Source organism: Drosophila serrata, unplaced genomic scaffold (assembly GCF_035046125.1).
Source record: "Drosophila serrata isolate PLE 108 unplaced genomic scaffold, ASM3504612v1 contig_175, whole genome shotgun sequence".
Classification (NCBI taxonomy): domain Eukaryota; kingdom Metazoa; phylum Arthropoda; class Insecta; order Diptera; family Drosophilidae; genus Drosophila; species Drosophila serrata.
The window spans coordinates 20,225-142,500 of NW_028257073.1; the positions used below are offsets into that span (position 1 = coordinate 20,225).

The following is a 122,276-nucleotide window of genomic DNA, read 5'->3' on the forward strand; positions in this document are numbered from 1 at the left end:
TCATACGGACTATAAGAACTTCATCTCGTCGTTCCTGCAACTGGTGAATCGTGAGCAAATCTCGAATACAGACAAATTTAACCATCTCCGCAATTGTTCAAGGGGACCTGCATTGGAAGCTGTCGCAGCCTTTCCGGTCACTGGAAAAAATTATGCAAAGCCTTTGGAAAAGCTGAAGGATCGGTATGACAAGCCTGCGCTAATCGTCGTCGAAACGATCCCTTCCATTTTTAAACTGCAGCCAGCTGGCTCAGGAAATGCCCAACAGCTCCGCAGCTTAATTGACAACGCATCCGCATTATATAGTTCCCTCTCATCGTTAGTCTCGGATGCCCAAGTTTCTGAGGCAATGCTCATTTACGTGGTCATGGATAAGTGCGACCAACAGAGCAAAACAAAATGGAACGAATCTCTGGACTATCTCACTCTACCATCCTGGAGCCTGTGTACCCAGCTGCTTGAACGCCAGTACCAGTTTCTTTTGTTTTCTGGGCGACCCCATGGATCCGAGCGGTCAAGATCGACTAGTCCTCCCGTTAGATCTCACAACTCGTCGTTTTCGCTAACCAACGCACCATGTGTACACTGCCTGGCACCCTCGCACAAATTGTTTAGCTGTGACAAATTTAATAACCTCAGTCCAATTGCGCAATTTGACGTCGCTAAATTACATCGTCTCTGCCTGAATTGTCTGTATAGTGGTCACCAATTCTCAAACTGCCCATCGAAAAATCGCTGTCGCACCTGCCACATACCTTATTGCACAACAACCATTCACTGAACGTGTCTCGCTCGCATCAACCGGTCCCAACCGCACTACCATTGGAAGCAGCAACCCACACACATTCCGGTCAGAAATCACAGGTTTTACTTGCCACTGCGATGGTTCTCGTAAAGGATGCATTTGGAACGTATAGACCTGGGAGAGCTCTTCTTGATTCCTGCTCCCAAGTGAACTTCGTTACGGACGATTTTGCACAACGGCTTCGTCTACGAAGGAAAAGACATCCAGTGCAAATTCGAGGCATTGGCCATTCGCAAACAGATATTAAATATTGCACAACCGCATCTATTAAATCTCGCATGTCATCTTTCGTACTCTCCTCAGATCTTTGTATTACGCCACAGATTTCATATCAACCTGATCTCGCCATTGACGTTTCGACTTGGAAGTTGCCAGAAAATACGCCTCTCGCTGATAAAAAATTCTACCAAGCTCGTCACGTCGACATGCTTCTGGGAACCAAAGCCTTCTTCGATACCTTGTCAATAGGGTAAATAAGGCTGGGACCTCGAGGCCCGCTGCTGCAGAAAACTCTATTTGACTGGGTGGTGACTGCACGACTTCAACAAAGCGGATCAATAGAAGTTTCCACTTGCATTGTTTTAAACGCAAGATCAATTAATGTCAATCTCTAACGTCTATGGGAGCTGGAAGCGGTCGACTCGACACCACTGCAGAGCCTGAAACATTCTAGTTGCGAGAAACAGTACGAAAAGTCCACTCGCCCCGACAGCACTGGTACGATTGTCGTCAAACTCCCATTCAAGGATGACGCAAGCAGATTGGGAGATTCGTTTGATATCGCCCGTCGTCGGTTTTTGAGCATGAAACGTCGTCTATAGAAAGCTCCAGCGCTTCGTCAGCAATAATGCGACTTTATGGAAGAGTATGAAAAATTGGGTCACATCTCCCAAGTTGGTCATCCTAAATTGAAAGAGCCGCACTATTACATCCCCCATCACTGCGTCCTTAAACCCAGCAGTGAGTCTACCAAGTTCAGGGTAGTATTTGATGCCTCATGTCGGACTTCAAATCAAACATCGCTTAAAGATTTGCTATGCGTCGGCCCAACACTCCAAGAGGAGTTGTACCTACAGCTTTTAAAGTTCGGACTCTATCGTTACGTCTTCTCTGCAGATGTGACCAAGATGTACAGGCAAGTAAATCTCGACATTATTGATCGCAAATACCAGTATATCCTTTGGAGAGCATTTCCAGAAGACACGATGCGCATTATAGATAAGGCAAGTAAATCTCGACATTATTGATCGCAAATACCAGTATATCCTTTGGAGAGCATTTCCAGAAGACACGATGCGCATTATAGATGCGAAATACAGTGACCTACGGCACTGCAGCAGCCCCATGTTTGGCAACACGCAGCCTAAACCATCTTGCCGATGTCCACCGAATCGACTTTCCAATCGGCGCCGCTATCATAAAGACGTCCTTTTATGTTGATGACTTACTCGCGGGTGCAGACGACATAGCGACACTTCGCATTATCAAGGATCAAGTCACAGAAATTCTTCGACGAGGACATTTCCCTCTTACCAAATGGGATTCAAACCACGCTGAATTTATGGAAAATCGCGCAGCTAAGGAACTCAATTCGTGTGGAGAGGGATTAGCCAGCGCTCTTGGCGTGAACTGGAATCAGCACATGGATACACTGTTCTTCAAGTTCATACCAACGAATCAGTCATCGAGAGTCACCAAAAGAAGTATTTTGTCCATTGCATCCACCTTGTTTGACCCGCTTGGATTGCTCGCACCGCTTGTTGCTGTCGCTCGGCTTTGGCTCGCTGGCCTGTCATGGGACGAGCGCGTTCCAGAAAACATACAAACGGCCTCGAGCAAATGTCTAGAGTCATTCAAAACTGTCTCAATTTTGTCGATTCCCCGCTACTGTCTCCAACACAAGATTCGATCACTTTAACTTCATGGATTTTGTGATTCATCGATCAGAGCTTACGGATGCTGCTTTTATCTACGGTCAGAAAAGTCGACGGGAGTTATCGCAGTGCATCTGTTGACTGCTAAGTCAACAGCCAATTGTATGCGAAACTAAGGCCCCAATTAGCGGACAGAAGATACTCCGCATATTTTTGGACGGACTCGCAAATTGTGCTGCACTGGCTAAAACAGCATTCAGTCACACTTTCAGCTTTCGTCGGAAATCGAGTCTCCGAAATTCAAAATGGACCGCAGATGGTCAGTGGAAATTTGTGCCGGGTGCTAGCAACCCGGCAGATATTGTTTCGCGTGGAACTACAACAGCCGAGCTGGCAGCATCAATGTGGTTCACAGGCCCACAGTTATTGACCCAACCATCGTCCCAATGGCCAACCACACCGCAAATCATCAATATCGATCCAGCTACTGCCAAGGCAGAGCAACGTAGGAGCACATTCAGCACTACTGTGATCAACAATCATGTTCTTCAACAGTTGACTTACATTAGTTCATATACTCGCTGCATTCGCACCATCGCATACGTTTTTCGCTTAGCCGACCTGTCAAGAGGAGTCAAAGGTGGCAATCCATCGCTAACGCCGGAAGAACTTCGCTCGCATTATTCAGCATCGTCTACAATTTGCAGCAACAGTCCTTCTTTGAAGATTTTCGCTCGCTGCAGAAGGCTAAACCACTTACAAGTCAGCTGAAGCATTTAACTCCATTTCTCGACAGCTCATCAGGATATGCTCTCATCAGAGTTGGAGGGCGACTACAGAACGCTGACATTCTGAATCTGAGCGGCATCCACTGCTTCTTTCAAGCAAATCGCACTTTGCTTTTATTTATGTTCGACACTTGCATCTGAGGAATTGTCATGCAGGTCCGAAGGATCTAGTCGCTCTCATCCGTCTGGAGTACTGGATCATCAATGCCAGGGATCTAGCTCGTCGAGTGGTGCGCTCCTGCATCGCGTGCGTTCGGTTCAGGCCCAAACTAGAGAACCAACTCATGGGATCGCTTCCTCTAGAACGAGTCCTGCCGCAGCATCCGTTTCAGAAGTGTGGCGTCGACTTCTGCGGACCATTCAACACGTATCTTCGGATAAAAGGAACGGGTCCACATAGTAGTCGTCTCGGATTTGTCCACCATGGCATTTCTTGCAGCACTCAAATGGATGATCGCCCGGCGGTCGATCCCAACAGACATCTACTGCGATAACGGAACCAACTTTGTCGGAGCTGCCAACCATCTTTAAGAATTACGAGAGTTTCTCGAAAACAAAGCCACGCAAGAGGTCATTTCATCTTATTTGTCAACCGATTTCATAACATTCCATTTCATCACTCCCAGAGCTGCTCACTTTGGAGGCCTTTGGGAAGCATCGGTGAAAAGCGCGAAAGGTCTGCTCTACAGAACGTTGATGAATTCAAGATTCATTGAAGCGATTCTTAACTCGCATCCGTTATCTCCGCTATCTCCAGATCGCAACGATTTTGGTGCACTTTCCCCAGGGCACTTCTTGGTTGGAAAGTCTCTTCGCTCCCTTCCAGAAAGGCCCGTTTTGCCAACACATGCGACCAGTCTGGAACGGTTCGAAGCCGTGACCGCAAGAAAGCAAGAGTTTTGGCGTCGGTGGTCATTCGACTATCTACAAGAACTACGCGCTCGAACCAAATGGACAACACCATCGGCAAACATCAAGGCGAACACCATGGTTGTCATCCACGACGACAACCTTCCTCCTTAACGATGAAAGATTAGACGAGTGGCCCACATTCGAACTATCACTGGTGTATGCTGCCGACCACTACATAAGCTGGCAGTACTCCCCACTACATCACAATCTTGTTGAAAGACGATACTTTCAAGGCGGCCGGGATGTTCGGTCAAACTCTTTAAATTCGCATCTCCCGAACCGCTTCTCTTTGAATATACAATGTAAACAAAAGCTCATTAACATGAAGTTACCAAATCTCTGTTATCTAGTTCTGCTGCTCTTAATAAAAGCCAGTTGCTGATGTTAGATAGCTTGAAACGGTTGTCTTTTGGTCTTTGTTAAATAAATTGAAATTAGTTTATGCACCTCCCAACCTGATATCTCACGCAGCACAAAGAACGCTTTGTGCATTAAACAATCATAATATATTTAAAAAATGTTTACATCTAAGAAAATTATTATGAAAATAATAAATCTAATGTATAATGTTTTATTCATTATAAAAATTCAGACTAATCAATCCATCAGATATCAGTTTTTGGAAATTGAGCTAGCGGACAAAAGCTCTATTTCCTTTTCTTTTAAACTAGGTATTCCTTCGGAAAACGTGTTTTTTTAGTTATTCTTTATAAAATCCTCCTTTAATAGGAATGCCCTTTAAGTCTTCAAGTAAGTATGTTGTGGGATAAGTATGTTGTATTTTCACAATTCTAAAGACTTCTGTGCTCCAATTTTTAGTAAATGACTTTTCAAATACTCCTTTATATTTACTAATTCTCACATGTTCACTCATTTTAAGTTTGCTTCCTGTAAATTGTTTAATGTTATTGTATACTGTTTCGGCCGTCAGCCGATAGGGTGCACAGGGGGATCAACGGATGACTGTGTCATCTGCCGTAACTGTGTACACCATCGGTAGTGCGACTATACTCTCCAAGCGAGGGCGGCTGGAAGCAGGTCCCCAGTCGAGGCTCGACCGGGGATGCTGACCAATTGTAGTCGGGTGGACCTAGGCAGTCTTTAAGTAGCCTCCCCTCAAGTCAGGTGTGTGATGCGACCCGTGCACACTGGCTTCCAGGTTCGCAGCTGAGGGGTAATTCCAAGCTGTGTCTGCACGGAGCCTTCCCAGGGCCAGGCAACCCTGGGTCGTAAGTGGCCTTGCCGCAGTTTTGGGGCGAAGCTGCGGTCGACCTGTCTTCAAAGCCCCAAACCCCCTCTGGCCCGCTGCGCTTGCCAGGTCGAGCAAAGCGGGCGTTCATGATATGAAATGAATACCACAAGCCGAGCTTCGGAACTCCTGGGAGAGGATAAACCCCAACAACTGTCAACGAAGGACGAGAAGGAGATGCAGAGGCCGAGACTAGTCGCTGCATCTCACATTGTATCGGAGACCGACGAAGAAGAGTCGCAATCCGAGGGGAGGGCGAGTAGCACTCCCCAATCGAAACACACAGGTGGGGCTCAGCTGAGCACCACCTCAGAGTTAGCGAAAATGTCTCACCATCAGAGATGAGCGAGGGTCAACAGAGCCCGCTTCGTTCTCGGCAAGATAGCCAAGAACGAGGCTGAGGGCAAAACTGACCCTCGGGATGCCGAGGACAAGGCCAAATTCCTTGCGGAGATCGCGGAATTTGAGCAGTACAAAGCGGCAAACCCGGCGGCGTTCCAGCCCTCGAAGGCAAAGCGAAGTGAGTGAAAGCGCACCTAAGAGAGCGAAGGACCCACAGGGTAAGCCGCGAGCGACGAACTTTGTCAGCCAGGCAAAGAAGTTTAGCGAGGTGGCCAGAGACAGTCTGGCTATGGCACTGGTGGACGAGCTCCATGACGACGGTCGCCTGCTGTCGGAGAAGTGGGAGGAGATCGAGGCCAAATTGGCCGACATGGTGACCGACAGGTTGGTTAGCATGCCGACCGGCCCCATCCCCTCCTTCGACTCCTCAGACGTGGTTAGAGGGCACCGGGTCATCAGGTGCGACGATGGGTTCTCCCGAAGCTTCCTGGCGGAGTGTGTGGCTAAGATCAGCGACACATGGGCTGGCCTTAAGATTAGGCTAGTCCACGCCAGGGAGATCCCAAGGAGACCCAGAGCTCGCATCTGGTTACCAAAGGGCCAAACTGACCATGCTAGGGTGATCGCCTGTCTGAAGGCTTAGAACCCAGACATACATACGGAGGACTGGACCATCCTCAGAGCAGAGCAGGAGATGAAGGCGAGTCAGCCTTTCCTCCTGCTGATCAACCAGCGCTGTCTGCCCCAGCTGGAGGCAACGGACCACAAGGTCAGGTACGGCATCAGGAAGGCCAAGATTAAGGTCTTCCTGGCCGAGCCGGACGAGATTCTGGAGGAGGTCGATGACACCAACAAATTGTTGGACGACATGGTCATCGACGACAAATCTCCAGACGCCACCCCCAACCTGAAGCGCAGCTCGCACGCTTCAGCTAATCTCACGATCCTTCTAAGGGAGAGGGATATCGACATCGGCCTGATACAGGAGCCTTGGACCAGGGACGGGCAAGTCGCTGGATTGAGAATCCAAGGATACACACTACTGTGCACAAACTCGAATGGTAGGTCGAGAGCTTGCATTGTAATTAAGAATCACTTTAATGCTTTTCTCTGTCCCAATCTCAGCACACCTGACCTAGCAGTGGCCAGATTCGTGGCGGCGGATGGGAGCGGAGTCATTATAACATCGGCATACATGGCCCATGACGAGCCGGCCCCGCCTGAGCCGGTAGTCTAGCTGCTGCAATGGGCGGAAGCGAAGAAGACGACCCTGGTGCTCGGGTGTGATGCGAACGCAAGACACACGCTCTGGGGGAGTTCGGAGACTAACGAAAGAGGTGAGTCACTCTTTGACAATATTATCTGTAGAAACGTAACAATATGTAACAAGGGCAATACGCCGACCTTCATCTTTCCGAGTACGGAAAATTTTCAAGGTTGGGAAGAGGTGTTAGACCTCACATTACATATAGAGCAGAACAATTACAGGGTCGAGAACTGGAGGGTCTCGACAGAACACTCCTTCTCAGACCATAGGTACATTTTCTTTGAATTAACGACACCAGTTAAGAAACAGGTGCCAAGAAGGAACCCCCGTAGGACGGATTGGAACAATTTCAGCGAAATTGTCCGATCAAAAGTAAACGGCAGGAGGATCAAGACTATATCCACTGCAAAGGCACTCGACAAAGAGGTCGAGGGCCTAACTAATATTCTGAACAACGCCTTCAAAGAGACTTGTAAGCTAACATTCTCGAAGAAGCAATACCCACCGTGGTGGACAAAGGAATTGAGCGAGCTCAGAAAGAGCGCGAGAAAGTCCTTTAACCACAGCTATGTAACCCGGGATTGGGGAACATACAAAGAGGCACAAAAAATTTACAAGAAGGCAGTATACAAGGCCAAGAAAGAGTCCTGGCAAAACTACTGCGAGTCACTGGAAGGCATAAAGGACACGGCGAGAGTAAGCAAAATCCTCGCCAAGGGGCCACAAGCCCTACCCTGATCAACAGAGCAGACGGCTCTGCTACGACGACAATCGAGGAGTCACTAGAGCTACTAGTTGACACCCACTTCCCAGGAAGCCTCAAAGTGAACTCGGAACCCGAGGAGGGAACGAGCTCTCAAATGGATACACCTACGAAAGACATCATTACCACTGAGCGAATCCAGTGGGCAATAGATTCTTTCAATAAGTATAAAAGCCCGGGCCCAGACGGCTTAATACAGGCAATGCTACAATCAGCTAAGGACAGTATTTGCAAATGGCTAAAAGCCATTTATGAAGCTTGTTTAAGACTGACGCACGTCCCACTGCTGTGGAGAGAGGCTAAAGTCATTTTCATACCGAAACCGGGCAGAAGGGAGCATATCCTAGCAAAGGATTATAGACCGATAAGTCTTACCTCCTTCGCCCTGAAGACACTAGAGAGACTCCTGGACGTCCACATCCGAGAATCTCTAGAAGGACATCGACTTTCGGATGCGCAGCATGCGTACCGCAGAGGAAAATCAACGGAAACAGCGCTACACGTAGTTATTCATCATGTCGAGAAGACACTACAACACAAACAATACGTTAACAACACGTCGGGGTCGGGGTTCACGTTATTGAACGCGCCTTCGATGTCTAGGAAGGCACGATGGCAGCCTTCCTAGACATCGACTCTATCCTGGACTCCCTCAACTTGATAGGTATTGAGAGAGGCATCAGAGAGTGGATCGGAGTCATGCTAAAGAGCAGGACGATCACAGCCGAACTGAGTGGCACTCACCTCACGCGGACTGTGAAGAGAGGCACACCTCAGGGCGGGGTACTATCGCCCCTACTCTGGCTCACAAATATGAACGCCATATTGACAGATCTCAATACGGGTGGAGTCAAAGCAGTTGCATACGCGGACGACGTAGTACTGCTAGTTTCAGGACCATACCCTGACGTTATTAGCGAAATAATGACGGGTGCGCTAGGTAGATTAAACAAATGGGCAAAAACCTGCGGACTAGGTATCAACCCCACAAAAACGGAACTTATGCTCTTCACGCGAAGAACTAAGATACCACCCTTCAACATGCCCAGTATCAACGGCATGGAGTTAAAACTTTCGGAGCGAGCGAAGTATCTAGGAGTTATTCTGGATAAAAAGCTCTTATGGAAGGATAACATTGCAGAAAGAGTAAGGAAAGCAAGCATCGCATTCTACGCCTGCAGGAAAATGTTTGGGAACAAATGGGGATTGCACCCAAAGATAATTTTATGGCTCTACACTGCAGTGGTACGACCAATTCTTACATACGGAGCCCTAGTATGGTGGCCGGCACTAACTAGGGCTTACAACAGAACGAAGCTGACACGGATGCAACGGGCAGCGAGTGCGGGGGCAGTGGGTGCAATGCGCTCATGCCCCGCGGCTGCCCTCAACGCCATCCTGGATTTAATGCCGATAGAGCTGTTTGTGAAGGACACTGCGGCACAGAGCGCAGTAAGACTGAAGGCGAGCAATTGCTGGAGGGACTACGGCGCCGGGCAGGGCAAGATCCTTGGAAACAGTATCATTATTACAGACGTTAAGACCGACTACATGATCGCGGAAATGAAATTCGGGAATGCATTCTCGACATCATACCCATCAAGGGAAGACTGGAGTAGGGGCAGAGTAGTAGTGGAGAACGAGGTGTCCCTCTACACCGAGGGCTCAAAAATGAGCTGCGGCGTAGGGGCTGGGATCTTCTCTGAAAATTGGAGAATTGAACAGGCTAACTAACTCAGCGACGGTCTTTCAGGCTGAGTTACTAGCCATAAGGGAAGCAGTCGAACTTTCCTTAAGGCAGGACCTCAGGGGCAAAAGAGTTCGAATCTACTCGGATAGCCAAGCGGCTATAAAATCCCTATCTGCCGTGAAAACGAACTCACGACTAGTGGCAGAATGCAAGAAGGCCCTTAATAGACTTGCCGACAAAAATAAGGTACAAGTAACTTGGGTACCGGGACACAACGAGATCCCAGGAAATGAGAAGGCAGATGAACTAGCCCGTGCAGGCTCGGCGGGGCTAAGCTCTGACTTCGAATTACCGATCTCCCTAAACGCGATCCAGACAAGGATCCATGACCACTTTAGGCAGATAGCCAATAAAGAATGGCAAAGCAAGAGTGATCACAGAAGGTCAAGGGAATGCTGGCCGAGGTACGACGAAAAACGAACCAGGGAACTGCTATCCAACAGCAAGCGGGATATCAGCAGGTTCACGGCACTCACCACGGGACATTGGGCGATCGGTTCGCACGCAATGAAGCTGGGACTGCCATACAACGCAATCTGTAGAAGCTGTAAGCAACCTACAGAGCAAGAGACACCGGAACATCTGCTCTGCTTCTGCCCAGCGCTAAACTATATCAGATTTCGCCACTTCGGTGCCTACCAGTTGGAGTCACTGGGAAACATAGGAAAGCTGAAAGTTTCGGCAATCCTAGGTTTCCTGGCTGACTCTGGATGGTACTGATAGTGTATAACAACAACAAACAGAGGGTGTGGAGCAAAAAGGAGCTTAGCTCTAATTGGAGGCCCCAGAAATGGGCCTCACCACTGCAACCTACCTACCATACTGTTTCCAAGATATGTTGCTCATTCCCAGTGTTTACATTAATGCGAGCCATTTTAATTGTTCTGTGTGGTTTATTATTGTTAATAGAAAGTAGTCTTTAATACATATCAATCAACTTATATGTTCCATTAAAACTAAATTCTTTCCACGTGAGTTCTTTTAATGTCCTCTTAAATCGTTCACCAGTTGAAGCCTTTAGGGTGCTAAATGTTGAATAATTATTTAGTTGATAACGCTTCATTAATGCATTAAACTGTGAGTTAAAAAACTCTTCCATCATCTGTTTGAAGATTCTTAGGTACTCTACCACCAGTTTTTAATACTTTTTCCATTGCCTCACTTACATCTTTAGCAGTTTTTGATTTAATTGCTTAAGCCCAAGCAAATTTAGAATATTTGTCTATTACTGTTAGCAGGTACAGAAATCCATTATTTGATGAAGCGTACTTCCCCATTTCTACCAAGTCAACTTGAAATAAATTATCAATACTCTTTGTAATAACCCAACGACGTAAAAAAATTCTAGGGGATGGAGCGTGTAACGCCTTAATGATACCTCGCCTACTCATATTTAAGTACAAACTAAAATTTAAATTAAATTAAATGACTTAGATTATTATACTTAATTTTTCATTTAGAATCTTAAACTCTATCCAATCTGTCTTGAATATCTGCAGTTGTATTATCAGGTTTTGTTAGAATTAATTCTTTTTGATGTAAAATAATTGAATCCCTTTACCTCTTTATAGACTTATAAACATATTCCTTATCGACCACACTTTCTTTTTGAGGACCACCATTTATATGGATATTAAAGTTGCCTACCGTATCAGTATCAATAGCCTCAAGACCTTCAAAACTTTGACCAATTTTTTCTTGATATTTTGTAATCAACGATGTTAGTGAATCACTCAGTTCATGTATAGCCTCACCAACATATTCCTTGATGACTATCTCCCCATTCTCTTTTGGAAAGCCACCATTTTTAAAACGTCTTCTTTGTATATTAAAGTTGCCATCCGTATCTAGATAGAGTCCTATTCCTGTTTTCACATATCGTTTTAACTGACTAGTGCTATGTTTTTCATTTATATACCGTCCAAACTTGTCAATGGACATAATGATTATAACCTCATTTATTCATAAATATCTAAATATATTAATGAATTATTTGAGCCACTCCCAATTCTTCAATTAGAGGCATTATTTCATTTGTGTGACTTGAATTTCCTGCAGATTGTGATGCCATTAATAGTTGTAATCGCTCTACCATTTCATTGGTATAATCCCAACACACATAATTTGGTTTATTCAGATCCAGTCTCATAAATCCAGTCCCAGTTTCCATTGTTTTATTAGGTTTTGGTGAAGACTCGGCAATAGGAGGTGATTTAGCTAAAAGTGATTTTATAATTTCTGAATACTTCAAAGCCCTTGTTCCTTTCACCTGTCCATTTGGAAGAAAGTTTCTTTGATAGACATTCTTTTTTTTTTAAATTTGTCTATAAATTTCCAATTCATTGCATTATAATTTTGTGAAAGATAATGACATATTAAAGAATATAATCCATTTGTAAGTTGCCAGTTTTGTCCATAATCAAATTTAATTTTATCGTTTGAAACAATTATATGACCACTCCCAAGCATTAATTGACCATTATCATTTTTTCTAGGACCATATGCCTTATCCATACACGTTCTCTGGCCAGTTCACTAATGTTGAAATTTTTCATACTTTCCTCATGTTTCGATGATTGATCCAATATTAAACTCGGTGTGTGAAGAGGGAGTTGACTTGATGCCACTGGTGATGAAATAGGAGAGTCAGAGTTCTCCTCCTCTATAGCTGGTTGAGAATAGAATATATAATAATAATAATTCATTATGATCATCATCATCAACTCCATCATTAATATTGGTCTTCATTCCCCAATCATATGATTTGACTTCATTATCATTATATTTAGGGGTTGAGTTTAGTTTCATTGTTTCATAAAATAAAAGTTTCTTCTTATTCATATGTAGTGTAACAAAGTCTGATGTTATATTTATATTTATATTTTATCTGAATAGTTTTTATTTCAGCCTTTGCATTTGTATGAGACTTGGGAACATTATGATATAATTTTTTGTTATCATTAACAAGTTCATGCAATGGTTCTGTTATAGGTTGAAGTGTTTCTTGAAGTCCCATAATATTTCAGTTTTGGTGTTGTTTTAATTCAAAGAATTTTTTTAGAGCATTTCCACTTTTTGTCAATTGTTTTTAAATATTTTCATTCATTGTGATAAATTTGATAATGATATATAGTTATTAAGTGAAGTGGATATTACTCCTTAGCATTTGAAAAATGTACTGAAAAATAAATTGTGATACAATTAATTATATATAGCTGAATTCGAAATCATAACTGAAATCAGTTAAAAAGAGCTGATAACCTGATCAGTTAAACAGACCAGATAACCTGATCAATTAAACAGACCTGATAACCTGTTCAGTTAAACAGACCTGGTAGCTGATTAGTTAAACAGACCTGGTAGCTGATCAGTTAAATCGGGAAAGAATTCCCAAAAAAAAAAAATTTGTTTAAATTTAATTTTAAGAATATAATTTCTCTTTTATTTTCATTATTAAATAATAAGCTTAAAGAAAATATTATTAATATTATGCAAGCATAAAAGGGTCCTCCTCAATGTCCCTGATAACATCATCCAAATCCTGTGGGGTCACACCAACAGGTAAATTGGATGGGGAGTTGATGCTGCTGGTGGAGCTCATATCAATGTTGTTGTTGCTGGGGAGTTGATGCTGCTGGTGTTGTTGGTGGTGGAGCTCATATCAATGTTGTTTTTGTTTTTGTTGCTGACTGCTGACTGCTGACTGCTGACTGCTGACTGCTGACTGCTGACTGCTGACTGCTGACTGCTGACTGCTGACTGCTGACTGCTGACTGCTGACTGCTGACTGCTGACTGCTGACTGCTGACTGCTGACTGCTGACTGCTGACTGCTGACTGCTGACTGCTGACTGCTGACTGCTGACTGCTGACTGCTGACTGCTGACTGCTGACTGCTGACTGCTGACTGCTGACTGCTGACTGCTGACTGCTGACTGCTGACTGCTGACTGCTGACTGCTGACTGCTGACTGCTGACTGCTGACTGCTGACTGCTGACTGCTGACTGCTGACTGCTGACTGCTGACTGCTGACTGCTGACTGCTGACTGCTGACTGCTGACTGCTGACTGCTGACTGCTGACTGCTGACTGCTGACTGCTGACTGCTGACTGCTGACTGCTGACTGCTGACTGCTGACTGCTGACTGCTGACTGCTGACTGCTGACTGCTGACTGCTGACTGCTGACTGCTGACTGCTGACTGCTGACTGCTGACTGCTGACTGCTGACTGCTGACTGCTGACTGCTGACTGCTGACTGCTGACTGCTGACTGCTGACTGCTGACTGCTGACTGCTGACTGCTGACTGCTGACTGCTGACTGCTGACTGCTGACTGCTGACTGCTGACTGCTGACTGCTGACTGCTGACTGCTGACTGCTGACTGCTGACTGCTGACTGCTGACTGCTGACTGCTGACTGCTGACTGCTGACTGCTGACTGCTGACTGCTGACTGCTGACTGCTGACTGCTGACTGCTGACTTTGTTCCATGTAGTGTGGGTTGGGATAAAAGGACAGATTACCCAACGGTTGTTGAGTGAAGGGTAATTAAAAAAGTCTCGGGACGTTAAAGCTTCATTAGGGAAACGAAAGAGCGTCTAGCTAGAATTTTTGGCATAAATGTCCGCAGTTAACAGTCCCAAATTTTTGTAATCGTTGATAATTATACCTGAGGTTTTTACCTAAATATAGAACTACTTCTATTGGTGGTTGTAAATTTCCAAAACTATCGAAATAATATGAATCAAATCCCTTCTTAAAATACGCCACCCAATGCGTAATAATTGATAATGAGACTGCTAAATTAATTATTCCACACTCAAGAGGATTTGGGACTCTTTCAAAGAGACTCCTCGAAAGTGCGGCATATTTGTAAAGTTTGCAGTTGCTCCACTACCTGAAGCCAAACTTCCTACAGCACTTAGAGCTGTTAAAATAGGAACAAGTGGCAAGAAGCCACCTATTTTGGGTACATTGATAACCCGTGGGACTATAACATTTTTCCTACATCCCATTTTGTTTGATACTGCTTTGCAATATGTCAAGCGGTTTTTACTTTTTCGATTCCTTCGTGGCATGCTTGATTATTGAAGGAAGCGATTTTTTTACTACCTTCTTTTTCACTTGCTTTGTCCCCATTCCAAACTTTTTCTTAGCCTTATTCATGTTTGTTACAAAATATGCTGCTGTGCTCACTTCAATACTACTGACATTAGATTTTACACGATCTCAAGCACCTCGGGCTAATCGTTTCTCTAACTTTGTACCAGGTTCACAGAAATTGTAACCAGGTAAATGAGCCTCAAAGGGTAGAGCATTAATTATATTATTTATGAGACCAGTACCCTGTTTGACATTTGTTTTATGACTGTTTATGTTATAAAGATGTTTTCCCAATTTTTAATAACCTCAATTATCAAAGGATTGTCATTGAATGAAGTACTTATCACAATAACATGCGTTTATTAAGACAAAATAAAATAAAAATACCGAAACATTTGATTTGGGATAATGATAATTTTATTATAATGTTTAAGCAAGACGATTTAAAAATGCGTCACATATACAAAGATCATGTAAATAGTGACATGGACTTTGAGTCTTTTATGAAAGTTTTTCGAAATTTTTGGTAGGAAAAATATAAATTTCTCCCAATTTTGAAGGATGATCAAATGAATGCTGGACGATATAGAAAAGAATTTGATTTAAAAGATGTTGGTAAACAATAGATTTCTGCATGAAATTACTCATTTGCAGCACAACAGTTCTGTACAGTTTATGTGCAGATGCACATAAACATGGATTGCAAAGAAAACGACATTTGTGCTGAGTTCATTAAGGTAATGTAAGTTTTTGTGATAATATACAGGGGTAGTCAAAAGTATTTACACAAATTCACAATTATTTTCACAGCCAAACTTATTTTTGTTATTATTCTTGTTTTTGTTGACCGATTTCCATAAAATTTTTTTTATTGCATAAATTGATCTATTCAGAAACAAGCAGAAAACGAAAACAAAAGATAACGGTTCATAGGACTATATGTCTATTTATTTTGGATATTGCTTAATAAACACAATTCCAACCAATTGGAAGCCTTCATCGATACCTAAGAAAATTTTTTTAACTATTAATAAAGTAACTTATGAGATTGTCACAAAAAAATTATTTAATTTTAATAGCATTAAAATTAAGACGAAAACAAATTACGTGTAAATATTACACTGTAGATGCATCTATTATTTTACGTAAAGCACTTTTCTATGAACCGTTAACTTTAGAATTCCCTTTTGGCTCGTTTCTGAATAGATCAATCTACACAAAAACGAAAATTTCAGGAAAAACGGTCAACAACAAAAAGATTAACAACTAAAAGAAATTTGGCTATGAAAATGGTCGAAGTGTAAATACTTTTGACTACCTTTGTATATCTTTTGTAACAAAATATATGTGTTCTTTTATATGTTTGTGATTGTCTTTTGTATATTTGAGGTTATTTAGTGCCAGAGCCCATGCCAAAAACAGTGATTGTTAAAGATATGTATTTATTTGTTTGTTCATTTATAGTATAAGTTTTGTACACATGTATTTTAAAACAAAATTGTTTGAAAAACGATCAAACATTAGCACCACTGAAGACATGGTAAATGAAATAATGTTTCTTCATTTCAATATTAATAATTTAAATATAAATCTATATAAATAAAAATGCTCTGTTTGTGTCTACATCCTTCATAGACTTGAAAAGTTCTGAACCGTTTAAGCCCAAATTTTTACACAACATGCGTTGAGGTTCCAGCTCGGTTATTGTCTACTTTTGATGTTGATAGCTTATCTGCGGTTGCGAATATATCAATTTTTTTAGCGTTTCCCCGTGCCCCTACTGCTGCGCCCTCTACAGGCAGCCAGCTGAATCCAAGCATTCAAAACATATTGAAAGAAGAAATTGGAGATACAAATTTTATTTTTTTGATCAGGTTCAGTAAGATACGAAGTCATGCCACCAAAGAAGTCGAGATTGGGTCGTCGTATTCGCAATACAGAAGCAAAAAGACGTAAGATTACGAATATGACTGACGAAGAACGGGCCTCCATCCGAGAGACTGAGCGGCTGCGCGATGAACTTTTACTCATACAGGTTAATGGTTAGGAGGACCGATTGCAATCACATATTGAAATGTCGTCAGTTGTTTCATAAGTACATTGTCGATATGTATGCAAAAATTGAAACAGAACGTTTGCTGTTCCTCCGATTGAATCAGAAGAAACTTCGGTCCGAGGAATATATCCATTTGCGGGATGCTGTGATGAATGACCGTAATACAACCAACGTTGAAAAGCTCACGATTTTGCCATCCTCATACATAGGTAGTCCACGCCACATGCATGAATATGCTCAAGATGGCCAGGCATGTGGTACCCTCAACCGAAGTTCACCATGCATGGTAGACGGGAAGTGTTCCAAGCGATATCCTCGAGCATTTACAGCCAACACCGTAACAGGGGACGATGGATATCCTCTGTATAGGAGACGGTCAACTGAAGATGGAGGGACTTCGGCAACTTTAAACATGAGAATTGGTGATATTGAGGTAGACAATCGTTGGGTGGTTCCATACTCACCACTATTGTCAAAATCATACAAAGCGCACATCAACGTAGAATATTGCAATTCCGTGAAATCGATTAAATATATCTGCAAGTACGTGAATAAAGGCAGCGATATGGCAGTTTTTGGTGTTCAGGCAGAAAATGGGGACAGCAATGCAGTACGAGTTGTCGATGAAATATCTCAATACCAGGCTGGAAGATACATAAGCAGCAACGAGGTTGCATGGAGAATTTGTTTGTTCCCCATTCATGAACGCTATCCAGCTTTAGTTCACTTGGCAGTCCATTTGGAGAATGGTCAACGTGTCTATTTCACATAAAGAAATGTACAAGAAAGAGTCCTGAATCCGCCAGCGACAACTCTGACTGCCTTCTTCACCTTATGCCAGGAAGATGATTTTGATGTATTCAGAAGTGCCCTCTTAACCACAATATGCCACAGAGAAACGTGGCAGGGTACAGCTAGTTCTTTAATAAAATAAAATTATTTTTATATATATTTTAAGTCAAATATTATTTTCTAAATTTCTAATTTTTTTATTTTATATATTTTATAATATATTATTATTACAATTAAAACGGATATACAAATCAATTTTTTAACCGTATTCTTTCTATGACATACATACACACGATAACTCTTTTTGTGTGTATGTACCAGTCATGAAGTTTCACTCACTGTACAGTAAGTCAACTGCTCACCAAAACATTGTACAGTGCGTTAACTACTGTACACCAATTTCGCTGCACTCATTAACAGCTGTACAACTATGAAATGAGTGAGAACACTGTCAATAGAAACCGACAATACTACCCTACTCTCTAACACCCAAATATACTGTGCAGAAAAAAAGTGTGCCCACCTTTAGACTATGTGAATCATTTGCCGTTTTGGATTTATTCATGCAGCAGTCTAGTTAACAAGACAGATAAAAATCAAGCTTCATAATGAATACATCACTGACAATTGCTTTAACAGGAAATACTTCTGTTATAAGTGAAACATTTTTCCAACAAATTGAATTAAAACGATATTATGAATGTGCTCTCATTGATTTTTATACCCTTGCAGGGTATGACCGAAGTTTGCAACGCAGTGAAGGAGGCACCTCCGACCATATAAAGTATATATATTCTTAATCAGGATCAACAGCCGAGTCGATCTGGCCATGTCCGTCTGTCCGTCTGTCCTTCTATATACTCTCACTCGTATATGTGTCGGAAAGGGCCAGATCGCATGACTATATCATATAGCTGCCATAGGAATGATCGGATAATTAAAAAAAAAAAAAAATTATATCACATTCAGTTTTCAAAAGAATTTGATCAAATTCGAAATATATCCATTTTATTATACTCTACAATTTTGTGTAAAATTTTATGAAAACTGGACGATTATATCATATAGCTTCCATAGGAATGATCGAAAAATTAATACAATTAAATTTATAACTTTTTCAGTTTTCAACTGACTGTCATCACATTTGAGATATAGCCATTTTACATTAGACTTAAATTTTGTGTCAAATTTCATGAAAATCGGACGACTATATCATATACCATACAAACGATCGTTTGATGTAGAGGAAAAATGCAAATCTGTGAATGTAAAACTGCAAATATAATATGTATAGGTGAATGAAATGAAAGCAGGTATTATTTCATTGTTTTTTAATAATAATATATATATTTTATATTGTATGGATTCCTAGTCATAGAAGTTCTATCTGCAAGGGTAAATAAACTTCGGCGTGCCGAAGTTAGCTTCCTTTCTTGTTAAACATTTAATTCTATACCGAATGTGGATATGAGAAACAATTTATTTCATATTGGGAATAAAGTCATAGATTTCTATTGGATCATATGAGTTTGATGATATCACTAAATATATTTTTAACTAGCTGTACCCTGCCACGTTTCTCTGTGGCATATTGTGGTTAAGAGGGCACTTCTGAATACATCAAGGTTCTGGCAAAATCATATTCCTGCCATAAGGTGAAGAAGGCAGTCAGAGTTGTCGTAGGCGGATTCAGGACTCTTTCTTGCACATTTAGTTCTGTGAAATAGACACGTTGACCATTCTCCAAATTGACTGCCAAGTGAACTACAGCTGGATAGCGTTCATGAATTGGGAACGAAAAAATTCTCCATGCAGCCTCGTTGCTGCTTATGTATCTTCCAGCCTGGTATTGAGATATTTCATCGACAACTCGTACTGCATTGTTGTCACCATTTTCTGCCTGAACACCAAAAACTGCCATATCGCTGCCTTTATTCACGTACTTGCAGATATATTTAATCGATTTCACGGAATTGCAATATTCTACGTTGATGTGCGCTTTGTATGATTTTGACAATAGTGGTGAGTATGGAACCACCCAACGATTGTCTACCTCAATATCACCAATTCTCATGTTTAAAGTTGCCGAAGTCCCTCCATCTTCAGTTGACCGTCTCCTATACAGGGGATATCCATCGTCCCCTGTTACGGTGTAGTCTGTAAATGCTCGAGGATATCGCTTGGAACACTTCCCGTCTACCATTCATGGTGAGCATGGGTTGAGGGTACCATAAGGGCCATGAGTCATGAGTAGTATAAAAACGGGATTTTCGGGACCTTTGATGTCGGCAAAAGGGGTAATAAAAATGCAATTAATGGGTTAGCTGTCAAAACATTTAATTGCTTTGAGTAATAAAAATGCAATTAATGAGGGTTAGCTGTCAACCTGTCAATGGATGGGGGTAATAAAGATGCAATTAATTAGGGTCAGTGTATGTAAAAGGACACTTGTGAACAAGTGTTCAAGCGCCCCAACAAGGATGTGGATACGAGTGCGAAAGGGAGGGGAGCGATCCCGAGCGATCCCGGAGCGCACGTGTACGTTCCCACGACCCTCACTGAAAGAAAGGGACGGGGGGAGGCAATTGAAAAGGTCGCACCGCAGCGATCCTGGGCCGCATCGATCCCGTTCACGCACGTGGACGTTGACCCACAATCCTCACTTAAAAAAGGGACGGGGGTGGAATGGAAATGGAAATGCTAACGGAAAAATCCACGCTCTGCTCGATCCTCGAGCACACTTGGACGTTGACCCTCAATCCTCACTTAAAAAATGGATGGGGGTGGAATGGGAGAAGGGTGCTAACGGAAAATTCCACGCCCACGCTCTACTCGATCCTCGAGCGCACTTGGACGATCACCCACGATCCTGACTTAAGAAAGGGACTGGACTGGAATTAAAGAAGGGTACATGTTTGGAACGGAAAATCCACGCTCTGCTCAATCCTCGAGCGCACTTGGACGATCACCCACGACCATCACTTAAAAAAGGAACGGGGGTGGAATTGAAGAAGGGTACATGTTTGGAACGGAACAACCAAAGTACAACCATATGAATGACGCACACCACGAGCGTGGATTTTCCCTATGAGATAGTACATGCTTACACACACACCACCACCCCATCCTTTCACAAATTCGAGGAAGGATCACCCTCACCACCCTTTCTTTCATTGACCAAAAGATGTGCCCTTCTTTGATATGGAATTGTGACTTTTAAGTGAAAGAGTAAATCTGAAAAATAAATACTGAAAAAAAAAAAAAAAAAAAAATGCATCCCCAAACCCTTTTTTCCCAATAAAAAATGGATATATATTTATAATTTATAATTTTATTTATCAAGATAAATATCAGAAGCGATGTTCTAAATCAACATACATTTTCATAATTTTTAATGATTTTTGAGAGCGAACACTAAAAAAATGACAGGCGCAAGTATCGAGACCATTGTTGACATTATCATTCGCCCAAGAGCAAGATGTGAAATGTTGTCCATGTATATTTGAAACCAGCGGTGTATCAGGCATCCTCTGATGGAAATATTTTATCGAATCCTCCAGATATTGCTCGTGTTCGGGGAAAATTTTATTCTTATACATTTTCATGAAATTATTAATTCTAATTACAAGTTGATGTATTGTAAAAGAGGTTGTGGGTTTGGTTTTGTTTTCCAATGACATCATTTTTGATTGCTCCGTGGACGTCTACTCCCAATGATTATAAAAATTGAATGATCTTATCCTATACAAATTTTTAGACGATACGTTGAACTAATCCACTCAATGGTGTATATTCAACTAGTCGATCATGGATGAGAAGGCAATATACCTTTGTATTCATCTCACTCGCCACACTTAGCTCTGTGGAAATTTTTACATCAATCGGTCCTGATTTTACAGACTCATTCTGGTATGAGAGATCAACAACAACGACAGGAGCCTTCCTTATAAACTCGATGGGTGATAGAAGTGCCCGTGGTTCTCGATTGTAGTAGCTCTCTTGGAATTTTGTATACATGTCGTACAAGACGGCAAACCGATTCTCATTATATTTAATATTCAAATCCTCATAGGGATAGACTTCAGAATTTAGATATACTTTTGCATTTCTCAAATTGTTTGTAATTAGCTGTCCATTTAACGTAAATGCAATGACAGCAAAACGTGGGCGTTCCCTATTTGCAGCCAACTTTACATTCCAGATATGATGTGTTCCCTGTACCAATGTTGGATTAATATAACAATCCCAACTCCGGAATGCGAGTGGGAGAGTAGCTCCACTTTTCACTACATTAAACATTTTAATTTTAGCACTGTCACTTGGAACGATGTGGGGAATCTTCCAACATATGTTATGTATAGCAATATTGTGTGTTTTTCCATCAACTGTTTTAATATACATATCATCAGTGTTTTTTGTAAGCAAGAGAACGAGCTCATGTTTACAATTTAACACTACTTTCTTGTAGTCTTCAGCGAATCCCATCAACATTTTTAAAGGTACAGAAAAGCTGAAATGTCCTCCCGAAGGAATATTGTCTCCACCACTCCACCCGGCATTACGACAAAGAACTCCTTCCTGTTGGCCGACTGAGAGAAAGTTCTTAATAGTTGTTGTAATTCCAGTAAACCGTGTCCTATCCAATTCACACCCGTTTAACTCATATCTTATTTCATCTAGAAAATAGGCCATGCAATTATTTTTGAGCATCCCAGTAACTCCATTTGTCGAAGTCGTTCCTGTATTTGTGTCAATAATTTTGCTAAGTGTTCCCTCAAAGTGGAGAAAACTTTCACATGGAAGGACATACAAATCTTGGTTCTGTATTGTGATACGAACTTCATCATTTGGCTTGAAGTTTTGTTGATATGGATAATAAGTATGTAGTTCTTTTTTAACAATGCTTTCATCATTGACAGGTTTTTCTTGAACATAAAAAATCTCATTCATTTGAATTATTTATTTAATATTAAATCCCAATGATTTTAAAATCAATTTATTTTTTAATGTGAGAGTCGGCCGTTGATTTGAAGGACCTCGGGTTGATGATGATGATTTTGAAGATGATGATGCTTTCACTTCAACTGTAGGTTTAATAATGTTATCAAAGGAGCTATGTAACGTCTTTTTATTATAAATAATCATTCTGTTGATCGTAAGTGAAGACGAATTGATACAGTTTCTCCACGCAAATTAATTATTCCCCGTTTTGATCAGTTATCCGTACTTCGAGTGTGCTTATTTCTCTGGTGTTGACAGGTAAATAAATCAAGTTTTGTGGTGTAATGTTCATTTTATATCCAGGCGGAACATTGATTCCAAATTCATGAAGCACATGATTTGGTTTATTCCCCACATATGATCCACTAACAATGTTACACTCCAATCTAACAGAATTTATTTTTAAAATATTTACAGGGTTATCCGAGACATAAATTTCATTTTCATTTGGTCTTAATTTACGCTTATTAAATCCAAATAATCGTCCAATTGATCGTTGATGATTAAAATATACTGTCTCTTTTTTACTAACAACTTGAACTTGTAAAGTATTGGTGTTACATTCAATTGTTACACTATTGTGAAGTTCATATTCCTTGAGCTTATTAAAAATATATTTTATTATATCCTCAAACTCATATGAGCCTATAGGTATTTCTATGACTTTGTTTCCAATATGAAATAGATTATTCCCCTTATCTACATTCGGTATAGAATTGAATGTATAAAAGTCGATTAGAGCACATTCATAATTACGATTTAACTCAATTTGAGGAAAAAAATGTTCGCTTAGTACAGATGTGTTTCCATTTAAAGCAATTGTTAGCGATGTACTCATTATGAAGCTTAATCGTGAACTGTATGTTTTTTTATCAACTTCATTATACTTATATTATTATTTATTCGAGAATAATAAACTGATCGAATCCTTTTCTGTATCGTCCAGTTTTCATATCATCATCCTTAGAGATTAGAAGAAATCCAAATTTATCTTCCCAACACCTTCTTGATATATTCATGAATGAATTATAATCCATATCGCTGTTAACATGATCTCGATATATACGACGCATGTTTAAGTCATCCTGTTTAAACATTATAATAAAATTCGCATTGTCTCGAATTAAATGTTTCGGAATATGTGCATACGTTTGAGATAAATAGAATGAATCAATCTTCCTATGTCGTCCCATACAAAAATAATCTCGAATATTATCTTGTTTTTCGGATGCGACATCATCAAATATCATAATGGAATTGTTTTTTGCTTCTTCTGGTGACAAAACACTATCATTTGACGAAAATGTATAATATCCCATTCCTCGTATTGGTTTCACAAGATTTTCCAAATACTCATATTTTGGTTGATATAAACTCTTTGAAAATATGTAAATATTTTCAAATTTTAAGCCATTTGGACTTTCGATAAGACTTATCATCACATTGGTTTTTCCACAATTGGATGGTCCAACAATTAAAGCTCTAATTGTGTTTGGTAACAATGAACTGTGTCGTGGATGAGTAATTTCACCATGCACACCACCTTCAATGTTTCTGTGATACTTTTATTTTGTCTTAATAAACGCATGATTTGAAGATAAGTACTTCATTCGAGGACAATCATTCGTTAATTGAGGTTGATATAAAATGGGGAAACATTTTTATAATATAATCAGTCATAAATCAAATGTGAAACAGGGAACTGGTATCATAAATAATTTAATAAACACTTTACCCTTTGAGGCTCATATACCTGGGTACAATTACTGTGGACCTGGCACAAACCTTGAGAAACGATTACTTCGTGGTGACCGAGGGATCAATGGTTTAGATGAGGCTTGTCGGGAACACGACATAGCATATTCAAATAGCAAGGACTTGAGTGAACGACATAAAGCAGATTCCATCTTAATTGATAGGGCTCGGGATCGTGTAAAAGCATTGAATAGCAGCATTAGTGAAAGAGCTGCAGCATATTTTGTGAGCAACGTGATGAAGCTAAAGAAAAAATTTGGGATGGGAACAAAGCAGCAGAAAAAGAAAGTTGTAAAAAAAACTCTTGCCTCAATCATCAGAAAGGCAACAATCGAATTGCGAAAGAATAAACCTCTTGACTTATTGAATGCAGTAAAAGTGGCTCGCTCTGCAGTATCTAACTCTATGGGGTGTAGGAAAAATGTTGTAATTCCACGGGTTATAGCAGTCCCTAAAATTGGTGGTTTTTTACCATTGGTACCTCTTTTAACAGCCCTTAGTGCTGTGGGAAGTTTAGCATCAGGTAGTGCTGCAATTGTAAAGTCTATTAACAATGCAAAGATGGCAAAGGCACAACTTGAGGAAAACCAGAGACATAATAGAAAAATGGAATCGGTAGCGTTAGGCAAGGGATTGTATTTACATCCATACAAGAAAGGTTACGGTATATCATTAATACCAACAAACAAAAACGCAATCAAAAAAACTACTAAATGAGCTACCTAATAGAGCGTTATCGAATTTTGATATATTGAAGTTTGCCTTTAAAAATATTCCTCATTTTCGAGGAGTTTATATGAAAGATGAAATACCGAAATTTCCTCATCATTCTGAATGTGGAATAATAAATTTAGCAGACTCGACATCAGAAGGAACGCATTGGGTAGCCTATTTTAAGAAGGGGACACACTCGTTTTACTTTGATAGTTTTGGGAATTTACAACCTCCATTAGAAGTAATAAGATATTTGGGTAAAAATATAAAATATAATTACAATCGTTTCCAAAAATTTGGTACTTTTAACTGTGGGCATTTATGTATCAAATTTTTACTAGAGTGCAATTCAAGCCATGTCCTGCCTAACCTTCACTTTACATGAAGTGGACAATATGAGTCGATAGACGTTTCTTAGAATCCCCTCCCATTCCACATATGCTGTGTAGTCGGAGGAGGAGAAATGTTCTCCTCGTCGGGTATAAAATCAGGGACCTCGTCTAGGAAAAATATCATTCAGCGAAGAACCAGCGCCAAGACCAGCCACCAGCCACCAGCCACCAGCCACCAGCTCAACACCATCAAAACCCCCTTAAAAATGAAGATGTTTGCCAGCTCCACCGCCTCCAACAGCTCCACCAGCTCCACCGCCTCCACCAGCTCCACCGGCACCAACACCAACTCCACCACCTCCACCACCATCACCAATTTACCCGAAGGGGTATCACAGGAGGACCTCAATGACCTGATGAGGGACATCGAGCAGGATCCGCTGATGCTTGCCCTTAACGAATGCAGGGTTAAGGGTAAGCTCAGCTTTAGCAAACTCCCTGTCAACATGGAGTTTGACATTTTTTCAGCGAGGAGGGTAGCTGGCAAGTTTGGGCAAAATATAATGCTCGAACTTGCCAATGTATTGATCTATCTTCCTGATAGATACAATACGATTGAAGATAGCCTGATTTATTTTTTTAACACAAAGTGCTACACCCTTATAAAAAGGGATGATGGCAATATTGATTTTAATTTAAAAAATATTATGTAATAGCTTTTAAAAAAATTAAAAAATATATAAATAAAAAACAATTTTTAAACAAAAATCATAAACTTTTTATTATTGGGAAATGGGTATTGGGGATCTTTTTTTCAGCATTTTTATTTTTCAGAACTTACAAAATTTAAAATATAAATAAAAATAAAAATTAAAAAATGTAAACTAAAATCGAAATTTTTTTAATATTAGGAAATGGGAGTTGGGGTTCTTTTTCAGCATTTATTTTTCAGATTGTTTAAAATTTAAAAAATTAATTTTCATAATAAATTAAATTAAATTAAATTCAAAATTTTTTATTATTGGGAAATATATTGGGTATATTTTTTTTTTTTCACAACTTTATTTTTCAGATTCTTTAAAATCTTAATCAGGTCGTACAACCAGCTCTGTTTATCAGATCAGATCAGGTCGTACAACCAGGTCTGTTTATCAGACCTGTTAATACCAGGTCTGTTTATCAGATCAGATCAGGTCGTACAACCAGGTCTGTTTATCAGACCTGTTAATACCAGGTCTGTTTATCAGATCAGGTCTTACAACCAGGTCTGTTTATCACACCTGTTAATACCAGGTCTGATTATTACATCAGATAATACCACACCTCTTTAAATATATATGTATATATGCTTATGATTAATAAATTTTTTCTCAGTACATTCCCAACCCCAAGACTGAAATAACCACTCTTATTCTTCGAATTTAAATATTTTCAAATTACATCACAATGAACCAAAATATTTTATCACAATTAAATAAAACTCGAAATGCGTTGAAAAAAAAGTTTTCAGAGTTAAAACAATTTAAGACCCAGAATATTATGGGTTTGGAAGAAACATTTAAACCCATAACTGATCCATGAAATGAACTTGTTAATAATAATAATAATAATAATATTAACAAAAAATTCCTGTCCAATACAGGGGGAGACAATCAAAATGATCAATTTGAATTTGACAAAGAGAATAAAACTCCGCTAATGAAAAAAAGAAAACTAACATTTTACACTGCAGCTACAAAAAATTCAAAACCCAAATATGATACATACAAACCATTGGATTGGAGATTAAAAAGTGATGATGAATATGATAATATTTCTGGTGGGGATGAGGTGGACGAGAACGATCAATTTTATTCCCAATCAGTTATAGATGATGATTCTTCATTCTCACCACCGGATCATCACTCACATCAATCATCACCAGTATTATCAAATCAAGCAACTGCTCACACAACTCAAACCTCCCCCCATACATCACCATTGATTAGATCTCCACCCTCAGTGCTTGAACAGAGTTCAAAAAATTTTAATGTTAGTGAACTAGCACGAGATCATATTTTGGATAAAACATATGGACCATACAAAAATGACTCTGGTCAATTAATGTTGGGGAATAATCAAATAAATGTATCAAATAATACGATTGAGTTTGAGGATGGGCAAAACTGGAAACTCACTAGCGGATTATATTCTTTAATATTCCATCATCTTCCAAAAAATTATAATACAGATGATCTGGAGCTATATAGAGAAATTTTACAAAAAACTAATGCCTACCGAAGAAATTTTCTACCAAACGGACAAGTGAAAGGAACGAGAGCATTAAAATATTCTCAAATTATCAAACCACTTTTAGCTAATTTACCCGTCACCAAGTCTACACCCAAACGCAATAAAGAAAACGTAACCGGGTCTGGTTTCATGTCACTTGAAAGGAATAAACCTAATTATGTATACTGGGACGATCCAAATGAGTTAGTGGAACGACTTCAACTCTTAATAGCTTCGGAAACAGCTGGAAATACAAATCACACAAACGAAATTACATCGATAATTGAAGAGCTCCGAGAGGCCAAAATTATATTCTAATTTAGTATATATTTATGTTGAAATATTCAAATGAGATTATACTCACCATGACCGTTGACAAGTTTGGACGTTATATACATGAAAAGCACAACACTAATAATTTAAAACGATATGAGAAAACTGAGACGGGACTCTACCTAGATACTGATGGAAACTTTAATATACAAAAAAGACGTATAAAAAATGGTGGCTTCCCAAAAGAAAACGCAGACATCGTCATCAAAGAATATGTTGATAAAGCTATTCATGAGTTGAGAGTATCCTTAACATCATTGATTACAAAATTTCAAGAAGCAATTGGTCAAAGTTTTGATGGTGTTACGGGAATCGATACTGATACAGAGGGTAATTTTAATATTCAACGTGAAAAAAATGTTGGGATTCCCAAAGAAGCTAAAGATATAGCCAACAAGGAATACGTCGACAAGTCTGTAAAGAGGCTGAGGGATTCTATTATTTCACATCAACAAGAATTAATTGTTAGTATTCCTGATGTGAAAACTGCAGATATTGAAGATCGAATAGAGAGACTTGAGGTTGTTGTCTCATCTATTATTGAAAAAATAGGATTTTCGAAATAATTGAATAGTCTTTTACCTGATAATGAGTAGGCGAGGAATTATTAATGAATTACACGCTCCTGCGCGCAAACATTTTCTACGTCGGAGGGTTATTACAAAGGGAATAAATTCGTTATGGCAGGCTGATCTGGTGGAAATGGGAAAGTACTCTGCCTCGAATAATGGATATCGCTTCCTACTAACAGTAATTGACACATTCTCGAAATTTGCGTGGGGTGAAGCACTTAAGTCTAAGTCTGCAAAAGATGTTGTTGAAGCAATGGAGAAAATATTTAAATCTGGGCGTGGAGTACCAAAACATCTTCAAACAGATGATGGAAAAGAGTTTTTTAACGAACAATTTAAGTCTTTGATGAAACGACATCAAATAAATCATTATTCAACATTTAGTACTTTAAAGGCTTCAATTGTTGAGAGATTCAACAGAACATTAAAAGAACTTATGTGGAAAGAGTTTTCTTACAACGGGAGCTATAAGTGGGTTGAAATCTACAAAAAATTAATTAACTTTTACAACAACAAAATACACAGGACTATAAAAATGGCTCCTATCGATGTGAATGTTGAGAATGAGAAACACATCTTGGGAACGGTATACAATAATATAAAAATGTTTACAGGTAGCAAACTGAAAATTGGTGACAATGTTCGAATTTCAAAATATAAGGGAGTATTTGAGAAATCATACACACCTAATTGGAATGTTGAAATTTTTAGGATATACAAAGTTCAAAATACATACATACAACATACAACCACATATCTATTAGAAGACTTGAATGGAAATCCTATTAAGGGTGGATTCTATAAGGAAGAGCTAAAAAAAACTAGATTTCCCAATACCTACCTAGTTGAGAAGGTACTTAAAAGAGAGGGAAAAAGATGTCTTGTACGTTGGTTGGGTTTCCCGAAAACCGACGACAGCTGGATAAATAACTCTGAAATTTTATAATGAAATAAAGACACAAGCAGTTTTATGTTTTCATTTGGATATTTATTTGTATATATATTTATATTTTTTTTTTTCATTCATTTAATTTTATTCTAATCTTAATATTATATACACATAGATTTAATTTATTATTAGTCTTAAAGTAAGTATTTTTAAATAAATTATTATACTAGTAATACAAAATATATGATGTTTTTATTTAAATACAATTTTTGGATCTCTCATTTTATCCATCGAAATATAATGCCAAATTAAATTTTCTTCGAATTCGTCGAGCGCACTTTCGGTATCTTCTAATTTTCTTTTAAGAGTTCCTCTCTCACCCTCATTATTTGGGGTGTTTCCTAGAGCAGACATTCGGCTAAGCCAAACCCTTGAATCTGCTTCTAGAGCTGTCATACAGCCTTCAATTTCCCTACGAACTGTTTTGTAATGACCTATTGCTAGAGTGGATATTCCATCATCACATATAACTCTTTTATCATCCTTATTATCTAAAGTTATTTTTGTAATTTTTAATGTACTTATTTCATGCCCTCTCGACCTAAACATGTACATGCTATCACATTCTTGTTGTCCTGTGAACAAACAATTTTTATAATTGTTGAAAGTTATCTTCTCCAAACAACTTCGTTTCACTCCCTTATTTTTCTTAACACATGTTTTGGGCTCGCTACCTACACCCGCTGCTGTGTAGGCATACATTTTTGAGCGAAGACCCACAAACTCAGTCATTGACCTACCCTGCAGTTCGTCTTTGAAGAACCCTAAGCGCTTCTTATTACACTGCTGGAAATTATATAGCCTAGCCAATTGATCTGGATATTCAGATGTATCAAATTTTAAAGCAACATCTTCACGAATGTCACTATATAAATCCTCTGTTTTAATAGTGTAGATAAATGAATCTGTATCCATATAATTTAATTTAAGTGCATTCTGAAATTTGGGTTTCATATATGAGTAGTGAAAATCATACATCTTCCATTTGGATAACTCCAACACTACAAAACCCAGGTATGTTGGCTTATCACAAACGTTATGAAGTCTATTCATTTGAATTGCATACATGTTTTCACTAAACTTTGTTGCACTGTGAAAATTGGATCTGGCTATTAAGTCCCTAGCACATAACCTAGGACGCCCACCTTTGGGACCCACAGGTGGAGCTTCCCATTCTGTTACTAGGCGAATGTCCTTGCGCTTTAAGCTATTCTCCATCGTCTTGCCATAGACAGAGTTGTTTAAAAGCTTAAAAAAGTCTTTCTCAAAATTACTTTTAGCCCTAGTCCTATGCTCTGTGTTAATATCAATATATTTTTTAAGCCACGGTTTTTGCTTGAATTCGAGGATACTATGTACCTTTTCGAGCTCTAAACCATTATCTATACACTGCTTTAAAGTTTTATAGTGTATGATATATTTGGATTTATTACAAAGATCGGCTATTTATTTGGGAGTCTTTGACGTTTTTGAAGGGAGTCTGTTCCCAGGACAGAAAGGCAGGTCATTGTGCTCATCGTGAAGCGAGTATGGATATTTCAAGTCTACCTCTAAAATATATCCATACTCGCTTTCATCACAAATAGAATTAATATTAAACATTTCTATTTCTGGTTGATTCAACCATTTAAAATTTCCATAAGGGAGTGCTTCTGACATTGCCCATCCATATAAATTATTAGCATCCACATACATTAAATATTCTGACTCCTTACTCGGGTCAAAATCTTGAAGATATTTGTGGTTTGCTTTGGTATATCTATGACTACTTTGAACAAGTCCCCCTCGAATTCCAGATTGAATATATGTTATCATATCAATATCAGTCAGTAATTCGAGGGATATTCCTGTAGTTTTCAACATCGCATCCCATGACAAGCCTGGAGTTGTGTAATAATGGGCATGGTCGAGTTGGTAGATATTTGAGCAAATAGCCCTAAAATTCTGAAAAACGTCTGTGAGCAACAAAACATCTGTCTTTAAATAGAGTTCCAAATAATCTCTAAGTGTTTGACACTTGAAGTGACTCCAAACCTGAACGGCATGAAGATAATCAGCTTCAGAGCATTCGGAGTCTGTCAATTTACTATAAAAATTTTCTCGAGGTGGGAGAGAGGTTTCTAATAATTTTTTATCAGAATCCAAGTATTCATATGGGAATACACCTTTCCTACGAAGTAGGGAGAAGTCTTTTACGTTTGGAAATTGATTTCGAAGAACTTTGAAATCCCCTTCATTTAAATTTCCTGCAAGTTTGTGTAGGCTAGAGGGCATGAAGCGAATGGTATCTAAAAATCTAATTTCCATCTTATTTTTCCCTAATGGAATATATTTAGAAATGGAAATATATAATTCCTTATTCAAAGGAATTATTTTAATTTCTCCATCAATCTCCCCAAGTTCTTTCACAAACAAGTGTGAATCGTATTTGGATAGATTGTGGAAGAAAACAGGTATAAAATCTCCTGTCTTATATTTAAGGTTGCACTCACTATGTGCTGCACCTCGAAATTGCCCAGTAAAATGGCAGTGATCCCTGACTCTATCGCTACCTAAAATTCCCTTACATATGTGGCAATTGAGGGCCTCGTCAAAATCATACGAATCCTGTGCACTCATTTGAAGTGGTACTACATAATTCATGTAGTTTTGGTAAATAGCGGACAAATCGGATGTTAAACTATCTACAAAAGTGCGCCCGACATTTAATCCGGTCTTAGATACAAATTTTTCTAACGAGGGGTCGAATGAACATTTGATATAATATGCAAAGGCTATCGGGACATGCTTATTTACTAATTGGGTTTTTTCACTTACATCTATTGTTGTGGGCTCAAGTATGCATTCGAAGTCTGCATACACAGCGAAGGGCACCTCCAGCTGGCGATGGACATTCTTAAATTTGACGTCATTTTCCCCTTCCTTAGGCTGTTGAGACACAATGTTGCTGCATCTTTCAGAGTGCCTGTGAGCCCTTTCCTCACTCGTTGAAAAGGAAAGGCACTTGTTGCAGAACCATCGCCTATTTCCTTTTTTTCCTAACTGTGAAGATAGGAGGCTGGAATTTAACAATTAAAAATTGAGTTAGTCAATTATCATCATACCATATATTTATATATTTTTTTTATTTTTTTTTGTTTTATTATTTATTTATTTATTTTTTTTTTTTGAGTGTGCTTACCCGGAAATATTTTTGATCCACACATAATGTCCATTAATATCGGTGGTAGGTCCATCCAGATACAGCAAATTGAGATGATGCTGCTTCTCACTTCCATTTGTATAGAGGGGTCCAAAAATATTGTCCTTATCCTCGTCATACCCAAACACATTTAGACTTATGTGAGGGTTTTGTTGTATGAATACATTTATTTTATTCATTTTCATTGGGAATGTCAACCCAGTGAAATCGATTCTGATGTTGTTTGTGTGTATGATGCTTGATTTGATATCAACATCATACACACAACACCGCTCTCCCTTTTCCTTTGGGTTTAATCCGGATACGATTGCCCACTTAAAACAGAAAACATCCTTGTTCTGTACATTGACGCATGCTCTACGGGCTTTAAGGCGTGCAGGTAGATCGAAATATTCCGATCCTTTGAGAGGAACACATTGAAGCATGTTCAACTCCACCCTAAGTATGCGTGTTAGGGTCCATCCACTGTCCTTCTCTTGGAACTCATCCATTTTCGATTTTATACTATCCGTATGGGAATCGTATAAATCAAATAGGTTGGATGATATCGTAACCAAACTCATCTTACTTTGGAACGATTTAATTTCCACTTGCGTTTCATGTTCTTTTACTAACATGTACTCCGCAAACAGCTCAAAATTTATTTTTGAAGCTGTATGGAAACTGAGGACTCTTTCAATATGAGGGAGCAGCGCCTGGCCCGCTTCATGCAAAAATTCACCAGGAATCCTTAGAGCTGCTCCCTCATTCGTAAACATATATTGAAGGATACGTCCCTTGTATCCATCAATAATTTGCTTTACTTGCCCATCTAGGGGTCGGGTAGCAAAATATTTATGTTGTTCTGTGCGAACATGGTGATGCCATTGCACATTAAGTGGAAGGTTCTGCTGACAGGAGTTACAGAAAATTCCTTGCATGTTGTTGAAGTTGTTGTTGTTGGCATACATTTTTGTACTGATGGTGTTGATGACGATGATGGTGATGAAGATGATGAAGATGAAGATAAAGATGATGATGATGATGATGATGATGATGATGATGATGATGATGATTTTGTCTTTTGATGATTGTTTTTTGTTGATTGTTTTTTTGTTGATTGTTTTTTGTTGATTGTTTTTTTGTTGATGGTTGATTGTTTTTTGTTGATTGTTTTTTTGTTGATGGTTGATTGTTTTTTGTTTTTGATTTTTATTTAATTTAATATTTTTTTTTTATTCTGTTCTGTGCTTTTACACTTTTGTAGTTTTGCACTTTTGCACTTTGCACTTTTGCACGTTTGCACTTTATAAATTTTTTAATAAACTTTATAAATTTTTAATAAACTTTTAAAAATTTTTAAAATTTTTCCACTCTGGATAGATCAAACCGCCAACTAGAAGTGATTCTTAGTACTCAACTAGTTCATACGCGGACCCACGAAAATCAGAAAATGTATACCAAACACTTGACATTTTCTTACCCTTTCCATCCTTTTTAAAGCCAGCTCCGCCTTCACTGAGAAACCGTTACAAGTGTATCCCTTTCACCCACCACCCCTATTTAGATAAGCTAATTGTATATGTCATCACACGCATTCGAACAACTCCAGATGCAATGAGTGTGGGAAAACCCCTTCCTCCCATCCTTTTTCAAGGAGGGAATTGTGTGTTTCTCTCAAGGAAAATCACATCCATCCCTTTTTTAAGTGAGGATCGTGGGTGAACGTCCACGTGCGTGAACATGATCGAGCAGAGCGTGGGCGTGGAATTTTCCATTTCACCCCCGTCCCTTTTTTAAGTGAGGATTGAGGGTCAACGTCCAAGTGCGCTCGAAGATCGAGCAGAGCGTGGAATTTTCCGTTAGCACCCCCGTCCCTTTTTTAAGTGAGGATTGAGGGTCAACGTCCAAGTGCGCTCGAGGATCGAGCAGAGCGTGGATTTTTCCGTTAGCACCCTTCTTCCATTCCACCCCCGTCCCTTTTTTAAGTGAGGATTGTGGGTCAACGTCCACGTGCGTGAACGGGATCGATGCGGCCCAGGATCGCTGCGGTGCGACCTTTTCAATTGCCTCCCCCGTCCCTTTCTTTCAGTGAGGGTCGTGGGAACGTACACGTGCGCTCCGGGATCGCTCGGGATCGCTCCCCTCCCTTTCGCACTCGTATCCACATCCTTGTTGGGGCGCTTGAACACTTGTTCACAAGTGTCCTTTTACATACACTGACCCTAATTAATTGCATCTTTATTACCCCCATCCATTGACAGGTTGACAGCTAACCCTCATTAATTGCATTTTTATTACTCAAAGCAATTAAATGTTTTGACAGCTAACCCATTAATTGCATTTTTATTACCCCTTTTGCCGACATCAAAGGTCCCGAAAATCCCGTTTCTATACTACTGTCATGTTCTTGATGACAACTTCATGCAAATCCGTATCAACCTCGGCCCATGGAATCTCAGCGCATATAACATCGTCGATTTCGTCTGGAGTAATTTTATCATACAGCCAAATCAGTATGTGCGCATGCGGCAATCCTCTCTTCTGCCATTCTACTGAATACATCCAGCACCGCACAGATCCAAAAACTCCATATTTCACAATGAAATCCATCAGTGACTTGAGCTTTTGTCTGAAAACACGGGCTGTGATGTCATGCCTATCCCTATATGATTGTCCAGGAAATAAGAGCTGTACTATCTCGTCCCAAGCTGGATTTCATGTGAAGGTGATAAAAAAATCTGGACGGCCGTAGCAACAAACATATGCCATGGCATCTTGAGGATATTCATTCATGTGGCGTGGACTACCTATGTATGAGGATGGCAAAATCGTGAGCTTTCCAACGTTGGTTGTATTACGGCCATTCATCACAGCATCCAACAAATGGATATATTCCTCGGACCGAAATTTCGTCTGATTCAATCGAAGGAGCCTGATAGTATATGCAGACCTGATGCATCCGGCCAATAACGACATTGCTATTCGAGCTGTAATCAACAGTTGGATTATATCTGAATGCAAGACGATTGTATTGCAGGTTTTGATCTGCTGCAAGCTGTAAACGCGCTTCAGCTACCCTTGCCCTGTCGCGTTCATTATTTTGAGAGTGAATCAAATCGATTGCTGCAGAACGCGACTGCCTAACTCTCAATCGTTTTCTTTCAAGCCTATCTGCTCGTCTTTCTGCTGATTCCTCGTTCTGCATCTGCGTTGCTTTCAGCCGCTCAGTCTCTCGGATGCAGGCCCGTTCTTCGTCAGTCATATTCGTAATCTTACGTCTGTTTGCTTCTGTATTGCGAGTACGACGACCCAAACTCGACTTCTTGGATGGCATTACTTCGTTTTTTACTGAACCTGAACAAAAAAACAAAATTTTTATCTCCAATTTCTTCTTTCAATATGTTTTGAATGTTTGACAGGAAATGCTTTGATTCAGCTGGCTGCCTGTAGAGGGCGCAGCAGTAGGGGCACGGGGAAACGCGAATAATATTGATATATTCGCAAATGCAGATAAGCTATCAACATCAAAAGTAGACAATAGCTGAGGTGGAATATCAACGCATGTTGTTTAAAAATTTGGGCTTAAACGGTTCAAAACTTTTCAAGTCTATGAAGGATGTAGACACGAACAGAGCATTTTTATATATATAGATAAGCTTAAGGAGTATCAACTTCGTGATACCATTAAAATTGAATGAAATACTAATACATTTCAAGTTCAAGCTATCACTTAAAATGAAACAGTTTATTTTAGCAATGAACGATCAATTAGACAACTATTTGGATTTAATAAAAGAAATTTAAGGCCAGATAATGATGAAATGTAGAACTCTAATAATCCTATAAATATTTTAAAAATAAATTCTATTAGATTGGAATGCAATATAATAAGTGGATCATATGTAGGGAATAGCCTAATTATGTGCTTCATGAATTTGGAATCAATGTGCCCCCTGGTTATAAAATTAACATTACACAAAGAAATTTAATTTACTTACCTGTGAACTGCAAGGAAATAAGCACACTAGAAGTACGGAGAACTAAACAGCAGAATGATAATATACAATAAAACGCCTGTCTTTTGCCCCCTTACCAACATTTATGAATCAAAAGCTGAAGTGAACACATCAACATTTTAATAATCATTAAAAAATAAATTGTTTTTAAAATCACTTGGATTAATTATTAAATAAAGTTTTTAAATTACTATTCAAATGAATGAAATTTTCCATTTTCAAGAAAAGCCTATCAATGACGAGAGTATCATTAAAAAAGAAAGGAAGCTAACTTCGGCACGCCGAAGTTTATATACCCTTCCAAAAAACAATCAAGTAATACCTGCTTTCATTTCATTCACCTATACATATTATATTTGCAGTTTTACATTCACAGATTTGCATTTTGGCATCTATATTATATAGTCGTCCGATTTTCATACAATTTGAAACAAAAATTAAGGCTGATATAAAATGGCTACATATCAAATTTGATGAAAATCTGCAGAGAACTGAAAACGTTATAATTTTTAATTGTATTACTTTTTTTATCGTTCCTATGGGAGCTATTTGATATAGTAGTCCAATTTTTATAAAATTTTCCACTAAATTTTAGGATAATATGAAATGGCTATATCTCAAATTTCGTAAAAATCTTTTGAAAACTGAAAATGTTATAATGACCAAGATTTATATGTCCTTCCATGTTTTCTTCACTTTGAAGGGACTCTTACCATAATTATTGATAACCAGATAGGAAGCTAACTGCGGCACGCCGAAGTTTATATACCCTTGCAGATAGAACTTCGATGACTAGGAATCCATACAAAATAAATTATATATATTTATGTTAAAAATCAATTAAGTAATACCTGCCTTCATTTCATTCCCCTATACATACTATATTTGCAGTTTTACATTCACAGATTTGCATTTTTCCTCCACATCTAACGATCGTTTGTATGGCACGTATATGATACAGTCGTCCGCTTTCCATAAAATTTGACAAACAATTTAAGACTAATATAAAATGGATATATTTTAAATTTGTTGAAAATCTGTTGAAAAAGTAAAAAGTTCAAATTTTCATTTGGAGTGCCGAAGTTAGCTTCCTTTCTTGTTTTTAGTTGAAATAAGATATGAGATGAATGGATGTGATATAGATAGGACCAGGCTCACTGGTATTACATCAACCCCCAAAAGCATTCTCTCAATCGGACAACAGGTGGGTCACCTAAATTGCAATCCTGGATGGAATGGAGGAGATGATATCAACTGTGGTGGTCATTTAACCTTTTCAGTGCCACTTTAAATGCTAAAGGGCTTTGCAATAGACTATAAGAAAGTTGTATTAAATTGTAAACATGAACTCATTCTCCTACTAGCTAATATGACAGATATGTACATTAAAACAGTAGATGGTCAAACACATAATGTTGCAATATATAGCATTAATTAAAAAGTGCCCCATATTATTCCAAGCGATAGTGCTAAAATTAAAATGTTTAATGTAGTTAGAAGCGGAGCTAGTCTTCCTCTTTCATTCCGCAGTTGGGATTCTTATATAAATCCAACATTAGTACAGGGAACACATCATGCATAGAATGTTAAGCTGGCAGCAAATAGAGAAAGACCCCGGTTTGCTATCATTGCTTTTACCTTAAACGGACAACTAATTCCAAACAATTTAAGAAATGCAAAGGTATATCTAAATTCAGATGTTTATCCCTATGAGGAAACATTAAATAAATCGTTTTGCGGTCTTGTATGATATGCATGCAAGATTTCAAGAGATCAACTAAACCCCACCCACTTCTATCACCGATGGAATTCATGAGTAAGGCACCCATTGTTGTAATCGATCTCTCTTACCAGAATGAGACAGTTAAATCAGGACCGATTGATGTTAAAATTTCGACTGAACTAAGTACGCCAAGCGAGATGAATACAAAGGCATATTTTTTCTCATTTATGATCGTCTAGTTGAATACACACCATTGATTGGATTAGTGCAACGTATTGTCTAAGACATTGAAAAACATATCATAAATAAATTTTTGGAAATTGTTTCAAGCGGACGTCCACGGAACAAAAATGATCAAAAGTCAAGTCTAAGAAAAATTTTAAATAATATTACACAATGTTTACACTCAATGGAGTAAATAATACATCCAATATTGAAATCATTGTATTAAAATAAAAAATTTGTTGAAAAAATAAACTTAATATTTTCCCTGAACACGCAAAATATCTGGAAGAGTCATTAAGTTATTTCTGTAAAAGGATAAATGATGCTCCTATAGATACTAATATACATGGAGAACATTTCTCATCTTGTTGTTGGGCTCAAAATGACGCAAACCATGGAGTTGATACAGCTGCATGTCATTTTTATACCGTGAGCTCAATCAAATGTCTTAAAATAATAAAAATGTATATTCATTTAGAACATCGCTTTTAATTATTGTACTTGAATAAACAAATATATTAAAAATAAAATATAAATAATATTTGGGAATTGGAAATTCTTTTAGGTTTTTCCTTTCAGCAGTGGATGGGATACGGCGCCTGTCTGGAATGACTTTCCCTTTTCATTGTTTCCAAATGACTTTTGAGAATGGGTTGTTGATTTTCCCTTTATTTTCCAAATGACTTTCGAGAACGGGGTTTAATATACCTCCCGCGTTCACGTTTTTATCCCACCACTCACCCCTCTCATTGAAATGAGACTTGTAACCTTCTTGATAACTCTTCAATGCAGTCTTCGTGAACAAGATATCTTTTATCATGGGCCAGAGGTATTTTTAGGCATTGCACACAGAGTATGAGAGTTACCTCTTACCTTTTTTGGACAATGCGATTTGCCCCCTACCTTTTTTAAACACACAAAAGTATCCTTTTCTATCGACAATGAAAATCTCTGGTGACTGTTACCTTTTCATCCCTTCCCTTTTTCATTGCTTCGAACGATCACAGGTGGCTGCAGGTGTGCATAAATGGAATGTTACCTTTGCACCCTCCATCCCTCTATAGTTTGGTATCGCCAATAAATGTACTTTGGTGGAAGGAGATTGCACACAAGTGCAATCATCAATGCAAATCTAGGCTGACGGTGACCTTTTCATCCATCCCTCTTCAATGCATTGTGTGATCGCAGGTGTGCACAGGCTTCTATGTAACCTTTTCACCCTCCATCCCTTTTTGGCGTGTGATTCAATGATGGAAGATGATTGAACGCGTTTCGATTTCGTTCCGTTGCATTCGCACTCGTAGCCGTATCGACTGCGTCTTCGTGGCGGTAGCGCTTTTACACACGTTTCTCACGTGTCCTCACACCATTCATTCATTCATTCTGACTCTAATTAATTTTTATTACCCTACCCTTTTAAGGGGTGACAAGTGTCAGATAACCGTAATTTATCAAATTAATGACCATAATTAGCGATAAAAAGATCAAAGCTGTACCAGATGTTAGGAATTCCATCTACTACTAGATCCTATTACTTTACTATTGCACCACAGTAGAAACTCTTTTGAATAGCATGAATCTTTTAGAATATTGTGTGCAAATTATAATGATTTGTTCACATTAATCTCTAACGTAGATAGCCTTCCAAAACTAAAAACTTTAATTAGAACCCACTTAGCAGATATTCAGGCAAGTAATTTGGCAGCACGCAATTAGTTAATTTCCTCGTCCACTTTTTTCTATTTTTCCTTTCTCGCCTACTAAAACTTAACCCAATAGGCACGTGCCTGGTTTCATACGGGCCACTTGTATGTACTGACCGTTGTGCATCAACGTCCAAGAAAAATTCCGTAAATTTGTATGACAATCGGACTACTATTTCATACAGCAGCCATAGGAACGATCGAAAAATTAATCCAATTTAAAATTATAACTTATTCAGTTTTCAACAGATTTTCATCAAATTAGAGACGTAGCCATTTTACGTTATTCTACAATTTTGTGTAAAATTTTATGAAAATCGAACTACTATATCATACAGCTCCCATAGGAACGATCGAGAAATTAATCCAATTAAAAATCATAACTTATTTAGTTTTCAACAGATTTTCATCAAATTTGGGATGTATCCATTATTATTCTACAATTTCGTGTCAAATTTTATGATAATCGGACTATTATATAACTTAGCTGCTATAGGAACGATCGAGAAATTAATACAATTAAAAGTTATAATTATAAATTACTAGCTGTACCCTGCCACGTTTCTCTGTGGCATATTGTGGTTAAGAGGGCACTGCTGAATACATCAAGGTTCCGGCAAAATCATCTTCCTGGCATAAGTTGAAGGAGGCAGTCAGAGTTGTCGCTGGCGGATTCAGGACTCTTTCTTGCACATTTCTTTATGTGAAATAGACACGTTGACCATTCTCAAAATGGACTGCCAAGTGAACTAAAGCTGGATATAGCGTTCATGAATGGGGAACGAACAAATTTTCCATGCAGCCTCGTTGCTGCTTATGTATTTTCCAGCCTGGTATTGAGATATTTCATCGACAACTCGTACTGCATTGCTGTCACCATTTTCTGCCTGAACACCAAAAACTGCCATATCGCTGCCTTTATTCACGTACTTGCAGATATATTTAATCGATTTCACGGAATTGCAATATTCTACGTTGATGATTTTGACAATAGTGGTGAGTATGGAACCACCCAACGATTGTCTACCTCAATATCACCTATTCTCATGTTTAAAGTTGCCGAAGTCCCTCCATCTTCAGTTGACCGTCTCCTATACAGAGGATATCCATCGTCCCCTGTTACGGTGTTGGCTGTAAATGCTCGAGGATATCGCTTGGAACACTTCCCGTCTACCATGCATGGTGAACATGGGTTGAGGGTACCACATGGGCCATGGGTCCATGTTCTTGATGACAACTTCATGCAAATCCGTATCAACCTCGGCCATTGGAATCTCAGCGCATATAACATCGTCGATTTCATCTGGAGTAATTTTATCATACAGCCAAATCAGTATGTGCGCATGCGGCAATCCTCTCTTCTGCCATTCTACTGAATACATCCAGCACCGCACAGATCCAAAAACTCCATGTTTCACAATGAAATCCATCAGTGACTTAAGCTTTTGTCTGAAAACAAGGGCTGTGATGTCATGCCTATCCCTATACGATTGTCCAGGAAATAACAGCTGTACTATCTCGTCCCAAGCTGGATTGCATGTGAAGGTGAGAAATAAGTCTGGACGGCCGTAGCAAAGAACATATGCCATGGGATTTTGAGCATATTCATGCATGTGGTGTGGACTACCTATGTATGAGGATGGCAAAATCGTGAGCTTTCCAACGTTGGTTGTATTACGGTCAATCATCACAGCATCCCGCAATTGTATATATTCATCGGACCGAAGTTTCGTCTGATTCAATCGGAGGAACAGCAAACGTTCTGTTTCAATTTTTGCATACATATCGACAATGTACTGATGAAACAACTGACGACATTTCAATATATGATTGCAATCGGTCCTCCGAACCATTAATCTGTATGAGTAAAAGTTCATCGCGCTGCACTTTTTATTCGTTTCTACACCAAGACTGGACTGACTGGATCTACCATCTTCACATTGAAATGGTATCCATTGGCACCATCCCAGAAGATTAGTGGATACTGCAAAGCATCGTAACAACGGTGAGTTTCTGCGACGTTTACCAATCGATCGTTTCGTCGATGGAGAACAATATCTCGAGGTTGAAACTGATTCCCGACTATGACAATTGCCACTTCGTCTATAGTTGGAGCGTAGTAGTAGGTAATTACGCCAGTAGGCGTTTTGTCTGCATGAATGACCATTTTATGGGTATCCGAAGGCATCATATCGATTGCTGTTTTGAATAAACGCACCAATTTGTTCCATTCGTGAAAAAGCTTCTGTAGCTGCGAAATAATGTGCCTCTCCAGCGATTTATTGATTCCATAACGTGCATCTACTTCATCTCCATCATCCCCAATGAAGTACATTTGAAGAAATTTGTGTTCGCTGTCTGGGAACGGAAGCAGGGAACCGGCTTTATGATAGATTTGTCCTTTGATTTTAAAAGTTGGCATGAATTGTGCAGTTATAATTTCCGCACCAAATGACGTCATTTGAAAGCAAGAGTTTTATTTCCTAATGTTCGACAGGAAATGCTTCGATTCAGCAGTAGATCCAGCGAATAGAGAGTGCAGAGGCTCTGGCGGTGCTTCAAGTTGAGGCAATTCCACTTTCCCGGAAGCGCAACACAATCCTTTTCGTTCGTTTTTGAATTTGAGAGCCTGACAGTATATGCAGACCTGATGCATCCGGCCAATAACGACATTCGATTCGAGCTGTAATCAATAGTTGGATTATATCTGAATGCAAGACGATTGTATTGCAGGTTTTGATCTTCTGCAAGCTGTAAATCGATTGCTGCAGAACGCGACTGCCTAACTCTCAATCGTTTTCTCCTAAGCCTATCTGCTCGTCTTTCTCCTGATTCCTCGTTGTCCATCTGCATTGCTCTCAGCCGCTCAGTCTCTCGAATGGAGGCCCGTTCTTCGTCAGTCATATTCGTAATCTTACGTCTTTTTGCTTCTGTATTGCGAGTACGACGACCCAAACTCGACTTCTTGGGTGGCATGACTTCGTTTCTTACTGAACCTGAACAAAAAAATAAAAATTTTATCTCCAATTCCTTATTTCAATATGTTTTGAATGTTTGACAGGAAATGCTTTGATTCAGCTGGCTGCCTGTAGAGGGCGCAGCAGTAGGGGCACCGGGACAAGCTAACAAAATTGATATATTCGCAACCGCAGATAAGCTATCAACATCAAAAGTAGACAATAGCTGAGGTGGAACCTCAACGCATGTTGTGTAAAAATTTGGGCTTAAACGGTTTAGAACTTTTCAAGTCTATGAAGGATGTAGACACGAACAGAGCATTTTTATATATATAGATTTAATGTTATTCCTAGAATTTTTAATAAAGTAACGGTAGGAATTTGTATGTTGTCGTAGCTTATCTTGCAGGCGCAATTGTGTTTTTTGTATATGTGGAGGTGTTGGCTTTTGGTTAGGGATTGATTATTTTTTGACCTGTTTTCCATTCCTGCAGTTGGTCAATTCGTTATGAGGTAGTTTACATAAAGTGGACAGTCAGAAGTCGATTTGCCTTTTTTAAAATCGAATTGGTTTTCGTTCACTAGGTTATTTTGCGAAACGAACCACCAGTCCAGGTCCGATCCTTTTAATGTTTGTAGGGCTGAGATAAGTTGTAAAAATGTTATCTTTTTTTTCGATGGTTTGGGCTTTTGATGAGGGGGTATAGTTTTGTAAGTTGTTTCTGAATTTGTGGTTTCGGGATTGGTTGGTTGGGATGTCAGCCCAAACGTCGAGGGAAGGCGTGACTGCTAGACCCGAAGAGGAGCAATCCTCCCTGCGTGTCGCCAGCGGTCACACCTTTGATTTCACAGGAGCAGGGCAACTCAGTTGTAACGCTACTGCCAGAATAACGACACAGAGAAGGCTAAGCCGCACGGATGCTGTAGTCTATACAGACTCGGACCTGGAGAGCGTGCAGCTTTCAAAAGACGGGGAAGAGCCGGGTCCGGACAAAAGCTGCCCTATCCGAAAAGGAGAAGGTAAAGCTCAACTGGGCCGAGCAAATGATCGAGGAGAGCAGGCTGCACTTCGAAAAGCTTCCTAACATGGCATCAACGACCGGTTTTTCCAACAATGTAGAGGAGATACTTGCCATTAAGCGGCAACGCTCTGCCAAGAGTGCAATAAAAGACAGGAAGCAGGCCCCCCCTTGAATGCGAAAACCCAAATGGGATGGAAAATCGCGAAGGCCAGTGTTGTGACCAAACGACATTTGATCGTGGCACTCATTAACAGGGGCTATGATAATGGCTAGATGACCGAGGCGCGGTGGAAGGTGGTGCATGCGCTGCTCATTGAGTCATTAGAGACACGGATGGAGGAAGACGCTACAGGCCCATGCCCACATTCGATGGTGCCGGGTGGCTAAATCGGGTCAATCTCCTAAAGTGTATGGATGACCCGACGAGAAAGTGGCTGACGCAAACGGTCGGCCGGATGGAAGCATTGTGGGACGGGGCCAAGCTGGAGGTGGTGGACAGGGAGCTAATCGCATCCATCCCAAAAGCGAAGGTACTCTTCCCCATTGCTATCCAAGGGGACCGAGCGCTGAAGCTGCTGCAGCTTTAGAGTTTATTGCACATTACGAGCCAGTTACCCAAAGAGGGGGGACCAATGCGCAGTCCTCCAGATTAACAAGGAGGCAGAGGACATTCTGTATCCTAGATACGGGGATAAGGATGACCACACCCTGAAGGCAGACGAGATGGAAAAGGACCTAGGTCTGGAAACCGCCGCCCAAGAAGAAATGCTGGATGAGTCCGAAGAGGATGAAGACGGTGACCTGACGATAGTAGTCAACCCTTCGAGTGGAGTTGAGCCCAGTTCCCATGTCCCTAAGGGTGCTGCAGTTCAATCTCCATAAGACCAAGGTAGCGTCGACGGAACTCCAAATTACCATGGAGCAAGGGTCCGCCGATGTAGCTCTAGTCCAAGAGCCATGGATTGCCTCGGGCAATGCCGTCGCCGGACTAAAATCCTCAAACTAAAACGCGTTCTACACACCATCGGTAAGCAGAATTCTTCAAACTCGCCAAGCAGGCGAAGGATGATATAATCAACGAAGAATACAAAATCCTGCTAAGGAACTAAAAGTAGGAAATAGACAGGGCACAAAAAAGGTCTACTGGATCTACTGGGTTCCCATCCACCAGGGCATAGAGGGAAACGAAATCGCAGACGAACTTGCAAAGGAAGGAGTCCGACTGGCTATCGATAGAACAGAAAACGTCCCAGTCTCTCTAAGAACGCTCCAAAGCGAGTTAGACAGGCGGGCGGACGTACTAGCAAAAAGCAGGTGAAGAGGCAAAACATCTAAAATCATGTGCAAGGAGCGCAATGACAAACTCATCCACTATGTATTGCATCTATCCCGAAAAGACTGCAGACTATTAGTGGGGCAAGCTGGGCATCACCAACAACGGCAACTGCAGGCAATGCGATAAATCTACGGCAACCGAAACCTTGAAGTATCTCATCTGTAAGTGCCCAGCCCTAACGCAGGCAAGAGTAAAGCACCTAGGTGCACCAATACTGGCATCACTAGTAGATGCCTCCAAGAGGTCGCCAGATGAACTACTTGCCTTCGCAAAAACTACCGGGATCCTAAAGGACTTCAACGCCGCGGAAGATTCTCCAGGACCATGTGAAAAACAGCATCCGGATAAATAAGGGTCATACTGGCCTATGATTGCCCCTCTCAGGAGGGCCGTCCGGTTCAACCTAACCTAACCTAACCTTATCTGGACGATCTCTTGGTAGTTTCGGTTAGTTTCCTTAGGCACTTAGATATGTTATGAGAAATAGATGTTATCATAGATGACATCAAGCGAGCTGGATTGACGATAAACTTTGGCAAGAGTCACTTCTGCATTAAGCTAGTAAAGTATTTGGGCCACATCATCGGTGATGGGGGAATCACGACCGATCCCGACATATGAAGGCTATCACAGACTTTCCATTACCAAGGACACTTCGTGTTTGCGTAGTTTCATGGGATTCTTCGGGTGGTATCGGAAATTTATGCCGAATTTTGCTTCGCGAGCCGCTCCGCTGACAGACTTGATGGCCTTGAAGGCCTTCGAGTCGCTTGCCTTTGCGAATCTCCCGTCTTGTGCAGCGCGGACTTCAAAAACCCGTTTGCTATCTTTTGTAACGCAAGCAAGACAGGCGTTGGAGCTGTCCTGCTGCAGGTTTCAGAGGAAGTCGAACCACAAATTGCGTGCATTTTAAAGAATTTGGCAGCTGTAGTTGCGGTTGCCTCTGTTGTACCAGATACGATATCTCGTATGAACGAAGACGAAGTGGCTGCGTTGAAAGCATTTTATAAAAACTATTTAACTCGCTATATGGCCTAGTTCTCACTGGACCCAAAACAGTTTTATAATTTTGATAACACTAAACGTAAGCCTAAAACAAATTCTTCCTCGCTTTCATTTGAAAATACTACCGCAAATAATGATCAGGCAAAAGCCGATCTATTTTCGAAGTTTTTTAAAACAACTTATTCTTCGAATTTACACTAGCCTAAACGAAAGCGCTCTCTTTTAGATCTTCATCATGTCAACCCAGTTTATTCGCCAGGTCCCGAAGGAATTCCTGGCTGTGTACTATCCCCTTCTGAAATACCTTATCCTTAGAAACCTTTCACTTTCCCATTATTTGGAAGGAATCGTTTATTATTCCTCTCCAAAAAAGTAAGCAAATTGGATGCCAGCAATTATAGAGGAATCTCTAAGTTATCGGCCATCCCTAAACTATTCAAAAACATAATTACTCCTCACTTGCAGTACCTTTGTAGATCAGTTATTTCACAATGTCAACATGGTTTTATTAAGCGAAGATCACCAACAACAAATCTTTTGAAGATCTCAGACAGCTCAGACAGCTGTAATCTGTACTGATTTCAGTAAACCATTTGAATATTTCCAGCCATGCTGCTGGCGACCAAAGAGGTCATCACTCCATGGCTGTACCCAATATACTATACCCAGCTTGTCTTAGTACGGGCTATATCCCAATCCAATGGAGGACCTCGAGTATTGTCTTTCTGCCTTAAGAGCAGCCACGTTAGTCCAAATGACTACAGGCTGATAAGCCTCACCTTCTTTCTACTCATAACGCTAGAAAAGCTGCTGGACCTATACATAAGAAACGATGTGGACAGATCACTGTCAACCAACCAGCACGCATATACAAAAGGGAAATCAGTGGAGACGGCGCTACATTCGCTAGTAGCCACCATTGAGAGAGTCCTGCACAACAAGGAATATGCGCTCGGAGTCTTCGTAGACATATCCGGGACATTCAATAATGTAAGCACAAACGCAATATTGGAGCGCCTAGGAGCGACTAACACGCACCCCGCCATCAACTTTTGGATTGGAAATCTATTAAGTTGCCGACGGGTAAAATCGGATTGGGGCACCGCTTCCGTTGTAAAAGGAGCGCATAGAGATATGCTGCAAGCTGGAGTCCTATCGCCCCTCCTATGGAATCTAGTGGTCGACGACCTAATCAGAAGGTTCGAGAGGAAGACCCTTAAGATAACAGCTTATGCTAACGACATAAGCATAATTATCTCGGGAGTATGTCCGTCGACCCTTAGCTCGATCTTGGAATCAACACTCAGGGAGATATGTGAGTGGACGGACAAGGTAGGACTCAATATCAATGCGGATAAGACGGACCTGATTCTCTTCACAAAGAGATACAAGGTACCGCCATGGATCACCCCAAAAATAAACTCAACCAGGCTGAAACCGAAAATACAAGTCAAATACCTGGGCACTGTATTGGACAGCAAGCTGGCATGGAAACCAAATGATTTAGAGACCATTGCGCTATATGCATCCAAGAAGATGCCCAGCAGCACATGGGGCCTCCCACCCGCTCTGATGCATTGGGTCTACATATCGGTGGTACGCCCGACTCTGCTATACGGGGTCTTAGTGTGGTGCAAGCCATAGAAAAGAGGACCTACAAAATTCTTATGGAGGAGAGAACCCAGCGGCAGGCAATGCTCTGCATATCTGGGGCGCTGAGGTCAACCCCCACAAAAGCTCTAGGGACGATACTAGGAATTGATCTCCTGGACACAGCGCCTAGTAGCGCTAGGAAGTATGTCGACAAAAGGATACGGGCACAGTTCAATTGATCTACCCATGAGCAGTCTATCTGACTACATGACACCTAGAACTTGCCCGGATGTGATAACAACAACATTTATGGGACCTGAAGACTGAAAAACAGTTCAGGACCACGCTCGACACGCGCTGGACGGAGGAGTTGGAGCGGGCATATACTGTTCAGACCCCGAGATGAGGCTGTCGTATAAGCTACCAAGCCATTGCAGCATATTCTTCCCCATCATGAAGGCGGCAGAGCTTGCGCAGGTAGTAGCCCGCCCATGTGAGGCGGTAAACCTGTTCGTAGACAGTCAGACGACGATTAGATCTTTGCAATCGTCAGCGGTCAGTTCCAAAAAGGTACTGGCATACAGGGACGCACTAGATATCCTGAGCACGACAACGTCAGTGCGGATCTACTGGGTTCCCAGCCACCAGGGCATAGTGTTAAACGGAATCGCAGACGAATTTGCAAAGGAATTAGTCGGACTGGCTATCGATAGAACAGAAAACGTCCCAGAATCTCTAAGAACGCTCCAAATCCAGTTGGAAAGGACGTACTAGCAAAAATCAGCTGGAGAGGAAACTCCGCGACTTGCAAAACATCTAAAACCATGTCCAAAGAGCGCAATGACAAACTCAGCCACTACGTACTGCATCTATCCCAAAAAGACTGCAGACTGTTAGTGGGAACCCTAATGGGCCACTGCCTGGCTGCCGCGCATGCAGTCAGGCTGGGCATCACCAAAAATGGCAACTGCAGGAAGTGCGATGAATCTGAGGCAACCGAAACCTTGAAGCATCTCATCTGTAAGTGCCCAGTCCTAACGCAGGCAAGAGTAAAACACCTAGATGCCTCCAAGAGGTCGCCAGGTGAACTACTTGCCTTCGCTAAAACTACGGCGATCCTAAAGGACTTTAACACTGCGTAAGATTATCCAGGTCCATGTGAAAAACAACATCCGAATAAGAAAGGGCCGTACTGGCCTAAGATTGTACTCTTCAGGAGGGCCCTCCGGTTCAACCTAACTTAACCTAACCTCAGGCATACGTGCAGGCAATATTTGGGTTAAAAGGTATCGAGAAGGGAGTTAAGCGATTGCATGACTTCGCATTTGCGAGCAATCCGTACCCTTGGCACTACGCAACAAATCTTGGATGGATTGCTAATTCACATTGATGCACGAAAGCTGGATCAGAGGACGCGCGAAAAATGGGAAGAGGATTTGTCCACCAACGATCTATATACTTGGGATTCGATGAAGTCGTTCTTGCAGAGGAGGTGATGATTGAAAATTTGGATCAAGCCTTGGTAACGCAAACACCAGGCCAGGAGGTGGGAAAAACCTGCATAGGTATAGCTCAAACACATTCATTGCTTCAGCTACTAACTCAAATCTTCCGCTATGTATGTTTTGTGATGCGAGGGATCATTATTTGGCAAATTGTTCTCCATTTTTAAATTTAAGTTGGAATCTTCGATTTAGAGAAGCAATAAACCTGTGCCTCAATTGTTTGCGCAAGGGGTATAGTTTGCAGCAATGCATGTCAATGCACTGCAGATTTTGTATATCATATATATCTCAGCCATCATATATATCTCAGCCATCAACATCATATTCATCAGCATTAGTATCAAGTTCACATTCAATATCCCAACCAGGTCACTTATCAAACCCTCCATCAAAACCCACAAATATTCGGCCCCTTAATTACGTGTTGCTCCAACCGCTATTATATGTGAGAAATATGACTGGAGAATTTATGCCTTGCCGAGCAATCTTAGACTCGGCGTCTCAGTTAAACATCAAAACTTCTCGCCTAGTGAACCAATTAAATTTGAATCATGGAAAGTCGCACACACTAGTCTCTGGGATTGGTGAATCTTCCCTGAATTCTGATAAGGCAGTCGACATTCTAGCGCAATCCCGAAGTGCAAGCTATCGTGCCTCATTCTCCGCGGTCGTGATTAATAGTATCACTGATTATCAGCCCCATTTCAATAAATATGCAACATCATGGAAAAATCCGCAAAATAAATCGCTCGCTGATCCTTATTTTAATCGATCAGAACGAATAGATTCTCTAATTGGTGCTGGCCTATTTTTCCAAATAATTTCTACCGGACAAATTCATTTGGATAGCGCGCTGCCAACACTTTAGAACACCAAACTTCGTTGTCTTTGCTGCCATCATCAAGGATCCTAGTAATCATTCTGATGATGACACACTTGGTGCCGTAGTAAAGCCAGCTGCCTTCTTGGCTATAAGAGCAATGCAACAGCTCTCCTATGATGAGGAATCATTCACAGTTGGAGAAAAAATTGTTCGCAGGGATTTATGCGTGGATGATTTAATTTCTGATCGTGATTCAGTTGAAGAAGTGGAAGAAATTCGAGGACACTTTCCAATCCGCAAATGGTGTTCGAATGATGAAGGAGCCCTCGATGGGGAGTCTGACTGCGACATGGATCAGTTAATAAAATTCCACGATGCATCAGGCATCGCCAAGGCGGTGAGATTGGCCTGGGATCCGGCGTCTGATCAGCTCCTATTTAATTTCTCTCAAATACTTACAACTCATCGACCCACCAAACGAATTGCATTGCCAACAATTGAAAAATTTTATAATCCTCTTGGACTTATTACACCAATTATTACAAAATCTAAAACCTTTTTGCAATCCTAATATAGTGCTAACGTGGATTAGGATGACGTATTACCAGAGTCCATTCGTCATGGGGGGAGTTGGTTTCTCAGTTGGCAGTCATCCAGAACATAAAATTTCCACGATTCGCAATGCAACCACAGGCTTCCGTCGAGTTGCATGGATTCTGCGATGCTAGCCTATCGGCGTATGGAGCGTGCTTATATGTATTTGCGACCGGCGGTTAATGGAGAATAAAAAGTTCATCTGCTCTGTGCCAAGTCGAGAGTAGCTCCCTTACAGGCTTTGAGATTCCAAGATTGGAACTCTCAGCAGCACTATTATTGGCTGTGCTTATAGTTATAGATTTCGATTGCGCATTTCATTGCTGGTCCGACGTCTATTGTGTTGGCATGGATTTGCAAGTCCCCGAGGGAGGTCAAAGTACTTGTGTCAAACAGAACTGCGAAAATACAGGAGATGAAGAAAGACATGACTTGACATCACGTTCCTACAATTTTAAACCCGGCAAATGTAGTGTCGCTAGGATGTACCCCAAGAAAATTACTGGTTCATTCCCTTTGGGTTAACGGACCTTCTTTACTTCTTCAAAACTCGTCGAATTGGCCCTCACCGCTGGAGACAGTTAAGGATCTTCCGCCGTTTGCCGTTTGCCGTTTGGATTGATGCTTCATCGAGCTGCAAATTCATCAACACTTTTGATAAGTTGCAGCGCGTATTTGCATACATTCAGAGTTTCATTCCCAATTGCAAAGCCAAAGCTGTTCAGTTAAAAGGCCTTCTTTCGGTTGAGGAGATCAGCCTTATTACTGTACTGTTTCTGAGGCGCATCCAACAGCTTTACTAGTCAAAAAAGCATTTTTTTTGGGGAGTGGTCTTATGCTGTACATGCTGCACATTTGTTATCCAAAATTCAAAAACAAAATTTTTTATAAACTATAGAAGTATGGCTATAGCATGACGCAGCCGTTTTTGTAAATTTTTTTTTTTAGCAAATGGGATAACTTTGAAATTTGATTTTTTCTTACGATTTTTTTTTCTTTAAATTTAAAACTAAAAAAAAATCATATCGAGAAAAGTCCTACGTCATGGTTATAGAGATGCTGTGTTAAAAATTTGAAAGGAATCGGTCTGGCAGTTTTTGAGAAATCATGTACACCGTTTTAAAAAATTAAGTTTTGAGAAAATCGCAAAAGAAGATAAAGAAAGTACTCTAAGGTATACCGGCAGCACTCACTTCTTATGGCTGCAATAACCACAAATAATGAGATATTTTTAAGCCCAATATTTTAAAATGACCGTAAGGATATTGCCATCAAAATTATGTAAAACCCAAAAAAAAAAAGATTTTTCAAAAATGTCAGGGTGGTCTACCCCCTTAAACAGTTTAAAATTCCAGTGCGGCCAGCATTTCCAATGTCGACAAATAAATCACAACGACAGTCGGTAAGTGTTTGTGGCATAAATCTTGAAAATTATATTATTATATGTCGACTATTCCCGTTTCGGAATACCATCAAAACTATTTATATACGAGCTAGAAAATAAAACTAAGAATACTGTGTATCATAAAGCATTATAATATCAACAATTTGTTATACATTTGAATGGTATTTTAATTTTAGCGAGAAGCTTGCATCGCAGTGATGGAGACAATTTCGACCATTAAAGTATATATATTCTTGTTCAGGATCAACAGCCCAGTCAATTTAGTCATATCAGACTGTTTGTTTCTACGCAAACTAATCTCTCAGTTTTGAAGCTATCTGAATAAAACTTTGCAGTAAGTTTTCTATATACTCTTACTCGTTTATTTTTCGAAACGGGCCGGATCTGACGACCGAAAAATTTTTAGAAAAAAAATTATAACTTTTCCAATGTATAAAAATTTGTATATAATTTGAGATATAGCCATTTTTCATTTTTCTAGAATTTCGGTTTGAATTTTATGAAAGTTGGACTACTGTATCGTAAAGCTTTTATTCAAACGATTATTACATTTAAAGTAAAACGCAAAACTTTTAATGTAAAACTGTAACTGCAAAACTGTAAATGTTTTTTGTTTACATAAATATATATAATTTATATTGTATTCGTTGTTGAGGTGGTTGAGGTATAAAACTTTTTGTTGTTTTGAATAATTTAGACTTATTAATATACTGACAGCAATATTTTATTAAGAATTTAAACAAGTTCAGATAAAAAGGTAAAAGATATTATAGGGCAGTAAATAGTTCGCCGGGTAAGCTAGTATTATAAATAGCTTTGTATGCCATACAGAATACCTAATGCTAAATTCGTATTCAAAAAAAAAAAAAAAAACCGAAAATATTTTGATGTGTTATTTTCTAAAAAATGTGTTTTTTATAATAGATTAAGCATGTTCTAAGAATATACCATTGTCTTCACATCTACATATGTATAACTACAGTAAAGATTGCATTATGTGACAAAAGAAGAGAATCGGAATAAGGGGAGAAATACAAAAAGCGTTCGTAATATTTATATATATAATAATATATATATATATATGTATATATATATATGTGTGCACTTTGTGTAATTTAGTTTTATATATATACATATATATATATGTACATATATATATATATATGTACAATATATATATATATGTACATTATATATATATATATATATATATATGTTCATCTAGATATGCACGTATATATTTATATATATCCATATATTTTGTTCAGATTGCACATCTATGTATAATTTTATTTGTAAATATATACCTAAAATGCATTTCCTATACAATAAATGTATTTATATATAATGTTTAGATACATGCAATTAAATTAATGTTGCCAATGTAGCTGAGATATACAGCATTTAGTTAGTCTGAAGTAAACTACTCCGAAGGTAAGGAGCTTATATTTACTATATAACTAACTAAACACTCGATTACAATACTTATGTACATTTTATTGTGAATTTTTAGTTTCTAGTTTCAAATACCGTCGTTATGGCTTATTCATGGGATAACCGTGTAGATTTCGTTGTTCGGTATATGTATGGTAAGTAAAATTTAATAAATTCTTAATTCATGCATATGAAACTGCCTTATTTCAACTACTTAATTAATAATTGAACGTATTATGAAGATTTTTACTCTTTTTGATTAGTTTTTATATTAGTCTTTTATTATTTTAATTATGAAACTAAGCCGAAAGGTCCAGTAAAAACAGGTTTGTGATCTATCTATTGTTAGGTGCAACCAATAAATTATAAAATTGCCTTTTCATAAATTTTAGTATGTAGGTTGAGGCATTTATTTAAAATGTGCAGGAAATTATTTTATATGTATAGCACCTCAAAAGTAAAACAAAAGCTTTAATTACAATCGTGCGTTTGGTTTTCTTCTGGTCTCGCATTGAAGCTTATAATTCTCATCGAGTTGTAGTCGACATGTTGGGAAGGTACCAAGAAAATGAGTAATAGTTAGCAAGTGGTCTGAAGATTTGGGTAACAAACGTTTATTAGCTAAATAAATGTTAAATTTGGCACGCCAAAATTTTTATATCCTTTTAGGTTGCAGCTTGATCACTAGGAATAAATACAATATAAATTATATATATTTATGTAACAAAAAATATATTTACTGTTTTACATTTATAGTTTTGCGCTTTCCTCTACATGTAACAAAGTAAATAGAAGACTAACTTCAAAGTTGCATTCAGATAGCTTCAAGTGATTAGTTTGCGTACAAACGGACAGACGTACGGACAGTTGGGGGGACAGACGGACACGCCTAGATCGACTAGGCTGCTGATCCTGATCAAGAATATATATACTTTATATGGTCGGAAATGTCTCAATCACTGTGTTGCAAACTTCTGACTAAAACTATAAATCCCTGCGAGAGTATAAAAATCGAAGCCGACTTCACCTAAAGTCTGGAAAGCCTTATGGAAAATGGGTCATTGCAAAAAAACAAAAATGCTTTCATACAAGCCATCCAGGAATTTCCATACAGTAGGTGTTAGCAAACCTGAATTCGGACTACCCGAGGAATTTTCAGGGAATCATAAAGGAATCCTGCTAGGAATTTGTCGTGAATTTCGGCACGAATTCCCGCTTGAATCAGAAAGGAATTTTGGAAGGGATTCTGAACAGAATCATACAGGAATTTGAGACGGAATCAGGCAGTAATCGTAGGGGAATTCAAAGTAGAATCAGGTAGAACTCTCAAAGGAGTACCAGCCGAAATCACCAAGGAATCGTAGGGGAATTTAGAGTATAATCAGACAGGAATCCCAGAGGAAAACGTGTAAAAGATCCCCGGAACCCCACGCCATATAAGTAGTAAATATCTGACGCAATTTATAATCAATTTTTTTTATTATTTATTCATTTAAAAAACTTTATTATTTGTTCAATGATTACCACCATTTTTTTAGCATAACTTCTTGCATTTCCCTTAAACGTATGTTACGGGTCTTTCCTTCCGGCTGTTGTCTCGTCAATATATAATTAAAATACATTTGTATGTTAAAATAAAATGGACAATATTTTTCATAAATATATACACACAAATTAAGAAGAAAACAAATTCTGGATATATATAATGGCCTTCCGTTCCCACCGTCTATGTTAAAAAAGAGTCCAGGTTGAAAAGCAATTCGGGAAATGAATTTATTAAATGAATACAAATAAACTTACCTTTTAACAATACTTAATAAATTACAATGCAAAACACTTGTGAATACTTCAGCTGTCATTAGAGCTGTGAAAAAATCGATTTCAAAAATGAGAATATCGATTCTTTTTTTCGTTAAATAATATTTTTCATCATCTCAATCTAATTTCGGAACCGCTGCTCCGAATCCCTTAGAAAACAACAATTAATTAGTATTAGTATCCGAATACTGGTAGAATAATCATTGCCTACTTTGTTTCGGAGTTCTCTTACCGAAACCCATGAGATTTGTTTTTGTTTTTAAAACATGACACCAGGAATCGGACAGGAAAGGAATTTTGGTACTGAAGGGTAAATACTGAAACTTCATAAAATGTTCTATTTTGAATTGAAAAATATAGAATGTACCCGAGACTGTGATTATAAGTAGCAGTAGAGCCCTTATAAGTTGAGAACATTTTTATAGTGAATGGTAATTTGTTTTAGTGGGAGTAGAGGTAAATATTTTACCATATTATGATTTAGTAAGGAATAATATATATATATATATAATATTTACAAAATGTATTTTTCTATGGAGTGGCAAACAAAATTAAGTGAGTTTAAAATTGTTAGATATAGCTTTCGGATTAGGTAAGTAGGTAAAAGTGGTGCGGACGTCTCTTGAGCCTCCAATTAGAGCTGGGTTCCGTTATGCTCTACACCGTTTGTTACATGTTTTAAATTTTCCCTCTTCCGCACCATCCTGAATCGTTGATAGAAACAATGATATCTGTAATCTTGAGCTTTCCTACTTCACCCAGCAATTCTATCTGGTACGCACCGAAGTGCCTATTCTGGTATAACTTAATACTTAACGGTGACGGAGCAAGTGCAGCTTCTACAGTTGGTGCTATAGACACTTTTTTGCATGCGAATCCACCGCCCAATGGACAGTGGAGTCTGCCGGGATCGTACTGATATCCGTCTTCCTTAGAGATATCATTTCTTATGTGCGTTTACTGTCGAACTTCAATCTTCTGTGTTGGCCCAAAGCTAACCATTCTCTGGTGGTTTTAGTTTTTAACTAGTTATGGATAACTGACTGAACCGCATTTGGCGGTATTATTATCCTTTAAATGTTGCTGTTTTGCTGAGCTAGCATGTGCTAGTATGCCCTGACACCCAGGTTATGTTGACATTGTTGTATCCATCAAGTTCATTTAGGACTCCAATGCACTTTGCATTTATTGTAAGTTCGTGTTCACTGCTATTATAGCTGTTATAGGCACTGGACTATCAGAATAAAACCTCACTTTTATATCCCTCAAGCCAAGCTGCCTTGATCTCTCGTGCCTCCCATATCTCGAGTACCTAAGCCTGGAAGACTGTTGTTGATTTTAGGGGCTAAAAGTTATTTAGCGTCAGCTTCTAGAGATAATCCCAGCCCCCACACTGTAGCCATCAGTGCAGAATAATACCTCGTCCTTTTTGGTCACTGTGTCTTTAGTCCACTCTCCTCCTTGGGAAAGTGTTCCTGCAGCGATTTTCGAATCTCATTTCGATGATCATATAGTCAGAATCTTCAATCTCAAGCGCTGTAACACCATCAAGTTTTGTGCGATGCCCTATGCCGAGTTCAATCCAGCAATTTTGCTTTAGTCTATCGCACTCTGTGTTGCATTATCCTTGATCAACAAGTCAATCCGCCTTATATCTACGATGACGTTCAGAGCGACGTTGTTGTGTAGCGCCACATTGCAGTCTTTGGGGGGAGTCCCCAGTTTTTTTTGCCCACAATAGTTTAGAGCTATCACTGCTTCCCTAACACCGATTCCTCGCCTGCTTTGATAATTTTAGTGCGATGCCTTTCTTAGGGGATCTTTAATATTTTTGTGCAGAGCTTTAGCTTTGTCTTGCTTGGGTTAATACCTAACCCACAGAATGAGGTGAGTACCACCCAGTTCGGCTATCCACTTTTTAATGCCACTCTTAATGCCTATCGAGTTGAAAGAGCCCAGTATAGATTTGAAGTTCAAGTATTTGAACGCACCTTCTATGTCTGGAAACATGTATTGTTTGTAGTTTAGTATTTTCTCGTCGTGACTCACCCTTTCATGTACTTCTGCTTTATTTGAACAACCTTTACGGCATGCATGTTGGGTATCTGATAAGTGATAACTCTGCCTTTGTCTCTTATGTGTATGTCTATTAGCGTCTCCATCCCCTCCTGCCTTGTTTTGGTATAAATATCACCATTACTTTCCTCCACGGAAGCGGTAAGAGTGCTACTTTGGTTCATGGTTCATAAATGGCTTTAAGTCACCTGCTAATGTTTTTGCTTCATCTGTAAAGGCATTGTCTTTTCTGGCTTTTACGAGTCTATTGCCTATTGAATCTTTTAGGTCCTCAGTTAAACTCTTGGAGCTACTAGTTCTTCTAGAACTAACTTCCGAATTAATCTCTAGATTAATATTGCAAAAATTGTTTCTGCTGCCTGATGTGCGGTATGAGATTTAAGACCTCGATGAGACCTTTATTGAGCAAAGTGATTGTAAATATGTTTTATTGAGTTTTGAAAAAATTACAGTCAATAATTATAAGATGTTAAGTTCTTATTACCAGTAAACACCAATAATGTGTTTTCAGGAAACAGTGACCTTTATTGAGCAAAGTGATTGTAAATATGTTTTATTGAGTTTTGAAAAAATTACAGTCAATAATTATAAGATGTTAAGTTCTTATTACCAGTAAACACCAATAATGTGTTTTCAGGAAACAGTGACTACCAAGACTAATGCCACAAGATACATAATCAGCGGCAGGGATGGATACCAAGATTGGAAACAAACGGGGAAGGCGTGGTTTTAAGTTAGTAACTTATTAGTTCCGGCTGTAACAGTTCGATTTCGATTATTAAAAACGATTTTAAAAGTCGCTAAATCCAGTGCATAAAGACTGATTTTCAAAATAAGTTTATCTTATAAAAGTCTGTATATCGACTTAGATATTTTGGAAGCCGGGACTTGCCAAACCAGGCTGACATTAGTACGATCGATAAAAAAGGTAAAATTAACCCAGAAGCCAAAACAATTTGGGTGCACAAAATAAGAAAAGGAAGTTTGTATACCCTTGCAGATTGCAATTCTAACATTAATAAAATATCCAATATAAATTATATGTTTGCAAAAATAAGAAAAGAAAAAAAATCAACGAATTTATATATATTTATGTTAAAAAACAATTAAGTATTACCTGCTTTCTTTTCATTCACCTTTACATATTATATTTGCAGTTTTACATTTACAGATTTGCATTTTTCCTCTACATCTAACGATCGTTTGTATGGAACCTATATGATATAATCGTCCGATTTTGCAAAAAATTTTACACAAAATTTAAGACTAACATAAAATGGCTATCTTTTAAATTTGACTTAAATCTGCTGAAAACTGAAAATGTTACCATTTTTTTTTTGTAAAAATTTTCCGATTATTACTATAGCAGCTATATGATATAGTCGTCCGATCCGGCCCGTTCCGACTTATATACTAGTGGGAGTATATAGAAGACTAACTACAAAGTTTCATTTAGATAGCTTTAAAACTGAGTCATTAGTTTGCATAGAAACGGACAGACGGACAGAAGGACAAACGGACATGGCTAGATCGACTCTGCTTTTGATCCTGTTCAAGAATATATATGCTTTATGTGGTCGGAGGTACCTCCTTCACTGCGTTGCAAACTTCTGACTGAAATTATAATACCCTGCAAGGATATAAAAAGTTATAATTGTGCATATGGCAGCTAAATGATATAGTAGTCCAACCCGGTCCGTTCCGACCTGTATTCGAGTAAAAGTATATAAAAGACCATCTGCAAAATACTGAGAGACTAGATTGCGTAGAAACGGACACACTGACAGAAGGATAGACGGACAAAAAGACAGACGGGCAGAAGGACAGACGGACTGAAGCACAGCCGGTCAGTAGACAGACGGACATGTCTAGATCGACTCGCTTGTTGATGCTTATCAAGAATATATATAATATATATGTTCGTAGATGACTAATTCACTTCAAGGGTCTAAAAATTAAGCAGTCTGATGTTATTTTATGTTTATCTATTTCAGGAATATCAAATGACTGTCATTGTAAAGCGTACCCTTACCTCTGACCGAATAACGAGTATGTGTCGTAATATAATTATATTCAGTTAACAATGATTGCTTAGTAGTATGCTATATAACTATAACTTAAACAAACAAAATAGGAACAAAGTCAAAAAAAAATTAATAAAATAAAAATCAAAAACATACAAAGACAGTTGAATGTCAAAAAATTATAATTAAAAGTTTTGAAGGCTAGTTTAACCGAGAGTAATGTATATGTGGCTATTGAAACATAATTTGCTATCAAACAAAACACTAAGGTCATTTACTTGTGTATTTCGTTCAAATCTACAGTTTCCAATATTCAACAAAAAGTCATGGATTTGCATTTCGTATGATTTAAAAACAGAAAGTTGTTTGAACACCATAACTACAGTTCAATTGTGTCAGATTGTGGGATTGTGTGGGAGGATTGGTCAAAATATGATAGCCAGATAAAGTAAACTCACGGCACATGATGCTTGGTAGATCATTTATAAAAATAACTAAAAATGATGCTCCGAGACGACTGCCTTGAAGAGAACTAGAGTACACATTTATCATACTGCAGACGATGGTTGGTTATTGAAGAGAATACGTTGAGTTGTATTTGATAGATAAGCAGAAATCCAGTCAAGTTGGTTTAGTGGAAAACCAAGAAGAGAAATGTTGTAAAGAAGGCTGCGGTTTACCGAGTCGAACGCTTTGAAAAAACAGTAAGAACAACATCAGTTTGACACTTGTTAAGGAAACCAGGCCTAGATATGGTTGCGTTGTTGGGTCACTAACTGCTCAATAAGCTTTGGTAAGGCAGAGAGCTTAACGATACCACATTAGTTAGTGACAAAGGACTTAGATCCTTTTTTTATAGATGGATAATGAAATTTTTGTTCCAAATTATGGGAAACTTTAAGTACCGCAAAGATTGATTGAGAATATGCGTGGCCACATAAATCTTCGGCATAATTTTTGAAAAAAACTTCTAGGCATTTTGTCAAGGCCCGCTGAATAAGACATTTCTGGGAAAAGCAGGCCTTTAAGAATGTCACTGACTTTATGACATGGAACTGAAATATTGTTATAGTAGAGTAGAGGATAAGAAAGAAGAAATCAAAAAACATGTTCGAAATTTTTAATGAAGATGACTCAGATCTATTTTGAAAATGAAAAGGCAATGGCTACACATTAGACTTTCATTTAGAGTTTACGGGGTTAAATTTTTTGGGTCAGCGCTTATGATATTACTGCATTGAGCAATGTATTTAAAACCCTAGCTTGTCGATTTAACGGACGGATTCATATTTCGATAGGTCACTAGTACGATTTCAAACACTTTTTGTACAAACTAGATTTTTTGTTTTTAAGATATAACAAGTGTTTGTTTTACCAGGGGGGCTTGGACAAGCCTGTTACCGATACATCTGAAACGAACATGGAAATAGATAAGTACAAAGACGAGTAAAAGGATGAAACTGCATTTTAAGGACAACACATAATATTAAGAGTGAACAGTCAATAGCACACAAACAATGGTCTGAGGAAATATTGGGCACGGCAGGCCGATCCAACTTGTATGTTCGTTTTAATTTCTACGTTTAATATCAAGACTGGGGGTAGGGATCCTCTGGACTAGAAAACGGGGGTCCCCAATTTCCAGGGAGAACATTGCGAGTGTACGCTGTAGTAGTATCTTAATGTATTAATTTGATCATAGATGGTTACAAGAAGTGTATAGACCGGGGTGTCGGCTCTGGCCGTTCGGATTGCTTCTTGTCGTTCGGCTATGCTTGCCTTGATTGGATAAGGAGCCCAATACCTTGAAGGAGTCAGACTCGCAAGAAAGCGCGGCGAGGTTAGTGCCGGACCCGCAAGTCATCTTTCAAATAAGTGACTGGCCTCGTACGTCATCGCAGAAATGCTATTGGTTGGAGCCGAAAATCATACACGAGAGAAGTTTTTGTTGGACCCGGAAATCATGCACGGAAGAAGTTGTTGTTGGATCCGTAAGTTTTCAAGAAAGGAGTTTTTGTTATTGGTTATCCACGGGAGAGGCAGATCGGTGAACCGCCCCGTACATTGTGACCCTGAAGTGGTCCGGGAAAGTTTGGAAGGAACTATAAGAAACTAGCTACAATATATAACTTGGACCTGATTAATGTGTGACTACTCGCGATATTGGGAGCACGCGCGTGCTTGAATTAAATTTCTTTTCTAGCCGTTCTTCTGCCTTCTGCTATACCGGTAATTTATTACTTCATTATTTTGACTCTTTATGTTCTATTTAGTTATTCATTATTTTCCCTTTTATTCTATTAACTTCTAAGTTCTTACTTATTCTAATGTGCCCGGAACGCGTCACAAGCGACACCTTCGCACTTCACATCCGAGCAATTGTCAAATAGCCAAAAAGTATTAGTTTTCTCCAATGATAATACTATTAAACTCAAATTCCCTTGCAGTGTAAGCGATATTCATTTTTATTTCAGACGGATGTAAGAAAAGGTAAAGCAACAGTAAGGGCAGATAGCTTTAGTGTAGATGAATAGTAATAATAATGAATAGTAATATCATTTTATCTTTCCAAGTGAACGGACGTGTTTTTTTCTTGCGCTCTCGTTTTGTATTAAAGATTGATTCTAACCACCGGGGTTAACTTAAAATTCCTAATTTGTATTTATAACTTCCCGTTCACTTCGCGTGTGCATGCAGCTATTCTAATTTGTGTACATAATTGGCTTTATTTTCCAATTTAGTTGTGCTGCTAGTGTTAGCTTTTGCATATTTTGCATTCCTTTTTGTGCCTTCTTCGTCTAGCTTTTGTTTGCGCCGTCGCAACAGCTAAACGTTTTATCTATCTATCTCCCACGCTCTCTCACTCTCTCGCTTTAGCTGTGCCGCTGCACTTCTTATCTCATCTCATCTCATTCGCTCTCCCGCTCTTGCTCTCGCTGAGACTCTTCACTTCTTTCTTAATAGCTCTGTTGTTATTTTTTCAAAGTACAAGTACAGTGGTAAGTCTTTATATATATTGTCTGTTTCGTCAAAACCTGCAAAAAGGCAATTGCTGCAGGTGACCTTACAATCGGCTGCTGGCTGTGCGACAACGTCATGCACGCCAAGTGTATTGGAGTTGTAGCTCGGACGGTGGACGATGTAAAAACAAACATCGGCCTGCGTTTCTGTTGTGAGGCCTGTCGCGATGTAGAAAGGGAGATGATGTCTTTCATGCGGCAAACCAAAAGCGGTTTTAAGGGTATTTTAACGAGTTTTCGTAAAACTCTTGATATGTTCTTGGCGCTGGACACCCAATTTAATAGCCTTACGCTATTAAATGAGTCTCCTAGGCGCAAAAAAACTGCTATTGGTGGGCAGCATGTAGACGGACCCCAACTACCTGCAACAGGCTCTCAGCAGCAGCCTCCCACGGTACAGCCCTCGACCTCAGCATTAATTCCAAGAGTGCTGAGATCGAGCGCTAGAAAAGATTCGGTATCCGAATGTGCAGCGGGAGTGCCCGCCGCTGATTTCTGTTTTATCCCCTGAGGGGTCGCAAATATTGACCCCTCAAAGTCCCGTTCACACAAATATATCTGCCCAGGGTGTTAGGCCCGGAATACCGGCCGACAATGGCACGGCAGATAACCAATCGGAAGATGTTCTCGACTTTATACAAGGCAAAACCAGAGCCAGAGCTAACGTAGTAAGCTTCCTAACTTGTATTCTGATAGCCTTTCGTTTGTATCTCAGGTTATTGTGCTCACAGAAACCTGGTTAAAGCCGGAGATTCTGAGCTCCGAAGTTTTTCCAGCTGTGTTCACGGTATATCGGCTAGATCGCCCTATCAGACGCGGGGGTGGAGTTCTTATAGCGGTGGACTCCTCACTCACGTCAGAATTATTAACCTTCGAGGAATGCAACGATTTTGAATTCCTCTGTGTGAAGCTATCTATCAAAGGTAGCTCCATTTTTATTACATGTTCCTACATACCTCCACTGTCGGAACTTTCTATTTATGGGAATCACCTTTCCGCTATTCAGATGGTTTCCAGTAGACTTTTGGATAGAGACCAGTTGGTAGTTCTAGGAGATTTTAATATCCCTGGTGCTATTTGGTGCTCAAAAATTTCCACCAATACTCTCCATACACCTACACAACATGACTTTATCGCTGGCTTGTTTGACATTTCGCTGTCTCAAGTCAACCATGTTCAAAATTCCTTACAGCGCTTGCTCGATCTTTGCTTCGTCTCTGATCCTGCGAGAGTCAGTTTAGCAAGGGTGGCGCCTCTGACGCAGCCCGAAGATCCTTATCATCCAACTTTCGATGTGACTCTTGATATTGGGTGTGACGTACAGAATATTTCTGACCGTCCAGCCAATAAAGTCCTATGTTTTCTCAAAACGGACTTTGAACGGCTGAATAATTTTATAAACGAGTTCAATTGGTCTGATCTATACATGTGCACTGACATGGCTGTTGCCGTTGATATTTTTTACAGTGCCATGAATTCATTTTTTACTGAATGTGTTCCGTTATATTATCCGCCAAGCTCGAATAAACCGCCGTGGTTTACTAAAGAGTTGAGCCGACTTAAAAATAAAAAATCTAGACTGTATGCTAAATTTAAAATCACCGGTTCTCAATCTGCCCTTTCATCTTATTTATCAGCTCGGTCAAACTTTACCGTGCTGAACGCGTAGTGTTATAAAAATTATTTAACTCGTTGTAGGGCCCAGTTCTCACAGGACCCAAAACAGTTTTATAATTTCGTTAACACTAAACGTAAGCCTAAAACAAATCCATCCTCGCTTTCATTTGAAAATACTAATGCAAATAATGATCAGGCAATAGCCGATCTATTTTCACAGTTTTTTCAAACAACCTATTCTAGCTCTTCGTATCTACACCAGACCTATTCCTACGACATACCCAAATCAAACATAATTTTCTGTCCTAGCCTAAACGAAAGCTCTCTCCTTTTAGATCTCCATCGTTTCAAGCCAGTTTATTCGCCAGGTCCCGACGGAATTCCTGGCTGTGTGCTCAGGTATTGTGCCGACGCCCTGTGCTATCCCCTTCTGAAATTGTTTACCTTGTCCTTGGAAACCTCCCACTTTCCCATTATTTGGAAGAAATCGTTTATTATTCCTCTCCACAAAAAAGTTAGCAAAAAATTGGATGCCAGCAATTATAGAGGAATCTCTAAGTTGTCGGCCATCCCTAAATTATTTGAAAACATTATCACCCCTCACTTACAGCACCTTTGTAGATCGGTTATTTCTCCATGTCAACATGGTTTTATGAAGCGAAGATCAACAACAACAAATCTTTTGGAGCTCTCTTCCTATATTATAAAGGGCTTCCATAATAATTGTCAGACAGATGTAATCTATACTGATTTCAGTAAAGCATTTGACTCTGTTAATCATTCTCTCCTCGTTAGAAAACTCGATTCAATGGGTTTTCCAAGTGATCTTCTTAATTGGATCTCAAGTTATTTGAATGGCAGGACGCAAAAGGTCCTCTTTAAGAATAATTTATCCAATGTTCTAAGGGTTACATCTGGCGTCCCGCAATGAAGCCATTTGGGACCCTTATTGTTTACATTATTTATAAATGACCTGCCCAAAGTCTTGACTAACTCCAGAGTACTTATGTACGCGGATGACGTCAAGCTTAGCGTGCAATACAATGACGTTGCCTGCCAGTCGGATTTACAAACAGATCTTAATAATTTTCAAACTTGGTGCCGTGTAAACTTATTAAACTTAAATGACTCGAAATGCAAGCTAATGACATTCTCACGTGTCGTTCTTAAGCTTGCTACTTACACGCTGAACTGCTGCTATTTGGAAAGAATTAATTCTGTTGACGATTTGGGCGTCCGCTTGGACCCAAAACTTGACTTTATTGATCATATTTCGTCTATGGTGAATAGAGCCAGGGGTGTGCTTGGGTTTATTAAACGGTGGTCGAAGGAATTCAATGACCCCTATGTTACTAAATCCTTATATACTTCCTTAGTTCGTCCTATCCTAGAATATGGACGCTGCGTTTGGAGCCCTCAGTACGGCGTCCATAGTAAACGCATTGAGTCGGTTCAAAAGAACTTTTTACTTTTCGTTCTACGCGGTTTAAATTGGGATGCAAACCGAAGATTACCTTCCTACTCTAGTAGATTCCTATTAATAAACTTGCCGTCCTTAGCCAATCGTAGAACGATGCTAGGGATAACCTTTATTTTTAACCTTATACATGGTGATGTGGAAAGTGCTGACTTGTTGAGTCAGCTTAATTTCCATGTACCATGTAGAACTACTAGATCCTATATCCCATTAGTGTTGCGCCACTGTAGAGCCTCCTTTGAACTGCATGAACCTTTTAGAGTGCTATGTGCAAATTATAATGATTTGTACACACTAATCTCTAACGAAGATACCCTTCCCAAATTAAAATCTTTAATACTAACACACTTAGTAAGCATGCAAGCTAACAATCTGGCAGCACGCCGGTAGTCAATTTTCCTCGTATTCTGTCCTATATTCTTCATCGCGCCTACTAACACCTAACCCAAACAGGCACGTGCCTGGTGTCATACGGGCCACTTGAATGTACTGACCTTAGTGCATCAACGTCCAAGAAGAAATAATAAAAAAAATGGAGAGAGAACCACCTCTTCTGGTTCTGCCTAGGCTTTTTCAGAACTAGACTTAAGAATCTTGGCAGTCCATTTCTAATGAATCTCTACAAACTGGAAAATATTATCAAGATACATATATATACTCAACTTCTTCAAAGCAGTCCGAGAAAGAGTACTCGGTGAAACAATAGATTTATATGTGTGCTGGGCTCTGCCTGGCAGCCTTCATAACCTAACCTATTATATAAATAGATGAGATAAAGTCTGAAAATTAATAAAATTGGTACAATTAGTTAGATTGAACGACTATATCCGGTAAATGTAATGTAACAGCTTGTGCTTTCAAACCTTTTATTTCTTTTTGTGCACGAAAATTATAAAAACTGTAAACGCAATAAGTGAAGAAAATGTGTGGTTTTGCATGCAATACAATCAGCAGATGTTAGTGATCGCAATAATTTAAATGATAACTCAAGTGGGGAAATTGTTGTCTTAGAACCGTAATCTCGGATATTATAGAACTTTTTATCAGTTAATAACAAATATTTTTATAGTAACACTTTACAAGAGTATTGAAGATAAGATTTTTTGAACGTTCGACGTGGAGACCCGAGTAACTCACCTATGCGTGAACCCTTTTTTTCTACTTATTGCCAAAAATTTTTTGAACCATACCTAATTAGTTAATGTGCTTTATTACAGTTGTCGAGCGAAAAACGAAAGACATGATCGATTTCAGTTATCATATACGAATCAATCTATTTCAACATATTTTTGCTTAGACTAGCTTACACGACGGTTGGCGAAGGCTAGGTGAATTCGCGAAGAACGCGAGAGAGCTTTATTGTGTTCGCCTTCGCCCTAAACCAATATAGACTAGACTCCGAGTTTTTTACTACATGAACTAAATTAACTACATCCAGAAAACACCGGCCCCGTTAAACGCCTAAACGGCTTCAACACATTGGTAGCGGACAACACATTGGATCGCCCTTCGGAAAACAGTTCCATCGCTTCTTCTAAGGTCGACGACCCAGACCATGCCGTTGTCCATGCGTGCGTCCGTCGCGACGATCAGCCCTTGGAGCTAAGTTCAGGCGGCCGGTTGTCCACTGCCACGACGACGATCTGTCCCTCCTCGACGTTGTCCTGCTTGTGGTGCCACTCGACTCGGATTTGTAGGCCCAGGATATACTTCCGGGACCATCGCCGCCAAAACATTTGCCTGACTGACAAGTCAAGCCACCATCACCGCAAGCAACTGAGACCCGCTTGGTCCGGGGTCCAGAGTACTGGTGCTGCGACACCGCCTGTCAACAGGTGTCCGGAGGTGAGCGCCTTTCCGTCGCTTGGGATCTGGCTGCAAAGTTAAACTTTTATCAGGCACTGTGTATCTGTGAAGCAGAATATGGTGTGAGCGGTATCAAGCTCGACACTTTTTAATTATTCCTAAAGCTTCACCATAGAGACATGAAATTAGATGGTTGAATTTTTTGATAAGTAGAATTCTGGCATCTTTATAAAGGTTTTAAATTCAGAATAATTTCCACTACATTTTGACAATGCCACATTCGGAAGTCGCACATGAGTTAGTGGTACAGCAGCCGATCCCGGAGTTTCGATACTGGCTGCTGACTTTATGGCAGATAATAGCGACATTAATTTTGACTTGGTCATCTATATTCATCTTCTGTCTATTCTTGTATTTGATTTGCAGCTGCAGCTCGTTTAATCAGGGAATGGTTCGGATCCGAAACTACTAAAATATATAAATAAATAAATAAGTAAAAAAACAAATATATAATTAAATAAATAAATAAATACATAAATATATAAATAAATAAATAAATAAATAAATAAATAAATACATAAATACATAAATAAATAAATAAATAAATAGATAAATAAATAAATAAATAAATAAATAAATAAAAAATAAATAAATAACTAAATAAATAAATAAAAAAATAAAAACATAAATAAATATAAAAATAATTAAAAAAATAAAAAAAATAAAGTAAATAAATAAATAAATAAAATTAAAAATTAATCATGGCAATTTAGCTTTACTAAAATTTAAAGCGAGGTGTAATATTTAAGCAAAAGACAATAATCAAATTGATTTATCTCCAACTCCAGCTTTCAAATTTTTGCTGATTCTGATATTGTATATGTACATACGGGAGTTGTCTAAAGTATTTACACAAATTGACAATTATTTTCACAGCCAAACTTATTTTTATACCCTTGCCGGGTATTACAATTTCAGTCAAAAGTTTGCAACGCAGTGAAGGAGGTACCTCCGACTATATAAAGTATGTATATATATTCTTGATCAGGATCAACAGCCGAGTCGATCTAGCCATATCCATCTGTCCGTCTGTCCGTTTCTACGCAAACTAGTCTCTCAGTTTTGAAGCTATCTGAATAAAACTTTGTAGTTAGTCTTCTATATACTCTCACTCGTATTTTATGTCGAAACGGGCCGGATCGGACGACTATATCATATATCGCTGCCATAGGAATGATCGGAAAATTTTTACAAAAAAAAAAAATTAGAACATTTTCAGTTTTCAACAGAATTCGATCAAATTTGAGATGTAGCCATTTTTTATTACTCTATCTCAAATTTAATCAAATTCTGTTGAAAACTAAAAAGTTTATAATTTTTAATATTATTAATTTCTTGATCGTTCCTATGGGAGCTGTAGGATATAGTAGTTCGATGTTCATAAAATTTTACACAAAATTGTAAAGTAACATAAAATTGCTATATCTCAAATTTGATCAAATCCTGTTGAAAACTGAAAAAGTTCTAATTTTTAATTGTATTAATTTCTCGATCGTTCCTATGGGAGCTATAGGATATAGTAGTTCGATTTTCAGAGAATTTTACAAAGTTCTAAAGTTACTTAAAATTGATATATCTCAAATTTGATTAAATTCTGTTGAAAACTGAAAAAGATATATTATTTAATTTTATTTAATATGGAAGGATGGGAGATGTAGGATAAAGTAGTCCGACTTTCATAAAATTTTACACCAAATTGTAGAGTAAAAAAAATAAAAAATAAAAATGGCTATATCTCAAATTTTATCAAATTCTGTTGAAAACTGAAAATGTTATAATTTATTTATTTTAATTTTCCGATCTTTCCTATGTAGAGTATTTCTTGTTCTCGTTTGGTCTAGGTATATATATTTGTATGCCTTAGGTGGGTATTAAAAAACTTACTTGCCAGAACCATAAATTTAAACAATTTATTAATTTTTATACCCTTGCAGGGTATTATAATTTCAGTCAGAAGTTTGCAACGCAGTGAAGGAGGCACCTCCGACTATATAAAGTATATATATTCTTGATCAGGATCAACAGCCGAATCGATCTAGCCATGTCCGTCTGTCCGTCTGTCCATTTCTACGCAAACAGTCTCTCAGTTTTGAAGCTATCTGAATGAAACTTAGGCTTCTATATACTCTCACTACTTTCATCAAGTTTGAGATATAGTCGTTTTATATTATTCTACAATTTTATGAAAATCTGACTAATATATCATTTTGCTCCCAGAATCGATCGAGAAATTTGAGAGGAATGAGAATGGCGGTGGCTGTTGTCGGAAGACTGACAATCGCGGTGGCGATAACATTTTTAGTTTTCGAGAGAATTTAAACAAATTTAAGATATAGCCATTTCATATTATCCCACAATTTTATGTAAAGTTTTATGAAAATTGGACGACTTTATCATATAGCTCCCATAGGAATGATCGAGAAATTAATTCAATTAAAAAGTATAACATTTTCAGTTTTCAACAGATTTTCATCAAATTTAATACATAGCCATTTTATAAGAAATAAAAGAAATTATCAAAATTAAAGATTATAAATTCTTCAGTTTTCACCAGATTTTCATCAAATATGAGATATAGCCATTTTATTTTAATCTACAATTTTGTGTAAAGTTATTAAAAAACCGGACTACTATATCACATAGCTGCCATAGGAACGATCCAAAAATGAATACAAATAAAAATTATAACGTTTTCAGTTTTCAGCAGATTTTCATTAATTTGAGATATAGCCATTTTATATCAGTCTTAAATTTTGTGTCAAATTTTATGAAAATCGGGCGACTATATCACATAGGTGCCATACAAACGATCGTTAGATGTGGAGCAAAAATGCAAATCTGTGAATATAAAATTGAAAATATAATATGTATAGGTGAATGAAATGAAAGCAGGTATTACTTCATTGTTTTTTAATATTAATATATATATTTTATATTGTATGGCTTCCTAGTCATCGAAGTTCTATCTGCAAGGGTATATAAACTTCGGCATGCCGAAGATAGCTTCCTTTCTTGTTTTTAATTAAAATCCAAAACTTTTTCTGCCAACTAAAGTAAATTCTGGTATATATAAGTGGTTTTCTTAATAGCACTAAGACGGTCAGCCTTAGCTCTATCGCATTTTATTAGTGAAAGTTTACTTGTGGATATATGAATAAAAGTTAAATAAAAAGAAGTGAAAAATAATTTAACTCAGTGATTGCGACGGGCAGGAAGCGGATTTCATATATGTATGTTAGTATTAACAAGAGTATATTCCCTGCAGTACCGCATGTCATCAATAGGCCACTGTCATCTACGCGCCGACTGCGACTTCTACCGAGGCGATGCTCTGCCGACTGCGACTTCTACCGGGTCGACCCTCTGCCGACTGCGACTTCTAATACGACGCTCTGCCCACGATACAGTTACGACTGTAGTCTAGACGGCAGTCGTCGGCAGTACCATGGCCCGGCCGTTGAGAATTTTGTTGATGAATCATCGATGAATTGTTGATGAATTTTTGTTGTTGGCAGTCTAGGGGACATGCCCATGTTAAATTCATTAACAGTTTGTATGGCCATTCATCGATGAATCATCAACAACACCGCCTTGACTGTTGATGAAACGTTGATGAATTACTGATGACTTGTACTGCAGGGTATATTTATAGAAATTTTTATTTATTTGGTTTTAAAACTTTTTTAACTTTGAATGTTGTCTATTTTATCTTCAGTGGAGGAACATTGGATATACCAACTCTTCGAGACAATAAGGAGCTGAAGCAATTATTTGAGACTAAAAATATTTTAAAAAATTGCAATTTAATTTGCAACATATACAAAAATTATATATATTTTAAATGTTTTCTTTTTTGTGGTTGTATTTTTTACTATAAATATGGTATTTAACAGTATTCTGCGGTTATCTAGAGTTAAACTGTTAAATACTTGTTTGTTGTTTGAGGAATTTCTACTGTAGAATCGCGGTTGGATTCACTGTTAAGCAGTCATACAACGTTCTGCGTTACGTCGTTTTTACTGCAGCTCACAGTGAATCCAACCCAAGATTTTGGGTTGAGGACATTTAGCTGCAGAATTGATTGGATTTACTGAAGGAATTTTTTTGTGCATCAGCCACTTTCCTCAACGATGGAGATCCCTTGGTGATGGCAGCAAGAGAGCGCGGACAGAGTATTTCGCGAACGACACGATTGTTTTGTTAATTTTTGTAGATTAACAAGGAAGCGCGCGGGCAACATTTATTTTACAAGCTTAAATAAAAAAAATAGCTTTTTTAACCTAACTTTTATTATATATGGACATATGTACACTGGTCGGCAAATATATTTTGTCATTGCGATGCCTCAGTTTCTTTAAAATTTTTTTTTTTTATTTTAGAGAGAATAATATTTATGGATTATATATAATTCCTTTAGGTACAATAAAACTAATTAAAAATAAATAAAAACTGAAAACGAATTAATTCCAAAGGGACATAAGTATTTTGACAAATTTGTTGTTAACTATTAAACTGACAAGTATTTTTTATAAATTTATTTTAAACTAGAAATTAATAAAAACAAGAAAGGAAGCTAACTTCGGCACGCAGAAGTTTATATACCCTTGCAGATAGAACTTCTATGAATAGGAATCCATACAATATAAATTATATATTTCTACTGCAGGTATTACTTCATGAACAATGAAGTAATACCTGCTTTCATTTCATTCTACAATACATATTATATTTGCAGTTTTACATTCACAGATTTGCATTTTACCTCTACATCAAACGATCGGATGTATGGCACCTATATGATATAGTCGTCCGATTTCCATGAAATTTGACACTAATTTAATTTGAGACTAATTTAAAATGTATATACCTCAAATTTGATGAAAATCTGTTGAAAACTAAAAAAGTTATAATTTTTAATTGTATTAATTTCTCGATCGTTCCTATGGGAGCTATATGATATAGTAATCCGATTTCCATAAAATTTTACACAAAATTGTAGAGTATAATAAAATGGTTATATATCAAATTTGTTTAAATTCTGTTGAAAACTGAAAATGCTATAATTTTTTTATAAAAATTTTCCGATCATTCCTATGGCAGCTATATGATATAGTCGTCCGATCCGGCCCGTTCCGACATATATACGAGTGAGAGTATATAAAAGACTAACTACAAAGTTTCATTCAGATAGCTTCAAAACGTAGAAACGGACAGACGGACAGACGGACAGACGGACATGGCTAGATCGACTCGGCTGTTGATCCTGATCAAGAATATATATACTTTATATGGTCGGGGGTGCCTCCTTCACTGCGTTGCAAACTTCTGACTGAAATTATAATACCCTGCAAGGGTATAAATATATCCTCCTTTGGTGTCTATGACCTTTTGAAGGCGATAAGGAACGGAATCGACCAAGGTTTCAAGGTATTTTAAAGAAATCTCTTTCCAATTCATTGTGATCTTAGTGATGGTTTCTGCTTTTGTCCTGGTGAGATTAGCGCTTCTATTTCGCTTTATAAGCGACCACACATTTTCAATCATATTTAAATCAGAACTTTGTGGTGGCCAATCGAGGGTTTCAACCTGAACATCTCTTAAAAACCTAGTACCTAGTTGTTCTGTTGAGAAAAAAATTGTTTTCCTATTAATTTTTCGCCGGAGGGAAGCGCATATTCGTTTAAGGTTTCTAAATTTCGGTTCTGGTTCATGAATCCGTTTATGGGAACCAAGTCTCCCACACCATTATATGAAACAGATCCCCAGAACATTACGCTTCCACCCCCTTAGCTTACTCTTTGACACACAGGAGCAATTTTTTTACGATAATTCTTGTAAATTCGTACAAAAACTTTTTTTTGGGATGCGTGGAATTCAAAACTACTCTTATCCGTCCACAAGGCAATACGCAAAAATGAAGCGAGCTTGGTGATGTACTATTTCCCGAACTCCAACCGCTTTAGTTTATTTTTAAGGGTTATAAAAGGTATTGGCTTTGCAATATATGTTTTCATATCTGCTTCTATCAAAAGCCTCCGTATTGTCCTCTCACTTATAGAAGTTGATGCAGTCTCATTCCACCCCAAAGACACGGCCTTTGGTGTTTTTAGAGGGTCCTTTTTAAAAGCACGGACGATTGGACGGTCTGCATCAGGTCCTGTCATTCGATTTCTGCCCTTACGGCGAACATTGATCATATCATTTAATTTTTTATATTCATTGATTTGATAATAAGTTGTCTGACGAGACAAATTATGTTTCTCAACGATGTTCATTACGGAAACACCCAAGTTATATTTGATCACTATTTCTGATCTTTTTTTTTGGTGCTAAACTCCGATATTATAACCATTTTAATTATTAAAAAATCGAATTTATCCAATATTAATGAAAACTTGTAATAATATTTTTGAACCTCAGTTTCAGCTTGCCCAGAAACAACTAAATCACGCAATGAAATATATATATATATTTGCCGCTGCAAAAATTGTTGCATGCTGGTATTCTTATCAGCAGGACAATTGTCGAAATATTTTGCATTTTTACAGTTCTTAATTTGCACTTCTCTTTCATCTTCGTTTTCGGTTCTAACAACGCACCGGTACTTAGTTAGAGAGTCTAATGCATTAGACCATTGCAATGGTCAAATGAATACAATGACAAAATATATTTGCCGATATGTTTGTGTCACTGTCCCTGTATGTAAATTTGTTGCCAATTTTAAATGAACTGTCTTGTACACCCGGGGGTGCCATGATTTTTATACCCTAGCAGGGTATTATAATTTTAGTCAGTGAAGGAGTCTCCTCCGACCATATAAAGTATACACTTTGTTGTTGATCAGCTTCAACAGGCGAGCCGATATAGCCAAATCCGTCTGTCCGTGGAAGGACAGCGGCCATAAGCCCGGTCGAGCTCCGCATAGAAAGCATCCTTGGTGACATCGTCCTTTTCTTCGGTTGGGGCATGCGCGCATATCAGGCTGATGTTGAAGAATTTGGCAGTAATTCGGATCGTTGCAAGTCTCTCGTTTATTGGCAGAAAGTGAGAGACCCGGCGCCGCAGTCTGGCGCCTACAACGAAGCCACAGCCAAATTCATGCCGTTCTGGATGGCAGCTGTAGTAAATGTCGCAGTTCTTCTTCTTAAGGCAACCTTGTCCTATCCATCGCATTTCCTGGATAGCAGTGATGTCAGCCCTACATTTATTGAGGGTATCTGCTAGTTGTTGAGCAGCACCTGGTCTGTACAATGTGCGTACATTCCAAGTGCATACTCTCAAATCATTGTCCTTTTTACGTGTGCCATGGTCGTCAACTTTAGATCGGTTCCGTTCCGAGGCTTCATCTGCTTCCTTCACTGAAGATTTGTTTTCCGTGGGTGGATTTCAAGTCCTACGCCACAACCTAGTTTGAAGAGCTAGGACTCTCGTCGCGCGCTTTAGTTTGTCAAACAACGGGTGTTGAGTGACAATCCAGGGAGAACCACGTGGAGGTAGTGCGTCGGCTTGGGGAGAGCAGTGATAAGGATCATGCTGGCATTCACCAAGTTGAATGCAATCAGACACTTTACCTTATATACCCCCCCCCCCATTCTCCCCTTCTACGCAAACTAGTACCTCAGTTTTGAAACTATCTTAATAAAACTTTGCAGTCAATTTTATATTAAATTTTATGAAAATCTAACGATTATATTATATAGCTGTTTTATCGTTAGATATATAGGAAAGTGCAAAACTGTGAATGTAAAATATATAATTTAGATAATTTAATTTAATTTAATTTTTTAAATTTAATTTCATATATCTATATATATATAAATGCTCTGTTCGTGTCTACTTCCTTCATAGACTTGAAAAGTTCTGAACCGTTTAAGCCCAAATTTTTACACAACACGCGTTGAGGTTCCAGCTCGGTTATTGTCTACTTTTGATGTTGATAGCTTATCTGCGGTTGCGAATATATCAATTTTTTTAGCGTTTCCCCGTGCCCCTACTGCTGCGCCTTCTACAGGCAGCCAGCTGAATCGAAGCATTTCCTGTCAAACATTCAAAACATATTGAAAGAAGAAACTTGAAAAGTTATGAACTGTTTAAGCCCAAATTTTTACACAATATGCGTTGAGGTTCCATCTCGGTTATTGTCTACTTTTGATGTTGATAGCTTATCTGCGGTTGCGAATATATCAATTTTTTTAGCGTTTCCCCGTGCCCCTACTGCTGCGCCCTCTACAGGCAGCCAGCTGAATCAAAGCATTTCCTGTCAAACATTCAAAACATATTGAAAGAAGAAATTGGAGATACAAATTTTATTTTTTTGTTCAGGTTCAGTAAGAAACGAAGTCATGCCATCCAAGAAGTCGAGTTTGGGTCGTCGTACTCGCAATACAGAAGCAAAAAGACGTAAGATTACGAATATGACTGACGAAGAACGGTCCTGCATCCGAGAGACTGAGCGGCTGAAAGCAATGCAGATGCACAACGAGGAATCAGGAGAAAGACGAGCAGATAGGCTTGAGAGAAAACGATTGAGAGTTAGGCAGTCGCGTTCTGCAGCAATCGATTTGATTCACTCTCAAAATAATGAACGCGACAGGGCAAGGGTAGCTGAAGCGCGTTTACAGCTTGCAGCAGATCAAAACCTGCAATACAATCGTCTTGCATTCAGATATAATCCAACTATTGATTACAGCTCGAATCGAATGTCGTTATTGGCCGGATGCATCAGGTCTGCATATACTGTCAGGCCTCTTCGATTGAATCAGACGAAACTTCGGTCCGAGGAATATATCCATTTGCGGGATGCTGTGATGAATGACCGTAATACAACCAACGTTGGAAAGCTCACGATTTTGCCATCCTCATACATAGGTAGTCCACGCCACATGCATGAATATGCTCAAGATGCCATGGCATATGTTCGTTGCTACGGTCGTCCAGATTTATTTATCACCTTCACATGCAATCCAGCTTGGGACGAGGTAGTACAGCTGTTATTTCCTGGACAATCATATAGCTCAAGTCACTGATGGATTTCATTGTGAAACATGGAGTTTTTGGATCTGTGCGGTGCTGGATGTATTCAGTAGAATGGCAGAAGAGAGGATTGCCGCATGCGCACATACTGATTTGGCTGTATGATAAAAATACTCCAGACGAAATTGACAATGTGATATGCGCTGAGATTCCATGGGCCGAGGTTGATACGGATTTGCAACGGGCAGGAAGCGGATTTCATATATGTATGTTAGTATTAACAAGAGTATATTCCCTGCAGTACCGCATGTCATCAATAGGCCACTGTCATCTACGCGCCGACTGCGACTTCTACCGAGGCGATGCTCTGCCGACTGCGACTTCTACCGGGTCGACCCTCTGCCGACTGCGACTTCTAATACGACGCTCTGCCCACGATACAGTTACGACTGTAGTCTAGACGGCAGTCGCCGGCAGTACCATGGCCCGGCCGTTGAGAATTTTGTTGATGAATCATCGATGAATTGTTGATGAATTTTTGTTGATGGCAGTCTAGGGGACATGCCCATGTTAAATTCATTAACAGTTTGTATGGCCATTCATCGATGAATCATCAACAACACCGCCTTGACTGTTGATGAAACGTTGATGAATTACTGATGACTTGTACTGCAGGGTATATTTATAAAAATTTTTATTTATTTGGTTTTAAAACTTTTTTAACTTTGAATGTTGTCTATTTTATCTTCAGTGGAGGAACATTGGATATACCAACTCTTCGAGACAATAAGGAGCTGAAGCAATTATTTGAGACTTAAAATATTTAAAAAAATTGCAATTTGTTCGTTGGTTGAGGAATTTCTACTGTAGAATCGCGGTTGGATTCACTGTTAAGCAGTCATACAACGTTCTGCGTTACGTCATTTTTACTGCAGCTCACAGTGAATCCAACCCAAGATTTTGGGTTGAGGACATTTAACTGCAGAATTGATTGGATTTACTGAAGGAATTTTTTTGTGCATCAGCCACTTTCCTCAACGATGGAGATCCCTTGGTGATGGCAGCAAGAGAGCGCGGACAGAGTATTTCGCGAACGACACGATTGTTTTGTTAATTTTTGTAGATTAACAAGGAAGCGCGCGGGCAACATTTATTTTACAAGCTTAAATAAAAAAAATAGCTTTTTTAACCTAACTTTTATTATATATGGACATATGTACACTGGTCGGCAAATATATTTTGTCATTGCGATGCCTCAGTTTCTTTAAAATTTTTTTTTTTTATTTTAGAGAGAATAATATTTATGGATTATATATAATTCCTTTAGGTACAATAAAACTAATTAAAAAATAAATAAAAACTGAAAACGAATTAATTTCAAAGGGACATAAGTATTTTGACAAATTTGTTGTTAACTATTAAACTGACAAGTATTTTTTATAAATTTATTTTAAACTAGAAATTAATAAAAACAAGAAAGGAAGCTAACTTCGGCACGCAGAAGTTTATATAGCCTTGCAGATTGAACTTCTATGAATAGGAATCCATACAATATAAATTATATATTTCTACTGCAGGTATTACTTCATGAACAATGAAGTAATACTTGCTTTCATTTCATTCTACAATACATATTATATTTGCAGTTTTACATTCACAGATTTGCATTTTACCTCTACATCAAACGATCGGATATATGGCACCTATATGATATAGTCGTCCGATTTCCATGAAATTTGACACTAATTTAATTTGAGACTAATTTAAAATGTATATACCTCAAATTTGATGAAAATCTGTTGAAAACTGAAAAAGTTATAATTTTTAATTGTATTAATTTCTCGATCGTTCCTATGGGAGCTATATGATATAGTAGTCCGATTTTCATAAAATTTTACACAAAATTGTAGAGTATAATAAAATGGTTATATATCAAATTTGTTTAAATTCTGTTGAAAACTGAAAATGCTATAATTTTTTTGTAAAAATTTTCCGATCATTCCTATGGCAGCTATATGATATAGTCGTCCGATCCGGCCCGTTCCGACATATATACGAGTGAGAGTATATAAAAGACTAACTACAAAGTTTCATTCAGATAGCTTCAAAACGTAGAAACGGACAGACGGACAGAAGGACAGACGGACAGACGGACAGACGGACATGGCTAGATCGACTCGGCTGTTGATCCTGATCAAGAATATATATACTTTATATGGTCGGGGGTGCCTCCTTCACTGCGTTGCAAACTTCTGACTGAAATTATAATACCCTGCAAGGGTATAAATATATCCTCATTTGGTGTCTATGACCTTTTGAAGGCGATAAGGAACGGAATCGACCAAGGTTTCAAGGTATTTTAAAGAAATCTCTTTCCAATTCATTGTGATCTTAGTGATGGTTTCTGCTTTTGTCCTGGTGAGATTAGCGCTTCTATTTCGCTTTATAAGCGACCACACATTTTCAATCATATTTAAATCAGAACTTTGTGGTGGCCAATCGAGGGTTTCAACCTGAACATCTCTTAAAAACCTAGTACCTAGTTGTTCTGTTGAGAAAAAAATTGTTTTCCTATTAATTTTTCGCCGGAGGGAAGCGCATATTCGTTTAAGGTTTCTAAATTTCGGTTCTGGTTCATGAATCCGTTTATGGGAACCAAGTCTCCCACACCATTATATGAAACAGATCCCCAGAACATTACGCTTCCACCCCCTTAGCTTACTCTTTGACACACAGGAGCAATTTTTTTACGATAATTCTTGTAAATTCGTACAAAAACTTTTTTTTGGGATGCGTGGAATTCAAAACTACTCTTATCCGTCCACAAGGCAATACGCAAAAATGAAGCGAGCTTGGTGATGTACTATTTCCCGAACTCCAACCGCTTTAGTTTATTTTTAAGGGTTATAAAAGGTATTGGCTTTGCAATATATGTTTTCATATCTGCTTCTATCAAAAGCCTCCGTATTGTCCTCTCACTTATAGAAGTTGATGCAGTCTCATTCCACCCCAAAGACACGGCCTTTGGTGTTTTTAGAGGGTCCTTTTTAAAAGCACGGACGATTGGACGGTCTGCATCAGGTCCTGTCATTCGATTTCTGCCCTTACGGCGAACATTGATCATATCATTTAATTTTTTATATTCATTGATTTGATAATAAGTTGTCTGACGAGACAAATTATGTTTCTCAACGATGTTCATTACGGAAACACCCAAGTTATATTTGATCACTATTTCTGATCTTTTTTTTTGGTGCTAAACTCCGATATTATAACCATTTTAATTATTAAAAAATCGAATTTATCCAATATTAATGAAAACTTGTAATAATATTTTTGAACCTCAGTTTCAGCTTGCCCAGAAACAACTAAATCACGCAATGAAATATATATATATATTTGCCGCTGCAAAAATTGTTGCATGCTGGTATTCTTATCAGCAGGACAATTGTCGAAATATTTTGCATTTTTACAGTTCTTAATTTGCACTTCTCTTTCATCTTCGTTTTCGGTTCTAACAACGCACCGGTACTTAGTTAGAGAGTCTAATGCATTAGACCATTGCAATGGTCAAATGAATACAATGACAAAATATATTTGCCGATATGTTTGTGTCACTGTCCCTGTATGTAAATTTGTTGCCAATTTTAAATGAACTGTCTTGTACACCCGGGGGTGCCATGATTTTTATACCCTAGCAGGGTATTATAATTTTAGTCAGTGAAGGAGTCTCCTCCGACCATATAAAGTATACACTTTGTTGTTGATCAGCTTCAACAGGCGAGCCGATATAGCCAAATCCGTCTGTCCGTTTCTACGCAAACTAGTACCTCAGTTTTGAAACTATCTTAATAAAACTTTGCAGTCAATTTTATATTAAATTTTATGAAAATCTAACGATTATATTATATAGCTGTTTTATCGTTAGATATATAGGAAACTGCAAAACTGTGAATGTAAAATATATAATTTAGATAATTTAATTTAATTTAATTTTTTAAATTTAATTTCATATATCTATATATATATAAATGCTCTGTTCGTGTCTACTTCCTTCATAGAATTGAAAAGTTCTGAACCGTTTAAGCCCAAATTTTTACACAACATGCGTTGAGGTTCCAGCTCGGTTATTGTCTACTTTTGATGTTGTAGCTTATCTGCGGTTGCGAATATATCAATTTTTTTAGCTTGTCCCCGTGCCCCTACTGCTGCGCCCTCTACAGGCAGCCAGCTGAATCAAAGCATTTCCTGTCAAACATTCAAAACATATTGAAAGAAGAAATTGGAGATACAAATTTTATTTTTTTGTTCAGGTTCAGTAAGAAACGAAGTCATGCCATCCAAGAAGTCGAGTTTGGGTCGTCGTACTCGCAATACAGAAGCAAAAAGACGTAAGATTACGAATATGACTGACGAAGAACGGGCCTCCATCCGAGAGACTGAGCTTCTGAGAGCAATGCAAATGCACAACGAGGAATCAGCAGAAAAACGAGCAGATAGGCTTGAGAGAAAACGATTGAGAGTTAGGTAGTCGCGTTCTGCAGCAATCGATTTGATTCACTCTCAAAATAATGAACGCGACAGGGCAAGGGTAGCTGAAGCGCGTTTACAGCTTGCAGAAGATCAAAACCGGCAATACAATTGTCTTGCATTCAGATATAATCCAACTATTGATTACAGCTCGAATCGAATGTCGTTATTGGCCGGATGCATCAGGTCTGCATATACTGCCTCAACTTGAAGCACCACCAGAGCCTCTGCACTCTCTATTCGCTGGATCTACTGCTGAATCGAAGCATTTCCTGTCGAACATTAGGAAATACAACTCTTGCTTTCAAATGACGTCATTTGGTGCGGAAATTATAACTGCACAATTCATGCCAACTTTTAAAATCAAAGGACAAATCTATCATAAAGCCGGTTCCCTGCTTCCGTTCCCAGACAGCGAACACAAATTTCTACAAATGTACTTTATTGGGGATGATGGAGATGAAGTAGATGCACGTTATGGAATCAATAAATCGCTGAAGAGGCACATTATTTCGCAGCTACAGAAGCTTTTTCACGAACGGAACAATTTGGTGCGTTTATTCAAAACAGCAATCGATATGATGCCTTCGGATACCCATAAAATTGTCATTCATGCAGACAAAACGCCTACTGGCGTAACTACCTACTACTACGCTCCAACTATAGACGAAGTGGCAATTGTCATAGTCGAGAATCAGTTTCAACCTCGAGATATTGTTCTCCATCGACGAAACGATCGATTGGTAAACGTCGCAGAAACTCACCGTTGTTACGATGCTTTGCAGTATCCACTAATCTTCTGGGATGGTGCCGATGGATACCATTTCAATGTGAAGATGGTAGATCCAGTCAATGGTGTAGAAACGAATAAAAAGTGCAGCGCGATGAACTTTTACTCATACAGATTAATGGTTCGGAGGACCGATTGCAATCATATATTGAAATGTCGTCGGTTGTTTCATTAGTACATTGTCGATATGTATGCAAAAATTGAAACAGAACGTTTTCTGTTCCTCCGGTCCGGTGAATATATCCTTTTGCGGGATGCTGTGATGAATAACCGTAATACAACCAACGTTGAAAAGCTCACGATTTTGTATCCTCATACACAGGTAGTCCACGCCATATGCATGAATATGCTCAAAATGCCATGGCATATGTTCGTTTCTACGGCCGCCCAGACTTATTTATCACCTTCACATGCAATCCAGCTTGGGACGAGATAGTGCAGCTTTTAATTTCTGGACAATCATATAGGGATAGGCATGACATCACAGCCCGTGTTTTCAGACAAAAGCTCAAGTCACTGATGGATTTTATTGTGAAACATGGAGTTTTTGGATCTGTGCGGTGCTAGATGTATTCAGTAGAATGGCTGTATGATAAAATTACTCCAGATGAAATTGACGATGTTATATGCGCTGAGATTCCATGGGCCGAGGTTGATACGGATTTGCATGAAGTTGTCATCAAGAACATGATCCATGGCCCATGTGGTACCCTCAACCCATGTTCACCATGCATGGTAGACGGGAAGTGTTCCAAGCGATATCCTCGAGCATTTACAGCCAACACCGTAACAGGGGACGATGGATATCCTCTGTATAGGAGACGGTCAACTGAAGATGGAGGGACTTCGGCAAATTTAAACATGAGAATTGGTGATATCGAGGTAGACAATCGTTGGGTGATTCCATACTCACCACTATTGTCAAAATCATACAAAGCGCACATCAACGTAGAATATTGCAATTCCGTGAAATCGATTAAATATATCTGCAAGTACATGAATAAAGGCAGCGATATGGCAGTTTTTGGTGTTCGGGCAGAAAATGGTGACAACAATGCAGTACGAGTTGTCGATGAAATATCTCAATACCAGGCTGGAGGATACGTAAGCAACAACGAGGCTGCATGGAGAATTTTTTCGTTCCACATTCATGAACGCTATCTAGCTTTAGTTCACTTGGCAGTTCATTTAGAGAATGGTCAACGTGTCTTTTTCACAGAAAGAAATGTGCAAGAAAGAGTCCTGAATCCGCCAGCGAGAACTCTGACTGCCTTCTTCACCTTATGCCAGGAATATGATTTTGCCAGAACCTTGATGTATTCAGAAGTGCCCTCTTAACCATAATATGCCACAGAGAAACGGGGCAGTGTACAGCTAGTCTATATATATATACATGCTCTGTTTGTGTCTACTTCCTTCATAGACTTGAAAAGTTCTGAACCGTTTAAACCCAAATTTTTACACAACATGCGTTGAGGTTCCAGCTCGGTTATTATCTACTTTTGATGTTGATAGCTTATCTGCGTTTGCGAATATATCCGTTTTTTTCCGTTTCCCAGTGGCCCTACTGCTGCGCCCTCTACAGGCAGCCAGCTGAATCGAAGCATTTCCTGTCAAACATTCAAAACATATTGAAAGAAGAAATTGGAGATTAAAATTTTATTTTTTTGTTCAGGTTTAGTCAGAAACAAAGTCATGCTACCCAAGAAGTCGATTGAGAGTTAGGCAGTCGCGTTCTGCAGCAATCGATTTGATTCACTCTCAAAATACTGAACGCGACAGGGCAAGGGTAGCTGAAGCTCGGATGCTCCAGGAGGAACGGGGAAAACATTCCTCAATTCATTGATTCTGGCTACGGTTCGAGCTAACAAGGACATAGCTTTAGCTCTTGCTTTATCTGGAATCGCAGCGACACCTGGGAGGACTGGTGGGATGACTGCTAATTCAGCGCTGAAGTTGCCGTTGAACATGCAAATCATCGAGACTCCTACGTGCAACATTTCCATAGCATCTGGCATGGGAAAAGTATTGCAAAGATGTAAACACATTGTTTGGGATGAATGCACAATAGCACACAAAAAATCGCTGGAGGCTCTCGATCGATCATTGCGGGATTTGCATGGAGCTGTCCAACCATTTGGGAATGCGTTATTATTGCTCGCAGGGGATATCAGGCAAACGTTGCCTGTGATTTCCCGATCGACACCAGCTGACGAGATAAATGCTTGCCTAAAATATTCCATATTGTGGCAACATGTACGTACATTACAGTTGAAGACGAATATGCATGTCCAGTTACAGAACGATGACTCAGCCGACGTATTCTCACGACAGCTACTGGTCACGGGGAATGGAAAGCTGCCAGACAATGAGACGTCGAGAAAAATAGTATTGCCCGAGAATTTCTGTAATTTAGTTACATCGAAGGAAGGACTTATCCAAAAAGTGATCCTCGATATCCGAATAAATTATAGGAATCACGATTGGCTCAGTGGACGAGCGATTCTCGCTGCCAGCTCAATCATGTAATCCAGCCCAGCATAGAAACTGACGAAATTACATATCAGTCGATAGACCCCGTTGTGGAGGCAGAGGAAGCAGTTAGTTACCCTACGGAATTTCTAAACTCACTTGATCTGCCTGGAATGCCACCACACATATTGAAATTAAAAAAAGGTGTGCCGATTATCATGCTCCGAAATATAAATCAGCGGAAACTCTGCAACGGTACGCGACACGCAGTCAAGAAATTGATGAACAACTTAATAGAAGCAACGATCATAACAGGTCCTATCAAAGGTGAAGATGTCCTCATTCCTAGGATTCCTCTGATCCCGACTGATACACCGTTTCAGTTCAAGAGATTGAAGTTTCCCATTCGTTTGGCTTTCGCAATGAAAATTAATAAAGCTCAAAGTCAATCTATGGAGTTGCGTGGTCTAGATTTGGATGCAGATTGTTTTTCACACGGATGATTATATATTGCGTGTTCCCGTGTCGGTAAACCAGATAGTCTTTATATTTACCCGGAGAATGGAGAAACAAAGAATATTGCATACCCACAAGTATTACAGCTAGTTGTATTATATAAAATATTAATATAAGCTTTCCTGTCTTGTTTTAATTAGCTTATTAATTGGACGTTGATGCACTACGGTCATTACATTCAAGTGGCCCGTATAACACCAGGCACGTGTCTGTTTAGGTTAGGTATAAGTAGGCGCGATGGAAAATATAGGACAGAAAACGAGGAAATTCATTACCGGCGTGCTGCCAGGTTGTTAGCTTGCATTTTTACTAAAAGTGTTAGTAATAAAGATTTTAATTTGGGAAGGGTATCTACGTTAGAGATTAGTGTGTACAAATCATTATAATTTACACATAACACTCTAAAAGGTTTATGCACTTCAAAGGAGGTTCTACAGTGGCGCAACACTAATGGGATATATGATCTAGTAGTTCTACATGGTAGGTGGAAATTAAGCTGACTCAACAAGTCAGCACTTTCCACATCACCATGGATAAGGTTAAAAATAAAGGTTATTCCTCGTTCTACGATTGGCTAAGAACGGTAAGTTTATTTATAGAAGTCTATTAGAGTAGGAAGGTAATCTTTGGTTTGCATTCCAATTTAAACCGCGTAGAGCGAAAAGTAAAAAGGTCTTTTGAACCGACTCCATGTGTTTACTATGGACGCAGTACTGAGGGCTCCGAACGCAACATCCATAGTCTAAGATAGGACGAACTAAGGAAGTATATAAGGATTTAGTAACATAGGGGTCATTGAATTCCTTCGACCACCGTTTAATAAACCCAAGCACACCCCTGGCTCTATTCACCATAGACGAGATATGATCAATAAAGTCAAGTTTTGGGTCGGACGCCAAATCATCAACAGAATTAATTCTTTCCAAAAAGCAGCAGTTAGTCAATACTTTGGGCAGGTCATTTATAAATAATGTAAATAATAAGGGTCCCAAATGGCTTCCTTGCGGGACGCCAGATGTAACCCTTAGAACAATAGATATATTATTCATAAAGAGGACCTTTTACGTGCTGCCATTCAGATAACTTGAGATCCAATTAAGAAGATTACCATTGAATGACCAATAAATCAGTCAAAAACCCGCTTAAGACCTAAAAATTAAAATTAAAAATTATTAAAGGTGTTATCTCCGATCATATAAAGTATATATATTCTTGATCAGGATCAACAGATGATTTTTAGACAGACGACTTCCGTAAGTCTGTCCGTTTCTATGCAAACTAATGTCTCAGTTTTAAAGATATCTGAATGAAACTTTGTAGTAAGTCTTCTATATACTTTCACTAGTATATATGTAAGTCGGAACGTGCCGGATCGGACGACTATATCATATAGCTGCTATAGGAATGATCGGAAAATTTTTACAAAAAAAATTATAACATTTTCAGGTTTCAACAGAATTTGATCAAATTTGAGATGTAGCCATTATATATATCAGTCTTAAATTTTGTGTCAAATTTTATGAAAATCGGACGACTATATCATATAGGTGACATACAAACGTTCGTTAGACGTGGAGGAAAAATGCAAATCTGTGAATGTAAAACTGCAAATATAATATGTATAGGTGAATGATATAAAAGCAGGTATTACTGCAAGGGTATTTAAACTTCGGCGTGCCAAATTTAGCTTCCTTTCTTGTTTCTAAATGGATTGAGTCAAATGTCACTGTTGCGACTGTTATACACAAATTTCACAAGTGAAATGGCATTTATTAATAACTTCCCCGTGCACGAAAGTTTTAGTAAATATAAATAGTTTGTCACCCAACAACACATTCAGTAAACTAAATTTATATTTCGTAGAATTTGAAAGTTATAATTTTCCAGTGGTGTTCATGCTCAGTCTATTCGTGGACGGCACCAAGAATTTGTACACGGACGATTTGATCATTTCATTAGAAGTGGTTTTGAATTCTGTGTAGCACAGAATTCGGGTCTACGTATCAATGTTAATGTTCTAAACACGTTTTTACTAGTTCGGAATGTATGTATGTACATATGTAACGGAATCTTTGAACACTATTTTCAAGGGTTTTTAAATATTATATCTGATAAACTTGAAACTTTGCATACTTCTCAAGGACCGATGACAATGCAATAATTTAATAAAAAAAATCATTATCCTGATTAGGATCGTCAGGATTCATAAATTCTTTTATAGATCCTCCGTAAAGGAGTAAGCATACGCTTTCTCGTGAGATACTTTTTCACGGTGATTGACTTTTCAGCTTGTTCGTTCAAACAGCATTATTTCTCATCACTTGTGTGAAATAATGTTAAGATAATTAAGCTGTCTTAAAATAATATGATTGTGTGAATTGTACGATTGGTGAAAAGTGATATTGCATATTCACTTTTTAATCTTAATGTAATATTTTATCGCAACAGAAGTTAATTGAGACTAATTGTTTTGAAAATTACAGCTTGACGGAGTACCGTTTAGCTGTAATTGAATTTTAAAGCTGGCAGAAAAATTTTGTGAAAAAATTAAAAAAATAAATAATAGTTAAAAAAAAAACTAAAAAAAACACGCTTTTATAAATAACCGAACTAAGAAGAAGAAAACATTTAATAATTACAAACAAAATTATTAAATTCAGAGCAATAGTATATACTAATTATAAACAAGATCACTAAATTCAGAGTTAAAAGCGTGGGGTGCATCTATAATTAATGTTACAATTATTGTCAGCAAATATTGATAAATTTAATTATAGAAAAAAACATGTACTTGGCGCGAGATACTACCGTGTCTTCGGATGCACCCCACGCTTTTAACTCTGAATTTAGTGATCGTGTTTATAATTATATACTATTGCTCTGAATTCAATAATTTTGTTTGCAATTATAAATTATTTTCTTCTTTTTAGTTCTGTTATTTATAAAAGAGTGTTTTTATTAGGTTTTTTTTTAAAACTATTATTTATTTATACATATACGTATATAAAGTTCATCCTATTGCAATGTTTTTTTTAACATGCGGAAAAATGATGAGCACGCGTTATCATTCATGATGTTCATGATTGTTAACCTAAAATTCTGTAAGACTTCCATTAAAAGGTAACCTTTTTTAATTTTGGAGACAAATACGTTTGACGTCTTATATCTTAAGCACGGTGTTCGAGGCATCGGAAGAATCCAATAAAAGAGAAAAGGTTAATTTTGTTTCCATGTAGTTAAAAATCATCTGCACAACCCACCTTTGCGAATACGTTGGGGTCAAGAACGGGATAGATCTGGTCGAGCGTATTTATATTACTAGATAGAAATGTTTAGTATACGAAAAATAAGGGTCATCTAAATAACACTAAGTTCGGCTCTCGGAAATTTGAAAACCGTTGCAGTTTAAAATTGGATTATAAGGAATGGCTTAGTTGTATTTTTTTACGAGTGAGAATAGAAAGAATACTAATTGCACAGTATCAGCTTAAAAACTATTTTACGTAGAAACGAACAGTCGGATAAGAGTAGATAGAGAATATGTTTACTTTAAAGGGTCGGAAATTACTCTTTAAATCCGTTGAAAACTTCTGCCTAAAATTATAATGCAGCGTATAAAAAACAAAATTTACTTCGGTAATTTAATGCTCACTTACTGGAATGACCTTGAGGAATATTAAAAAAAAAATACACGTTCAGCTTTTAATATTTGCCAGTTAGTAGTTTATTAGCCCATAAGTTATGGTAGCTTATACGCCAACCTCGTCGTCGGTGTTGCTTATGGTCCATGTCATTGGTTCCCATTTAATGATGTTTTAAAATCCGAAAAAGTTGTGTATTTTAAAGTGATCAAGTTTTGAATTATGTCGGAACCCTTGCAACGTCATATTTCTCTATGAAATTAGGCGTTATGGTGCCTTTTCTGAAGACAGTTGACTTTAGAGACCCTGATATGCAGAGCAGTGCCTGCTGCTGAGTTCTTTCCAAAATATTTAAAAAGTGCATATACATATTTTATATTATACTAGCGGCCCCTCCCGGCTTCGCACGGGCATTAAACATTACATTTAGATTTGTCAATTTTAACACATTCATACCTTGCCACGTTTCTCTGTGGCATATTATGGTTAAGAGGGCACTTCTGAATACATCAAGGTTCCGGCAAAATCATCTTCCTGGCATAAGGTGAAGAAGGCAGTCAGAGTTGTCGCTGGCGGATTCAGGACTCTTTCTTGCACATTTCTTTCTGTGAAATAGACACGTTGACCATTCTCCAAATGGACTGCCAAGTGAACTAAAGCTGGATAGCGTTCATGAATGGGGAACGAACAAATTCTCCATGCAGCCTCGTTGCTGCTTATGTATCTTCCAGCCTGGTATTGAGATATTTCATCGACAACTCGTACTGCATTGCTGTCACCATTTTCTGCCTGAACACCAAAAACTGCCATATCGCTGCCTTTATTCACGTACTTGCAGATATATTTAATCGATTTCACGGAATTGCAATATTCTACGTTGATGTGCGCTTTGTATGATTTTGACAATAGTGGTGAGTATGGAACCACCCAACGATTGTCTACCTCAATATCACCAATTCTCATGTTTAAATTTGCCGAAGTCCCTCCATCTTCAGTTGACCGTCTCCTATACAGAGGATATCCATCGTCCCCTGTTACGGTGTTGGCTGTAAATGCTCGAGGATATCGCTTGAAACACTTCCCGTCTAACATGCATGATGAACATGGGTTGAGGGTACCACATGGGCCATGAATCATGTTCTTAATGACAACTTCATGCAAATCCGTATCAACCTCGGCCCATGGAATCTCAGCGCATATAACATCGTCGATTTCATCTGGAGTAATTTTATCATACAACCAAATCAGTATGTGCGCATGCGGCAATCCTCTCTTCTGCCATTCTACTGAATACATCCAGCACCGCACAGATCCAAAAACTCCATGTTTCACAATAAAATCCATCAGTGACTTAAGCTTTTGTCTGAAAACACGGGCTGTGATGTCATGCCTATCCCTATACGATTGTCCAGGAAATAACAGCTGTACTATCTCGTCCCAAGCTGGATTGCGTGTGAAGGTGATAAATAAGTCTGGACGGCCGTAGCAACGAACATATGCCATGGCATTTTGACCATATTCATGCATGTGGCGTGGACTACCTATGTATGACGATGGCAAAATCGTGAGCTTTCCAACGTTGGTTGTATTACAGTCATTCATCACAGCATCCCGCAAATGGATATATTCCTCGGACCGAAGTTTCGTCTGATTCAATCGAAGAGGCCTGACAGTATATGCAGACCTGATGCATCCGGCCAATAACGACATTCGATTGAGCTGTAGTCAATAGTTGGATTATATCTGAATGCAAGACGATTGTATTGCAGGTTTTGATCTTCTGCAAGCTGTAAACGCGCTTCAGCTACCCTTGCCCTTTCGCGTTCATTATTTTGAGAGTGAATCAAATCGATTCTTCGTTGTGCATCTGCATTGCCTCTCAGTCTCTCGGATGCGGGCCCGTTCTTCGTCAGTCATATTCGTAAACTTACGTCTTTTTGCTTCTGTATTGCGAGTACGACGACCCAAACTCGACTTCTTGGGTGGCAAGACTTCGTTTCTTACTGAACCTGAACAAAAAAATAAAATTTTTATCTCCAATTCCTTATTTCATTATGTTTTGAATGTTTGACAGGAAATGCTTTGATTCAGCTGGCTGCCTGTAGAGGGCGGTAGATGTAAGGTAGTTTTTTGAAATTTTTGTAACACCTTGGATAACGTTATTGTAATTTTAGTAAGGATGCCTATTTTTTTTTTAAATGAAATATAGCCTATGTCACTCAGGAATGATGTAGCTTTCCAAAAGTGAAAGAATTTTTAAATCTGCCAAGTACTTTCGGAGCCTATTCAATTCATACAAACAAACAAAAAATCAAACCTTTCCTCTTTATATAATAGTATAGATTATATTATATTATATTATATTATATTATATATTATTTATATAATATATTATAAGAGGTACACACTAATCGAAAAGCTATTCCAGTTCTAAATGTACATGTTAATTTTTTTCAGTCAGAAGCATGTATATCACATTCCAGTCACGCCGAAAGAATTCTTAATGTAGTAGGTAAAAGTCTATATTTTTGTAGTCTCTGTACTTAATTTCATGGTTTATATGGTCAAGTGGCATTTAATAATCATAAAACTAAGGTCGGAATAAAAATAATTTGGCAGAAAGCTGTTAAAAAAACATAGTTTTTGTAGCGTTGTTGACAAAAAATATTATTACACATATATTTAATATATGTCTAAAATAGTGATTGATTGGGTGTGATTAAACAATTTTTTGCTAATTCACAAAGAAATGGCAAATCATTCGAAGCGATTGGTTTATTTCCTTATATTGCCCACACAGCTTGACGTCGTCAGTGTACATACATAAGTACTCCGGAATTTTTATACCCTTGCAGGGTATTATAATATCAGTCAGAAGTTTGCAACGCAGTAAAGGAGGCACCTCCGACTATATAAAGTATATATATTCTTGATCAGGATCAACAGCCGAGTCAATCTAGCCATGTCCGTCTGTCCGTCTGTCCGCCTGTCCTTCTGTCCGTCTGTCCGTCTGTCCGTTTCTACGCAAACTAGTCTCTCAGTTTTGAAGCTATCTGAATGAAACTTTGTAGTTAGCCTTCTATATACTCTCACTCGTATATATGTCGGAACGGGCCGGATCGGACGACTATATCATATAGCTGCCATAGGAATGATCGGAAAATTTTTACAAAAAAATTTTTAACTTTTTCATTTTTCAATAGAATTGGATCAAATTTGAGGTATAGCCATTTTACTATACTCTACAATTTTCTATAAAATTTTATGAAAATCGGACTACTATATCATATAGCTCCCATAGGAACGATCGAGAAATTAATACAATTAAATTTATAACCTTTTCAGTTTTCAACAGATTTTCATCAAATTTTAGGTATAGGCATTTTATATTAATCTTAAATTTTGTGTCAAATTTCATGAAAATCTGACTATTATATCGTATAGGTGCCATACAAACGATCGTTTGATGTAGAGGAAAAATGCAAATCTTTGAATGTAAAACTGCAAATATAATATGTATAGGTGAATACAATGAAAGCAGGTATTACTTCATTGTTTTTTAACACAAATATATATCATTTATATTGTATGGTTTTTTATTCATAGAAGTTCTATCTGCAAGGGTATATAAACTTCGGCGTGCCGAAGTTAGCTTCCTTTCTTGTTTAGTCTAAAACAACAAAAAGGACTCGTCAAAATGAAGTATTATTTGTTTCCTTAATGTAATTTAAATGACTTTTTTTTATTTATAGATATTGACAACAATGGATTTTTGGACCAAAATGATTTTCTTTGCATGGCAGTAAGAGCATGTGTTGTTGAAGGAAAAGGAGATTGCAGCACTTCTCGATTAGATGAATACAAAAAACTTATGAAAAATTTGTGGGAAGAAATTTCAGCCATTGCTGATGATGATAAGGTATTATAAAATATTTTATAATTCTTATTATTATATAATTTAAATTATTTTTAGCCACATTATCCCAATAGAATCGGTCTTATTTATTAATATTTAATTTTTTTTTTTAAGACTTGGTGCATTGTTAAAGTTTTAGTCATCACTCTTTATCAAAGCATTAAGTCTGACTTACAAAATATAATATCATTTAAATTACAATTATCATAATCCCTTTCATTTATACACTGCTCGTGCTCAACTTAAGACAATTTGCAATAGTTGATAATCAATACGTCACCCAACTTAGAGATTTACGCAGTTTTTTAGTATACAAACAGCTCGCTGGGACATCTATAGATAATATGTAAATGCGGACCTCGAAACGATTTATTGATCTACAATATCCTATTGAAATCGCTCTTAATCTTTCTTCTTTAAAGTGATTGGCTTTTTTTCTGGAGCACTCCTTTTGTTTTAAATTCTTCAGAAAAATATTCATATTCTTTTTCGCATCTATTAAAGCTTTCGTTCACCTCGCATTTACATACAGTTATTTTAATTTTTAATTTACATCTTAGTTTGTGATGATAGTGTTTGTTCATGCTTATTTTGTTTTTTCTGGGAGGTAATCCTATGGAGGTACAAAATCAAACAATTTTTTATTGTTTTATTGGGCACTCTAAACACATGTAAACGCACTGAATTATTATTAATAGAAAATTTCCAAATCCCCTGTTCGTTTTTCTAATTTTTTTTTCACTCACAATTATCTATCTTATCTTGAAAGATTTAATGTTCCCAGGCATACAAAAAATTTAAATCTTCCCGGTAGCCCGAAATTTTATGGTTGACTTTGTAACTTTGTCGTTTTCAACACCATCCTGAATCGTTGAGAAAGGATAGCTGCGATTTTTTTCTACTTCTCCAGCTGGTAGACATGGCCCGACTTTTCTAAAAGAGTCTATCAGTTATTGAACCTTTTCAATGGTGAATACGTCTCCTTGTTTCTTGACCTATAGGACTAAGAGTTTTCTTGCTCATTGTCAAGTGTCTTTTTAGGACTGTAATTTTATCCGCCTGTTGCGGATATCACATATCCATTGCATCAAATTTGATCAAATTCTGTTGAAAACTGAAAATGTTATATTTTTTGTAAAAATTTTCCGATCATTCCTATGGCAGCTATATAATATAGACGTTCGATCCGGCCCGTTCCGACATATATACGAGTGAGAGTATATAGAAGACTAACTGCAAAGTTTCATTCAGATAGCTTAAAACTGAGAGACTAGTTTGCGTAGAAACGGACAGACGGACATGGCTAGATCGACTCGGCTGTTGATCCTGATCAAGAACATATATATAGTCGGAGATGCCTCCTTCACTGCGTTCTAAACTTCTGATTGAAATTATAATACGCTACAAAGGTGCAGTAAGTGAGGAGTGATAATGTTTTCAAAAAGTTTAGCGATGGCCGACAACTTAGAGATTCCTCTATAATTGCTGGCATCCAATTTGCTATCTTTTTTGCAATAATAAACGATTTCTTCCAAATAATGGGAAAGTGAGAGGTTTCTAAGGATAAGGTTAACAATTTCAGAAGGGGATAGCAAAGGGCGTCGGCACAATACCTGAGCACACAGCCAGGAATTCCGTCGGGACCTGGGGAATAAGCTGGCTTGACACGATGAAGACCTAAAAGAAGAGAGCTTTCGTTTAGGCTAGGACAGAAAATTAAGTTTGATTTACGTATGTCGTAGGAATAAGTCTGGTGTAAATACGAAGAGTTTGCATAAATTGTTTAAAAAAACTGCGAAAATAGATCGGCTATTGCCTGATCATTATTTGCGGTAGTATTTTCAAATGAAAGCAAGGAAGGATTTGTTTAAGGCTTACGTTTAGTGTTAACAAAATTATAAAACTGTTTTGAGTCTCGTGAGAACCGAGCCCTACAACGAGTTAAATAGTTTTTATAACACTGAGCATTCAGCACGGTAAAGTTTGACCGATCTGATAAATAAGATGAAAAGGCAGATTGAGAACCGGTGAATTTAAATTTAGCATACAGTCTAGATTTTTTATTCTTAAGTCGGCTCAACACTTTAGTAAACTAAGGCGGTTTATTCGAGCTTGGCGGATAATATAACGGAACACATTCAGTAAAAAATTAATTCATGGCACTGTAAAAAATATCCACGGCAACTGATATGTCAGTGCACATGTATAGATCGGACCAATTGAACTCGTTTTTTAAATTATTCAGCCGTTCGAAGTCCGTCTTGTGAAAACATAGGACTTTATTGGCTGGACGGTCAGAAATTTTCTGTACGTCACACCTGATATCAAGGGTCACATCGAAAGTTGATAAGGATAAGGATCTTCGGGCTGCGCCAGAGGCGCCACCCTTGCTAAAGTGACTCTCGCAGGATCAGAGACGAAGCAAAGATCGAGCAAGCGCTGTAAGGAATTTCGAACATGGTTGACTTGAGACAGCGAAATGTCGAACAAGCCAGCGATAAGGTCATGTTGCGTAGGTACATGGAGAGTATTGGTGGAATTATTGTAACGAATCGCTAAACTCAAAACAAATGTCACAGGCAAGTTGTTAGCTCGAGATCGGAGCGCACGCAAGATATTTTTCCGGCTTCGGCTCGTCGGCTACGGGAGTGATGGTCTTGCTCAGATCTCGGGTTGCCTTTCCATAATTTTAAACAGAAATAACTGCGTGCTACAACAAGCTTAAACCGGGACGGAGATACAGACAACACATTAATAAAAGTTGAGGAAAATTTAACTCTCTTCGCCTTACTCCTCCTTTTTAGCACTCCTGGTGTTTTGGAGGCTCTAATTTGCCCACCCTTCCTATGGTCGCTCCCATCCTCAAAGCTATATAGCTTGAGCGACCCCTTCGACAAGTGCTACCCTACATCACAACGCATGCCAGCTGCGGCCAATACTCGACATTTTAAAACATTATAATAATTTTATTTAAAACTAGAAAAATATAAATTCATTACTTAAAATAAGAACCGTATATAGACAATTAAACATTAAAACTTAGAATACCAATGATAAATAAATATACGTCCTTCAACTCGACTTCGGGCAAAAATAAAAATAATGGCAAAACAATTTTGGGCAAGTTGGAGGAAATTATTATTCGCGCCGACTGAAGTTAAATTTACATGTTGCAACAACAAAAATAATAATTGGAATTGGAGAAGCATAAAAGCTCTCAGCATAAATAGCCTCAAACGCAATCGCCTTATGTATCAGCGTTCCTCTTTTCTTTCCCTTTCCCTCTTCGTTTTCTGCCGTTGGTTCGGTTGAATTTCGATCTTTCTTTTATATTAACGGCTCATAATTTGGGACATTTTTTTTTCCATTTACTTCTTCCTTTTCTATTGTACTTGAAATTATTTAAATTATTACTTCGACACTCACCATTTTCTCAACTCCACCGATGAAAGCGCTTTCCTCGGAAGCTAGCTGAAAATTGGGATGAAAATGATACATGCAAAAAAAGAAATTCACATCCCTAAAAGAGATTACGAAGGTGGCGCTCTTTACATATGCCTAAGTTCATTTCACATCATACTTTTTTTCCTTGCAATTTTTCCGAAATTTAACCTAACTTAAAATTTATATTTTTTTCTTACGCTAATTTTCCATATTATCTTCACTGACACTGGAACAAAATGGGGGTCGAAAATTCCCTTTTTCTTTATAATAGTTCGTCGCGATGAGGCATGGGGCTCGAATTAAATGTACTTTGGCCGGGATCGCATTGCGGCGGCGAGTTCAAAACGCCCGAAAGAATTACATAAAACTAATCGCAATGCTTTGCCGAAGCCTACGCCTACACCGACTCTGGCATAAAAGCTCGTACGACTGCTACCGAATTCTCTGCTTAGTTGTGCTCTCTAGAGCTGTTCACCAAGGGAACAAAGGTCGTTCGCATTCGGCAATTAATTATGCTTCAACCCCATAAAATTATATAAAAAGTAATATTTTCCCCCAGCTCTGGTGAGCGGGGCGACGGGGAAGTCCTCCTCCTAGAATTCAGATCCAGGCGTTTAAAAGAATCCAAGAAGCTGCGCCGGCGTCGTTTCGTTGCCTGCCCCTCACCTCTCCTCGGGCCTTTGAGCGGTACCAATGCAGCCTTTCTATTCGTGGCTCAGTGGCCAATAAGCAAAATTGTATTCTCAGCACTTTGAACACTCGCGATTACTTTTTCGAAATTTTGTCGCCAGTCGCCAAATACAGGAGTCACTACACTTCAGCAGCCAAAAATGGAATGCTGGAAGATGACGCCGGAAAAGTGGCGGTAACCCAATGTGAAAGTGGGGGAAACGGGGAGACCGTTGACAAATGCCTCTGTTGCTCTCACACCCGATCTGTCGTGCCCTAGCCGACCTACGCTTGCTACACTGGCAAAGCCGCCTTTCGACATATGATCGACTAACAGATGGCGCTAATAAAAGTATCTCATACCGAGCAAGCGCTACATTATTTGAGCACCAAATAGCACCAGGGATATTCAAATCTCCTAGGACTACTAACTGGTCTCTATCCATAAGTTTACTCGAAACCATCTGAATAGCGGAAAGGTGATTTCAATAAATAGGAAGTTCCGACAATGGAGGTATATAGGAACAGGTAATATAAATGGAGCTACCTTTGATAGATAGCTTTACACAGAGGAATTCAACATCTTTACATTCCTCGAAGGTTAATATTTCTGATGTGAGTGATGAGTCCACCGCTATAAGAAAACCACCCCCGCGTTCGATAGGGCGATCTAGCCGATATACTGTGAACACAGCTGGAAAAACTTCGGAGCTCAGAATCTCCGGCTTTAACCAGGTTTCTGTGAGCACAATAACCTGAGATACAAACGAAAGGCTATCAGAATACAAGTTAGAAAGCTTACTACGTAAGCCTCTTGCATTCTGGTAGGAAATACCTAGGGAGTAGGTTAGTTTTTTTGGTCTGGATTGGAAGACGTAGAAGGCGCAGTGGTATATGTCAAAATTTTTCAGAAGGTTGCGCCGAAAATGCAGGAGACGCACAAGGAGTTAAGTTTTTATAATATTAAGGTCCACTTCTCCGCAGTTTCAACCAGTGGCACAATACATAACCGATTCGGGTTCAAGTTGTGGAATGACTACAAAAAAACGTCGAATTTTGCCTTTAGGGTGTAAACTTCGTGTTGTTCACTGACTGGTAGCTCTGAGCTAGTGCATTCGTTTCGTCCATCGTCTTCATAGAAGGAATCAACTTTCGGTGTTCCTGTCGGCGTGGGAACTACACTACGCACGATCTATAATATTCACCAACGTCCAGAAGGAGTTTTTTAAAATGGAATACAAGCAGTAAAGCACCGAACAGCCATTTTCAAAGAAATCTAAGTTGATTCGATACAACCCTTTTATAGACGAGCAGAACGTAATGCGTGTTGGTGGTCGCATAGACAATTCTATGGCTAATTATGATGCAAAACATCCCATAATTCTGCCTAAGGAATCTCCCATTGCTGCTCTACTTGTTCGATATCAACATGCTGCCTCGCTACACGCTGGAGTAGAATACACGTTACACAGTCTACGACAACGATATTCGATTCTAGGAGCCCGAAACCTCGTCCGCAAAACCATATTTAATTGCAGAACTTGCTTCATGCAGCGAAGACACACGAGTTCTCAACTTATGGCTGATTTGCCCAACTTCCGAGTTCAACCCGCCCGTTGTTTTCTTCACACTGGCTTGGATTATGCTGGACCTGTAACAATCAAAGTATCTACATGTCGGACACCAAGATTTGGAAAGGCTTGGTTGGCAATTTTCGTTTGTCTATGTACAAAAGCGATACATATTGAATTGGTCAGTGATTTGACAACATCCGCTTTTATAGCCGCCTTTAAACGATTTTGGGCTCGACGTGGGCCAATATCAGATTTATATTCGGACAATGGTACTATGTTTCATGGGGCTAAACGAGAATTAGATGAGATGCAACGGATCGCAATTGCCCAAAGTCAAAATGAAGAGATTTCAAGCTTCTTCTCGACTCATTAAATTAATTGGCATTTCATCCCACCTTCTGCACCCCATTTTGGAGGGATTTGGGAAACTGGAGTGCGATCTATAAAGCTGCACCTAAGGCGAGTTACTGGCAGCAGTGCATTAACATTCGAGGAATATTCGACCCTGTTAATTCAGATAGAAGGGCTTCTGAATTCTCGCCCTTTGTGCGCACCCAGCGATCACAGCCTTAACCCGCTAACCCCTTCTCATTTTCTAACAGGTCAGTCTCTTACTTCGGTACCGGAGCCATCTTTCCTGGATGCACACATTGACAGACTGCAGCGCTGGAGACAATTGCAGGCCAAGGTTCAAGGGTTCTGGAAACGCTGGAACTTAGAGTATCTCAGCACCCTTCAAACTCGCACGAAATGGCAACAAGAAGCTCCAAATGATGCATTGGACACCCTTGTGGTTTTAAAGGAGCCGAATCAGCCGCCAAGCAATTGGCTGTTGGGAAAAGTTATTGAGGTTCATCCTGGCCAGGATCAGAGGGTTCGTGTGGCCACAGTTAAAACTGCCAGAGGAATTTACAAGCGCCCCATTACAAAAAATGTGTAGTAATGAACATAATTGTCTTGTTTAAAACATAAAGCTTTAAGCTCACACTCATAGCCAAAATGCAGTATATGTGCATGAGTATTGGGACATCACGCGATCTTTATTTTTCTTCTGCACGTTTCTATATTTTCGCCAGTTAGATCTAGTTGGAAATTACCCGCAACCGCTCGCTTATCGCACCCGCTTATAAAACTTATTCTAAAACGCTACATGAATTAATAAACATAAAATACCTAAGACAAAAACAATACAGTCCACTGCATTTATAAACAGTCGTTGTTTACGTTTTGTCAAGATTTTTATGGTTATACCCAACTAAGTGTACTAGAACTTAAGAAGTTATAGATAAACTTAAAAAACATGTGTCAACAGGAAAGGTTTCAATGAAAAGAGGATCAGAGAAAAACAATACAAAATAGGTGATTTGGTAGCAATTTAAAGAACTCAATACAATATATAAGCACTCTGGAGTTAGTCAAGACTTTGGGCAGGTCATTTATAAATAATGTAAGCAATAAGGGTCTCAAATGGTTTCCTTGAGGGACACCTGATGTAACCCTTAGAACATTGCATAAATTATTCTTAAAGAGAACCTTTTGCGTCCTGCCATTCAGATAACTTGAGATCCAATTAAGAAGAATAAGATCCAAGAAGAAGATCAGGAAAACCCATTAAATGGAGTTTTTTATGGAAGCTCTTTCTAATATAGGAAGAGAGCTCTAAAAGATTTGTTCTTGTTGATCTTAGCTTAATAAAACCTTGTTGACATGGAGACAAAAAACAATTATTATTATTATTATTATTATTATTATTATTATTGTTATTATTATTATTATTATTATTATTATTATTATTATTATTATTATTATTATTATTATTATTATTATTTTTATTATTATTATTATTATTATTATTATTATTATTATTATGTACGTATATAAGGGTATCCCAACCGAGGTGACGGGCCTGACACACCCGCGATCCCTAGTCACGGCACGACCATGGATTTTTCAAGGACCAATGCATGGATAAAACTGTTTTGAATCGACGATTGTGGGATTCTGCGGCATTCTGTTACCTTAGTAAGCAAGAGTGACATCTCGCAGAAACGGCTCTCAGGAAAATGCCTCCTTCGCCTCCGTCCAACTAAAACTTCGCAAGTCTCTTAGTACGTTTGAACCGCACACCGATGGCTCGGTGGTGCAGGTGCAGTTGAATGGATTCCTGCTTAGAGTCTGACCAGGCTCTGAACACACTTGCCCATGAAGCGCTATGTCAACTCTCGCATGAACCTCACTTCTTGCATAGGGACCCATGGGGACACTTTGGACTACTGCACATATGCGGGGAGATAGCGGCTTAGAGAAAAATGGACAATGAAGAAGGCGCATTCAGGAGGAGCAGCTTGATGACAAGATCACCGGACAACACCGTGGGGATGATAACACATCCAAATCCAAATCTCGCTGACAAGGACAGCCCAGAGAATGAATACGGATCAACCCCCCTACCAACGCAACAGACCCCACTGCTTACACAGACTGCAAAGATAAGCTCCCCGCGACAGGAGCTGATATACAAGATGCACGCACTAGAAGAGAAGGCCTTATCAGAGTGCAAGGCAATTCTCAAGAAAATGAAGTTCGCAAAGCAAAAGCAAAGGAATATAAGCATGGACGTAAAGGATGGCACATCAGAACTCAGTGAGCTCTTTGATGTCATGGAAAACTACCGATCTAGCGGGAAAACCGCAAAAAGAAGGCGGTCAAAGGAAAAGAGAAAAGCCAATGAATACGCACCTGGCAATACAGTGAGCGAAACCCCGACTTCGATACTTCAGAAGAGGACGGCCACTAGCCCGAAGGCGAAAGAGAGGAGCAAGAACGGGAAAAAAGAAAGCAAAACTAAAGAAGGACATGTCAAACAAAGTGAAGCTGAGGGAATAAAAGGAAAGACTAGAATGCGTACTCTCCCAGCAGCCGGTTTAGTCAGACCAGCAGACGGAAAACGCTATGCCGAGGTTCTGCGCAACCTGCGAAAACACCTTAAACCAGAGGAATTCCATAGCAATATACTGTCGGTTAGAAAAACGAAGGAAGGTAGGCAAAAGGAAGTGAAACGGACAAGTTATGTGAAAACATTAAGGATATTTTTAAAGATTGCGGAACAATGAAGACCATGAGGCAATTGGTCAAACTGGAAATCAGAGATATCGACAGCATCACACAAGAAGATGAAATAATCTCAGCAATCAGAGAAGGTATAGGCGACACGCGCCAGGAAATCATAATCCACTTGACAGGAGTAAACAATTCAGAACAAAGGCGAGCGGTTGTTACGTTACCAACGGAAGACGCGCTGAAGATACTGACGGAAAAACGAATAAAAATAGGGTGGACCCGATGCCGCGTTAAGCGTTGTCTCGATATAAAGAGATGCTTCAACTGTTTCGGGGTTGGACATTTGCAAAAGGATTGCAAAGGACCGGATGGGAGAGACCTCTGCATTAGATTTGGTGAAAGTGGTCATAAAATGAAGCTCCGAGATGCTGTATCTGTACATCAGAGAACAGGAGCGACGTTGGACACCTCGCTGGGACGGCGCACTGCCCCAGTGTGGCCAGGAAAGGAAAGTCATGAAGATTCTTTTAGCAAATATGCATAGAAGCAGAAAGGCAAACGACCTGCAGCACCAAATTGTGCTGGAAAACTAACGGCGATAATTTGGATCCCCGACCCTAACACTCTTTCACACAGAGGCGACAAAAAAGGAAGATGCCATGTTCTAACACAAATAAGAAACTGGACAATATTCAGCTGCTATTTGACCCCAAGTGACGACATTCAGACTTTCCAGACGAAACTTGAATGTATTGAAGACATCGCCAGGCAAGTAGGAGGAAACCTTATAATAGCAGAAGACTTTAACTCAAGGGCTCAAGAATGGGGCATCAACTGACTCTCGAGGCCGTAGAGTCCTAAATATGGCTGCAAGTATCGGAATGCTAACAGCAAATGTTATGGCAATACCGACATTCCATCGAGTAGGGAACGAGGGTACAATCCCCGACATAACCCTAGTGACAGAAAACTACGCGCCCAAGATCACCGATTGGAAAGTCTCGACACCAACAACGGAAGTGACCATAACAATATAACGTTTAACATAGCAGAAAACGAAGTGCCTACAGTAAGACCAACGAGAAAAGGATGGAATGTTAACCGACTAGAAAAGACAAGGCTGATACAAGAAATTGACGTAAGGCAGAACCGACAGGGCGGCGGTAACGCAGTTAGCAACAACCTGGCAATCATAAAACAGGCCTGCAATGCTGCAATGCCAAAAATGGGCAGTCCTCGAAGACAAGGACAAGAAGCGTATTGGAGGAAAGAAGAGTTAAATGCTCTTACAGAAGCGTGTATTAAAAACAGACATCGCCTCACGAGGGCTAGAGGAAAGGGGATTCTCACAGAACTTAATGAAGAATTTAAGAAATACATGAAGGACTTAAATGCTGTCATCCGGAAAAGCAAAACGGAAAAATGGCAACGCCTCTGCAACGACGTCAACTCTGACCCATGGGGGCTAGGGTATAAAATCGTGATGAAGAAGCTGAGAACAAGAAGCACAACACCTGAACTGGAGGTAGAACAAATGGACCATATAGTCAAAACATTATTCCCCACTCACACAAATAGCAAAGCGAGAACTACTCCACCAATAGCAGAACAGATCGAACTCTTCACAGTGGACGAGATACTGAAAGCGGCAAAAACCTTAAAAGGGAAGAAGGCCCCAGAGCCCGACAACATCCCAGCAGAGGTCATAAAAGTGATCGCGGAGAGCAGACCCCAAATCTTGCTGGATATGTATAACGATTGCATTACCAGCGGTAAATTCCCCGACATCAGGAAGAGGCAAGGATTAGTTCTCAAAAGTAAGGGCAAAGGAGATCCCCTACCCCATCAGCTTATCGACCACTACGTATGCTTGACACTAGTAGGCCGGTAGTTCTCCTAGCAACACTGGATGTTAAAAACGCATTCAACAGCGTTAAATGGGACAATATAATTGATGCATTGAAATGACGATTCCAAATTTCAGGATACCTGATGCGGATAATACAGAGCTATCTTGAGAACCGATGACTACTGTATCAAACAAAAGCAGGAGAGAAATGTATAGAGATAACTTCAGGAGCGGCACAAGGATCAATACTTGGACCGGAGCTTTGGAACATCAGCTACGATGAAATTTTTCACCTAGACATCCCTGAGGGCACGACTATTGTGGGGTACGCGGACGACATAGTCGCAGTCATTACAGCTCGAAATACCGAGTACGCACAACGTATGTTGACGCAAGTAATGACACGCGTAAAAAGCTGGCTGAACTCACACGACCTGAAGCTGGCGGACGAAAAAACAGAGCTACTTTTAGTCAGCAGAAAAAGGATCCCTCTAGAAATAGACATGAGAGTTGGAGAGACTTTAATAAGGACGCAGAAGGTTATAAAGTACCTAGGAGTTAGACTGGACTCAAAATTGACATTCAATGCACACATACAAGAGACGAAGAAGCGGGCGACCGAGACTACAAAGGCGCTTAGCAGACTCATGGCAAACGTGGGCGGCCCCTTACAATCAAGGCGGAAACTCTTAATGGAGATAAATCACGCAATCATGCTGTACGGGTGTGAAGTCTGGGCAGGCACCCTTGAGGCAACCTGCAGGTCAAAACCTCTACTTGAGGTACAAAGAACCATGGCTCTACGAATAGCGAGTGCATATCGAACGGTATCCGGCCCTGCTGTACTAGTAATTGCAGGCGACATACCAATCGACCTATTGGCCAAAGCGCGAAAACAAATATATATGAGGAGACAGGAAGGAGAGACGACAAGAGGCTTTATTGAGCGGACCAGAGAAGTAATTCTCCAACAATGGCAGGAAAGATGGGCAGCCGAAGCAAGGGGAAGATGGACAGCTAGACTGTTACCAAACCTGGTAGCTTGGTACGGAAGGAAACACGGAGATGTGGATTACTACGTCACGCAGATGCTGACAGGCCATGGCTACTTTGCCGCCTTTCTGCACTCTATAGGGAAAAGAACCAACGCCAGATGCGTATATGGAGATGCGGAGATGGACAGTGCTGAACACACCATTTTCCACTGTAAGAAATTCGGACCTGCGCGGAACTGCCTGGAACAAGCTGTTGGGGCAATAAACCCAGAAAATATTGTCACGAAGATGATAGGCAGCGAAGACACGTGGAAACACATCGCAGGATTCGTGCAGAACATTCTCAGATCTAAGAAGCAAGATCTGGATGAATTAACTGGGTAATCTGGACGCAGAAAGAAGATGAGAGCGCATTGCGCTGAATTGGCGCCACCTTGAAGTAATGCGAAAGCTGTTCCGAGGTGGGAACACGGCCAAATGCGAGGGGGGGGTTTAGTGGGTTCGAGCCCCACATACCTTTTTTTTGCGACGGCAATAGGGAAGATGCGTTAGGCATTCCCCCTCCTCAACCCAAAAAAAAAAAAAAAAAAAAAATTATTATTATTATTATTATTATTATTATTATTATTATTATTATTATTATTATTATTATTATTATTATTATTATTATTATTTTGATTATTGTTATTATTGTTATTATTATTATTATTATTATTATTATTATTATTATTATTATTTTTATTATTACCCAACCGAGGTGACGGGCCTGACACACCCGCGATCCCTAGTCACGGCACGACCATGGATTTTTCAAGGACCAATGCTTGGATAAAACTGTTTTGAATCGACGATTGTGGGATTCTGCGGCATTCTGTTACCTTAGTAAGCAAGAGTGACATATCGCAGAAACGGCTCTCAGGAAAATGCCTCCTTCGCCTCCGTCCAATTAAAACTTGGCAAGTCTCTTAGTACGTTCGAACCACACACCGATGGCTCGGTGGCGCAGGTGCAGTTGAATTGATTCCTGCTTAGAGTCTGTCCTGGCTCTGAACACAGATGCCCATGAAGCTCTGTGTTAACCCTCGCATGAACCTCCTTGCTTGCATAGGGACCAATTGGAGACATTTTGGACTACTGCACATATGCAGGGAGATAGCGGCTTAGAGTTTGGACCCACTTAAACAAGATGACTAGCGCACAACGAAAATTGGAAAATGAAGGAGACGCATTCAGTAGGAGCAGCTTGATGACAAGATCACCGGACAACACCGTGGGGATGATAACCCATCCAAATCCAAATCTGGCTGACAAGGACAACCCAGAGAATGAATACGGATCAACCCCCCCTACCAACGTAACAGACCCCACTGCTTACACAGACTGCAAAGATAAGCTCCCCGCGACAGGAGCTGATATACAAGATGCACGCACTAGAAGAGAAGGCCTTATCAGAGTGCAAGGCAATTCTCAAGAAAATGAAGTTCGCAATGCAAAAGCAAAGGAATATAAGCATGGACGTAAAGAATGGCACCTCAGAACTCAGTGAGCTCTTTGATGTCATGGAAAACCGCAGAAATGGAGCGGTCAAAGGAAAAGAGAAAAAAAAAAAGAGACAAGCAAATGAATACGCACCTGGCAATATAGTGAGCGAAACCCCGACTTCGACACTTCAGAAGAGGACGGCCACTAGCCCGACGGCGAAAGAGAGGAGCAAGAAGGTGAAAAATAAACAGGAAAACGATGGTTTTCAGACGGTCACATAAGAAGGGGAAAAAAGAAAGCAAAACTAAAGAAGGACATGTCAGACAAAGTGAAGCTGAGGGAAGAAAAGGAAAGACTAGCACAAGAATGCGTACTCGCCCAACAGCCGTCTTACTCAGACCGGCAGACGGAAAAAGCTATGCCGAGGTGCTGCGCAACCTGCAAAAAAAACCTTAAACCATAGGAATCCGATAGCAATATACTGTCGGTCAGAAAAACGAAGGCAGGTGATATGGTCCTGGAACTTGCCAAAGGAAGTGAAACGGTCAAGTTATGTGAAAACATAAGGGATACTCTTAAAGAGTGCGGAACAGTGAAAACCATGAGGCAATTGGTCGAACTGGAAATCAGAGACATCGACAGCATCACACAAGAAGATGAAATAATCTCAGCAATCAGAGAAGGTATAGGCGACACGCGCCAGAAAATCATAATCCACTTGACAGGAGTAAACAGCTCAAAACAAAGGAGAACTTTTGTTAAGTTACCAACGGAATACGCTCTGAAGATACTGACGGAAAAACGAATAAAAATAGGATGGCCCCGATGCCGCGTTAAGCGTTGTCTCGATATAAAGAGATGCTTCAAATGTTTCGGGGTTGGACATTTGCAGAAGGATTGCAAAGGACCGGATGGGAGAGACCTCTGCATTAGATTTGGTGAAAGTGGTCATAAAATGAAGCTCCGAGATGCTGTATCTGTACATCAGAGAACAGGAGCGACGTTGGACACCTCGCTGGGACGGCGCACTGCCCCAGTGTGGCCAGGAAAGGAAAGTCATGAAGATTCTTTTAGCAAATATGCATAGAAGCAGAAAGGCAAACGACCTGCAGCACCAAATTGTGCTGGAAAACCAACGGCGATAATTTGGATCCCCGACCCTAACACTCTTTCACACAGAGGCGACAAAAAAGGAAGATGCCATGTTTTAACACAAATAAGAAACTGGACAATATTCAGATGCTATTTGACCCCAAGTGACGACATTCAGACTTTTCAGACGAAACTTGAATGTATTGAAGACAACCCCAGGCAAATAGGAGGAAACCTTATAATAGCAGGAAACTTTAACTCAAGGGCTCAAGAATGGGGCATCAACTGACTCTCGAGGCCGTAGAGTCCTAAATATGGCTGCAAGTATCGGAATGCTAACAGCAAATGTTGGGGTAATACCGACATTCCATCGAGTAGGGAACGAGGGTACCATCCCCGACATAACCCTAGTGACAGAAAACTACGGTCCCAAGATCACCGATTGAAGAGTCTCGACACCTACAACATAACAATATAACGTTTAACATAGCAGAAAACGAAGTGACTACAGTGAGACCAACGAGAAAAGGATGGAACGTTAACCGACTAGACAAGGCAAGGCTGATGCAAGAAATTGACGCAAGGCAGAACCGACAGAGCAGCGGTAACGCAGTTAGCAACAACCTGGCAATCATAAAACAGGCCTGCAACGCTGCAATGCCAAAAATGGGCAATCCTCGAAGACAAGGACAAGAAGCGTATTGGTGGACAGAAGAGATAAAAGCTCTAAGAGAAGCGGGTATTAAAAACAGACATCGCCTCACGAGGGCTAGAGGAAAGGGGATTCTCACAGAACTTAATGAAGAATTTAAGAAATACATGAAGGACTTAAATGCTGTCATCCGGAAAAGCAAAACGGAAAAATGGCAACGCCTCTGCAACGACGTCAACTCTGACCCATGGAAGCTAGGGTATAAAATCGTGATGAAGAAGCTGAGAACAAGAAGCACAACACCAGAACTGGAGGAAGAACAAATGGACCATATAGTCAAAACAAGACAACATCCCAGCAGAGTTCAAAAAAGTGATCGCGGAGAGCAGACCCCAAATCCTGCTGGATATGTATAACGATTGCATTACCAGCGGGAAATTCCCCGACATCTGGAAGAGGCAACGATTAGTTCTCATAAGTAAGGGCAAAAGAGATCCCCTAACTCCATCAGCTTATGCACCACTATGTATGCTTGACACTACCGGGAAGCTAATAGAAAGAATGATCAAGCCACGCCTATCAGCAGTGATCGAAAGAGGTGGGGGTCTTTCCCCGATGCAGTATGGCTTTAGGCCAGGCAGGTCGACCATTGGAGCAATCCAAGAAGTCGTCAACCAAGCGCTCAGCAGCCAACAAGGCAACCACTTCTCGAGGCCGATAGTTCTCCTAGCAACACTGGATGTTAAAAACGCATTCAACAGCGTTAAATGGGACAACATAATTGATGCCTTGAAAAGACGATTCCAAATTTCAGGATACCTGATGCGGATAATACAGAGCTATCTTGAGAACCGACGACTACTGTACCAAACAAAAGCAGGAGAGAAATGTATAGAGATAACTTCAGGAGCGGCACAAGGATCAATACTTGGACCGGAGCTTTGGAACATCAGCTACGATGAAATTTTTCACCTAGACATCCCTGAGGGCCCGACTATTGTGGGGGACGCAGACGACATAGTCGCAGTCATTACAGCTCGAAATACCGAGTACGCACAACGTATGTTGACGCAAGTAATGACACGTGTAAAAAGCTGGCTGAACTCACACGACCTGAAACTGGCGGACGAAAAAACAAAGCTACTTTTAGCCAGCAGAAAAAGGATCCCTCTAGAAATAGACATGAGAGTTGGGGAGAACTTAATAAGGACGCAGAATGTTATAAAGTACCTAGAAGTTAAACTGGACTCAAAATTTACATTCAATGCACACATACAAGAGACGAAGAAGCGGGCGACCGAGACTACAAAGGCGCTTAGTAGACTCATGCCAAACGTGGCGATCCCTTACAATTAAGGCGGAAACTCTTAATGGAGATAAATCACGCAATCATGCTGTACGGGTGTGAGGTCTGGGCAGGAACCTTTGAGACAACCTGCAGGTCAAAACCTCTACTGGAGATGCAAAGAACCATGGCTCTACGAATCACGAGTGCATATCGAACGGTATCCGGCCCTGCTGCACTAGTAATTGCAGGCGCCATACCAATCGACCTATTGGCCAAAGCGCGAAGACAAATATATGAGAGGAGACAGGAAAGAGAGACGACAAGAGGCTTTTTTGAGCGGACCAGAGAAGTAATCCTCCAACAATGGCAGGAAAGATGGGCAGCCGAAGCAAGGGAAAGATAGACAGCTAGACTGTTACCAAACCTGTTAGCTTGGTATGGAAGGACACACGGAGATGTGGATTACTACGTCACGCAGATGCTGACAGGCCATCGCTACTTTGCCGCCTTTCTGCACTCTATAGGGAAAAGAACCAACGCCAGATGTGTATATGGAGATGCGGAGATGGACAGTGCTGAACACACCATTTTCCACTGTAAGAAATTCGGACCTGCGCGGAACTGCCTGGAACAAGCTGTTGGGGCAATAAACCCAGAAAATATTGTCACGAAGATATAGGCAGCGAAGACACGTGGAAACACAGCGCAGGATTCGTGCAGAACATTCTCAGATCTAAGACACAAAATTTAGATGAATTAACTGGGTAATCTGGACGCAGAAAGAAGATGAGAGCGCATTGCTCTGAATTGGCGCCACCTTGAAGTAATGCGAAAGCTGTTCCGAAGTGGGAACACGGCCAAATGAGAGAGGGGGTTTAGTGGGTGAGAGCCCCACATACCTTTTTTTGCGACGGCAATAGGGAAGATGCGTTAGGCATTCCCCCTCCTCAACCCAAAAAAAAAATTATTATTATTACTATATTTATTTTTATTATAATAATTATTATTATTATTATTATTTTTATACCCTTGCAGGGTATTATAATTTCAGTCAGAAGTTTGCAACGCAGTGAAGGAGGCACCTCCGACTATATAAAGTATATATATTCTTGATCAGGATCAACAGCCGAGTCGATCTAGCCATGTCCGTCTGTCCGTCTGTCCGTCTGTCCGTCTGTCCGTCTGTCCGTCTGTCCTTCTGTCCGTCTGTCCGTCTGTCCGTCTGTCCGTTTCTACGCAAACTAGTCTCTCAGTTTTGAAGCTATCTGAATGAAACTTTGTAGTTAGCCTTCTATATACTCTCACTCGTATATATGTCGGAACGGGCCGGATCGGACGACTATATCATATAGCTGCCATAGGAATGATCGGAAAATTTTTACAAAAAAATTTTTAACTTTTTCAGTTTTCAATAGAATTGGATCAAATTTAAGATATAGCCATTTTACTATACTCTACAATTTTGCGTAAAATTTTATGAAAATCGGACTACTATATCATATAGCTCCCATAGGAACGATCGAGAAATTAATACAATTAAATTTATAACCTTTTCAGTTTTCAACTGATTTTCATAAAATTTTAGGTATAGGCATTTTATATTAGTCTTAAATTTTTTGTCAAATTTCATGAAAATCGGACTATTATGTCATATAGGTGCCATACAAACGATCGTTTGATGTAGAGGAAAAATGCAAATCTTTGAATGTAAAACTGAAAATATAATATGTATAGGTGAATACAATGAAAGCAGGTATTACTTCATTGTTTTTTAACACAAATATATATCATTTATATTGTATGGTTTTATATTCATAGAAGTTCTATCTGCAAGGGTATATAAACTTCGGCGTGCCGAAGTTAGCTTCCTTTCTTGTTTATTTTTATTATTATTATTATTCGAACAACCCACCAATGACTCGGCGGTACAGGTGCAGTTGAATGGACTCCTGGTTAAAGTCTGTCCTGGCTCTGAAAACAGATGCCAATGAAGCTCTATGTCAATCCTCGCATAAACTTCATTGCTTCCATAAAGACCCATGATCAGCGCACCACGAAAAACATCACCATGTACGTGAAGCAACTCAGAACTCAGTAAGCTCTTTGATATAATGGAAAACAACCGATCTAGATCAGACAACCCAGAAAACCAAGGAAGGCGACATGCTCCCGGAACTTGCCAAAGGAAGCCGGACCAGATGCCGGGTGAAGCGTTGTCTCAATATAAAGAGATTCTTCAAATGTTTTGGGACCAGACAACTGTAAAAAGATTGCAAAGGGCCGTTTAGGAGAGACCCTCTACGTTTAGGAGAGACCCTCTACATGTGGTGAAAGTGGCCATAAAATAAAGACCTCCACTAAAGCTTAGAAATTCTGTAGCTACACAGTAGAGAATAGGAGTGACTTTGGACACCTCCCTAGGACAGCGCACTGCCCCAGTGTATCAAATTGTGCTGGAAAACCAAATTGACGTTGTTTTCATTACCGAACAGTATGCGAAGGGGGAGAAAGGCAACTGGCTAGAAGACGACGCAAAGACGGCGGCAATTTGGATCCCGGACCCTGCCACACACAGAATCGACAAAAAAGGAAGGTGCCATGTTCTATCACAAATCAGAAACTGGACAATATTCAGCTGTTATTTAATCCCAAGTGACGACATCCATACATTCCAGACGAAACTAGATTGTATTGAAGACATCGCAAGGCAAATAGGAGGAAATTTTATAATAGCAGGAGATTTTTGCTGAAGAGCTCAAGAATGTGGTATAGCATTAACTGACCCTCAAGGCCGTAGAGTCCTAAATATGGCTGCAAGGATTGGAATGATAACTGCAAATGTGGGGCAATACCGACGACCTAGTGACTGCGCTTTCCGACTGGAAAGTCCACTATACCTACAAAGGAAGTAACGTTTAACATAGTAAAAAACGAAGTGACTACAGTGAGACTAACGAGAAAAGGATGGAACGTTAATCGACTTGACAAAGCAAGGTTGATACAAGAATTGACGCAAGACAGAATCGACAGAGCGGCGGTAACATAGTTAGGACAATATGGTAATTATAAAAAAGGCCTGCAACGCTGCAATGCCAAAAATGGGCAATCCTCGCAGACAAGGACAAGAAGCGTTTTGGTGGACAGAACAGATAAAAGCTCTTCGAGAGGCGTTTATCACAAACAGACGCCGCATGACGAGGGCTGGACGGGGAGGGTGTTTACAAAGCATGAGAACAGTGACCCATGGGAGATGGGGTATAAAATCGTGACGAAGAAGCTGAGAACAAGAAATGCAACACCGAAACTTTAGAGAGAGCAAAACGATCATATAGTCAAAACACTATTCGCTGCTCACGCAAATAAGCAAAGCGAGAACTACTGCACCAATACCAGAAGACCAGATCAACCTCTTTACAGTGGACGAGCTACTGAAAGCGACAAAAACAGGGCTCAACAACATCTCAGCAGAGTGAACGCGGAAAGCAGACTTTCTGATGCAGTTCTGATAAGTAAGGTCAAAGGATATCCGCTAACCCCATCAGCTTATCGAACACTATGCATGCTTAACTCACCTGAAAGCTACTAGAGTAAATTATCAAGACACGATTATCAGTAGCGATCGAAAGAGGCGGTGGTCTTTCCGTATGGATTTAGACCAGGCAGTTCGAACATTGCAGGAATCCAAGAAGTCGTTAACTAAGCTCTCAGTAGATAACGAAGCAATCACCTCTCGAGTCCGGTAGTTCTCCTAGAAATACTAGACGTAGATACGCATTCAACAACATTAAATAGGACAACATAATTGATACTCTGAAAAGACAATTGCAAATCTTAGGATACCTGTTGCGGATATTACAGAACTATCTTGACAATCGAAGAGTTTTGTATCAAACCAAAGCAGGAGAAAAATGTATACAGATAACTTCAGGAGCCGCACAAGGATCAATACTTGGACCTGAGCTATGGAACATCAGCTACAACGAAATTGTCTCCCTAGACATTCCTGAGGGTGCGACCATTGTGGCGTACGCAAACGACTTAGTTGTAGTCATCCTAGCTCAAAATACCGAGTACGCACAGAGCGTACTCACACAATCTGAAATGAATTAAGTCTTTTTTTTTTTATAATTATATATAATTCGCAAACGTACGATTTTCACAAGCTGTTTTTTTTTTATGTTAATATTTTTACCACTACTTTTTTATAAATAACTTTATATTTTAAAAAACAAAGTTTAATTCAATTTTATTGGTGTAAAAATATTTATAGCAATTAAATGTTGTTGTTATAAGTGTTGGTCAGACATTTCTCATTCTTCATAAAAAACATTCTAACGTTTTTTCTTGTTTTAATATCGTCGGAGCTGCAACTGCCGATCGGACGCTTGACTTCAATTATATATTAGCTTACATTGAAGTTTTGCTTACTAGATAAGGCGACAGTAGAAGAAGAGAGAGAGCAATAGATAAGGAGAGAACGCCTAAGAACGCAGCAGGTGCAGCGTACACCTATACGCGCATAATTTAGCGCGAGCTGTCTGCTCCGAACAGTGTCCTTTTTGGAAGTTTAAATTTGTTTAAGTTTTCTTGCTTGACATATTTTTAAATAATGCTTTAATAATTAAAATTTTTTTTTTTAATATATTGGCAACGCTTTTTCTGCCATTCATAAGGCCTTTCCCAAAGTTTGTTTACATTTATAGTCTCTGTTATTCTTTTCCTTGAGTATTTTTTTTAAACATATTCACACACGCGCATTGTCCGAAAACAGTATGGGGATAAGTACAGCAGCGGTCAATCATAAAGGTCCAAACACATTAATTAATTTTTTAAACTACTTTTTTTTTAAATTCCGACTACCTAATTAATTTCCGAATTAATGTAACCGCAAATGTATTTCTGCCGAGCAAAATTTTTAATTTAGTTTAACATTCCTCATATTAAAAATTAAATGACACAATCAAAAATATTGAAGACTATTTACTACGATTTCAATTGGTTCCTAAGTTCCAAATCCAGCTCTTTGAAAAAAAAAAAATAATAGTATGGCTCAGTTATTTATTCTATTCCATATAGATTTTCTATAAATTTCAATTTAGTTATTCTTTAAATGTGATTCGGTTGTTGCCTTGCTTAAGTCCAGTGGGGGAAATAATGTAATCATATGCTTAGGATAAGGTTGCCCTGGTAACTTCCAATTCGAGATGAGCTCCGTGATGTTCCATACCCTAGTCAGCGCCTCCTCGCTTGTACCAGCCCGTGTCATTCAGGTAGCCTATGATTGCAGTCACTGATTGTCTTCCCACTTCCCCTAGTGACCCGAGCTGGTGAGCCACGAAGTAACGCGCCCGGATTTAGTTTAATTCCAGGCAGTAAATTCTCCGGTGTCTCATGCTCACCCAATTCCTCTTAACTTCTGTAGTGTGGACTGTAGGGTAGGTTAGGGTGTCCAGTGATGGTTGCCGTTATTCATCTGATGTCTTTTTTACGGTTGGAAATCAGCTCGGCAGTCCGTCTACTGTTATAATTTAGCCATGAAAGTTTCAATCTTCTTCATCTTAGCTGGTTAGTAATTATAAATGGTCCTGAGTTTTTGTCTGGACTGAGTTCAGAGAGAGTAGAGTGTTTGTTGTGTTAGAGCTTACCTCTTTTTTTTACCCTTTTGTTCTCTGATAGTCTATTTAGTGACTCTTTGTATTTGGCCACTAGTGGAAGAAGTCCTTTCTGTTGCAAGGTATCTGAGTGGATCCTTACCTTGGTATTCCTGAGATCTCGATTTAATTAGAGTTCGACAGCTGTCAGTATTAAGGGAACCTCCGCCTGGAACACAGGAGCTGATGCTGGGAGGTAAAATAACTCTTACTCCCCTCCTCTCAGCGAAGATTTCGGCCCCTACCTCTCAGCTCATCCTCGAGCTGTCCGTGAAGAGTGGTTCCTCATCTGGCTTGGATACACTCCCTCTACTCCATTCTTCCCTTGTTGGGTGCTTACGTGAGGGGCCCATTGTGCCGCCTCTGCTCAAAAGCGAGCTTTCTGTCTCGGGCTCGCTAGCGCACTCCAACTATAGCCGACCTCCCGCTCTCGCTTTAACGATGCAAAGCGACCGGGAGCTCGGTTCTAAGTTAAGTTTGCCGATCTCGCGCTCTCGCTGTAATGAAGCCAAGCGACCGGGAGCTCGGTTCTTAGTTAAGTTTTAGTCTCTTGTAAGCAGGGAATAAAAGCTGACGCTGAACTATGTATATACCGCGACGCCCCCGCCTTTGAATTTTTAACCCTGACGGGTTAATTTTTTTGCCAGCAACGTGGGAAATATTTGGCCTCCGATAAGGGCTCTTTGCGGGCAGGAGCGCCCCAATAACATTTGGTCCTTTGAGCCGGATGACTTGCAGGATATCCTCCAAGTCACCAGCAGTTCCAGGCATCTGTCCCTTAAGATAAGTACGAGTTTTCCTCCTCCGTCTATCCTCGCTGCCGATCTGCAACAGTGGGCCGAACACTCAATTTCGGTCGTACTCCCGCAAGATTTTCCTTTACATTCGTGTCAGCTCGCAGTTCGAGTTTTCTTGACCCCAAGGCAGCTGAGGAACTCCAATTTCTATTCGCCTCCGTTCCTCGAAAATTTTCATCGGTTTTCAAAGTTTCTCGCCGTTTCTTCCATTGCCCGTTGCCCATCAACTTGCTAACGGTCGAGGCCTATGTACAGCTGCATACACACACACACACACACACACACACGAATGCCGGTGTGCACTTGTTTCGGGAGTTCACTTTGTTTGCCGAACAGTCCGCCGTTGCCGCGAATTTTTTTTTGTCGTCTTTTGTGCCGTGTCCATACAACATATTTCTGTTCGCGGAATTTACTACAGTCCACTTCTCGACGCTCCACTCGACGCTCGGCGCTCAAAGTGAACGAAACAATTAGAAACAAAACCCAAACGCAAACGCAAGTGTTTTAATTGTTTACAATTTCGCCGCCACAGAGGTCGTGTTGTTGTTGTTGTTATTTTGTGTCTTGGGGCCCTCACATAGGCACCGCTTGCCGTCGGTATAACGCAGCGAGCTTTTCCTCGCGACCAAGTACCGAGCTTTTAAGTCCAGCCCTTCGGCTCGGAAAAATTCATCATTTGCGGCTTGCTGTTGATGACATTGTTGCCGCTTAATTTGTTGGCCATCAAATAGGCACCGCTCGCCGTCGGCATAACACAGCGAGCTTTTCTCCGAGACCATGAACCGAGCTTTTCAGTCCAGCTCCTCGGCTTGGAACAATTAAACACCTGCGCCTTGTGATTGCTGACATTCGAATTGTTAACCAAGTGTTAGACAAGTCCCAGTATCACCAGCATCTAAATTCAATACCCTCAGCAAGTCGATCAGCAATTAGCCGCTTGGGCTCAAATATAACCGGTCTCCACAACCAAGACCGCGATTAAGTCCCCATCTTAATAAATAACAATAATTACGTATCTACGCCCAGTAAACCCATTCGGCTGCTTTTTTTTTTTTTGGCTCCATTCGTATCCTCCAGCCTTCTGTGAGCTCTATTCCGCTTGTTCGTCGTACGCATTCCCTAAACCCCTATCTCGAGTTCCATATAAATTTCGTCCATCATCTCTCCATTTTGTTTGCTGATCCAGATAGTGCATTAGTGAGACCGTTTGACCGAGAATGCCCACGGGAGACGACAAGAATCGCGTCCGATCCCCTCCATCCGCTTGGATAGGTCCCAATCCGCATCTCCGCAACAGTCTCAACTGAAGCCAAGGGCTACCGTCGCCATTTCAAAGGCAAAAAGCGACAAATCCATTGATTCACTACCTGGATCCTCGCCTAGAGTTACTCGGTCAGTTGTCAAAATGGCGCAGAATGCGATAGATGTCGCTCTCAAGCGGTTTATTGCCACCACAGACCGCGTTAGTCAATTAGAGGCGAATTCGAGGCGCCGGGCACCCCGGAGACTGAACAATTCTCCCCCTTCATGTGTCAAATCCATAGGGACCAAATCAGGGCCCTGTGGGAATAGGTGGAGAAAGTTGTGAGAGCTGCTTCGAACTGCTGTCCGCGTCCGACGACGGCAAGGCAGTGCTGGAGTCAAAGTACAGCTACTGTTATTCTGTTTATTCGAGGTGTGTTGCTAACCTTGAGGAAACAATATCACAAGCCGCCTCTCAGTCAGCTCTGGCGGCTAGCAGTGTCCCAACAATACATTTTCGCTGTGGGATCAATCTATACACAACAAAGCCGAAATTCCAACATGGAGGGAGTTAAATGTTTTTTTGACAGAGCGTCATCGCACCCTGAAGGCCATTGGCGGCGTCAGGCCTAGCGGTTCGGGGACAGTTCCGCCAAGATCGGCACCCACGAGCGCCCCAATTCACAGGCTCAATTCGTACGAGACCCGAGTAGTTCCTGCCCCCAAGGGGTGCGATCTCTCCGTTTGTCATCTCGGGTGCAGCTTTCAAGCACGAGCCTTAATAGACTCATGGTCCGAGGCGACCTTCATCATAGAACGGCTGTTCAACCTGATTAAGCTCCCGTTTAAGACCATTCAAGTCCAAATCTCCGGTCTTAATCAGTCCTTTTCTGTGCAGTCTACTAAATTGTGCCACTTTTCAATTCGGTCACCTGCCAGACCCGGGCTACAATTAGAGACTGCAGCATATGGATTCCGCAGCTGGCTGGCAATCTGCCCTCGTTTCTGATTCTGCGAGACCTTCTACATGGGCTTCCCGACGTCCCCTTGGCAGATCCCAAGTTCTTCTAGAGCTTCCAAATTGACGTATTAATAGGATCCGATTTTCTTCCGTCTGTCCTCCTTGGCAACTCCAAAACTAAAATATGCGGGTCGCTTCTCGGACAAGAGACTATTTTCGGATGGGTGCTGACAGGCCCTCTGTCTCCTGCTACTTCCCGCAGTGTGAGTGCCTTCTCCACACGAGTGGCTTGCGGCCACGACGAGTCGCTTGATCAGCTCCTCGCGAAATTCTGGGAGATAGAGGAAGGCACGACACGTATCGTCCTGGAAGCAGATCAGGGAGACACTACCCTGAGGGATGAATGTGTCATACCCAGCACGATGTCTCCGCGTATGAGTATTCGGACGGAGCGTTTCAGCGAGGGGACTGCTGCAAAACGTGTGGCCAGGACCATCACACACTGCTTCACCTACCCAAGCGACCACTGGCTCCGCGCCCCTTCTCGGCAATCTGCAGCCGCTCCTCGGACGGCCTCCGCCACTTCCCGCGCTTCCGCACTCCATTCCGGGAGCTAAGCGAGACGATGCGGGCCCACTTCCGCGACATCACTCTGGTCGACGAGGATTTCCATCTACCGGCGACCATCTCCGTCGTCCTAGGCGCGGATATGTATTCGAGAGTGATGCAGCCAGGCTTCCTGAAGATCCAGGATGGACTACAAGTGGCCCAAAGCACCGTTTTCGGTTGGGTCGTGTCTAGAGCCTGCCATCAGCCATAGCTGCAACGACCCTGTTGCAACCCGAGCGATTGCAAGGGGAGGCAGGATGTTTACGTGAGGGGCCCACTGTGCCGCTACTGCTCAGGAGCGAGCTTTCTGTCCCCGACTTGCTCTCGCACTCCAACTATTGCCAACCTCCCGCTCTCGCTTTAACGGTGCAAAGCGACCGGGAGCTCGGTTCTAAGTTAAGTTTCAGTCTTGTAAGCAGCGAATAAAAGCTGACGCTGAACTATATACCAAGACGCCCACACCTTTGTATTTTCAACCCTGACGGGTACATTCTTTCGCCAACGACGTGGGAAATATTTGGCCTCCGATAAGGACTCTTTGCGGGCAGGATCGCCCCCCTAACATTGGGTATTTCGTTGTATATGTTCTTCCAGGTCTGGCTGGCCTTCAGTCGTACTGCGCTTTGGACTTCTGTGTTTCTGATGAAATATTTTATTGGGATTATGTTTAGAAAGACATTCAGCGCTCCTGGGAGGCATAATCTCTGAATCCTTGTAAGTGTCTGGATGTTGTAGGCCTAAGCGAATGCTGGCCACCATCCTAGAGCTTCATATGTTATTATATTAAAACTTGGGGTGGATGCCCTAGTTTTTCCCGAACAATTTCCTACATTATTAGAATGCTATGCTTGCTTTCTTGAGCTTTTCGTTGATGTTTTGTTTCCATGTCACATTTGCGACTAATATTATTCCCATACACTTTGCTTGTTGCGACAGTTCTAGATCTATACCTTCTATCTGAAGTTTTTATTATTTGGGGATCTTTGTTATTCTTGTGAAAAGAATAAGCTACGTTTTACCGGTATTAATGGCCAATCCACAGGCACGTCGGACAATAGTCGAAAAGACAGTAGGACTTCGTCGCCTGCGTACGGTACATCTTTTAATCCTTCACTACTTCCGTCTACCCGTTAGCACTGCGACGATCCAGGTTCTGATGCATTCTACAACTTCCATCGTGTTGAGGAAAATGTAAAAATATAGTAATCAACACATTCACTTGTCGTTTCATACTCACTTACTGGTTGAGCTTCTCTCACTCGCACTCATTGCTATGACTGTAGAGGTACCAGACTATTTCGGAGAGACTAACTTGTATAATTGTATCATGGTGCCGATGGCGTACCAAATAGTGAGTTAAATTAAAATTAAATTATTAGTAAAGCTCGAGGGGTTTTCGCCTTTGTTAAGCGATGGTCAAAGGAGTTTGATGATCCTTACACATCAAAACTTCTTTATATCTCACTCGTTCGCCCTATTCTTGAATATGGTTCGTGTGTGTGGTCACCTCAATATGCGAAGTATCAAGACCTTATTGAATCTGTTCAGAAACAATTCCTTTTGTTCGCTCTACGTGGATTACACTGGGATCCACATCGTCATCTTCCATCTTATGCCGACAGGCTAAGACTTTTAAGCCTTCCCACCCTAAAGGATCGTCGAACCTGCCACGGCGTTATCTTTATACTTAAGCTACTCAATGGTCAAATTTGCTCCACGTTTTTGCTTAATAAATGCAAATTACGTCTCGCAGTCCCCGTAAGGCCTTCTCGTCATTTTCGTCCAATAGCCCTTAACGTTTGTAAGACGAATAATGACGAGCATGATCCTTTCCGTGTTCTATGTTCCATGTACAATAAGTACTATTTTCTGTTACATGTTGAATTGTCCTACGAGTTAAATGTCCAAAATCTGTTAACCTACCTATCCTTACCTCTGCCAACCTGATGTGAGTCGGAGCACATCGTTAAAAAACACTCCCTTTTGTTGTGCAGAGGTAAGGGTACAATATAATTTTAAGAATGGCAGTTCATTGCTATTTTCTTTTATAAATAAATAAATAAAAATGTTAGTTGAGTCTGTTTAAAGAGATAAGCATTAAAAAGAAACTAAATGGTTCTCATTTCAAACACTATCTGCAAAAAATGCAGTATAACCTCAAAGTGGAGTATAAAATAAAAACACATAAATTGGTATTATGACAAATTGCAAGTTTACCCAGATTTATAAAGTTACTGTAAATATTAAGAAATAACCAAAATCAATAAACTTTATTTACTGTGCTCTTTTCATTTAAAGGATGGAAAAATATCTAATCAGGAATTTAAAGATGCTGTCAAAAAAACATGCGTTGGTAAAACTTATGATGAATTTCCGCAGGTAAGAAATGTTAAAGTTTGCATTGTTAAAGAACCAGGATAGGATGTTTTTTAGCAAAAGTCTTAATTAAGATTCTAAGGAGCGCCAAGAGTTAGATCGATTTCAAAGTTGATTCATAAATCATAGCGATTCTAAATATTTCAGGAGTAGAGCCTTATAGAAAAGTGACGCTCGCGTGTTTTTTCTAAAAGAATTTGTCCACACAAGAGACGCCTGTTTTTAAAAATGCTAATTTCACCATTTTTTGAGCTTATTATAATTGGGAAGTCTTAAAAAAAATACTATTATTGTTTTCTGGAATATTATTTTAGCTATGAAGAGATATATTTTACTTGGTAAGAAATTTATTCCAAACGACTTAGGGCCAACCCTGAATGAATTTAACATTCTAAGGGAGAAATCTCTAATAAAGAATAAATAAATAAAAAAAAAAATCTCTTCCATAAAGTAAAATTTTACCAATGCCAAATATTATTATTATTAAATGCAAAATTATTTGTATATTCTTATTAATTAACGTTCAATAGTTTAATTGTAATATGCTGATTCATTTTCCTCCACATTTACAGTTTTTTTTTTCTATGGAAACTGCATAATATAATTGGCCAATTTCCAAACAAATAAATAATTTTCAATTCCAAGAGTAGATTAAAATTCCGATCCCAATTCCCCAAACCGAAAATTTGTAATTTTCCCAATCCCATTAATCGCGTATGCCATATACTCAAATTTAGTCACTCGTTCGAAATTTCCAGATGACTCTAAACATTTTGTTGCGATTATTATGTCATCTAAATATACAATAATCTTAATAAGTGACGTCTCTTTTAAGTCGCTAAAGCTATGTATTGTTTATTAACCCCTGGAAAGTAGACGGCGCGTTTTTCAGCCCGAAAGGGAGGAGGTGATTAAACGAAGTGAACTTCACCGTTTCCTCTTGCATAAACAGAAGGTAGAATCCATTCTTTAGGTCTAGCTAAGGTAACCATTTTTCATCTGTCATTTAATATAAACGGCCATCTATTACAGGAAGAGGATAACTGTATTTTGTTGTTAATTCATTTTATTTTCTAAAGTCGATGGGTGACACAAATTTCAGACTCGTTTGATCTAATATACACCTGGGCAATATACTCACCCAAAAATGTTTGCAATACGTTTTCGTCTGCGTAGAAAAGGCATCTGGGACTGCAGCTCAACGGTTTGGCATCATTGATCGATAGTTTCAATACCCATTTTGTTTCTGGCATAGTGGATCTAACAGCTTTGACATAACATTTGTGAAAACAATTATCTTAACGAATTTTATCACCTATATTTAAATTTACACCTACATTTACGTTTTCATAATCAGGTTCATATTCAATTATACAAATTATTATGCTAGAAAGTCAACTTTACCATCTTTCCATGTCATTCTAATCAATTATATATGTTCACTCGTTTGTATTTTTATTTGTTGGAATAACCTCATCTTCTCTCAAACAGTTTTTTGAGCAACTTGCATTTAAAAACTCTGTACCGAAGAAATCTTTTACATTCATTGAATAATCCTGAACAACTAGTATTTCAAGTGGACACAAAAATTTTTCTCATGATAATCATGGAGTTTGAGCCAAAATACGTGGCTGGAGGCGCTGGCT

At 39.4% G+C, this 122,276-nt stretch overlaps 1 protein-coding gene and 1 long non-coding RNA gene across 3 annotated transcripts; one reads left to right on the forward strand and one right to left on the reverse strand.

The window, feature by feature from the left end:
* The first annotated feature begins 52,892 nt into the window (after window positions 1–52,892).
* On the forward strand, window positions 52,893–120,699 carry Scp1 (Sarcoplasmic calcium-binding protein 1). Of its 2 annotated transcripts, XM_086827495.1 has the most exons (5): window positions 52,912–53,053; window positions 54,075–54,153; window positions 54,233–54,308; window positions 92,726–92,892; window positions 120,553–120,699. In XM_086827495.1, the coding sequence occupies exons 3-5, from the start codon at window positions 54,257–54,259 to the stop codon at window positions 120,673–120,675; spliced, it is 342 nt and encodes a 113-aa protein (XP_086683621.1). In that variant the 5' UTR covers window positions 52,912–53,053; window positions 54,075–54,153; window positions 54,233–54,256; the 3' UTR covers window positions 120,676–120,699. The 2 variants fall into 2 exon arrangements, with proteins under 2 accessions (XP_086683622.1, XP_086683621.1); XM_086827496.1 differs by lacking the exon at window positions 54,075–54,153 and having other exon boundaries at window positions 52,893–53,053.
* LOC147644459 (uncharacterized) lies at window positions 55,781–57,737 on the reverse strand. The gene is made up of 2 exons (XR_015270463.1): window positions 55,954–57,737; window positions 55,781–55,879 (listed from the first exon to the last, which is right to left on the reverse strand). It is a non-coding gene; the product is annotated as an uncharacterized LOC147644459 (long non-coding RNA).
* Window positions 120,700–122,276: the final 1,577 nt, after the last annotated feature.

What these genes read in the sequence shown, in the direction of transcription:
- Scp1 (XM_086827496.1), top strand. Translation starts at nt 54,257, where the DNA reads ATGGCTTATTCATGGGATAACCGTGTAGATTTCGTTGTTCGGTATATG. An exon ending in CGTTGTTCGGTATATGTATG is followed by an intron (nt 54,309 to 92,725) that starts GTAAGTAAAATT and finishes TTTTATTTATAG; the next exon opens with ATATTGACAACAATGGATTT. An exon ending in CCATTGCTGATGATGATAAG is followed by an intron (nt 92,893 to 120,552) that starts GTATTATAAAAT and finishes TTTCATTTAAAG; the next exon opens with GATGGAAAAATATCTAATCA.